Source organism: Pleuronectes platessa, chromosome 4, assembly GCF_947347685.1.
Source record: "Pleuronectes platessa chromosome 4, fPlePla1.1, whole genome shotgun sequence".
Classification (NCBI taxonomy): Eukaryota; Metazoa; Chordata; class Actinopteri; order Pleuronectiformes; family Pleuronectidae; genus Pleuronectes; species Pleuronectes platessa.
The window spans coordinates 15335970-15480148 of NC_070629.1; the positions used below are offsets into that span (position 1 = coordinate 15335970).

The window sequence follows — 144179 nt, forward strand, 5'->3', positions numbered from 1 at the left end:
GTTTAGTTTGATGCTTTCAGGAGCTTTTTACTGGTAATTTCTGTCCCACTTAACGTTCTGCAGGTAACATAAGTGAACCCAAAATAACATTAGCATCAGTTTCATCACGGGGGTGAACGGTGCACACAGGACTGCTCCAATTCTGCCAAAAAGCTCCCCAAAGACAAGACAAACAAGATAATGCGGGAGGTATCACGCGGCACTTGAAACTCATTTGCCCTCAATAGTCATCGTGACAAACAGAGCGCCACGCAGACAAATTTAGTCCATATGATAAGTGACACTATATATAGCGCAAACGTGGGACGGTGCCGTAATGTTCCAGATATAAAAAAGCTGCGGCTCAGGCCCGATATTTGTCATCACAGTTTTTACGAATGAGCTAAAAAGCAAAAACCATGAATGGTTGCTGAAGAGGCACATTGGGGGAGATTTGTCCCACATGATGTAATTTCTTTACTTGCTGTAACATTCACACAGAAGATCCAGCTAGAACATATTTATTTTATCTGTGGACATGATGATATTTCTTAATAATAAGTTAAGCACACGAATGAGCCACAACAGTGAACCCAAATCCTTTTGATCGCCCCCTGGTGGCTGGATACAGTATTGTTCACAAACCGTGCCTCCTCCTTGTGAGTAGACGGGACATGAACCAAACTAGGTCAAAGCACATGTAAGATACTTTTCTTTTCTCACAAATCGTTTCTGTCATTGTAGGGAGTTCCATCACATGTGATATATGTCCAAGTGTTTTTTTAACCATTATGATGAGCCTCTGCATGCTTTGCAGCACGATAACTGCGCCTACTCCCTCTCCGAATAATGTCAGAAGCACATGACGACATCTTACCCAGTAAAATGTGGCTTCATTGTACAACGGGAGAAGGTGGAGACGTGTTGTGTTTAATTCCGATTAAACAGAAATGTATAATTGATTTTTGTCTGTCTTATGTCTGCAGTAGGAGGAGGTGGGAAGCTCTCGTTCCACTTCTCTTTGGCCTCCTCCGCCGCTCCTGCCAGTCGGCTACATACAGGAGCAGCAGAGGATCATTTAATGTGATCCAAGCCCTCTCATTTCTGCTCAATTGATAACATTTTACAGCACCGGGGTGGATACGCTCCTGATGGGAACAAGACCTCTAATCTCCACACGTTGCTTTAAATAGCTTCTTGTGCATTTTACAGACGGACAGTCATGGAGGTTTCATCTGGATTATATTGCATTACATTGTCTGCAGGCAATTTTTCTGCACGCTCTTTCAGTCTGGCATTTTACACACAACCTTTATGAATCATTATGATCTAAATATCTGTGTTACTCTTGAGAATTGAGCTCTGTCCCTCCACCACATATTTGTTCATAGAAGGGGAAACAAAATCCTTTCTTCACTAAAGGCCTTTTGTAAATTAACGTGTCTTTGCCTCATTCCACCTCAGCTTTACACCAGGCAGTGACCCTTCAATCTGGAGAATCACTTTGTAATTTAATCAGCGGGTCACCTGAATAAATATGACTCGTCTTTTGGTCGTGATAATAGAATTATGCTCGTCGTATGAAGAAAAAATGGAAGAGGTGAAATTGGAAAGGGAGTAAAAAGGTCAAGGATGAGAGAGAGAAATCCAAATAGCCGCACAAATGTTGAAATTGAGATGGTAAACAGTGCGGCTGCTGTGTTATGCAGAGTGCCACTCACACACAAACAATAGCTTGTTGAAACCAGAGGATGATGCCAGCAGATGTTGTACATACACAGAGGGATTGTGAGCACAAAAGTTGGAGGTGAGAGAAGAAAGTAGAATGAATAAACAAGACATGGACAATTCTAGCAATAACAGTTTGAAACAAATTCAAAGTAGGATATGTGCAGTAACAGACGCCAACATATATTCATATCATGCCTAATTTTATATATATTTTCAGTATACAGTTTTTAATATGTGTAATAAGTGTATCTAAAGGGCATTCCAGGGTGGCAACTCAAACATCTTCATGCACTTTTCTTTGTTCTGCAGACTTTGAGGTAATGTAATGAAATCCTCTGTAAAGTGATAAGACTAATAATCTCAGTGTCATGGCTTTGAATGAAGTATCTCTTATCTGTTCTGTCCAGCTAGCTGCCCTAAAACAGTCAAATCTCACAGACTCAAACAACGATGTTCAATTTTCATACTTCTAACATCAGTGGAGTTAGAAAGAAAGACTGTATCCTACTTAACATGGGCTGTAAACTGAGATTAAAAAAAACGCCAAAATATTTTAAAGACTCAATTTATTTAAGAGTAGAAATGTGAAGTTCACAGTTTTGACAAAAAACATCCTGAGTGGGGAAATGTTTTGTGTTCTGCATTCATTTGATTCAGTAAAAATAACCACTTAAAGATCAGATCACTTCCACTTTAAATAAAGAGGCTTTTTTTAGCTGATAAAACTTTAACTGTGGAGTAGCGTCACTAACTTCAGTTTCAGGGAAATTACAAGTGATCTGATTGTTGTACATTTCATCTTCCACCGTTATAACGTGATGCAAACATGAATCAGATTAAAGACTTAAAAATTCCCCTGGACATTAACATTTATCGCAAGTAAAAAAGCAGATGAGCAATACGTTACCATGTACCTGAGAGAATGATTTGATAAAAAAATGTTGATCATATCAAGAAATATCCTACATGGAAAACATACGTTTTTTAATATATTTTGATTTGAGTAAATCTAGTTCTCGTTGAATCTTAATATATCACTGTAGAATTAAAGACGGTTCATTCATAACTTTTTACTACACAACAAAGTCTGGTGTGTCAGCCCTGTGTCATACCTGTAAAAATGGTAACTGGTCTGTGTATACACAGACACACACACACATACACACGTACACACACACACACACTCACACACACACACACGCAAACACACACACACACACGATATGTCGATATGTTCTAATTTAATAAAAATGTGACTAAACAGGGGACCAGCGCTCTGTAGCAGTCAGTGGATGCCTTATATTGCCCTTAACCTGAAAGTAACAGCCAACCGTAAAACACATCTTCATATTAAAATATAATGACACATGTTATATAGGGACTTATAAGTCACAGACACACACACACACACACACACATATATATATATATATATATATATATATATATATATATATTTATATCACTTTCTAGTCTTGATGACACTCAAAGTGCTCTACAGTACAGTTTCTTTACCATTCACCCACACACATGATACAGTGCATCAAAAGGCAGCACTTTTACAAGGACACAGCATCAGGGGCAACTTGGGGTTGAGTATCTTGCCCGAGGACACTTTGACATGAGGAATGTGCAGGACTGGGATCTCTCTGATTACAGGATGACCCGCTCTACCCCCTGGGACACAGTCGTGAAAATTCACCCTAACCACTAATTGTAGCCAGACAGTGGAAGTCAATGATGCCAGCTTGATGTTTTAAAACCATATTGTCAGCTTGATCCAACAACATCTCTATCTGATTCATTTAAATATATTTTTGTCATGACCTGATGCTTCCACAAATGGAAAGTAATCAACCGCTTTAATGATATTTGTAAACCTATTGTGTAACCAGAAGTCTACAATCTGGTTATTGTTGCATACACACATTGAGTTAAGGTTACACTGTCGGCACAGAATAAATTAAGACGCTGTACGTTTCTTAAAGACAAACACTTGAGAATAAAGAAAACTAAAAACAACAAAGTCTTTTTTTCACAGATGTTTTTTTTTATTTGTCAAACTGAAAGAGCTTTTGTTTGAAGCAACATCTTATTTGACTGTACACAGTTTCTCACTCTCCTCTGCAGGCCTACACCAGCTCTCTAACAGATTTACATGTTCTAGATAGTGATTGACACTCAGACTGAGGAGGTAAGAAAGAAGATGTGAACAGCTGACGCAGAAATACAAAGACAGGATGAGTTTTCCATTTTGTGACCCCCCACCCCCCACCCACACCCCTCCCCCCTTTTTTTAACCCTTGAGATGAAGTTTTACAATACACAAGACAATCTATGGTGAGTACAAAGTAAAGGCTTGTAGATCTTTTATGATATGCAGGGACATAATGTGCCGGCGGACATCTTTGTTATACGGAACCGTTCAAACTCATAAATCATGCAGAACTTCCTCAGAGCTTTATGGACGGCCTGCTCTGCGTTAAGAGCTCACAGGAAGGGAACTACAAAGATCACTCAGAGCAGATGCAGGTCAAAGTACAGACACTTGGAGAGAAAGCAACGTGGAAAATGTTCAAGACAAATGATCTGTTACAAATGATCAGTTTAGGCTTATTCTGTGTCCACGGTCCTAAGGAATGACAATCACTGATTTACACCAATAACAATTTTCACATATTGGCACGTTACAGCAAAGTCTTTCAGTGTAACATTGAAGTACAGACTGAGTTCGGCAATAACATAACAAAAGTTAACATATCCCTTCGATCTTCACACACATCAGGCCATTATAATTTGATATCATATTTTTCATTTGCCAAACCAGAATGTTATCAGCTACAGTCAGTTCCACTTATCCAGATACCACATTAGTTTTTGTTTTCAGACTTTATATGAATACTGGTCAACTACAACAACAACTGTGTTCATGGCGTGACAGCTGGAGAAGCCCCGGAACACGACGGTGCAAAGTGAGCTCTGCAATATTTGGACGGCGACACGTTTCCTGATGTTCTCTGGCGGCACTTTTTCACAAGTGTGCGTGATGAAGTCGGTCCAAAAACACGTCTGATTCCAATGGACTTATTCATTAAATATAAAGTGATGAGAATAACTCTTGCACGCTTGTTTATCTAATCTAGTCTGTCAATCAAATCTGAATAGGCTGATGCATTCAATTCCATTTTTTTTTTACTTTCTCACAGAGGCTGTGCTGTGATCTCAAACCTAAAACACTCCTTTCCAACAGCATGAAAAGATTGGCTGGTTAACTGACTGAAAGCTGACAGGTAAGTGAGTGAGTGAAACGTGACGCATGGAAGTAGACACGGCTCCTTCCAGCTCTTATTGTAGCACTCCAGAGCTTTGGGGGAAGTAGTCAAGAGTGGAAACCACTAGACTAATCCAGGCCTATTTTTAACGCTGTCTAAGGAAAGGCTGTAAAGTTTGTAACCGCTGCGAAAGACCTCAGGTACCTGTTTACTTCCATTTATTCAACCAGCCAAGCAGCACTGTTCATTTACTGCAGGATGTCACCGGCAGCCGCCTTATTGAAGACGGTGCTAAAATAACACACGATCGGTTGAAGTGCATCTTTATCCCCGACGCTGAAACACTTTTCAGTAGTGTATAATTTTTTTCCCAGTATGCTGATAAAGACTAAACTCCCTGAAATAAAGAAGCTGTTAAAAATTCTCTGTACTGTTACCACGGTTCATCATCGTTATAGGTTTGAGAGAATTGCACATATTTATATATTATTAATCTTGGACATTTGCTCTGTTCTGAAGAAATGTATTAACTTGTCATTTATCATTTCAAAAGGAGTAAAGAAATTAAAGGACTCCTTTTATTATTTCAATTGTCCACATATGGACATAATTTAAATAATTATTAAACACAGAAATCTTGGCCCAAAAAATAAGACAGTTGTGAGCTACTGTGAACGACATCTATCCTGAGCTTTTGAATTGTAATAAACTTAGATCTCCAAGACAACGTTAAAAAACATATTAGGATGCTTCCGACAACTGTGACCACTAAATCTAAATAAATACAAAAAGGAACGAGCACAAACAGTGATCCCAAATATAGAAAAAAGCTTAGTGATAAAGAGATACACTTAAAAAAGAAAAAATAGGGAACTTCTTATGAGAGCATTAAGATGTTCAACTACAGACAGTCTATAAGCCTTAGTGTCATCGCTGGAGTACCGAGGTTCACTGCAGAGCTCGTTTATTGTCTCGCATGTCAGCCATCTTCAGTAAGCTTTTGCAGTGTGTGTTAATGTTTCAGAACTATTTAGAAATGCAGATAAAAATAGGTCCCTAAATCAAAGCTCTCAGGGCTAGAGGTTTTAAATGATTTGTCATAGTATACATTTATAATTCACGCACCATGCAATTTCTTCTTTCTCTTTTACATATAATACAGGAGCATTAATAGTGTGTTGATTGATGTAGTAATGCCAGTGTCCACTAGGGTAAAAGCATGGCTTGAGCTTGTGTAGTAATCCAAGTAAAAATATATTTGAGGGTGTGACAACGTGTGATCTCTACGTCGTATTGTTTATGCTTAGTTATGGGAGAATGACGTCGGTTAATCGTGTCCGATGAATCACGTCGGACAGAATTCACATCTTTGTTAAAAAGTGACACTTTACAATAGCCTCCATGGCAACAAGGTAAAACCACAGTGAGGCCCCCTTCTCCTGGCTCCACCCCCGCCCGTCCCCCCCAACCCGGCCGTATATATTACAGAAGTTCATTCCCAACAGGATGGTCAATCTTCAGAAAGCAAAAAACAAGGATCACGTTTCAAAGTGGAGGAACAAAAAGACAAAAAAAGTGGATCAGGGGCAGGTTTTAAATCATTGTACAAAAGAACAAACAGCAACCCACCACAACCAAACACGTATTCTTGAAAAATCCATTGGAAATTGATTTCTTTTTACAGGTTGCACAGTTTATTTTTAAAATACTGGGCGAGACACCCCAGTATGTGGAGGGGCAGGGAACGATGGCAAGAAGGATGGAGGACAGCACCTCACTCCTCCACTGTGCATCCGAGGACCTCGGCACGCAGAGTGATCCTGCCGTACCATGACCAGGGGAGGATCCGGATGAGCCGAGCGTAGATGGGCGGGTCGATCACGTTCTTTCTGTGCGTGTCGTTGTCAAAGTTCCCCTGGAACACCTGTAAAAACACCAGCAAGGAGGGTTTCATTCAGTTTTATTTTGCCACACAACAAAAACACAGGACTGATGTTTTTTTTGTCTGGATTTGATCGACAAAAAAACAAACCGCAATAAGAAAATGTCATTTAACACTGCGGTAAGCTTCTGGGGATTTTAAGACTCTAAAAAGGTTTACCCAATGCTTCAGGAGTCAGCAAGTTGTGAACATATATCTGTGATAGAGGAAAAAACACACCAAAAGGCAGGCGCAGAGCATTCATGAGGCTTTTATTAGCTGATTTCTCCAGACTCTTGTTACCTTCAAGGCCTCACGCCTGAGCAGGTAATGAAGTGCAGCTAATCAGAGCTTCGATTCAAACCCCGCCTGTACAACCTGACAGGCACAATCTCTGAACTCAGGCTTATTCTTTTCGCTGCTGTTCATTTATGCATCACACATGTGAGCACACCCCCCCCCCCCCCCCCCCCCGCAGAAAATGTCTGCATTGTTAGAGTGGCACCGCTGTGAGTTTCACCTCCAGAATTAGGGACAGAAATGTAGCGCTGATTTTTACTTATCTCACTGAGCGGCATTAATAACACGCACCCCTATGCCTGTAGGTCCTATTTTTGTTCACCTCTGTAGAATTTTTCACAGAGTCAATAAATGAAGGGTGTAAGGGGAGGGCAGGAATGTTGCTAGAATACAAAATGCCTGTTTCCTCCAGTTTTAGCTACAAATTCTGATGAAATATTGTGTTACAGACAAAAGGCATATTTATGCTTAATATTAACTATGCTGAAGAAAGTGGACGGGGCCTTCTATCGATACTCTGCGTTCAATTTGTCTGTATTTGTGCACATCTTTCAAAAAACCTAAAGAGACCGACGAAATGGCGCAGTACCACCAGAAATCGAGAGGGGCAGTGCAGCCAATATTTTCAGCAAGACGACCAGAGAACACGAGGAAAAAATTCAACAATTGCTGAACTTGTGGACGAGCAACTACACGAGTCAGTGAGGTACATTGTCACCTCCTCCACCGTTGTTATTTTCACGTTTTTTTAAAACTCTTGACTCTAGACTGCCCTCTGGGGTCACATCTCTTGTTGTACGTACATTGTTGCAGCGAACATGAGCCTCAGCCTGTGTTCTACATTGTTACCCACTGGCCTCTCCTTCTATGAAAAGCACTGAGAATGTTATTACATTTATTTCATTCAGCCCATTAAAGATGTCAAGAGAGGTTTCAATGTATGAACCAATTTTATATGAATCCAGTGGCCTTCAAGAGTCTTTAACTGGGTCCTGAAACACTGGTTCAAGGATTAACAAACATAATTGTTATGCTGGGACACATGCTCTGTTGTTGATTATTAGAAGCTTTGGTGTGAGCTTAATAGACAGTAGAATGAAGTATATTAGGAAGAAGTGTATCTACTGGGACTGCTTCATTAAGGATATGATCATTTAATTTAAACGGACATTATTATGTCTGTGTAATTGGAATGAAATGGGATTCACTATTGTGTGGAATGTAAAATCAGCAGGCTTAATCCAAGCAGGTGCTGGAGACGGGGGGGTCGACCCCTTTTTTTAGAGCACAGCTCTGACAATAGTTTCAATTCAAATAATCATAATTGTTGGTTCTGGATTTAAACAGTCAAAGCATGATATCAAGGTTTTACTTTAAGACGTGTAACAACAAAAAGGATGTAAACCAAAATGACATTGAGGGCATTTGAAGAAAGACATTTTTTACTTTTTGTGGTTGAACATCAATTAATAGACTTTAGAATGTACATCCTAAAACAGAAGGATGGATATATTGAAGTTTTAAGTGACATTTTTCTCTGAGTTTGGCGATGAACAGAAATATAAACTTATATGAAATTCAGAGGGAGGAATTAATCAAACCAAATGTGTCAATGCTTCATTAGCAAATAGAGAGCAGAACTCTAGCGCTACAACAGGAATCCTTTAATTTCGTCCAGGAGAGGCTGGTGCCGCTCAACTTGACTTGTGATGATGTGCAGTTTAGTGGAAACATCAATGTGCCTTTTGTCTACTCATGAAAAAGAAGCTTTGAGTTGTTTTTTACTTCACTTTTAGATAGAATAATTCAGACTAAATGGTTGAAAAGCTGATCGATGAATGACACAAAAACATTTTTGATAAACTTGCCCACTCTTGTTTTTGGAGACTTCTCTCAAACGGCTACATAAATACGGTGGTTTTTCTATGTGAAGGAAGCGTGCATTATTACATTTTAATTAAATATAAATTTGATTGAGCTAAGCACATAATGGTGAAATAAAAAAATTAAACAGTTAGAGGAAAACTAAACTTAACGATTCTCCAAAAAGTTTAACTTTTCAGTTAACTGAAAGAATATGAAACAATCATGCAATTATCTTCCCCTTTTCCTTTTCGTGATTGCAACCACAGAGAATTGGAGTAATTTTCAGGCTGCTTGTAATTATTCACCTGTTCTTATAATAGCTTCTCTAGGGGATATATTAAATGTTAAATGTAAATACCGGAAATGTTACAATTGCTAATTTCATTTCCTTTTGAGCCCAATGCTGCTGTCTTGATTCTATATTTTTAAATAAAATCTACCGAACTGAAACACATAAATGTATACATCTATATAAGGAGTGAGTATTGTTGAGAATATATAAAAGCCATAGCATGAACAAAACAGTAAACAGTAATGATACGGTTGTGAGACATTTTCTATGGCAGTTGGACTTATAAGATGTAATTGTCCCAGATCAAAATCCAGTAATGTGACAAGATATGAAACCTCTGCTTCCTCTTCCCGGCACTTGTGTATGTTTTCATTAACACGACTACTTTCATGTGATTTTTCTTCCTTCAGCAAGTGATTTTAGTCCTTTTGTGAGCTACTTCCTGAGGACTAACATTGAAATCATGTGACAGCTGACTACTTTCATTACTTCTGATGTCTACCACAGACTAAAGCAGCTTTACATCCTGTATTTTTTTTCATCACTTTCTTCCCGCAACCTCTACTGTCCTGTTTCTCCTCTTTCTCTCATTCTAAATTGCAGAATTGAGTTTAGACTGTAGTCGAACAAGGATTACACTGGCAGGTCATCTCTCTTTGTACATGTCCTCGCAAGTTGCCCCATAAAAGTACTTAGTGGTCGTAAAATATCTATCCATCCATTCATTTTCTACCACTAATGCAGGTATGAATCAAAGTAGCAGCAGGTCAATCAAACTAATACAGATGTCCCTCTAACCAGCCAAGGTTCCTCGGGTCAGAAGGGGAGAATCCACTGTTTTCAGGCACAGAATCATGGCCTCACACTCTGAAAGGTTAACCCTTGTCACTGCTGCCAACATCCCCACTGCATTCAAAAGGTCATGGTCTGATAAAGCCAACGGAATCGCATCATCTGCAAAGAACAGAAATAGTTTGATCAACATTTGGTGACAATGATCAACCTTGGGAGAGGCCAGTACCCACCTGGGATGTCTTTGATTATTTTCCGTGAACACAACAAAATGACACTAACCCCTCAAGTAACCTAACAACAGTACCAATGCTACTTACAATTTTCGGTATATTGGCAATTTTTTTAACCACAATGTTTGTCTGCTAGTCCACAGGCACTGTCCCTAACCTCCAGGTGACTTTGAAGAAGTGTAAACCAAGACAGCCCAGATATTTCTAGAGCTTTTCCGGATGGATCTCATCCGCTCCTGGTGCCTTGCCACTGAGAAGCTTTGCCACACTCTCCGACGACCTAAAACGCTCCATAAAACGTTAGTTCCACTGAATGATGATATCCCTTATCTGAGTCAGCTGTTCTCCTGCCCAGCTGAAAACAGCCCGGGCTCAGCCTTGCTTCCTCTTCCTATGCCAGAACTTTGGGCTGGACCAACATGCCCTCTCAATTTCCTCTTCATTCCATGTTCCAAGTTTTGAAACCCAGCACAAAGCATACAATTCCAAAACGTACTAAACCATTTTGTGTTGACCTCATTTGTCCCTCTACCACATGCTAGACTAGGACAATATACATTTGACATTGGAAATAGAGATATGTGCGACAACCAGGTGTGTTGCCACAAGTCTAACGTGACAACCAGGGTGCATGGCATCCAAATGTTAGGGGCTGGACAGGAAGGCCGTGGAAAACAGTGGCTGATAGATATATGACAAGAATCTCTCCTTGACTGTCTGAGGATGTGCACAGTCTCAGAGGCAATGTCTCCTGAACAAACTGTCTGGAACAGAATGTGAAGTTTCTCCATAAAAAGGACAAATGTTGTGAAAAAGAAAAAAGGATTAGCAACATGATGAGATAATCCATGACAACAAATCATCTGCAAATGACTGTCAGGGAGTTCAAATCATTTAATAATATATTGGATGCCAACAACTGCCTCGACCTTACCAGTTAACGTTGGAAGCATTTTAACTTAGAGTAAAATAATTGATAACAAAACCTATTTTTATTTTCAAGGGATCAGGATTATTGCCTTACTGAATCCTGTTTGCAAATTTCAACAAAATCTATTTGATTCAATATTTTGCAGGAATTTTTCTTATTCTCGTTTTGAGGCTCTCCCTTTTTTCATTGCCTGCAAATCCTCTTGGTGTATTTTGGCTTTATTTCTACACCTTACAACACCTCTCACCACATGGTTCACACACATCCACATTTACACCCCCGATGGTACTGACTCAAACACCTCACAGTCCAAATATAAATTCTTTGCTGGCATTGATGGCATGTGTGTTACATCTTTTTCATGGCCCACAGGCTGGGTTATGACACCTTCCAGTCATCTCATTAAAAATTCCCAGTCAAAGTTAACAGCATCTACCGAAACAGCTTCTGAGTTGAACTTGTAGTTTATTTTTGGCGTTGTTACAAAAAATGTGGTAAACCAGGCATTTTCCAGATTTTCTTTAAGTTTACTTATTAGTTCTGCTGTTGCTTTAGTCGTCTAATCCATGGCAGAGCCTGTCGTCCTCTGTAAATAGTGGGTGGATTGCAACACAATCAAACAACTGTCTCCCCACTTATGGGTTTAATTAGACAGACGAAGTACTTGATATTATTTTTCCCAATTCAGTAATGAGATAACAAAACATAAAACACATTATAAATACGGCAGCTACTGCAGCTGAAGCCCAACCTGCTGTGTCTGACCAGTGGTCCGCCTGTCTGACATAAGGAAACAGAGGCAGAGTCACCGGCCGCTGACATTTGGAGCTGACTGGTAGTATTTGTGCTAGTTACAACTGCAATACTTCTCCAGTGTGGCAGTATTTCCTGTCAGATTAAGTTGAGTATTTTTGCAAAAGTCAAACAGCACAAGTCGAGCAGCAGCATGGACACAGTAGACCCTTTGGCTCTTTATAAACACACTCATCCAAGGTCTCTTTACTTCTTATAGATTAATCTTTTTGTCACATAAGTGATAACTACTTGAGGGTAGGTCTTGCTCCATCGCCTACAAGCATAATCATATTATCCAATAGTTAAGACAAAAGCATCCAGGGCATTTCTCAGTGTGACTTCCCTCTGAACCACGAGCCGCAACTCTGCTCCCACCTATTGATTTTCCAGGCTGGTGGAGCCACGGGTGTGCTGTACCATGGCAGGGCGCCTCTGGAGATACAACACTCTATACTTGCCCAGGCTCCATTATTTAAACCTGGTGTACTGGTCGGGGGAGCAGGTCGCTCAGATCTTTTTGCCCTCTGCCCTGTTGTTGCCTGAGCCATGTGCGGTTATGTGACTGCAATTCAACCACGTCTAGATTGAAAGGTCAAGAGAAGAGCGAGAGCTTAGAAGAGGCTCAATCAAGCTCAAATGCACAGATGATCACCTTTTCAATAATAAGTTATATAGTTGTGAGTTTTTCAAGCCCTCAGGAACATTTAACGTCCCGGACAATATTTTCCAAGACTGCAGAAAGAGAAGATTTTATATATAAGCGGTTTAACTTAAGATGACTGTCAGTTAACCTCTGACCTGGAGGGAATTGAAGGCTCTAATGGCTAATTAACCCTGTGTCACGCGTGTGCAACACTATTAAACATAAATCAATTACCTATGAAGTGTGTAAATATTGATTCCCGGGAAGGGCCAGAGGTGCAGGAGCAGTCAACGTGGCGACCCCAGGTGTAGAAAGAGTGTGCACGTGGGAAAGCAACCAAGCCGATATAATTATGGAATGTATCCGAGTTTAATTATGATCAAACAATGGGCTGTGTTGTTACTTGTCAGTTGTAAGTGCGGCGCAGAGGTATTTGGGATTTCTGTGTAAAAAAAGAAAAAAGGCAAACAAGGTGGTTGGCGTAGAGGGATCCTGTGGTGTGGGGTGTGTGTGTGTGTGTGTGTGTGTGTGTGTGCGTGTCACCGTGCCCCGCTTTTACAACATCTGTATTCTGACAGAGCCTCCTCTCTCAATCTAGATGTAACCGCCTGCAGCCTCTGCCACACAGGAGCTGGAGGGGAAGCTGAGGAGAATACTTACAAGCCTGTACCACTGTGCCTGAACCAGACACCCAGACACACACACCCAGACACACACACACACACACACACGCACACACACACACACACACACACACACACACAAATACACAGTATACCTCTGCCAAGTCAAGTATTGTGGTATGTCGGGAGGACCCTCGGGAATCAAACAGCCAAATGTGTCCTCTGACATTAATGGCGGCCTCAGCTGACTGAAGAGGGAAAACACCTTGAAGAATCCTACATCTGAACAGCCCCTTGGCTCCGCTAGGGACAAACTAATTGACATTTCAGACGCTTTGCTACACACACACTCTCAGATTGACTGGCCATCCTGCCTGTCCTCCTCTGAATTATACCCGGGCAAAGATAAAAACGATAACAGAGATGGCTTATGTCTGGTATAATTTTCAACTTATGTGTAGCTGTTTAAAGTGCTGTGATCCACAGATTTGAATTTTCTTCAAATTGGATTTAAATATAAAACCTGAGACATAACAGGTTCCTGAGGTGTCAGAGCGGCTCTCTCTCCTTCTGCCTCAGATGACGCTTGCCAGGCCCTTGGAAGGAAATCAGTGAGGTTGCCTGAGTGAAAATCATGCTGAGCCTGCGATGGCCCATATCCAAAGATAATCATGGGTGTTGAAATTATAAGCTCCTCAAGCAAGGAATTTGACTGCACAAATGGGAAAAACATTTCCCGACATTCGGCTGCTGCACTGGCTCTGCCACAAGGATAAGGGCATAAATTGATATCGGAGTATTATTTGGTTTAACAAGATTCTGTCATATTTCAGTGTTAAGATTTATCGCACTGAGCGAAGCAAAAATAAAACTCTTACTTTAAAATGGCAGTTGAAGATGGCACATAACTTCCACAAACGGCTCCGAATCAGTTTTTATTAGAGAGGCAAACATCATAGCTTTTATGTGCACGGACTGCAGAGGATGGACTGCACCACCATTTTGAAACCAAATATGACAGAAAATTAGCAACTTCAGGATTTAAGACGTTAGGGACTTATTGAAAAGGATTCTTGTACAAATATTTGGAAGAAAATGCATTAATAAATAAATATGTGGCTATAGTCATTAAAGATTAAATCTGGAAAAAATGTTTCTTCATACAAAAAATCAATTACTAAATGAAGGTTGGTACTTGCACTCGCAGTCTCTTCTGAGCTTGTTTAACTTTGAGATGTGACTGAGACACCAAATAAAATTGCAAGTTCTCAGATTAAATTATCTGTGCAAACCATTAGACTTGCTTACAAAATATTATGCTCTAAGATATTCAAGCAGTTGATTTTGGTTTAGAAAGCGAGAGGGAAGCGCTGCATGGCTCCCACCGGTCGGACAGGTGCTTTTAGTGAGGCAGGTGAGAGATGCAAACAAATGAGATGCAGGAACCTTAAGTGTTGAATAATGCAAACAGCTGTGGGGAAACAACCCACTTAATTTTATAAAGCTTTCAAACAAATTCACTGTTATTTATTCATGAAAAATGATTTCAAAAAGTTTCTACATGATAATTGTGTTGTGAAGGATTTGTCATCATGAACACATCAAATAAGTATTTTATTTTAATGGTGCTATTACTTATTCAATTCTAATTGGTAAAGTCACATTTGTGGCATGGGAATACATACACGATAATGTGCTGGGGTTATTACAGCCTATATTTTAATTGCACCTAATTTTGGAAGACTGTTGCTAAACAACAAAGAAAAACAACAAAGAAAAAATCAACACCAAAAGGTTCTAATCTGATAAGTTACACACATTTATATGGCGACGCCTGCGAGCTAGTTCTGGCAGACAACTCGAGCTGCGCTGCGCCAATCATATTACATACATCATGTGACATACATCATGTGACATACCTCAATCTCCACAACCATCTATAATACACACCCACCTTATCAGGTGGTCTATTTAACCAGAGAGACATTTCCCATCAACCCCTCTTGCTCTCACTGCTGCTGCAGTATTGCTACCTGTTGCTTCAAACCCTCCACCACCCCAGCATCCACCTGTAGGCTCTAACGGGGGTTTACAAGTATTTGCTCATCACTCCCATCATTTCTGTGTAATCATATGGGGGAGTGATTAAGTTGGAGCCTAGACGCCAAACACTAAATCTGTTGTAATAAATATATTACATGATCAAACGTGATTTGTCTGACTGAACTGTGTTTATGACAAGAAAAGTAACTAGCGAGCTCATGAGTATATAAGGATATAAAGTAATTTCTATGATGTACAATGGTTTTGACTGATGACGCTAAAATCTTTATCTATGTCAATTTATTCCAATCTCAAATTTGTAAATAATACAGTCTGATCATAAGAGATTTAAAGCAGGTCTCCATATTGTCTTTTTTCTTCAGTGCCAGTTTCTCTATTAAATTGTTCTCAGTGAAGAGAGACCGTATCCGGCTTCATGCGGCAGCCAAACGAAAAGCGCCCAGCGTCTTGTTTCTGAGCTCTCCACCTCTTTGCACCGATCTGTCTGAAAACCTCTGAACTTTTCATACAGTGTCGTTGCCTTTGCTGCTTTTCAGGCAACCAATGGGACGGACCAGAGATCGTCACCCTGGTAACAAAATAAACTGTCTATCCTGAGCGGTGTGATATGTCAGATAGAAGCTAGAAAATACTATTCGTGGCAGCAGATCAGCTGGACGCTGACTATTGATGGTGAGTAGTTGTGCTTTTGTTTTGTTGTCATGGAAACGAAACCCATGAGCAAGGCCTTTTTGATGGAGCGTAGGGGTGAACCCCCCCCCCCCCCCCCTGCCAAACTTCAAACTCTACACTAACACACTCCCTGAGATACGACTTCAGTTCCTTGTAATTTCTCTGGCTTTGTCAAGAAAATAAGCGTCATGCAATTTATGAGTGAGACTTTGTTAACTGCACTACGTTTGTTTAAAAAAAAAGTGCAATGTCTTTTTGCAGAAGCTACTGAAATGTTACAATTTGTAGAGAGTGCTAATGAGACACATTTTGAGGTCAAGCATTCTGACTCAGCCAGAGACTTTCTTGACTTGAATTAATACTGGCAGAGATGACACAGTTGTCTGTGAATGCAGTAAATGTCCTTAGACAGCCCTATAAAAATCAAAATATACTGTTAGGTCCTGTATGTGCTTACTTGAGCAGCCACTGTAAGAAGTAAATCCTGCCACGAGGCAGTGATTCAATTGGTCAAAGCCATGTCTTGCATTCTGTTGGTTAGCGAATTCTGACGGAATATTTACATACACAGAACGGGACTGATCAAAAGGAGAAGGTCTGTGAATAGGACTATACACAACTGTGAATCTGACTGACGACAAACAGTTTGGAACAGATGCAAAAGTATATTTGCATGTGTGCGGGGGGGGGGGGGGGGGGGGGGTTATTTAAGAGCCAGGGCAGAATTCTGAGGGAAAGCATCGCAATCTGAACATTAACAAAATAAATGACGCTCTCAATAGTGAAATATTACTGCGTTGGATAAATATAGGAAAGAGATTCCATAGATGAAATCCTAATCTGCACTACAAGACTAAAATAGAACGCGTTATATAGACTGCATTCCACGATCTCAGTGTATATCTCATAATAGCTTCAAACACTTCCATTGTGTTTTTTTTTTGTGCTATATACATATGTATATACATGTATGAGATTTTCTAGATCTCAGGTTACTCGATTGAGTAAACAGATCCCAAATCAGTGAATGAGCAGAGGTTGGGCTTTATCTTCCAATACTGCAGCAACAAAGAAAAGTAAACACCCCCCCTCTGGCCTGCAGAATCTCAAAGACTATAACCTGGTGCCTGCTGCTCTCCCTGATATCAGCAGATAGGCTGCTGCAGCCTTGCACTGTCGCTGCTGTCGTGGGCGATTGGAACGGACATGTGTACTTTGTTGAGGGGCCGTAAAAAACAAGATTTACGGCACAGCACTGGCCAAGTCAGGTTGACGGCACAGTCTTATCTGATCCCAGACCAGAGAGAGGCAACAGGACAGAGCAGGCAACCTCAGTTTGAGCCACAGATAAGGAGATGCTGAGGGAAAGAGGGGAAGAGGAGAAGAGAAACGGACAGGTCCCAAAATGGACATTTTCAAACGAAAAACCTGTTTATTTTCTTCTCTACATTTACTGCTCGGTGCTTTTGTCTGTGTCAGGTTTCTGTCCCTCCTATGCATCGTTCTGTTGATGCTGTTCCTCTCAACTCACACTGGCTCTTACCTTCTTGTGTGATATATAATTCACAACCGCAGTACTCACCGCACCCAAAGGCATGCATTTATAATTCCACAGTATTTTTCAATATATATGCTTTGTGTACATGGCAATGTATGTTTTTATACACAGTCTCGTCACTAAATATGTTGATGCATCTGTTTAAACCTCATGGTCTTGTGGTGTGAAGGCCACTTACCTTGTCCTTCCCTTGTTTCTGGTCTTGGTAGATACTCCACCGCTCTCCGTCGTTACTGTACGCAACTTTGTACGAGCCGACAAACTGCACGTGGCCAAAGTCTTTTGCTCCCTGGGTGATGACTCCTGTGACCTTTGTCGGCACGAGCAAGTCCACCTGTGAGAGGCAGAGAGAAAAAGCGGGATGAGACATTTCATTGGTCGAGATACTGTACGCGTGAAAAGGTTTCGGAAAAGGCTATTCTTTCCACATTCTCGTCCACTCCCCACTTTTTTTTTCTCCTTTGGAGGTTATTAGAGGATTTACTGTATAAAAAACACCAGGCGCAAGAAGTCAGTTTCAATTATTCACAGAATATTGAACAACAAGGCTAAGTCCACAACCTTGCCTCAGCACAAGTGAAATCACACACTGCAGCAGCTTCGGAGCCTCACATTGCACCACTAGGGTTAATTTTTAATATGCTTTCATTTGTTGCAGCAGGAAGGAGGCAACTCACAGCACATATTGACATTTTAAGGTTTAATTAGGCTTCACTATATTGAAAAGTGAGATTAAGCTGAACCCCAAAATCCAACAAGGCGATAATAATTATAGCACTGCCATATTTACCTATTTATATTTATTTATATTTGTACATTTCTTACCCCTCGGCGCTTACGAGTTAATATAAGAGCCATGTGAAGAAACAACAACATCCCATGGAAATTGTTGGCTTTTCACCATTTTTATACAAAGAGCTTTACTTCATTGCAAGTGTCCACAGATAAAGGTGAAGTACTTGAACAAAGCCACAAGGTAACTAAGAGTTTTCAATCATTTATTAAACAATAGTGTTAACAGATAACAGAAATATCTCTCTGTGGAGAAGTTAGTACAGCCTTGGCTCAGTGGCTGTTATTTTCTCCCTTCAGCAGTAATAACTTCTTGGAGGAGTTTTGCATAAATGCCCACCAGTCTCTGACATTGGCTCTGTAACTTTTTTTGACTCCTCTTCCGTACAAAATCCATTCAGCTACAAGATGTTCGAGGCTGTTCCGGTGTATACGGCCCCTTTCGAATAGCCCCAGCACATTTCAATGGGATTCAAATCTGGGCTTTGGCTCGGCTGCTCCTTAAAGTTCCATTTCTTCTTTTTGAGCCAATCCTTGTGGATTTGCTAGAGCGCTTGCAATCAATACACAGCTGAAAGTCCCAGTTCTGGTTCAAATTCGGCTTTTCGGACAGATGGCTTTGCAGTATCTTGAATTTATAGCTGAATCGGTGGCTGCAAACTGCCCTGTCCCTGAGGCAGTGAAGTATCCCCCAACCGTAACTGTTGCTGCGGCCAAACTATTTTCATTTGTCGGTCACACAGTATTCCAGAAGGCCTGGCCGTTGTATATATATTCATTGGCAAAGTGTAGGGTTTTTCCTTGGGGCCAAGTTTCTACACCTCCTTCCAAAAGAAGTTAAATGCACTCTCACATCAACAAGAGTTACCTGCAGATCCTATGATGAAATTTCGGTTTGGTTCTTAGGTTACTTAAATTTTGCATCAGATGGTTTATACTCTGGGGTTAGTTTGTTGGTCAGGTCAGCACTGGACAAATCGGCAGTTTTTAAGAGATTTTTTTTAATTCTCCAACCTTTTTCTCTGTTGGCCTTAGAGGGGTCTTTAGATCTCTACATGATGATATTACACACTTCAATATCAAAGAGAAGCCCTGACCCTGGATGTCTGAGGTTCAAAAGAGACAGCTGTACTGCCTAAAAGGGCTCAAATCATAGGTACCTGAAGGTGAGATAAATGTAAGAGTGAACTTTTTGCTTTTTAAATCTGACTTGGTCTTTCTTGTTTTATTTAATTGACTAAGACAAGTATAAAGCATCAAATATATGTTTTACATTTCAATGTTTACTGTGAAGGCCGGTGCATGCTTCTGCAACTGCGTCGGCGGCTTTTCACGCAGCTGTGTCGCAGGACTCTTTGTCATTCATGCTTCCCCAAGCTTCCCCAAGCGCTGCGCGTCTTATAAAGCAATTCCCCGACAGAACACTAGGCGGAGTGATGTTTTTTGTCGAAGACGACCGTAGAGATGCCTTCTTTCTTCTTCGTCGATTGTTTATTTACATAGCCACTGCGGTTCTGCGGCTCCTCGTAGCCTTTTTCTGGCGGACAAATCCGCCAATCAGTGACGGGTTATCCAATTGATCATACTTTCGGATCTCTTCTGCCAAACGCTCTTCTATTTGGTCCATATTCGTTCTTCTAAATCTTCCGTTGTTTCTGCCGGTATTATGTGGCATGAAACCGGAAATGCAACTCCGGAAAGGATGTAGTTAGCAGACCAATCACATCCCTTGCGGGCTGCGGGAGGCTTGCAGAGCTTTGCCGTCTAGTTAGAAAAATTGGGCGACGCACGTAAGCCCGTAAGAAGAGATACATAAGCACGTAAGAAGAGATACATAAGCACGTAAGAAGAGATACATAAGCACGTAAGAAGAGATACATAAGCACGTAAGAAGAGATACATAAGCACGTAAGGGGCCTGGAAGGGCTCTTGCGCTTGCAGGGCCTTGAAAACGCAGAAACATGCGCCGGCCTTTACTGTACTGAATATATCTTGTTTACCAAAAATCTGTGTTTCATAGAGGATGCGTTAAATTAACATTTCCATGAGACTCACATGATTGTGTCAACAATGTAAAGTAGATATTAATAAACGAGGCGCTGCTAGATAAAATAGATTATTTTGTGAAGCACAACAGTATATCTCTTACTGTGATGGAAGATTATAAGAAGTAATATAAAAGAAGTCTCCCACAATACATTTTAATAAGATTAAATCAGTGGGTGTTGTTTGTAATGTTAAGATAATTGTACAAGCTGTGCAGAAATACCTTTAATCTCAACAATATATTAAACAAAGAGGTTTGTTATCGTCTTGTATAGAACAATAGGTCCTAGATGACAAATTAAGGTTTTGAAATGTTCATAACTCAAGATTTCACTTTCTTTTAATGTTAATTTTGATTCTTATTCATGGAAACAAGTGAATGGTCCTAGAAAGAATTGCCTGATGTATTCCCAATTTCCCAACCCAGAAATTTAATTTTAAAACTGTCTCTCTCACACACACACACACACACACACACACACACACACACACACACACACACACACACACACACACACACACACACACACACACACACACACACACACACACACACACACACACACACACACACACAGTCAATGCAGGATGGTAAAAAGGCTCCACTTTGCATTTCGCTGTCACATGGAAAGATAGCGGCGACATTTGGGAGCAAGGAGAGAGCAACCGAGAGAGAAACATAAGCATGCAGATTTATTTCCTCTGCTGAATATACACAGCATCCAGACAGCAATACATCAAACTAATTGGCCTGGTCAGAGGCCAACATATACTATGTCACGGTGCTCTGACAGAAGCAAATACAGCCCTGAGTAGATTAAACAAATAAGCAACCAAACCGAAGTAATGCATGAGATATGGCTCGGTTTCATCACACGCCCTCGACACACTGCGGAACAGCACAGTGCATCTCAGCACAGTGCACCACACTTTTATTCTGTTTTCTTTATTTCTCGTGAGGTTTCAAAACTACTCAGGAGCTTCTCTTTCCCCTCGTGCACTTTAAGATTGGTCCCTGGGTATTACAGAGACCCTCTTAAAGGCAGAGCCCCCTGCTGTGTGCACTGGCAAACATAGACCCTTGCTCCTGACTCACACGTTGACAAGTGACAACAAAGCAAGTCTGTGACTCTCCACAAGACGTCCAAGCGGATAAACTCCCAGTGCTCCAATTGTGAGCTGTCGGGCCAATGAAAACAGGACGAAAGGCATTGAAGTTAGCGTGCAGACATAAATTAAGTCGTTACAATGCTGCGGTTACAGGTAGGTAATTATGCAGATGCGACGCATAACACATGCTCCATTTGGTGTCAATGCACTATTCATGAAGTTTCTCCTTCAAATGGAAGCTTCCACTTCCTCCCTTTCTGTGTAGTGCTCATTTCTGTTTCGGAATGCAGTCGGGGCTGTGATGTATATGAATAACTATAAACAACCGCTGCGATGTAATGACGATAACTGCCACGGCGAACCCCCAGTTAAAGAGGCCAGATGGAAACAACGACACTGGCTGCTCGGTTCATTTAGAGGGGAATGATACCTCACCACTGCAAGGCTTTGATTGCGCTCCAGTCGCCGAACGTTGAGGTAATCACATTCCAGCCCAGCAGTCAAGTCTGCCACCAAAACAAAGCAGAGTTGAAGGGGGAACCTGTAATTCCTGTCACAGGTTTAAGTCGCAAAATACAACCGCCCCTAGCGACGTCGAGCTCTCAACACTTTGATGGCTCAAACTGAATTAGGGAGCGAGACAAGCTTGTTAAAGCAAGGCCTCTCCTCCGGTCCCGCCGTCTGCTCTTCCTCCATCACACTCTCGGCCCCATTCTCTCCTCCATGAGCTGTTAACCCAGACAAACAAGGAGTGTGTGAAAGCTTTGTGACAATCTTTGGATGCTTGTGGCGCTCGCAGTTGTTGCGGGAGAAAAAAACAACATTAGAATCAATTTTAGGATTCAGCCAGCTGTGTCTAATCTTATCTCATATGATCTCTCAGTTTATCCAACAATACAGCTGAACATTGAAACGGAGACAGGGTCAAATCCTTATTTGTATGTCTCTTTGTGCAAACGTGCCCTTGTTCCAGACACACAATCCTCCGAAACTTCTTAATACAAAGGTTTGTGTGTAAATCCCATGACCACATTTAAAGTGGCTTTGCCATCGTAGGATGAAATGATTATTACAGTGAGAGGCAGCTTCATAAGGAGACAAATGAGGCCCAGTTTTGCATTTGCTCGCTTTACATATCATCCTGGTGATACAACTGTATCACTGAGACTCATTTCATCTTCACAGCCTGTGTATTAGTTTGTGCGTTACATATATTCTCCTCTGACGTAACCGTGCAGGACTCGGGATTGCGTGCACACAACTCACAAAGCCGTGAGGACAGTACCATCAACGCCACAGCAGGGTGGCTATCATTAAAAGTTAAAGCTGGTGCAACAGCGAGAAGAAAACACTCTCTTCCACGGCTCATGTCACCTGCAGTGAGTCGTGTTCTTTAAACGTGACGGTATGCTTAAATTCTTACATAACGCGAAGTACAATGGCCCGGTCATATCTCCGTTTCATGCTAAATGTAAGAACACCTGGTCTGGTTCATGCTCCCGAAGTGAAGAGACCATATCGACGCCTAAAGTCAGCATTAAAAACATGAGGTGTGAGTTTATGGCAGGTATAAGCAGGGTCTTATGAAAGATGGTATTGCATTGCATTATGGGGCTTTGGAGCTTTACCCATAGTAGAGACTGAAAGTCAAGATATATCTACCTCTTCACACTATCTCTATGGAAGTGAAATGCCAGAGCACTGTAGAACTCTCTGTGAGATTCTTTCGTAGCCTGCAAAATAAAGTAACCAGACTGGAAAACTTTGGTGAATGTTCACACACCAGCACTGTTTTGGGCCTTTAGTGAAGTGACCCGGCTCTTATGCATTGCATTGCACTTTTACATGCATTGTCAGATCTGTCTGCCGTCTGAACGGGGTATTACTTTTGTCCCGTGTCGTGACTCTGTTCTGCCCTACCATCTTCAGAAAAGCTCCTAAGCCCAACAAGCAACCCCCCCCCCCCCCCCCCCCCCCCCCCCAAAAAAAAAGAGAGACAGGACTGAAGGCATGAAGGCGGACAATTTCCAGACAAATGGTTGACTGAGGGTAGCACTTCTCCTCTGAGTGCAAAGAAAAGCCTGTGTGTCATGACACCCCTGAGTATAAAAATGTGCCATTCCCCACACGAGCACGCCAGCTAAGCCAATTCTCTATGATGAGGCAGGGGTCTGAGTCTCACTGAGCCTGAGCGGTTGTTGAGTGACATTCTGCTTTTTCTGCATGAGAACACAAAGTCTCAGCAACATGAAAGTAAAAAAAAATAAAGGTTGGCAGCACACTTACCACTACACTCACTACAGCTCAGATAAACTAGACTTAAAGTAAGTCTGTTGGACAAAGAACGTTAATTAAAATGGAAAATATAGGGTCTGATTATAAATAGCGGCATGTCAAATGAAAAACAATAGAAAATATGTTTGCCTTTTCTTGGGTGAAATATTCAGAGAGAGCAGAGCTTCAGGAATTATTTGATAAAAGGTGGTGCTGAGCATTTTTTAAACCTGAAAAACCCAGAAAATCTAACCCTAACCCTAACCCTAACCCAGGAAATTTACTAATTCATCCACACGTCCCAAGTGATAACAATTATTTATTTATTTCGAAATATTAATAATAATCAATAATACAGAAGATTTGCACTTAACGTCTTAAAAGATTTTTGAGTGCGACGAGTTATCAGGTTAATTATATAGAACAAGTGAGAAACCCTGTCAGGAAATGGACATCTTAATTTTAGGATAGAAGAATCAATGTCACTTACTATACCACTTATTTATACTGAACTAAACACAAGTTATGCCATTATGCTTCACTGCTCAACCTCAAATATCAACATACACGCGCACACACACACTTTTGAGTTTTTTTGGGTGAGCCAGAAATCGTGATTTGATGGATGCCAACAGCTCTCTTTACTTAAATTTCATAAGAATGATGAGATGAAGAAGACTTTGTTTGACTTGGTGAAGAGCCACGTTCTGAGAATCACTGCCTACACCTGCCTCTACACTTTGCAAACTTTCACTGGAGACAACTGGAATTCATGCATAATCCGAAACAACAGAACTAGACTGGTGGAGCACAGTTTGCCGATGATGTACGATAGCATACACTTCAACAGCCCCATAGTTAACTCCAATGTCTATTAGTGTCATGGCTACCTAGACAAATTTTTAATTTTTACGACCCTACCCACCCAACCTGCGGATCTTGGCGTCATTAACCCCTGAGCCTTAAAGTCCTCTACCTGAAGAAGAGAGTGTGTGAGGTGTTCCGTGTGCCCGAGGCTTTCAGAGGACATTCAGGATAAAAAGACGGTGTATATGTGTTGGCGGCATCAAGCTCCAGGAGAGTGGCGAGGAAGTGACTCTGGACACCAGTGTCAGGTGAGTTGTTCAGCACCAGTGTCACCGGTAATCACCCCCTCTCGTGAACACAGTGCTGGACCTGGTGCTGCTGCTGCAGTTGACTAGCAGGAAGATGGACACGCTGCTCTGTCTGCTGAGGAGAATTTACTCTAAGAGTGGCAGAACTTGTGATTGAGCAGCAAGGCTGAGTCAGCACAGGCTCAGCTTATATACTAATATGTGTGTCGATTGCTAGCATTAAGAACATCATGTCTGTTAACTGAATAATCCTCTGATCCTCTACAGCTGCAAATGGAACCCTGGTGTGAACCAAACAACCGAGCTGAGACCGTTTGAAAAATGTGGTTCCAGTGTCTTTGGAGGACAAGCCCAAAGTTTCAGAGACAAATCTTATTTCTTGACTCAAATTGTAACTTAATTTCAAACAGGCTAACGAGATAATTTATCATGGCTTTACAAGGACATTAAAAAATAAATAATTTTTAGACATGAACTCAGGAGAGGTCCGCAGAATAGGGCCCGGACTTTCTCTAAAGCTTAGCAATGCATTCTTCACACCTGAAAAAAGCAACAGTTCACAGTTACACAGTATTTTTCCGGAGTCTGGGGTATGAGTTGTGGTGCAGCATGCAGGAGTCAGGACATAACATATAAATTCTGTGGAAGTAACGTGTTTTGTTTTTACAGTGCATCAGCCCTTATCAACAGAAACTCTTCCATTATTTCTTTTTTCCATCCTGGCATATTTGTAATATATAGGACACTTTTTTTTTTTTTTTTTTAACATCCTGAGCGTGTTAGAAACTTGCTCACGACACATTCTCCAGATAATCTCCTGCTGTGTTCTCGGATGGGCTCACTCACTTTCTACTAAGGGGCTGGCAGGAGAAACCGCAGCGACTGTCATTGGCCTTCTCGGGTACAGTCCTTCCAGATGAGCTCGGTGCACGTCTGAAAGCAGCTGCAGTGTGTTCAGAGAACCTACTGCCTAGAATGTCCTCACTCCGTAAGGTCTATAAGTCAATATAGAAGTACAAGTACAACACCCACACACACACACACACACACACAGTAAGTAAATCTACAGCGTGTCCACATGGGGCGGTGGGATCGCAGCAGGTAGAACTCCCTGCTGAGCGCTCACACTGTGTAAGAAGCTGGTGTGCAGACAGGCTGAAGTGTGACTCAGGTGCCTGGGAGCACTGCGCATAGTGAAAGCAATGTCACAGATATCATACTGAGTTTGACCGGGCAGTGTGGCACTGACAACACTTTCCTGCATCAACTTCAACACTTTTTTATTTTATTTGACATGTATGGCCAGCATCATTTTTTGAGACTGCTAAATGTGGAGTGTGACTCGAACACAAACAAACATCTTCACGTGAGATGAGTTTCGCTTCAGAGCGAGATGCTGTCTTGTTTTGGCACTGCATTACAAGAGTCAACTGCTTGGCTGGTCAAGGCACATCTTGCAGCCAGAAGACATAAATAGGAGAAAAGCACTGTGTGGTGACTGATAGCGAATTGCAACAAGGTGACAGGCGCACATATTGGTAAACAGCATTCCACAGCATGAGCATTGCTATGCATTAAGCATCCCCACCTCTCCTCGGCGCGCTGGTCTTCATGCCAGCACACTTTGCATGAAACAACGTCACGTGTCACAAAAATTCGTATTTGTAATTTTTCATCTCCTCAGGATGCCGTTGTTACGCAGATAACGAAGGGACATTGACATTTATGTAGCCACGTGCATGAAAAGACCGGAATAAACCACAAACCTCAGAAGCAGAAAGATCACAGACATTTCATTCATGTTAGTGGAACAGCTGGATGGCCGCGCGGATGTGGACATGTAATTTAGAACAGATATTTATTGGCCAAGAGACGGAATTCTACTCATTTTGATTATCTGCTCACATCATATTTTGCTCCCTTAGTGCAAATCATTATTTCCACGCATCCAGTGAAACATCTCAGTATATTCTGGATGGATTGGAACAACATATGATTAATGTAGAATTTAATTCCTATTTTCTAACTTCAAAACAAAGGCAGCCCTTTATAAACCCTGTGTTTTCAAGCACGGACATCACTATCTGAATTTATACTAGACACATAGCCCTAGGGCAGATGGAGCCCTGGTTCAGCATGTCAACTTACGTCTAACCAGTGGCAGGAGCCGGTGATGGGAACTGGCCATGGCATAGAAGGGACAAGAAGGAAATCGACCATGGTGGTCTGGATCATTTAGAGCTATTACAGCAATGAGCCCCATCTGCAGAGCCATCAAGTGGCACACCGTGTCATTGTGAGTGAAGTGAGGAATTAAGATCCATGTGCATAAAAAACGGCCTTGATGCTGCACAAGTATGGGACACGGAGGACTACACACCCATGTGTAATGTTTGCTGTAACTAGACATGTGATGGACAATGACTGATAAAATCTAAAATAGTCTGTCTCTGTCTGTGATCTTGTCTGGAAATCTGTTATTCATGCTGGAGGGAAGAAGAAAACTGCTTCCTGTTGGATTATTTAACGAGAGTCAAATGTGAACTAGTTTAATCACGTGAAGTCACGTGTTCCTATTCTAACAGCGATAATACAGATATTTAAAGGTCCTGCCAAACAGGGGAATTAAAAATAAAATCTTTTACAACGCTGGCTCCTGCACTACATCATACCTCACTGCTCTCTCCCCTCTCCTGCGTCGCACATGGAATATCAAATATTCATATCAAATTCTCACACATGTGCGCACACACACACCCACACACTCTGCACAAAAACACGATGAGCTTCACACGCAATACAAAGGTAGGCATGTAATTACATAATAGATAACAATTATGCACATAAGTGGTCTATTCAAGAAAAAAAACGTAACATGGACCTAATTAAAGCCTACTTTCTTTCTTTCTTTTTTACTGCAGAGGCTTAAATTAACTATTCTGAATTAATCATAATAGTGCAGGATGTAGCAGTGCTGCTTAAGTATAGGCCATGCTCTAGGGGTGCATAACTGATAAAGATGTCTGACTTAAACATATACAAGTGAGGGGGGGGGTATCCTGCTTGTCAAGAGCTGGCTTTCAGACAACCTGAAACCACAAGATACGCATGCAGAACACACTGGACCCAATCTCGGCTGCACTGATTTAAGCCCTGGCACCTACAATTCTGACAATTCCTGCAGATCCCACGATTACAGCCGGCGCTGCTGCAGACTCATGAATCACTCATCCCTAGATAAAAACAGATAAATGCGTCCTACGCTGGCTGAGAGCGGGAGAGAGAGAGAGAGACAGACGTGGAGGGCGCGGGAGGGAGATGAGGATCAGGATGCAGTGTGGAAGGATAAGATGGCTTCCTTGGATAATGGAAACAATGGAGCAGCATTACAGGGTTCCAAGCAGACCTGTGCATTTAAGGATATAGTTGGAGGGATGAGACACTAAAAAGCGCCCGACTGAATCAGGAAAGCAGATGGATTTACCATCCCTTCCGTAACTTCATTTGGCAGTTAATTGAATCCACATTCTAGCTGCAGGGGAAATTGAGTAAAAAAAGAGGGAAGAAAGAGCCATATTGGACCGGATTAAAATGAGGCTCTGACGATAATACACTAATGAAATTTACATCAGCCATGTTTTCAAATTAGTGCAAAGACTTTCTAAGATTATTCTTAAATTCTTAATTAATGTTCTCAAAATGATTGAATTGCTGCAGGCACATTTTCTCAAGCAACATACTGTATTAATGTCTCATTAAATTCAAATAAGTTTTGTAATATGACGGAGTCTCGAACTTGGTAATTTAGATATCAAGTATCATATGAGCCCAATCTGACAGGCTTCTCTGTAGAAGATTTATGATGACCCATAATAATAACCCCTTAATATGATTCTCCACATTTGAAAACTTGCCAAGTCTTAGTATCACGTGCACTGTGCAAGGCTACATGGTGCTCGGATTGGTTTGGCACATCTGCGAGGGCAAGTGCTGGCTGAGGAATTTGCCGTCATGGTTACATCCATTATTCTGGCTTCCAAGTTGTGTATCGGTGGTCGAGGCCACGGATCAGATTTTATATAGACGTAGATTTATATCTGATATTGTCATGTTAACTCTGTGAAGGTTGAAGCAAGATGAAAAGCATTTGGAAAGAAATATAGGTGCAGAGATATGCTACTGACAGAGGGTGCTCTTTATAGTTGAATGAATCACACCCACAACCAAAATAAACCTTGTGCAAAAGCATAGTCTACAAAAACCCTAACAATAACCTAAAGGCCCGAACAACTGCTGAATCTATTTGTTTTCACTCAATGTTGTCATTTCTTATTTATGGTAGTAGATTGGACCATCAAGGGCAACACTGATTGGTGGTTAAAGTTTGGAGCAGGTGACGGACAGTGAAATAACCCCAAACTCACTAACACTCCTAGTCCCTCCAGTTAATGCTTTTTTGCACGGATCTCTTGTTGTCTGATCGATGTGAAGGTCCCCTCTATTCTGGAACGCGTTGGTGCTTGGCATTGTTTGTGGAGACCCAGAGTACACACACAAAACCGGCGCCTATGCAAACAAGTGTAGATAAAGCCTGTCATATCAGCAGGTATGCTCAGGCCAGTGTTTCTTGCATTTCCTGTATTTCATAATTTTTTCAGCATCACGGCGGCGGCTGAATAGATGTGTGCTTCTCGCTGATTGCGAGAGGAACCGCCTTGGGACGTTGTCCCTCTCACATTGGTTCTTTAATTAGTTCAGCAAGAATACCTGACTGCAGGTGCTGTTCCTATTGACTCAGCTTTGGGCACAGAGTAGTAGGACAAGTGGTGATAAAACCCTGAGCAGCCGATAGAACAAAGAATGCATTTAGTGTTGTTAGAACTCTGAATAGTCAGGTCTGCGGGGACATTGCTGTTATCTATTTTAAGCCAGACCAACACGGTAGGACAGTTATATGAATGCTGGATTTACGATGATACTCTCTATATTCTTCCTAACAATTCATGGACTGTGTTTTCCAATGGGAGGGGATCAAGCTTGAAGGACACGGAAAACAGCTCATCCTTGAAAGTTCCCCATAAAGTCTTACAGTCCATCTTCCCATGCAAGTCATTGCAGCAAAGTAGCAGTGTCCTGCACTTGAAACAAAGAGACGATAATTGTTATTCCCGATGATCAAAATCCCTCTTAAATCCTTACATGCAACAATGCCTCCATGCTCTCTGAGGCAGCTCCTCTGTTTTAAGAAAGGACACGCTTCATCTTTGCTGCACAAACCCTCGAGAAGTGATGATAGTTTCGATGGGACAAATTAAAGGCATTCTTCTCAGCGGATGGATGAAACAAACACCAAGCTAATTCTATTGATTAAAAGGAATAGAGTTTGTTCTCGGCGGCGCTGTATTTGAGGAAGCAATTTGATTAGGAAGCTGTGCCTGGCAAAACCGGTGTAATGATAATACCCGGTTTGATTACAACAAATGCTCGCTCGCAGGCATTGAGCGGGAATCAATCTCACATTATGTCTCCTTATTGTTCTTTCTAGCCTGTACTCCACATGGGACAAGGCTCTATGTGAAGTGTCAAAATGAACAAAAGCTTTAGGTCTCATTGGATGGTAGAGCTGCAGAAATGTTCTTCTTAGTGTGTTAGTTCATTCAATTTGAATTACAATATTACTTTTAGAAACTGTGAATCACTCTAAGAAATAAAACCTGGAATTTGTAATAGAGTGATCACTTGTTTTCTTTTAAACAATTAAACCCAATTGCAGGAAAGCAACTGATGAAAGGCATTTGAAACACATGACTGATCTGAAGCTGATTTTGTCTTTTAAGGTGTAATTAAACCTTTCTGACAGTATTATACCTTTTGAATGTAACATGTGTTTGGCTTTAAATCTCACACTGTTATAGCAATAATGACTCTTTCTAAAGTGACTTAAAGGACTTTAACTTTCAGATACAACCGTATGATGAAGTCAATTTGAATATGTATGTATTTAAGTAAAGATAGAATTAGTAATGAAAAGTCTCCAGTACCCTCTCTGAACATGTAGCATGTATTTGATCTAAACTATTATGGTTTAAAAGGGGAACTGAACACTGGAAGCACAAAGCCGCAACTATAAGTGAAATCCATTAACATTGCTCATTTTAAAATTGGTTTAATTTGACATTTGCTCTCTGCAGAAATAATTTCACTGACTTACACATTCTGCTTCTGCCTCCTCACTATATGCACCGGCTGTTCCTAAACAGAGCGAATCCCTCACTGATGTCTCTACATTTCAGTGGCTCACCTCTCGCAGTCTGTCTTTCATGTCAAATCATGTATCAGTGGTAATTTGCTGGACTGTCACGTGTCCTCTGCTTGTCCTCCTGGTTCTCGGAAGCCTAGTCTGCATATCAAGTTGTCATTCTCGTATTGATCTGACTTCAGCTGAGGGTTTAGCAAAATGAACTCTTACCTGCTTCCTGGGGTTTTGTTGCTTAAAACAAAGGAACAAATCTATTCCACACAGTTAAGCAAAGTAACAAGTTGCTGTGAGAGACCGTCAATGAGAAAAAGTCATGTCACTCACTGAAGGTGAGGTAGAGGAGACTCAGTGTGATTGGGCTGCAAACATTTATTTCACAGTGCTGGATCATCCCTGATCAATTGAGGCGTAGAATCATTGTGAAGTGCTGCATGTACTGTGCCCAGTCTGGACATGACAAGTCTACACTTAACTACGCTGACATTCCCCCTGCTATATTCAAGTTGAAGCTGGCGCCTTTGATGAACAATCTTTAGGGATGGTCCAACATTTTCGTCTTTGAGATTCTTAGCAGGATAAATTCCAATATCACTGTGATACATATTCAAAGTATAAGACGAAATCGAATGTGTCCATGAAATGAAGGGATCCCATAACGCCTTAAAAACACTGCGCACTGGTCATGACAGAGAGTTACTACTCTAATACTGTAATCTTTCACTTGACCCAAAATGATAACATTGACCAAAATTCATCAAGAATCACAGTTCATCCATTCAATGTCTCAGCGAAACTTGAAGTCACTGGGTGAAGCAAGCGGTCTCAAAGCATATATTGGGTATAGCTTTTTTAAATATAAGCGCCAAGAGCCGACGTTTATCTGCCATTTATCTCCTCACTCACCAATTTCCTGTAGGAGACGATCATCTCCACACAGCTTGACCCATGAGTGTCCATCATCTAATTCTCATTCTGAAAGGCACTAAAGTGGAGGATTGTATTCAAACCACACAGAACGTAGTGATGCCATCTAGTCTGTCTGCTTGCTTTGCTCAAAACAATTTCTGCAGTTCAAAGTCAGTAAAAGAAACGGCCACGACCCAGTTCTGTCATATAGTTTTCTGAGGATTATCATATCTTCCAGCAGCAAGAACTTCACGTAGATGGCAGTGGGATTTATGGTTCTTAAGTCCTGCGAACATTATTTACCTGGATTACTGGGAAATACATAGTGGTATCGTGGTAATTAGTCAACATGAGGGCAGTAGCGTTTCCTCAAGAATCCCAGACTTTACTTTGCATACAGCTCCGACCAACTGTCACCAGTGAAGAGATATTGGCGATTAAGACATGCATGCAGGTAAACTGGCACCGGAGTAATAACACTGTGGCAGCAGCCTGTCGTGTGCACCTGCCAGCGTTATTACAGCAGTGTCTCCAGTTGCCTTTGCCTCCCCTGTCTTGGTTTACAGTCTCCCACTGAGCTTTCCCCTTGGTCCTGTGTGTTCCTGCAGTGAGTCACTCCTTCCCCCACATGCATGCAGGACCCTACCTGCTAAGCTGCCACGGTTTAGCTCATCAGTATCTGCCGATGAGAAGCTCCACTCCCGCAGTCTTTTCCTTAATTTAAATGTTACGTGTGCTCTGCATTAGTCAGAGTACATTTACACCATAAAGTACCTTGGATCCTGTGACTTTGCCACACCGCCTTCAATACAGAACACCATTTAGTGCTATTGTTGGGCAAACATGTCTAATGAAATGAAAAAAATCATATTTGTTCAACGTCGCAGTTATTTAATTATAAAAACTACAAATACTGTCTTAATATCTTCAAATCCTGATGACACGTGTTAAGTTATATTGAAAAAATACCATACTCAGGCCTTTGGCCTATTTATCTGTAAAATTTGAAATAGAATGTTATGTTACAGCTGCATTACCACATTAACCAGACTGTTCACCGATGTGTGACGACTGCAAGCTGAATTTAGCATAGCGCCGGTGAACTGTTTGCACAAGAGATACTGAAGCTCTTTCAAAGTTTCCACACAAAGGATTCAGCTCACTCTGCATTGTCAGAGGCAGAGGTGATTATCAGGGTGTCACAGCCACACGCCACACTTATTTATCACTATAAGGAGATAATTGGGTGCGAGAACCTTCAAGATAGAGGATAACAAATGCATCGCTACAGTGGAATTACTTTCACGGCTTGTTCTGTAACCTCTGCGGTCCACAAACATGTTTTAAAAAGTTGCAAATGAAGTGATGAATGATCGTTGTGAGCAGAAGGCCGTGTGCTCTCTACACAACCCCTTTTATAAGTAAGTTACATGTTGGGTTGTTGTTTGACAAAAAAAATCATTAATCACTGTAATTCAGATGATATGCAATTTTATTATATAGGATATGTATGGGGCTTACACAACATGGCTAAGCAAGGGTTGTAGAAGATGGCACTCGGAAATTGAACCTGAGGAAAAATAGTGACCTGAGAAGAATATAATTTCCTACTTCTTGAAATATGAATAATCCAAAGAATAGGACTTGACATTTGACCATCAAATTCCACTCAATTAATGATGTATGAGTGTTTGTGCCCAGACAGTCTGCTGAGTTATTGCCTTCACAAGAATGAGATGGACAGATGGGCATATGACCCCAAAAATGATGCCACGTGCTGCGGCCATTGTGGATTCACAAAAATAAAAATGGCCCAAAAAAATCTATGTAACTGCCTGGACCATCAGTGGTAGTTATCTGTACCTCAAAGCACAAAAGGAGAGGGCAAGTGAGTCTTGAGGCTCCCTTTTAATGATCTAGTCGCATGGTCTAAAGAGCGATTGGGCAAGTGCATTTAGGGCATCTCCAAATCCACTTATACAAGTTTAACAGAGGAGAAATGGGTTCAGGAGAGAAAATGGTTTAAAACAGCTTCTATTTAGTCTCTCAATTAATCATGGATGTGTTTTCAGCTTAACATGCAATGAACCAGTCCCATCTCCCTTTCTTTTTAAAAGGTTAGGTGTGGATTGGACCATCTGTCTGTGTAGGTGAATATATCTTAATAATGTATGGTTAAAAGTGCAACTGCTTTCCTCTGCCTCGTGATTGGAGGGCACTAACAATGCACCTGACCACACCTCATTTTAACAACCATGATGCAAGAGCCTTTGCTACTTAAACACATCGGGTGTGGATGGAAACATTATTATAAGTATTTGTTCTTGCTCGACAACACAAAACTTATTTTGAGTTTTCTTATTCCTTATTTTTTTTTTTTCTGTCAGTCGTGATGCCACCCGGCACCAACCTACGGAGAGATGGTGAGGAGGCTAAACCCCGCCCATCGCCAACCAAAACTCACAGTCCCACTTGTCAGAATATGCAAAAGACATGTTGCTTTACCAGGGACACTGTGAAATTGGAAAGTAGCTCGTGCCTCTCTGACAAATTTCTCTTTGCAATGTGAATATGTTAATGTGCACAATTAACTAATCAGCTTATGCCAGCTGGAGTACTTGGCAGCTCAGCCTGACAGATTCAGCTCCTCTCTTGAAAGCATCTTGAAAGATTGTGGCTCGTTCTCCCTCGGAGTAATTCTATCGCCTGCTAGGCTGGAATAACGTCAGCTTTGACATTCCAGACACAGGTCCAGATCTAAGTGTTTTGGTCTGTTGAAAAATACATGTTACTCAAAGTGATTATATTCTAATTCTGCATCAGGGTATTTTTGCTTTCAATTGGATGGACATAATAGTCGGTGCAGGTTAAGAGACAAAACCTGTCTATTAGCTGGTGGTTCAACTGTTTGCAATTCAAGACGCATGAAGGGGTCCAGTGTGATATTTGGTGACTGTAGATAATTTCCCACTGCTTCTACTGCACAGCAGAGCCCTTGTCTTGATTAATAGCAATACTTAACTTGTCATTAAGGATGATTAATTCCATTTATCTTTAAGGTTTAAAGTCATCCGCTAAAGTCACTGAAAATCTATTATTTACCATGGCAACCGGCCTGAAGAGGACACAGATAGTGGGAGTTTAACAAATGCCCACAAGAAGATCACTAAATAGGAACTGGACTCACCACCTTACAGTTCCATGCCTCCGCAAATCAGTCAAGGTGCAGGAAACAACATCATGCACTCTGTTCCTAAGGCATTCTGTTACATGATGGCCAGGAAAAGTGTTTTTTGTTGAACATTATGATGTCATAGTGAAGTTTACCAATAACTAGTCATAGTTAGTCAAATGTTGCATTCATATGGGTGGCTGTGGCTGTGGCTGAGGAGGTAGAGCAGTTCGTCCACTAACCCCCCGATTTGATTCCTTGGACAAGAACCCCAAATTGCCATTGACGGCTGCACTGTATGAAAGTGTGTGTGAAGAAAAGCACGACAAAAACACAGACCATTTACTGTTTAGAATGGGATGTACCGACAGACAACCTGGAAATATAATGCCTCCGACCATAGCTGTCGCCAGCCTGGAGGGAACAGCTGTATGAACATGAATGTGAAAGAGCACTTTACAATACATAACTGGTGCTTCTCAAAAGCCAGATATCTGATATGCCTGTGTGCACAGAAATGGACCTCGGCAGTGGAAGCCATTGATTATCTCACTGCGAGTGTATAGCATCTTCCCCTTTCCTGTTGGCACAGCATGTAATATGAGACCTCAAGTTTTCCTTTACCCACAGCAATCAATTTTGCTCAGCTGAGCTTCCTGGCCGGGATGGGGCCTGGCTAAGTATCTGTCTCCTCCGACACACGGCCCTGCATAACCTCACCCTCGGCAAAAAGCTTTCAGCGTAATAAAAGAAATATCTGACTCAAGATCCGGACAATCTAATAACAGCCAGACACGTTGGTCTGACTACAGAGCGCTATAGGTGTCACTGCTAGGGGAAGGGATGTGTGTGGAACACAAGTACAGGAGAGAGGCCGAGAAAGGCCAAGAAACCAAAGAGATCACTCGGGTCTTTAATACCCCGAGAAGATGATCCACATCACAATCTCTTCCCTGCTATCAGATTTACAGTGAGAAGTAGTTTTTCACAGCAAAGACCATTACTGCCTTTTATTGTAGAAACGTACGGAATCCAATATATGAGGCCATACATGATGACATATGTGATTGAGTCTGGTTGATATGTATCTTAAACCTCTATTAATCTGACATATTGTGAAGCAGACAGACTGGGGTGTAAATGTTCACTGAAGACACGTCTTGTCCCTTTCAGGGGACATTTTTGGCCATCAGTAACTGTAATGAAAACAAATGGATTGGCTGGTTTCATAGAGATAGAAAGCCTGGGCTGCAGCCAAACATAACGGGGGCACAGTCTGCCAACAGAGGCAGCGTGGGTGTTGAATTCAAAAAGACTGGCATGGAAAACAAACAAAAGATGACTACCTATTACTGACTGATTCCAAGAATGATACTGAGAGCGAGCTAATAGATGTAGGACTTTGAAATGTCATTTCATTCCCAGCTCATCAAGGAAGATGATGCTGTGAAATATAATTGAATCCATTGGCATGTATAACCACACTGTCAATTACTATGCCATGGAGGTCGTGCTGATCCTTTGAGTGAAAGTCAGCATCATCCGCAAGAACATGGCTGCCTATTCTTCTTTCCACTGCGCATTTGTAGAGTAGCCACAATGCATAACTGATGTAGCTCAGATCACATCTTACCTGTAGCCACTGAGATTGGTCACTGCGTCCAGCTGTCCAAGCATTGACCTTGCCTTGTTTGTCCAAACGGGCCTTTCCAGGCTCCCACGTGAACATGTCCATGTTGAGCGTCCTGAAGATGCTGGAGGCCGTGACCTGGTAGTCCTGGACGTGGCCAGACTTCATTCCAAGTGGCTCGGAACAGCCTGGCAACAATAAAAAAAAGATAGACTGTAAGAAGATAGACGATGGATCCCCACATGCTCCCAATACCCCGAAATGAACCCAAAAGATCCCGACACTAAAGCTGCCATCTTGAGCTGATGACGTCTTTTGGCACCAGAGTCTGGACTGGTTATTCTCAGCTGCCAATTATGTTGTTTGACCCCATTTTGATAGAAACAAATAAGCACTCGAACATACATCAGTCTGTAAGAACATTATTTCAACTGTATTTGAACAGTTTTGTTTGGCCCATGTCCCATCCACAAACATAAAGAAGACCTTTTATGACCTATACTGCCGTCCATCTTTATAAAAACAATGGCAGTGACATAGACCTAAAAGGTATAATGACAATAAACATACTGAGGTTTACTTGGTATAAAGGCATTCTGCTGTGTATTTTTAACTTCAATAATTACATGTCGACTTTGTGTGAACAGTTCGAGGAAACAACCCTGGCTCACTCACCTGTTAGCTCGCAACCGAGCAGCTCCATGCGTAGGGTACAGTGCCTCCTGCAGACTTGGGGGTAAATGCGCACGTACTGGGCTTCGATGGGAGGAGTGAAGGAGTTGGCCGCCGGAGCGTTGTTATCAACATTTCCTCTGAAAATCTGTTGCAGGGGATGAAATAACAGCAGATGGGGGCGGGCAGGACAGTGAAGCGGATCAGTAATGTGGCAGTCTATCTGGCCTGCTCTCTAGAGTCTACTCCACACTCAACAAATTGCTGTCATTCAAGGTCAATGAGCTAGAATTACAGGGGGAAAATAGACAATTTCTTGCACCATTTGAGCCTGTAATTCATAAGAACAGTGGTGTGGTTTAAATTAGTGCTCCAGTTATATCGTGATACCTTCTGGAGTGTTTTATCCGAATGGCCTGAGCTACTCCGACAGAGAGTCTCTGATTGTAGGGACTGATGTGCTGCATGTGTAGGGTGCAGAGCGAGAAGGAGGAGAGCAAGAAAAGGCAAAGGACAGATAGAGCCGTGTGTTTGTGTGATAGAGGAAACAGGAGCTGTCACTGGCTGGCAACAAGTCAAAGTAGAAAGGAAAAAAGAAAGAAAAGCACTACTATATAGATATTTGTCCCAGTCTGCTCCTCCAACATCAAACTCACACAAATTTTGACTGACATGCTGAAAAACAAGTCAGACAAGGAACAACACAGAGATCACAGAATATTCAAGTCCAGGCATTCATGTCCTATGCAATAAACGTATAGAGAAGTTTGAAAGTCAGGGTCATTCGGAGCCCGGCCAAATGGAAGAGAGACGTGGGTTTGCTGTCAGGGATGATAGAACGCCGTGTGGCCTATTTGGTGGCTGTTCATCCCCAAATAGTATAAAAATTCAATCTAGACGTCATAAAAGTGGAGGGGGTAAGGGGCAGCAGGATGGGCCCGGTGTGTGCTAGCTAATTAAAAAGCCATCTCATCATGTCCTCCACCCTGCCCTTGACTGACTGCCTCGTCTCTAGTCACTGTGTGTGTGTGTGTGTGTCTTTGTCTGTGTGTTACAGCTTAAGGGGGAGAGCGGAGAGCTGACAATGGGTGTGGACGCCTCTGATTGTGTGCTTGTGTGTGTGTGTGTGTGTATGTGTGTCTCTCACCATATCCTCGTCTTTGCCCTTGACTTTGTATGTTCTCCAGGTCTTCCCGTCATCACTGTAGGCGACTTTGTAAGACTTGATGTACTCCGGGCTTCCGATACGCTTTGCACCCTGGGTAATTAGGCCCGTAACCCTCATTCTCCTCTGCAGGTTTATCTGTGGAGCCCCGACAAAAGAGACAAAATCAAGAAATTACAATTCCGTTTTCAGACGCTACAAATGTGAGCATCTGTGTGTCTGTGCACGAGTGCAAGTCATGGGAAACAATTCACTCCCTTGTATCTTTTCTGTCAGGGCCATCCATCTTATTCAGAAAGTCTGTGATCAAATGCAACGTTTAATCAATCCTCACGCTCCAGATCCGTTCTGTCAACCCTCTGCAGACTGTCAATATGGTGCCAATGTAAAGTGGCTTGAAGAGCCAAGAGGAAAAGAAAGAGCTTAGAGAGAGGAAAGTGATGAATGCTCCGATAGATCCTGCTTAGTGGGCACATAGCAGGATCATTATTACCTAAGCACAGAGGATTCGTGACACACCCGTGTTTGACGTGCTTGTTACTTACAGGCCACTTTGTATTTGTTAAGTACATATGAGTAGATTACCACAAATATTTCCCTTTCTCAAATTAGCAACATCATTTTTAACAGAATTGAGCTTTTGCAATCATTGGAGATGTTCATGTTTAATTCATGTTTTTGTGTTTACATGCCTGTGAAGTCTATGAATAGACGTTGCTGGTTAATAGCTTCTAAAAGATGCTGCCATAAAGGGCAGGCACCTCTCCCAGCAGACATGATGTCAGTGACTTGTTTAACATCTTCAAATCAATATCTTTGCTGCAATAAAAAAAAAAAAAAAGGCAAGGCGAGAAGATATATTCGGAAGAATTGTCTGACAGAAGTCTCAGCAATTGCTAGGTGAAAGCAATGCAAGTGCATGAATTATTATATTCTTCTTTCGGTAATATAATATGGTAAAGAATCCAAGCCAAGATGGAAAATATATGTAGACACTAGATTAACAGACTAAATCATATTAAGTTGCCCTTTTATTCTGAACCTGAGTCCAGGTCTGCAGCTGCCTGTGCCCATTGCAGGTTTTTTTCCACCCAGCAGATTGATGTACTGAAGGAGAATGATTTCACCCTGGAGAGCGGCGTGAAAGCGAACAGCACTTACTTCTGTGACAAATAAGATGAAGCAAATAATCGGTGATGACAATTATTCATTAATCATTTTGGCACTACATTCCCACCCAGCACTTTCATTTTCAGGAAGAAAAAAAAAAAACTCTTGAATTTGGCTCATCCAGCTCTTTGACAAAGGATAAAATGAGAGCTGTCTTTTTTCCAGCTGCAGAACTGAGGGGAAGCAGTAATACAGTGTTGAGTGCGTATTATGCACACGGCCATTAACCTGGAATGGAAAAGCTGAATTCAAAAAGGAATCCCAGACTTAAATAGGATTTGAACAACTGCCATGAATTGGACGAGTCTGACTCAAGGTTTCATTCTTTCCTTTGCTTGATTTTTAAGTTCATCCATTCAACACACCGAAACCCTGAAAACATATTGCAAACACAAGCATCTATTTAAGAACAGGAACAGTCTAACTCCACTGATAATGTGATCGTATTCAGGTCGGTATTCTGGCAGCTTGAGATCATTTTCTGGTACAGAAATGGTGGTAATACTATGAAATGAGGCAATTTACAAGTAAAATATTTAAGAACCACAGCTCCCATGGATAAGCAGAGTCCACCGAGTTAAACTCTCCTTTTCTGTTGATGAAAAAACTCCAGGTTGTGTCTCCTGGGGAAATTAGAGATTAGAGTATTGGCTCTGCCGGGTCCTCAACAAGAAAAGAACTGTTGTTCGCCGACCTTGTCAGACACTACTTCAATAATATATAATATTTTATTGTGAAATGCACTTCATTTCTAATATCCATTTGTAGTGACAAGACTCAATTGCACGTTATTCTCTCCACACTCAAACCAATGTATCAAGTTAATTATACATAAGGATCCTTGTTAGAGCCTCAGAGCTGCACAGACCCACTCTTTCTTATCCCCAGCATTTCTTTCCTCTCTTCAGTTTTCTCCATGGAGATAGATGCTCCTCGCACTAATTAGAGGCCCTGTCACTAAAAGGCCACCGCCCGGGTAATTGGGGCGATCCTTCACATTTTTAATGACCACTCAGAAATGCACCTCTGTCACTTAAGCGTTAATAATGAAGCATTTATTTGTTTGAGTGAGGCATCGTCGGAAACATGCTGCTCGCAGACCTTTGTCTGCAGAGTAACAAGTGTCAGTTTGAAGGAAAATGTCTCAGCGTGAGAGACAATTAACTTAAATCGCTTCCAAAGCACACAGAGGTGTGTGAAGATTACCCTGACAACACAAATAACATCAAAACGCATTCTGTAGGCTACAAACTATGATTGTTTAATCCCAGATTTCGCAGAACCCATCTTCGTACATGGACATCAAATTACCAATGATACAGGAACCTTCCCTAAACAAGCATTATGCTATCTACGGCTATGTATATACTGTGTGCATTGTGTTTAGTCTTTGATGCATCAAAGTGCAACATAAAACAGAAAAACACACATTGTGCGTCCTCAGCAGGCATATGCCCTCTCTAAGTTTGTGAGGGATGATGAAAAAGACCAAACTACCAGTGTCTTACCCTTTCGCCCTTTTCCTATTTCTACATGCATACAGTATTGTTTTTGTGAAATGATCTGGGGTAAAAATGCATGAGCCTCCACATTTTTTTTTGATTCTACATGAAACCATTTCTGTAGTCATGCTTCCTTTGCAATAGAAAGGAATTACCACTTGTTTGCGTGTTGTGCGATTTCACCTGTTTTCTCTCGGAAAAACATTCACGGCTCGGAGGAAATGTTCAGCAACTGTCTGCAACATCCTGGAACGGACTATCTCCTGCTGCAATGAATGCTGTTGAAATTTCCCAGATATTTTTGGATTTTGCATCGAATGTGATACTGGCAAACATGTTAGCTCTCATTGGTTCTTGAGATCACATCTATGGTTAAACCGTAAGCAGCAAACAAAATAATTGTGACAAGGGAGCATTACAGAGATGTGAGCAAAGCTACAGGCTGAGTTAAGATGGCCAGAGGATTCTGGATTCAACATTGTTTTGCTCTTTGCATTTATTTTGGATTTAAAGCTCGGTAAGAAGTCATTTTGTTTTTTAAGTTTATCCTTGAAACTATCTAAGCACTGAAAAAAATATCCTGTTGTGCTTTTCTTCTGCACCTTGAGTCCTAAGTGTGAAACCCTCACAGTAAAATGTCTCTCACTGTGCTCTCTTTATTCAGTACATATAAGGCCACAGTATGAGAGTCATTATCTGGCTTGTGGTGGCCGGCCATATTCCAATATGTCCCACCACAGTTTCATAATGAAATAGAAAATCTTAACACTTCTCATTATAACAGACTTTGAGTTTTCCTCAGTTTCTGCATTGTATAACTGAACACAGCACCACTTGCCGACTCATGCTCTTGCGCTATCATCCATAAAGTTGTTACCATCAACGCAGACAGTCAGACATCATAGTTTCAGCTGGAAGATTTTTTTACAATCCTCTCTCTCTCTCTCTTTCTCTTTCTCAGTCTTTCCCTCTTTAGTCTACCTGTCACCTGGAGTCTGCTGAGCCTGTGAACGATGTTTGTTTCCACTGCCATAGATTGAATAAACTCTGTGGGAAGCGCTGGAGGCACATATGTAAATTACATCTGTTTTTTTGTTTCTTCTTGACTTCTACTGTTTAAGCGGAAAAAACGCTCTGTACCTTTACAGTGGCCCCTCAACCTAAATTTCTTCTAGATAACAACCCGGATACGCAAGTATGTAATAATATCTTTGGAGTCATAGGAGCATTGCCTCAGGTTTATATTATTTAACAAGAAATAAACAAAAAGCCCAGATCCAAACACCACTGACACGTTGTGAGAGGACCAGAAATAAACCGGGCTACCAATATCAGTGATTTGAAGCTGTTCAGCCAGGGAGGGTCACCATGGTGATGTGGGAGACTGATATAATACTCTAAGAATAACGTTTGGTAGGAAAATCAAACAGCATTAAGTCGTAAAACGTTTCACAAAAATATTTTTATTACAATCCAAATGTTTCTCAATAAAAAATATATTCCAAAAAAAAAAAAAAAATCCAAATGTTTGGTTGAAAAACATTCGTCAGACTCACATCTCAAACCACAGACCAGACTGTAGAATGTTAATTGAAAAGGGAAACGCTCCTAAGACAGACGCAGCTTTATATATATATACATACATGTATGTGGCACATGCCGGCAAATGTGACACACAGAGTGGAGACTCGAATCTGAACATGGTGTCGTTAACTGTTTAGCTTTCATTAAATCACTGAATGCAAAGACCCGTTTAGCCTTCACAAGCGATTGGGATTTTTTTCATGCTTCCACACACCGGCTGGCTGGAGCAATGTCTCACTGATATTGGTCAGACCAGCAGCATATTTCCCTCGAGTGTTCAAATGCAATTTAATGTGTGAGCTAGTCGTGGCGAGGCTGTGGAAAACTGATATTGTCACAGAGAACATGTATGTGTGAGGGGGGGGGGCGAGCTCGCGCACACGCACGATTCACAAGCACAGGTACCGACAAAGAAACACATTTACAGTCTTTGTGTGCTTTGTCTGCGACTGTGTGATGTATTATTCAAAGCATGTTGCTCTACGTTTGATGCATATGTTGAGGTTCAGGGGGAAGAGAGCGAGCCGAGACTGACGGAGAAATCCAGAGTCACACACGGCTCCGTAAAAATAGCCCCGCGAACCCCATCCCTACCCTGATAGGACTGTCACCTGTCAGAGGAGCCCGTTTCACTTGACAGACGTGCAAACACAGTCACGCCACATCACTCCGCACAACAAAAGCACATCAGCGACTCCTCAGCATAATCCCAAAACACTGACATGACTGTACACCTCTGTACTCACGTCCCAATTATCCAGGCCCTGTGTAGAAACACACAATGCCGGCAGCATCCTGCTCAACATCCCGGGTGGCATCATTAAAGTCAAACAATGTTTTATGTTCTGTTCTCCTCGCCCTCTCCGTGCGCCAGGCTCCTTCTCTTTCACTCACGCCGACTCTCTCCTTTTATTCTTTATTTTTTTTCCACATTTTTACAAATCCATTTTGTGGCCCGTCTTACTATTCCCTTGTTGTGACATACAGCTTCACTTTCTCCATCACGCTGTAGTATGTTTTTCTATTATATTTTGTTTACGGTTCACTGTGCATCATGTGTCTGGCAGCAGCTCGCCTCAAAGGTGGTTGTCAGCTCTTCTGTCGTCAAAGACGTGATTGCTGAGTAGGACAAATGTAGCAAAAGACGTTTTTTTTTTTTTTACATCATACTTAATCAACTAGCTAAATAATTTACGCTGTAACGACTATTTATCAACATGTTGTTTCATCTGGGATACAGTGAAGCATGTGGGACTGAACTGAGCCTGGGAAGAGAACCGGGGTTAATTTATCTCACACGTGTCAGTGCTGGGTCCTGGTGCCACACTATTTGATCAACATAAATCCAGAAAATTGCTTTTGCTCACGTCTGAGTTCATACGCTACAGCCAGATCATTTCAGGTGAGGGGGGGGGGGGGGGGGGGGGTGCAGGAGCTTCAACATTATCATTTAAATCATTGCCAAATGCAATGAGACTTGGGGTTGAAATCCAGTAATACTACACATGGGAAATGAATACTCAGGATTAAGAGGCCCAGAAATAAGAGCACCGGGATCTTTGCAGGGCAGGATTGGCGAGAACGGAAGCGTGGGATGTGACTGAAGAAATAATTCAGGATTTCTTATTCTAGCAGGATATTGAACCCTAAAGAACTTTGCTGCCAAAGGCTTTTAAAGCTGAACCGTGAGACATGATCGTATCGCTGCTGATATGGGCTCCCGGTATGTTTTAGAGTTGATTTTAAGGTCTTACTGTTCATTTCCAGGTTATTTTCTCTCTCTCTCTCTCTCTCTCTCTCTCTCTCTCTCTCTCTCTCTCTCTCTCTCTCTCTCTCTCTCTCTCTCTCTCTCTCTCTCTCTCTCCTAGCCTTTTAGTATCCTTTGTGCTGGTTCACACTTTGCGATGCCCGGACAGACGTATTTTATCTGCTCCAGAAACCCGGCTGAAAACTAAACTGGTCCTGAGGCTCCGGAACGATCTGCTGCAAGAAAATCAGATTACCTGATTCCGTAATTCTTCTCAATCGCTTCCTAAATATTTTTATCAGCAAACTATCCCTGAAGTGAGTTATAATTTTCCCTTTTCTAAAAAGAAAATATCATACAGTATATTCCAACACTGTTATTTTGTATCACTTTTCATTGAATTGGTTTTGTGCCCTTAATGCTTTTATGTATTCTCTTTTTAAATATAATTATTTTATAACTTGTTTAATGTTGCTGCCTAGTGAGTCTCTTTATAACTTCGATTTTCTCTAAAAGATTATTGTTATTATTTTTCTCTATTATATTGTTATTTTTATGATTTTACAAAATTACCAGAGGCAGTTGTTATTTAGCCTGAATGCAATATGTGTTTTTTATTATTAAAACACGGCTATTACTGTTAATATAACTGCTGAATGCTGCATAAATGTATTAAGCAAATCTCTTGACACCACAGTGATCTGCACAACAGAATTTGCATAAGACTCGAGACTCCACTGAATAATTACAACAATGTGCCGCAGTTTTGTTTCTAGGGAACTTCTATGCAAAACTCAACATATGACACATAGCACAGCTTACATGGTAATGCAGGTTTACGGCTGTGGGCATGTCACGATTAAACGTGAAGACAGGAGAGGACACTTAAACACTGTGTCTCACACTTGACTACCCCTGCATCTGTTCTACCCCCAGCTCACTCTTATGGCTTTTTGTTACCATTAAACAAGCCACTCATTTTACAGTTTATGTAATTAACTCAAACCTTGAAATATTGTGTAGTTTATACCCACATCAGCTATAAGTCAGTGAAGAGAACCTAATATAAGATTAATAGATATAAGTCAAACAAAACTATTTAAAGCCACAACAAACAGGAGACTAATCTATAATTAAGAAGGCGCCTTGCATCTGTCCCCCGTGCTCGGCTCTGCGTGTCACCGGTCGTGTGTCTGTGCTTTACCTGGATCCAGGGCCACCTGTCGTTCTCGGCGGCGGTCCAGGCGTTGACCAGGCCCTTCTTGTTGAGGCGTGCGAAGTACGGGTACCACTTCTGCAAGCCGAAGAGCGCGCGGTGGGTAGAGGAGGCCGTTATCTGCTGGTTGGAGATGATCCCGCCCTCCATGCCCAGGGGTCCAGAGCATTCTGGGTGAAGAGAGGGAGAGACAGGCGTCAGGTTACCCTTCACATAGTGCCAGCACTCAGAAATGTTTTCGACTCAGCTTATGGAATGCATACATATTTTCAAAAATGCCACAGAGACCACGTTTTTGGAGTACCTCTGTCCTCCACATGTTGTGTTGTTTTTTCCTTCAGTTCCTCCAGATCAGTGTCAAAAGCCTTGTTTGTCTAGGTCCCTCACCCCCCCCCCTCTCCTTCAGATGTTCTTTAAACCAGACAAACATTGGAGCTATAACCCTTTTCTGATTCTGTTATGTTTTTTTCATAACCTCCAATGGAAACCTTTTCATCATAGGAGTCATCATCGACTCATCCCCGTCTTGCAGTGTTTGCTACTTTGATTCATCACAAGAAAACTCTGAATGTTTCTATTATGGCAAAATCCTTGTGAGCCCGCTCTGAGGGAGCAAGAGTCTGCAGCTCCATCAGTAACACAGCCCTCGGGGCTCCTGCAAAGGTGCTGAGGCGACCTCTGGACAGCATCATCCTCAAAGTCAACAAGCTTTAAATATTGTACATGCTGCAGCATTAAAGGGGGGTACCATGCCATCGAATGAGAAATGCTCTCCTTCATCTTAAAACCTTGTGTTTGCCCTTAAACCTAATTGGTATGTCCATGCACATCAAGAGCTCTTTAATAGACATACCTGTGGTGAAAGGGATTCTGGCAAAGTTTATCCAGGTGCGAATTTATTACTCTGCAAAACAAGTATGTCTTTGTTTTTTAAGTCTAGTGGGAAATCAAATAATAAAAGCGAACGCATGAGAAATAGAACACAGAAACAGAAGGGAATCGGGGATGCATCCATATGGTGTGTAAGATAAATACAGCACATGCAATAATATACAATTTCACTGCGGAAAATTCAAAGTAAAAAATAGATGCCTTAGCTCCCTGAATGAGATTCGCTCGTTGACACACAAAAGATGTGGCTCTTTTTTCCAAAACATATAGGATTTTGTGAGATTTAGCTGCCAACAGGACAGATTCAATTAGGATGTGAAATTCATGCAAATTGTATACTTTGCCGCAACAATTATAAACTAATTCAGCCGGAGGAAAGGCAGCGTCACTGAGGACTCCGTGGTGCCAAGAAAACAACCTAAACAGTTCAACTGCTGCTGTTCCAGTCGTCGTTCAAAACAACTGAGGGACTTTTCCATCCAAAATGAATCAGAGGAATTGACGGCAGATCCTCAGAATCCTTGAGCCTGAACAAATTGGGTTTCCCAGGCGTGCAAATGCAAATGAGTTTGTCTCTCAATAAGATATCATTCAAACCTTGTTTCGTAGGACGTGAGGGAGGAGGGTTTGAATTCTGCTCAGGATGCACATACCCTCTCATCATTACATTTGTTCGATAGCCCACAGTGACTCTTAAACCTGAACAGCATCCCAGCTGTGCTGAAGATGTGCTGAATTAGCTCTGACAGTTTCAGTTAGCCGTGAGTCAAGCGTATATGACATAAAAGCAGGCAACACTTTTCTTTAAAACATTTTTTTCTGATTTAACATGATTGCGAAGAAAACGATATAATTCTGGAGCCTCAACATTCTCACCTTTATAACTTATTTCGTTTTCTAAGGAAAAACTGGCAGCATTCATTGTCAGTTATTTATGGTCTGAAAAAATAAAAAGATGAACAAAAATGTGTTGACAAAAACACTCCATACTCAATGATTACTGGGTGTTTGTTATGTCCTCTTAAATGTCATGACAACTTGTGTTACACAAGGGAACCACCTAAAGCAAATTCTCCGTCTGTAAAATAATGATGTTGAATATAACCCTCGAACGTACAACACCAATGAATTTATAACCCGCTGCTTTTGTTATTGTGCAACACTGGTAAACAGCCGTTGGTGATTATTTCAAATAAAAAGAGGACACATCACATTTATAGCACCGCTTTTTGTTGATCAGCGGTGGATGTAATTAAAATTGTATCAGTCCATTTGATTTCTCCCCATTAGTGTATGTCTGGTTACATTATGATGGAACAGCTGCATGCGACAGCCTTAAAAATCACAATATGAGGAAAAGCTGAGGTAACATGGAAGTGGCCAAAAGAATGAGGACACGGATCAAGTGAAGAGTATAGCCGCGGGCGCTGCTCAGTCATGCAGGGTGAACCGCAAGTGGCCATGTAAACCAGCCTTCAGGGGACGCCTGGAGCACTGGTCATCAGAGGTCTGTGGTGGCATCCTAACCATTTAGGCAAAAGACTGAACCATTTCAAATCCAGCCCTGACACAAGCAGACACACGGGGCATCAGCACACAACGGACCTGGCGGCGCTGAGAGCTGGGAGCTGACTTTCACCACACAGGAGAAAAGCCAAGAGTAAGAGAAGAATGGAATAATGACAACAACCCCTGCACGACCTATCCAGCTGGTAACACAGTGGGGCTCTAGTCAACAGGGAGCCGGGGAGACAATGAGTAATGTCTGAGGACAGTCCAGGGGGATCAACCGAGAAAAGAGCAACGAGTGTTCAGCGTGTGTGTCTATGTGTGTGTACACTGACAGAGATGTGTTTGTTTATTCCACTATGTTAAATCACTCTCGCTTCACTGGTTTTTCCTTGTGTGTGACTCACCGCTCCCAGACTGATGAGAGGATCGTGTAGGTGGCTGCGGTGGCCGACTGCTGAAGCTAAATAGAAGCTTGGGGATAAACAGCTCTTTATCTTTGGACGCGGTTAAACCAGTATAAACCAAAAGGCTTGGAGTGTGAAATTAGAACTTTCTAAAATGACATGTGTTGGATTTTGCAGTGACCCTCGCTGCATTTAGCATTTTTTTGCCTGGAGCTTAATCCTTGTAATTCAAAGACAATGGATGTTTGTGTGTTTCAGTGGCTGCAAGTGGCAGATTCTGACAGGGAGTCAGGGAGCAAAACGAAAAACGCTTCTCACAGGTGAGATCATTGGATTGGTTGCATTTTCTTTTCCCACAACCGGTAATGAGCAGATTTACTTTGAATAGTCACTGGGATATGACTGCAACCATATCATGGACCGACGGAATCACCCTTAATTAATTCCTGAAAGTGAAACGGATTCCATATTTTCCTTTTTACGACCTGACGTTATGCTTGAGGTCTAATGTTGCATCTGCACATTTGTCTAGATGTTCTTCTTCCTGGGCGGCCCCCTTGTCCGATATTCTCTGTGGACGTTGTGGCAAGACACTGTTGAGAAAGCTGTGGTCCTTCTCACCTTGTGGCAATGATGGACCACTTTTAACGAGCTGCCTGCCAGTCGTCCGTCAGAGCGGCAGAGGCAGCCAGCCCTCGGGCCTTGGCCTGCTGGCCCCTGAGCATACATCAGCCCTGCGACAGCACACATCACTAACACCAGCGCTACGATGATGTGACAGCTAAATCCATCTCCCACAAGCCCTACCTACAGCCTAAACAAATTAGAGCCCCACTGAAATGTATGTTTCCTAATGAGCATGCCGGCGAAAAAAGGGACGAGGAAAAGAATAATAAAGACACGAAGCAGATGTCAGCCGTACCACAGAGGTTCCACAGGTGACAAATGAGACTGAATTAAAAGCACTGGCTTATATAATATGTAGGTGTCTGACTGTTCCAGCACATGTTAAGTCGGTTTGCAAATGGATCTTTAAATAATTAAAAAAAATGACTCAAGTAGGATCAAATAAAACGGACATATACTCACATATGGCCATTGTGTGTTGTCTTGCTCTGTGGTGGTCTACAGCCATTAACATAATAACTAGGGCAACCATGTGCTTAAAATAACAACATCCAACTCAACTGGGTGTTTTAAGGACAAGCCAAGGGTGCTGAATTATCTTTTTACAGTTGTGTTCTCAATAACAGATTAATCCAGACCTTTGCTACGGCCAAGACTGCTATCCACACCTCATGGCTGCCACTTGTCAAAGCATTGCATCTTGTGGCATGTGAGTGCACTGGCTTCAAAGGAGTCCAACCCAGAGTGCTTCAGTAAATGTGGAAGCAATCTTGAGGTGGATTGCTCTCTCTGGGTCAGGGGGGAGTTGCTGCCCAGAAGTGAAGGGGCTTATGTATCTCAGGACTTGTTTACGAGTGAGGGGAAGATGATACACCAGGTGGCCAGGTGGGTCTGTGCAGCGTCAGTAGTAATGCAGGCAATGTAACATATCATTGTGGTAAAGAAAGAGCTGAGCCACAATGCAAAGATATGAACTTACTGGTCGATCTACGTTCTAACCCTTACATTTGGTCACAAGCGCTGGGTAATGACGAAAAGATCATGACTAAAAGCGGTTAGATTAGGTTTCTCCTTCGAGTGGCTCAGCTTTTGAGATAGGGTAAGAGGTCCAGTAATAAGCAGGGAGTTCGATGTAGAACTTCTGCTCCTTCACATCGAAAGGGGACAGTTTAGTTTTGGGCGTCTATTCATGAAGCCTCCTGGGCGACTTCTGTTGGAGGTTCATCAGGCATGCCTAACCGTGAGGAGACACCAGGGATGGACCCAGAACTCTAGGTTCCATATCCCATCTGGACTTTGAATGACTTGGGACCCCCCCAGAAGACCTGGAAAGTGTGGCTGGGAAGAGGGACATCCCACCTCTACAACCTGGCACGGATAGGCATGGATGGATGGTGTGAGGTAAAACTGGTGTTCTACAATCAGTTTAGTTTCTGCTAAAGGCAGATGTGTAAACAATCATGTTGCCTTTAAGATGCTTTAAGAAAATGAGGCTCTGGACAGTCACCACGTTTCCTCAATATTGGAACTTTAACCGACTGCTTAACCCGCATCAGTGTCTGAAAATGTGAACAAACGATTTCAGCGGTAAAACAATCACAAATGAGGTTCAACAGAAAGACTGAGGCAACTTGTTCTCTATATAATTAATGCTTCCCTGTGTATTTTTCTCGTATTCATGTTGACTTCAGACTTAATTGTCCCCTGGGGGGAATTTGTTTTCACAGTCATTTCAGTACAATCAACACATAAAGACACATTTCATCAGAGGCAAGTTACCGAACATCACATGAAACATCAAACATGTACAGACAAGTCACAATTTTGTGCTGCGATGTTAGAGGAAACAAATCTCCTACTGAATCAGGTCCTTCTCCATTTAAGTTTTGTGCACCTCTGTCCAGATGGCAGTAATGTGAAGTTGTGGTTTTTGGCGTGGGAAGGCCGATGCTTTGAGGAGCGGTGTGTGTGATGCAGGTGGAGCAGTACAGCAGGATGGGTTGGACTGTGCTGTTGTAAAGTAGCAGGAGGAGGTGGGTGGCAACGGACTGTGCACTGAGTTCACGGATAATATGGAGTCTTTAGTGTGATCGTTTTTAAATGGAAGTGATGTGTTGACCAAAGCTGAGTTTATTGTCAATATTGAGTTCAGGGCATTTGAAGAGGTCAACCTGTTTTACTGTTTTGCCATAAATGGACGAGGAGTCTTTCAGTCAAGCGTGGGATGTGTTTGAAGTCGAGCGATACATATGATCTTTCCTCCCACTTCTCCCTTTCTATTGGATCATGGAAATCAATGTGGAAGCCAGTGTAATTACCTCAGTAGAATAGGATCAGAACTGAAAAGGCAGGTAATGGACTTATCCTCTTGACTGCTTTCGCACAATAGCCTCACGCTGATTGCAGGAACACTACAGTACTTCTAGAAAACGTAGGGCAGCTTAATCTGCAACAGTGGATATGTGTGTGTGAGAGAGTCCTGCACTAACACACTGGCTGTGTGGGCTGAAGGAACAAGTCAGAGGAGATGATGAGTTCTTTGCATTGAAGTGCATTCCAGGCATTCTACCATTTTTCTGTCCACGTAATATTCACAGAGGACCAGACTGCTTCTTATGATAACTCTGCGGCATTTTCTACAAATGATGAATTTAAATGTGGAAAGTCTTTAGATTTTAAAGGGGCATTCCACTACTTGTATGATCAGATTACGCATCACAAGGTGCCCTGGAAAAGAATCCAAAAGACCCCAATAAAGAAGATACGTTTGAAATTACAAAGCTTTCAGCCAGCTAAAGTAGAAGCTTACAGAAAAGAAAAGAAAAAAGCCCTGGTAGCCCATACTCCTAATCCTGATGAGCTGCAGCCGTAAAAAATATATCAGATTTGTCATTCACGGTAAGCAAGAGTAGCCATGATGTCTTCTCTTATTGGTCAGCGCCTGTGGTCTGCCGTTGTTAAGCATAATGCAGGGTTTGCCAGCACTAACATTAATTGTGGGCGAGCAGAACTATTCTCAAGTGGACAAAGCCAGCAGCTCTCGCTATCAGCTGAGCATGAAGAAGGGGAGACATTCAATGTGTTCAGTTGCAAAAACAGTACATATCTACTATAGCAAACTCACAAACACATTTGCTTTTAAATTAATGTCAATTTAGGTCCAGCAGTTTTGATACACTATATTGTAGTTTTATTTCTGTCAAATAGTTGCATTTTATCAATTGAAAGAAATAAAACTATTTTTCCCATAATATAAAAAAATGTCTGTCATTGTCCCTTGTAATGAAATGCCCCCGTTTCTTTCAGCCTTGTCAGAAAACATGCAGTTCAGTCTGAAAGTATTAGATCTGTGGTGAGTTCGGTTCTAGCCCAGTGCACTTGATTTCAAATGAATCAAACAAACAAACAAAAGATTAAAGCAGCTCCAACCTGGCAGTTTCGGGGCTTAACTTCTACGTTTGGTGAGCAGTGGAGGAGTGTCGGCCATCTTCCACCCGGGGGAATACGTATGTAAAAAGACTACAGTTTCTCTACAGTTTCTCCACAGTTCATCTGCTGTGGACAGAGTCAGCACTTACATCTCACGGTCGTCGTTTCAATCTAATGTGCTCATCTACAACATCAAATCAAATAATTCATTTGGCATTTAGACTGCACTGCTACTTTGAAAATAACAAGCTTACCTTATGGTTGCACTATATACTGTACAAATATGACATTAAATGAGAAAAGTGGATATGAACATTTTGAAATAAATAACAGAGCTTAGTTGAATCAAGAACTGGTATAGGGTGATAACTTGTAGGTGCATGATGCAAGTGCATGTCCAGATGTGCCAGATGTGCCAGATGTATGATCCCAAAGGCTTTGTATTTACTTAATCATGGGTGTGTTGTGGGTGTAATGGACAGTGAGGCAATTTCACATTCCCTTCAAATGCCAGGTGCACGGACACCTCGGGGTATTGATACTATAAAGATGATTTTCCAGGTTGGAAGAGTGATCACTTCTCTGCAGAGGAGATGGTTTCACTTCGGCAAAAAACAGAGCATCTGTGAGTGTGGATGCACAATGATACATTCTGACCTATTGACTTGAGACCAGGTTTTTGTTGTTTGTCAATCGTGTAGTCAATTTCCACTGCATCAATAAAGCAATGCACCAACAATGCGTCAGACCACATCACATTTTAAAGCCATGGGTGCTGAGATCGGCGCATTGCATTCACCATTTAAACAACATGGATGCCGGACCAGTCAAAAACAGACCATCTGAAACTAGCCAAGCCGCTTTGCACAGAGGGCTCTATAGGAGAGTGTTCTTCTCACTCACCTACCCAATCAGCCTAGCTTTACTCTCTGACTCGGCTCTTTGCCAATATCCCCTCTGCATTGTATCATTCAGTTTTTAAAAGAACCGACCCACTTCCTCTTGCCCCAGTGAAGACGTTTGTTTCAAAATTCCTCCATGTAGAGGTTTAGTCTGTCGCAGAGCAACTGGGCTGTACCTGAGATAGAAGACATGATTCATTCATTTGCGAGTGCCAGTGCAGGGATGGCTCAGAGCTCCAACTCCACTGATACATTAATCCTAATATGTTCCTCAACTGAGCAGACGAAATCCCCACAAAAGCATAATAAACAAACGAAGCCCCTCAGAGCTCTCGAGCATCGTGGAGAAAGAAAGCAAATTCTGATAAGACAGAAGTTCTCTCTCTTCTCTGTTTCCATAAAGCCAAAGGGCGAAAAAATGAAATAACTGCTCGTCTGCGCTAAGTGACTTCTCAGCATCCAAATATGTAGATTTTGTTTTTTTCATCATTGTGCTTCAGGATTTATTGTGATGTCTTGTGAACATGCAGAATTCAAAGACTTTTTCGAGTCAGTTTTCTTACTACACAAATATAAATAGAATAACTGATTTTTTTTAATTATATTGATGTTTTAATTAATAGACGGTGCATACTTTTGCAAATGTTATATTGTCCAGATCCCATATTCGTGTTTAAACACCAGGTTAAACGAATCGGAGTAATTCTGTCTTTTTTGGTGATGACAGATCTCAGTGGAAGGGTTAATATGCTCTTGATTCACAAAGCATTTCAAACAAACAATAAACTATTATCCTCCTGAATATCATTTATTCACTGTGTATTTTCAGATTCAATAAAGAAAGGATCATTGCATGAATGGTGAAGATTCTTCCCAATTCAGTAGAGAAATCCCTGAAGTGCTAACAAAACAAACCTTTTCAATCTTTTCTTCTTTGTCAAATTTGAGTGTGCAAGTTTCAGACATAGATTATTAAATGATATTTGGTTTCAGTTCGGGTTTGGTTATGTTGGCTGGGCTATCTACTCGATTTTTTTATGAAACATCTGTCCGTTATCAGAGAAAACATCGGATTCGGGTCGGGTTTGGATACAGAAAACAGATTAACTGCCAGGCTCAGCATATTTTCTCCCGGCCTGTTCGAGTTTGGAAAGACTCTTCATAAAATATTGTAGATTTCTACTGTGATTCTCTATCTGAAACATATTTTTACCTGGAACAGTACAAAGTGAGCATGTGGCACCTCTTACACTGTGCACATGCAAATTACCATCCTCTTAACTTGATTATCATCCTTCTACCCATCTGACTCCTTTATTGACAATAATCAGCCAGGATTTAATGTACAGTTTTAAACATCTGGATAGTGCTGTTAACAAGTCAAGATCAATTGCGCATATACGCAACAGAAAATATTTTATAGTAAAGCATGTAATAAAATGCATCCAAAAGTAACTACCTGTCCTCAAGACTTAATAAACTTGTATGACCTACTGGAAAGTTTTAATCAGAGGTTAATTCACGGCCCACTGAAGCATGGTTAGATGTTCTTTGTGGGACTTAGCAGCAAACCGTCTGTAATCGATCAGTTTGCTTGGCTCAATCCATCCACTGTGCAATTACCTGCGGCGACAGGTGCCCCGTTTGAAATCAGTGGGAAGCTATAAAAGAGCTAAAAGACAAACATTAAAAGAAGAAACACGAGCACTTACTGTATTGACAGTTCCTCCCCATGTACTCCCCCGGGCACTCGCAGGAATAGTTGGCAACCAGATCCGTGCAAATGCCCCCGTTCCTGCATGGTTCCCTCTCGCATTCGTTGATATCTGAAAGAGCCAGAAACAAAAGAAAGGGTGCATTCATTTATTTGAAACAGGCTCAGGCAATTAGAAAGACCACATCCTCATTAGAATGCATTGGTAAGGAGCACATATTGAATTTTCCCTGCGGCGCTCACAAAGACACTGGTTTCTTGAAACTAATAAATCAGATACCTCCTTTGGAGACCATTAATGCTACAATACAGGTCCCAGTTCTCAAGTGTTAGGAACAATTAACCCAGTGAACTTTCCATGTACTTTAAAGAATTATCATATGCTTTCCAGTGGTTTGCAAAGTGGAGCCTATTCACACCGTTCTTACTCAGTTCTGCAGTTTGCTTGGCCAGTTAAAAGTAATAATTTATCAACAATGGGTTTGTGAGGATAATAATTAAATTGATGGGACCTATTATAAAATGTATTATGGGGTTGTGATCATGTTGTGGGGTCCAGAAAAAACCGTTGTTAAAATGCAAATAGCAAGTGTAAATATGATAAATGTTCAATGACAGGTAGAAGCTAGACTATAGAGCTAAACAGAGCATATACGTTCAGTCAAAAATGTGCATCTGTTCACATGGAATTCAGCCTAAGCAGAAGAAATATAAAAAAAGTACTATTATAATGTAAGAGAAGCCTTAGAGGTCGGACATTATACTTCCTCAGCAGAGACAACTTGTTTTCTTCCTGTCCTCTCAAGACAGGACAGAAGTCTTTATCACCTCTTTGCCTTTACTCCATTTAACAGTTATGCAATTATTGGGTTATTAGCAGTTTGTGCAACTACATAGCTACACTCTATTTAAAAATAACAATGGCACCACTGACAGTATTTTTGCAATGCAGCTCACAGCCATCATACTTGAGGTCTTTCCTCAAGTATTACAGAGACGGAGCAGATAAAAGTATTAATATGATCAATTGTCACAGAAATATCATCTACTCTACAGCCACCTTTGCTCTGTAAATTCTCTCTGAAACGGCTTTCCTCTGATTGAATCATCTAACCAGTAAGAGAGGGTGACAGACCCCGACCCCACCCATCCTAGCAATTTGCACGCTCCTCTATTATAGATACAGATAAGGGAAGAGGAGATTACAGGGAGAGTTTAGAAGTGGAGGAAGGGAGGGGGGTGAGCTTTTGAATGGTTTTTAACGGATTTCTAATGATTTCCAAACTTGCCTTTGGCAGCTGAGCGACTTTAAATCCTCTAAAAAAGATCATCTGTGACTATATTTTGGCGTCATGAATATGTTAGCAGGCTTGAGATTTAAAAAGCTTCAGAAAGTGAAACATGATTAAAGTAAGTCTGTTATGGTGCTAAATCTCTCTGAGGGTTCTTCAATTAAATCTGTGATAGTCGCTTGGGCACATTTGTAATTTCTATGAATGTATCTGTTTTCGTTGAATGTCACTCAATCCAGAGAAATACAGTCATGGTCGTCACATCACGGTCACTGAGGTACTGTGACTGCAAACAATGGCTCTTTTTAATCTGCAGCAGAGCGGAATACCAAAAAAAGAAATAAATGAAAAGAGCAAAATAAATTGCGGGAGAGAGGCACGGAGAGGAAGTGAGAGACGTTTTGTGATTCACCAAAAATTGCCATGACCCGTGAGACGACTTCATCCGTGCGAAAAGATGTTTGATGAATTTGAGCTGTAAACGTTTCCCAAAAGATGATAAAGACAGACAAGGTCAAAACCTTATAGATGTCTGGACCATACTCTGGCAAGATGGACGACGTGACAGTTCCCCATAAGTGAAGCCAAAGCTTTCTGATCACGCTCTGTTGGCTGTCTGCAGTATAGGTCATAAATCCTTAGTAGATGGGACATGGGCCAAACTAAAAAGTCAAAGTATACATAAAATATTTTTTCTCGAAGATGGTAATTTAAGGTTGTTTTTATCACATGTGTAAATGTCAAAGTGCTAATTTAGATTTGTTTTAATTTATGTAATACTATAAAAATGGGTTGTGTAGGTGTATACAGTATTCTCAATCAGAAAAGCTGTTCTCGTGTGCACATTTGTCTGTTCCCGCTGTTACATAATGGGAAAAAAATCGAAACAGTAAGTGAACCACAGCTCATTAAGACGACATGTTACCTAAAAGTCACAAGACATTTCCATGCGGTTGCTGAGCACTGATAATCCTAATAGACTAATTCATGTGTGAAAGGTCAGGGGTAGTCTGATCTGGTGCTCTCTGGGCGAGTTAGTGGCTCTACTACAGTACGCAGCCGAGGCTCATGGACACTAACGTCTGCAGTGTCAAAACAAGGCTCGCTACAAGACCTCAATCTCAATAAATCAAATAATGTACACGAAACAAAAGCAAAATACCAAAGCTGCAAATGTGCTGTAGTTTATCATGTGTTGGACGGATTAAACAACACACATGTACTTGCCAGCATGTCCTCCTGTGGCTGAGGGAGGACGACAACAGATCGGATTCTCACAGTCAGCCCTTAAAAAATGCTGCACTTGAAACACTGATTGCATCAACACACCCCGAGACACTTTCAATGTCATTAAGTCATTAAAGCCCCAATTCACAGTTCCTGTCACCATCTCCCTGAAATTACATCAGCGTTAGATCAGAATTTGTGTACAGCTCTCGGGGGATCATGCAGTCAACCTGTAAGTAATGACTGATGCTGATGGAGCTCTATTTATGACCATGTTCCAGCGAGAGAACATGTTAACTCAACCTAATTTCTATGCGTAAGATTGCACTGTGATTTGTTATACAAATGGTGAATAAACATTTCTGTTTCCACTGTCAATGCTGGGGTATTAAAGATAGAAAGACAAGTTTTACCTGGTTAATGACTAAGGATGTTGTGTAAAGAAAAGTAGTCTATTTTTGTAGCAGATTTAGTTTCTCCTTATTTAGTTACTAAATCAATCTTATCAATGGATTGTGAAATAAGGTTCAGGTTCCAACCCTGACCCTATGCTAACCCTTACTCCTTATGACAAACATGAGATGCCTGGTGTGTAGCAGGCAGTGGCTTGTATGTCTGGTATCTTTACAGATATTGTCTAAAATAGGATAAACATAGAAAGAATGAACAAGCTCCAATATGTTCTCAAATGCTGAATGTGTACTAACATACTTCAAAGCAGAGATGCAATAGAAAGTAAATAAGAACTTATTTTGAGTACAGCGGGACAACATAAAACATCATTCATACTGTCTCACCTGAGTGGACCACTCAAATGAAAATATGGTATTAAAGCCACTTGTTAACATTGAGAAATATAGAATTAAATCGAGTAACTTATCCGTAGATCTGTGAACAAATGCTTCGATAAGAAAATCTCTACATGAACGACGAAATGGTGCTGTAGGTAAGACATGAGTGTATGTGAACAGTGTGTCCTCTATAGAGACTGTTTCCTTATGTGCCATAGGTGCCAGAGTAAAAGAAAACAGATACATCTTCAGCTCATTCATGCCACATGAACCGCTGTTACTTCACCACCGCAGTCGTGCCCACACCAGATATTAAATCTGTTGTTAACCTCTCAGTTCACATCCTGCTTTGTTTCCACCACTGGATTCAAAGACAGGGGTGAGCCGATTGGGCGAGCCACTCAAACAGCCTGAAGCGCAATACACCACAGAGAGGAGAAAACAACTTAAAATCGGTGTGTTGCGAGTAAATCAGGTGGGAAAAAGGGAAGATTACTTCAGGGATTGCAGTTAATCCACTCGGTAAAAAAAGTAGAGGAGAAGGTAGAGGGGGAGCCGGGAGAGGATGGGGGGAGAGAGAAACTTTGAAAGAGCGAGAAAGAGGAGGATGGAAGGAATAGACAGAGATCGAAATGTGTGCTAGCCCGTTGGTTAGGTATATAAGCTCCAGCTACACAACTTCTTTAACACAGTCACAGTCACGTGTCCGAGGTGCTTCCCCGACTGATAAAAGTCGGAGAATACCATTTTGCATTTAAATATGTCATTAAAGCCTTAAATGTGGTGAAACAACATTCTGCAAATGATGTCTTCAGTTTAATGAGGACGGCGCTATCTCGGTTTTGACGATTTAACAAGCCACTCTGAGTAAACATTGCTACAGAGGATGGAGCCAATAAAAGTACATAGCGCACCATTTAATGCAATCCCACACACTGGCTCTCCAGTAACACTACTTTAGTGACGCTTATAATGTTCAGGTTTTGTTGAAAATGTGCCAAAGAGATGCTGATTAATCCGAGACTGAGGATTTGATACTTTGTAGGGTGTTTGTGTTGTTTTGTCCACTTACATTCGTGTACTAAACCACGTCACTACTTTCAGACCTACAAATAATATCATTCAATTCATTTTGAGGCTGAACAGAACCTGAACACAAACATCAGAAGGCTTCTTTGTAGAGAGCAGTTATTTTAAAGGTGTATAAACCCCCCGTGTTCTACTTCTACATCGATCAATGTCCATAGTCGTTGTGAAATTGGATAAAATAGTGCAGAGCCTGTTCTAAACCTGCCTGTTTGTAAGTGATTATGTGTTCTTGGCCTGTGGTGATGCTGGTGGCAGATTTCTTTGTGAAACTGTAACTGTAAAGGTGACCTGCAGTTATTAAGCCGCAGCAGGTAGAGGCCCACTGCTGTCCACAGAACCCTGAAGCTGCACCCCCGCTGCCGCACAAAGAAATGTTCACCTGTTTAATCAAACTCGACTCACTACACAGAGCCCCGAACTGGAGAGTCAATTCGTCGAAGCATGAACAGCGTGTTACTTTGATTAGTCCGGCCTTTTGCTGCTGGAGCGCTGGTTGTCTGTTTATTGAAAGTTTGTCAATCCTGAACATATCGCTTGTCTAGATAACAAATCAAAATACACCTGCCGAGATATGTGTTCCTCATACACAGACAGAGACAGCTCTTGAATTAGAAAGATGTATTGGCTGTTCACGTGAGACTCATTCAAATGAATAAAAACATTGGGGTATTAATTTATCTGGGTCTTATCATCATTTCTATCATCAATCTCTAATCTCTTTGCACGATACTGCTTTTAAAACTAAAACTCTCAATTCTAAACTATATCCTCTTCGCCCAGCCTGTGGTTGGACTCTCATCCCGTTCTCATCGGTCCACTGCAACTTCTCGCTCCTTGGCTTTGCTCCTCTATTGCTCACTGAAATGTGTCTCAGTCGGACAATAATGAGAGCAATGAATGGTGCTGTGTGTCCGGAACTGATACTTGCTGTGAGCGCTAAATTGGCTACGGTGTGTCCAGGGAGCTGGAACAAGGCCTGTGGCGGGAGGGGTCGGCTGTGCCCTCTCCACTGGGCTGCACTGACCTCTGGCTGGAGCCACACTGATGCATCTGCTTTCCAGCTCATTCGAGAGTCAAATCTCACACAGGGGAGGGTTATTGAGGAGGTAAATATACCATATCGTTGAGAAACCAAGTTTTACTCTTTTTATGCCTGCCTGAATACAGAACTATACTTAATTTTGCAGTCAAAACTTATTATACAGCAGATATTTTTATAAAAAAAACTGTTTATATTTGGAGCAAAACCCCAACAGTTATTGGACACATTGTAATTGGTTTACAAATGAAGGGACATGAGCAGACAGTGTCGTTAGAAGTGATGTTGACACACAATGCAACTTAGCATCTAAAGTGAACAGTGCTGACAATTGCAGGTTGTTCTCATGCTGTTCAAACTGTTGATTAATTTATGTTTAAAAAGCGATGGGGTCTGAATATTTTCTGAGGCTACTTAATGTAATTAAGATTGTAAAAAAAATCAATATGCACGTTCTTCCTTCGTAGTTGTTTTGGTCAACAGAAAACAGAGTAAATTAAATTTTACAGAGCTTGTTTATATTTAAAAAAACATTTTAATTTCAGCTTGACTCAAATATATATGAAAAAGCTTCAGCCTAGGCCGAACCCAGGCCAAAACAACAACAACAACAACAACAACAACATAAATCACACAAATCATTGAAACAACTGCTGGCTAATAGCTCCTAATCCTCTCACTCTTGTAAATCCCCAAACTCAATTAGCAGAATGAAAGGTACTGTCCCAGCAGTGTTGCCCCTGCATCACACCCACTTCCTTCATTAAATCACATTCAGATGTTGGGTTAAAACTGCGTAAAGCCCCCCCCCCCCCGTGTCGAGACACTGTAGGCCTCACACAACTGGATGTTTGTCAAGACTTGGCTTTTAAGAGGGTATGTCACATCATGTTACATCTCTCCATCTGGACTTGATTTAGCACTCATGCACTGTTTCCCCACGGGAAGTTTCATCTTATTCTAAACCTGTTTGGATGTCAGAGAACGAGCGGAGCCACAAATGTTTGGTAAGCAAGCTGATCCTCGTGACCCCTCTGTTCCTGATCGAAGGGAATGAAGTAGTCAACTGGTTGTTTATGCCTGCCACACATTAACCCCTGACTTCGAACACCCCCGACTTGAAAGTAAGCATCCTTTTTTGTCCCGTTTTCCCCCTGGGACACTCTGCTCCGGATGCTCATATGCCCTTTGAGTTATGGTGGTCCGGCCTTTGTTGGATTTGATCCTGGGAAAACAACTTGAAATCTTACCTGGGCGTATAGAATGAATTCATGAGGGGACAAAAATGAAAGACTCACCAAATGATTTACATCACTTCGATGCTATACACTGAGTCAGGTTCATGTATATCCTTAGCTTACAGGCTGGGCGCCAGGGTGCTTTGTTAACAAAGTAATGAAATCGAGAATTTAGGAGAATTTTATTTGATGATAACGATTATTTTGTTAATTTATGGGGTCCACCTAAAATACATAATATACAACATTAGTTTTAAGTTATAGTTTTGGCTGCGATAAGATGGTGTCATCATTCAGACTCAGCAGACATATCTGAAGGAGCAGAACAGCACATATGTGTTTTTATGTGCAGCACATTGTGTTCTCCTACAAGTCCTATGTGTCATACAGGTGATGATACTGAATCAATAACTTGGAACAGCATACACATACATGTTCCGTCAGTTATTCAGCTGCAGATTTGATAAGAACAGTGTTGTGCTGCACTTTTTCCCTCCATTCCCTCTGTAATTAGTGTGCTCAAAAATCAATGATGCAATTTTTGCTATTTTTTATGTCTTTAGTGAATCTTACTTTCCCCGCTTCATGTTCTTGGCTATTTTAATGTGACACAGCAGCGTCTTGAGAGAGGCTGAGATTAAAGAGCCATCTGCTAATATCTCAGGGGAAAAGATAACTCAGTGGGTTGTATGTACAGAGTCAGGGCTTCAGTAGAAGTCAATGGTTTGTACAGCTGCATTTCATGAAATCATATCCAATCCCTTATCTCCCATACATGCAGTATATATATATATATATATAATAGATCATTCCGTTCCTATGGGATTTCCAGCTGAGATAGTTCAGTAAAAAATACTGTAATTCTAGATATATGCTCAGAGCTGCTTCTTTCTCTATGGGCGATCAGCCTTGGATGGTGTGTTTGACAGGTCCTGGTGCACTGAAACTTCTCTCGTCCACACATCACAAGGCAGAGACAAGCCCTGTCTCTCTAGGTTGAGTAAGAGATGGGAGATGGAACAAGGAAGTGCCTGACTCCACTGTCAATCTATCAATTCCATCTATCGTGGCCTCAGCAATGCCACTGAAATGACTTTCGGCACATTAGACAGGATTCCTATCTGCTGTCTGATCAAGTCTCACAGCCCGCTGAGAGAAAGATTCAGCATCACCCTATGTATCCTTGAAATGCATTTCACCGTGATATATTTTATTTTTGAGCCTTGCTCCCACGCATCTTGGATTAGCATGAGTATTGATTTTATTGATCCACCGTGCAGAATTTCTCCAGTCTCGTCTCATATGCAGGCTCGTTTTCACGGTGGCACATGCTGCATGTTTCCAGGGATATGATGATGCATGAAGCTCTGAATGCAGGATTAAGAATAGTGTATTCCAAGGGCATGTTTTTTGAAGTGGGATTAGCCCACTGAGAAGTTATTCACAGCTGCACTCCACAAGCCCTTGAAAAGGTATCTTAGGATGCATTGCAGAGAGGTTTGAGTATCTGAGAAGAAAAACACTCATCGTGTCGAAGACATGCAGACCAGGGGGCTGAGCCGACGCTGGGATGTAGACAATGTGAAGAGCCCTCAGCCGGAGTCAGAGTGACACTCGAAGGAAAGCCTCAAGTGTCATTTTAAGCTTACATATGAAGCCTCCACAGTAAGTGTGTGAGGGGAATACTATTCGAGCCCGAAACAACAGAGTCTGATTTTCAAGCTCTTTAAGATCACTTGGGAATACTTACTGGAATGTTAAAGAGAAACAGACAAAGAGTGGAGGTAGGTGACAGGGAAAGAGCAAATAATGCCTTGACTTGGAGGGAAATACAGGTGGAAGAGATTTTTGTGTATATGATATTAAGGAAATATGACTTTTTAATAGTAGTGACAGACTTTGATTCAAGTGACAATTATCAAAAAGGTTGTAGAAACATTTAAGGATGTCCACTAAACCTAAGTGCAGCTTTGAAAACAGTTTACCATCTTGAATTAGCCCATTAGCAAGTTAACATAATTAGCATTGAACACAATGTATAGCTGTGTTGGTGAGACATCTCATAGGTTTGTACTTTTAGTCAAATGACATTGGAAAAAAAATACACTTTGACCTTTGTCAATGGGATCACCCCAGTTTTAACAATCCTAGAGGACAAAGTGAGGTGTTTTACAAATTCCATGCATAACCAGTCCAATAATTATGTTGGTATTTAAATAAAAAGGATATAAACAAAGAAACAGTCAGGTACAACATACTGTGACCATTATTTGCTGCGATACATTCAGACCTTGGATATAGGTTAATGGATTTATGAACCACATGGTGGAGCCAAGAGAAAAGTCAATGGATCATTAATCTCATTAGGATTCATCCTCTATGGACAATGCACAGAATTGAATATCCAAGGTGGTGGACTGATCGACCAATAGTTCTTTACAGACAAATACAATACTTATACACAAAACCTACTCATATGTGTATACACACTCTCTGACATAGAAAAGCAGACATGGAGAATTTATGATTTTGGTATATTTCAAAACCAAACATCTGCAGAAACAGTTGCATCATGACTAAATATTTGAAGTCATAGCTAGGAAAGGAGGATGATCTTGAAAAAGGTCAGATTCTCAATGACGCATGCAGCGTTTAATATTGATAGTGCTGCCAAGATGCATCAGTGATTTCATCAGAGAGTAATTTCACACTAACTTTATTAATTCCTCTCCTTGCAGACCCTCTCTCTGAGCTACCCTTTCTGCGTCTAACGGACACAAGAGGACATCCAGTGAGTGCCTAGCGTGCTATCATCTCCATGACAAACATTTATCCATCTATATCAATCACCGTCCATGTTGAGTCATATTTATGTCATCAAAGGTGGTTTAATGATATGCACTAACCTCTCCTAAATCCTAGTTTGCGGTTTACAAGGTGCACATTACATTGACCATAAGCCTTTAAGGACAACTGTGTATGATTTAGTGACACCTACAGGGGAGGTTGGAGATTGCAATCAAAGGAATACACCCCAGCCCTACGTTTCAAAGTGTGTATAAAAACATCAGTGCAGTACATTTTCTTTACCAAAATCCCGCAGAAATGCAGAAACCAAAAATTCAAGCAAACATATATTTACAGTTAAATAAATGTATTTGTCTTTATCTGCTGAGCTTAGTAAACGTTTGTATTTGTGTTTGCGTTGAATCATCAACGTGTAAACTAATACTAAAATGGTGCCCAGATAATCAGGTCCTTCCTCTTTGAATCTTTGCAATGTTTTTCTTTTGAATAATACTGCTTCTGCCAAATTATCCTTAAGTTTCACACGCTGGCCCTTTAATCTCTTTTTGCTGTCACACTGAATGAACGTAGTTTGTAGTCAAAGAACACTGATACTAATTTGGCCACACACTGACCATCCTGGATTAATGCAGCCCTGTGAAGTCGAGCTGAACATTTATCAATGTTCTGTTTTGGCCTGCAGTGGCAGCCAAAAGCCCGCGCAGCACTGAGTCGAAACTCTTTTTCCACCCCCTGGGATTTGGAAATGCATCTCTATTTATGCTTTGGCCATCTGCCACCCGGTCCATCTCTGCTGCACAGGCCAGGAGGTGACAGTGCAGCTCAAGTGACCGAGGGGGGCCTTACACAATTAGGCCCTGGTAACAGCTCGCTCCCTACACCTCCTCCACAGGAAGGATAAACCAGGTGACCGGCTGCTCGGGGAGTGGAAATCGGAGAAGAGAGAAAAACAAAACACTTAAGTGAACAAAGGCAGGCCTCTATTGGGCAATTCTCCTCTCATTATTTTCTTGATATTTGTCTCCCTGCAAATGTAGTTTAGGAAATCATGACACTAACGAAACCTTTACCGAGAAACTTCACTGCACATTCACATCATTTTAAAATTGATGGCCTTTCCCTCAAAGACTGTGTTATGAGCAAAAAGGCATTTCAAGCCCCTGACGATTACATAAAGAGGCTTCAAATTCCTGAAGTCATTCTGTATCATTATTATTGGTTTTAACTGCGAAGTAGCATGGTTGAAAAACGCTGTATTGTCTGTAATTTTCCCAGAGAAGCACCATCTGGCCGAGGAAGAAAGGTCGTCTTACTTCAGGTTTTTATTTGGCAGGCTTTGCAGAGCCTGAGGGCATAAGGGAAAGGTGACATCACTTTTAAATTGTCGGTGATGGGTCGGAGCACTGAAAGACGAGGGTGTGAGAACAAGCATGAGGCTAACACCAACAAGACGAGGGTCTTTGTTTTCAATAAACCTGAGGAAAACAAGGTCAGTTTGGATCTGTCAAGCGTTAGGCTTCAGCTAGAAGGCTAAATCAAATATATTGAAATGCCAGCCGCACAGGAAAATGGCCCTAAACACCTTTCAGCTTGTTATCCAAAATGCACTTTGACAAAGGTGAGACACGGTCAGCTCCTCCTGGGATGAAGAAAAAGGCAGCAGGATACCTGAGAAAAGAGAGGTTTTGAGAACAACACTGATGTTTGACCGGGTCACGTATTATGTGGATGTACAAACACAAAGAAAAACAAACAAACAGGATCTAGCCGACAAGAAATGTCGACATTAAAGAAATGCACTTACTCTACAATTAAAACACACTTTGCGATAGAGAACACTGCGTAATAGCTGGGCCTGGTTTTTACAGCTATTGTTCAATAACTTCCTCTGAGTTGGTTTTATTCTCAAGTAAACGAGACAACTCCTTAAAGCAGATTCAGTACATTGAACAGTGGAAATACCCTCAACTACCCCTGCTTCTTTTAAGACATAAAGACATAAATAGAAAAGGGACAACAACTCTAAATTGGACATAACATACACATTTGGACATGTTTCTTTGCACCTCATAATTAGGATTATCATCAAATTTGGCATGGTGTCAATGGAAAGGTGATTTCTCTAGCGTACAGTTTTGATGTCAACAATTTTTTCACAAATCGGCCGTTAATACTCTATATGTATGAAGGTTATATGAGACATACTACAACAAGACATAAAGAGTGTTGCCCTTCAACCGCTTCCACATGTTCCAATGCATTTAATTCAAGACACTAATAATAACATAACAATTCATTCATTATTAATAATCACAACACTTTTCAGACCGTCCTGTTCCATGACAGTCCCAAAGAAACCAGCAGGTGATCTTGTGTTGAAAAAGGCAAAGACCGACTCTTCCGGACGCGAATGGCTCTTGGACCCGCTGTGTATCACATGTGAGGGCAAACGCTGCCATGTACAAGTGCTGCCACATCAAGATGACTCTCCAGATGCTCCCACAACCCTTGGCAGCTTTGCAAGACGCTAAGAATGAATTAAGTGTTGAGGCTGCACAAGCCAAACCATCGGACGCAGCTAAGTGGAAAAAGTGGTCACCACTCATCTGGGACGACTGATTTACTGAGCCCATCTGGAGAGCCATTACGGATACTGTATCTACTGGTGGAAGCTGTAGCTACAGCCACACAATAGAAATGAGGTGTAAATGTGGATGGGGCAGATTAAATGGCAGTTATGGATATTAGGAATAAACTGGCACCAGGCCACAATGTCTGTGATACCACTTTGCCATTGATAAAAGGGTACAGACCATGCAGTAAGATCCGTCCACCCATATTGCTTATCCTTTGAGGATTGTGAGGGGAGCTGGAGCAAATCCTGGATAACATTGGACTCTATATGAAGGGCTCTTACCATGATGTGTCTGCGAATGCAAGATGTCGGGTCAGCATGCCAGACACACCTTTACAAGTCACCAGCCAAAAAGGAACTCTAAAGTGTCAATAGTACACAGGGGCAGGAGCTTCCCCTACCTTGGATTCGACTAAGGCCTCCACACATGCAGAACCCCTTTGTCAGAGTAATACGCCAGGTACGCCTTGACTAGTCCAACAATGCAGATAATTATGCATCTGTCAAGTAACCGAATGCCGGCGACATTCTGTAAACAGCAGACATCTGCTTCCACTACACCGTTGTTCACGGAAATCCCAAGAGCAGCCAACTCACAAAGTGCCAATCAGCCACCCTGGGAAACAGCTGCAGTACTCAGTGAGTCTGGGAGGGAGCTACAGACGTCTGCCGGCTCACGAGTTCACGCTCACATCCAATCCATGGAAACCTGGTCTTTTTTAAAGGGGACACATTATGAAAATTCCACTTTTGAGGTGCTTCTAACCGTTAATTTGGGTATCTGGCATGACTGCCGACCCCAAAACTCTGGAAAAAAACAACTCCCGCGATTTGTTATGGTTCCTCTAGGTCAGAAACGTCATGCTTGAGTGACGTTTCACTCAAGCCCCCCCATCTCATCCCCCCGCCCCCCCAACACTCATTATAGATACGATATTTGCCAAAGCACATCACATCCTTTTTGTAAACCTCGGATACACCTGGAATAGCTAGCTAGCAGCATTAAGCAAATTTAGCATCAAGATGCGCTGTGGTCGGCTGCACAGATCCGCACAGATCTTTACATCTTTACAGCCGACACGGTGCAGTACGGTGGAGCTCGGGTCCTGCGGAAAGCGTTTAGAGGTGTCCCGGGGGTCTCCGCCTCGGCGATCGGCATGTTTATGCGGCCACTTAGATGTCTGACGGGTAGCAGCAGCGAGCTAACGCTAGCTTGCAGCCACTTAGATCAAAATCTACGCGAGGGCAGCTCACTGGGAGCATTGGAGACTTCCCTGCAGAGTGGCCGGCTCAAGGTAAGTGGCGACTTAAAACGCGGCAAAAGCAACGGGGGAAGCGGCGTGGACACGGTCAATCTGAGGAGGGCTGTTTTAGACAGGATTAAAAGGTGCTGTTTTAAAGAATCCTTGTAGTATTTTGATCAAAATATGTTACAGACATTTCATTAAGATCCCAAGGAACCATATCAACTTGTGGTAAAATGGGCATAATATGTCCCCTTTAAATGTTCATAAAGGGATACGTTTATGTAAACAGCCACCTCGCATACGATTTGTCTTAAAGGGACTTTAACGTTCAACTCCCACTGACTTCATGTTAAGACAACCACACCTGCTAGCTGTTCATAGGCTATACACAAACTAACATCAATTGATCTACAGCCATTGGCCCACTTTCCCTTGTTTCTTACTGGTTAGAGTAATATATGATTATTATGATACGTGAATAAATGCAAGAATACACTTTAATTTCAATGTGTAGTAGAAGATCGACGACCTACACCTGCTTATGATATCAAGATATCAAACCTGTGCTTGAACATAAAAATGTAGCCCTGCCCAAACACAAAGTAAAAGGTTAATGACTCAAATCTATATGGTGACCAGGACATTCCTTTGTTTAAACAGCTAAAAAATGAATCATCTTTAAACTTCATATAAAAGTTAAGTTTATCTTTTCCTGTACAAACAGTTGATTTATGGCTGTGTTGTAATACAATGACCAGCAGACATACAGCATAGTGAGGTGCAAAAGTTGTGAAAATGTAGAAACAATTTGAAGACACGATAAAGCAGTGGAAATATTAAAAATGTAGCAAACACAAACACAGAATAATTTTTTTTTAGGATTTTTTTTTTTTTAAGAATGCTCTTGCCTGCTCCTCGAAACTGGGAGAGCTCCAAAGAAAATATACTGCAGGTGATAAACTGACTAAGTACTTCAACCCCACTTCGAATAATCCAAACTACACCTTAAAGGTGATTATCACAAGTCACACTTCTGCTGCTTTAGCATCGTCAGAGCCGTTAAGTGTTTGAATGAGCCAACTTGTTATACTAATGGGAAATGTTTGCCGATAAAACTAACGAAATAACCCAATTTGATTTAAAAGAAGAAGTTCTTTGGGCGGGACGCTTTAGCTGAAACAGTTTCGCAACAAGTATGAGGGGAAACCATTCATCTACATCAACACTGACAAAGATAACATTCCTCCCTCGATTCAATCTTTTAAGTAAATATTAAGGTTTATCACCCTGTGGTGTCTCAAAGCTTTTTAACAAGCCAATCTCTATTTCTGCCCATAGATCTTACAAAGCAAACACATAAAATTCATCTCGAGACTGGACTGGCTGAGCAGATTATAAGTGAACCACCACATAAAGAGGAGCTCCGCTGTTTCCAGTGACAGGAATGCTCGGTGCTTTGAAGGAGGAAACACCAAATGTGCAGTGAGCTAAAACAACGTGACTGCTGGCCCACAGGCTTATCCATCTTTCCATTTTGATCTGCACAGACTCCTGCGAGACAGAAAGAGAGAGCACAGACACACTCGGTGTCTCTCTTCTCGGGTTGTTGATAATCGGCGTCTGTCGGTTTGGCTGTGTGATTGTGGTGGCTTCCTTGGATGTTTGATGGACTATGGACCTTTCCCCCAGGACTCCCCACACTCATCCATTCCTGTAAATGCAGCCACAGACTTTGAGCAGCGGGTGAGCTGTGGGATCATGAATGTAATGTTGGGAGGGTGGCTGGAAATGGCCTCGGCACAGCTCGGGATCACAGTAACGGTGCAGTGGAGAGAGCTTTGAGACTGCCAAATAAATACATTCACAAAATATAGTTACGCACTGTCAAATACATCGGAGGCTCTTGAGTGAACAAACCAAATCAGAACTTTGAAATATGGGTGTGTTGACTTACTGCTGCTACAGACTGAAATAATGCAACACTATGAGTTTGGGCTGTATCACTGTAGGTTCCAGTATTCTGAGAAAACAAACCAGTCATGCATATAAACATAAAATTGGAGAGCAGATTATCATAAATTCAGAAAAACCTCCCAACACTTGTATCCCAGAGGCTGTTGACACGAGACAGATTTATACCTACAAGAGCAGACCCCAGGCTCTATGACTAAACCGATGCCTCTTGTTTATTTTAAAAATAGCTTGACTTTCTGTGGACCAAGTATTCCTTCCGCCTGTTTAACACAGAGAAGTTTGTTTTTTTTCTTCAGCAAACTTTTTCACTAACTTTTAGTTGCGCTTGGATCTATCCTAATCCGTTTAACTAATCCTGCCCCCGAAACGTAATTTCTTTAAAACCCCAAGTGAAAATCTGCCCTGAAACAAAATCAAGCCATACTGCGTATATGATCTAAGACAGTTAGAGTATTTCTGTATATGAACGACTTTCCCCCGCAGCTACAAACAAAAAAGCAAGAGCACTTTGTGGAGCGTCGGCGCAGAGATGAATAGGGAGCTAATTTTGTGGACGCAGTGGCAATGTGCAAAACCATTTGCGTTAAATACGAGACCATTCTCTGGCACTGTTATTATTCTACAAAATGACGTTTACTGTGAACAGAAGGAGCAAACAAACACTTGTTTACTCCATATGTTCCTCATTCTGTTTACTGTCAGAGGAGCAGCTTCAGAAGTATAGTGCTTACACTGCTAATACTGTTTGATGAGATGTAAACTTCTCAGCAACTATATAGTGTCAAACACACACTCCCACACATATACATAATGTGTGTGTGTGTGTGTGTGTGTACATATCTTAACATATATAAACTCTATCCATGGGAGGAGGGTAGTGTATGCTGGCTAACAAGCGCACCCTGCCCACCCTGCCCTCCCTCTAACAATGTAAAATCCTGAAGATCTGCTGAAGCAAAGTCACCTCCATGATGCAGTGGCTGGTTTGTGAAGGACAAGTCATTTTTTTTCGGTTTTCACGAGAGCGGAACGGGCGAGGGGAGAAACTGACGGACCTTTGCCTCTGCCTCGTGTGTGACTAATAGAGTCTATTGGTGTGCTTTTGATACTCGCTCATGCTGCCTCTGACTGTAGTGCTGTTGTCTGTGCTATTATCCTGCTCTTAAGCAGTAAATTGGGCACAACAAACAGATGAGGGCGGGAAATAAGTCAGATTTAAATTTCCTTTTGCTCAAGTGCCACAGCAATCCATGAGAAAGCGTGGAGTCAGAGAAAGGTGAAACATTAGGGAGAATTGAACAAAATAGCTAGAAAAAGCGAACGTAAGCTCCACTTAATTCCTCCTTAAAAAGAGTAAAATACATTAAACAGGTCACCAATTTGGTCCTGCATGTGCAACCAAAGAGTGAGCACAGAGCGAGTCCTCACGGAGCCTCCCTCTTCCTCTGGCGCTGATGAAAGCCAGTCCCTGATCTGCCCCAGGAGTATTGACTAGCAGTAATGGCACCTTGTGGCTTTACATCAGGCCAAAGCCCTAAACACAGGCTGATTATTCTGTGGTAGGAATCTGCGGAGGCAGCAGGGCTAACACGGCATGACAGCACCTGTCAATATACGATCAAACAAAGGAGGCCTTCTTTGAAAAGGAAATAAATCGCGCTACCGAGATTTAGCCTCAGTCAGTCTCTTCCTGCTTGTGTGTTTCAGAAAGAAAAGCAAAGACATCTATTGATCAAGGAGCAAGGTAGAATCTAGATCAGTCGGGTGGTGGAAAGAGACGAGTTAGAAAATGAACAAACAGCCATTTAAGAGACAATTTAGCCAAATGGCCTTGTTAATTTAAAAATATATTTTTATTTTTAGAGCTATATGTTTCTGCACAAACAAACATCAGCCTTGCTTCATTTTACCTGGAAAAGTGTATCCATCAGATTTAATTAGCTCTTTGATTTGCAATGAGCTCAACATACAGCACTGTTTGAGAGTGCAAACAGCATTGTTGAATATTGAACTTCCTACTTTTAAGAACCAACCAAATTACATCATTCTACTAAGAACCAATTAACATTAATCAATTATTGCCTGAAAGCAAATCTTGGTGAGATAAAGAGAGAGAGTTCTACATTTTAGGTTATTCCTGGTGGGGGTCATGCACGCGGACAATCGATAATTTAAATAGACCAAAACAGTGAGTTTGAGCAATGCTGAGCTGAGAGCAGTTGCACGTGCGGTTACACTTTTCAAAAGTCAACAAAAACAACACACACTCCCATATTCATGCAAATCTGGACAACTGGCCCAACATGTCTACAGACACAGATTTACATTAGAACAGAGTTTAACCCTCAATGAACAACGAAGCATTTACTGAAGCTTTGGAAACTTCATCAACATCTTCAGAAAATTAATTAACTACTCACATTAAGTTGCTGTAGGAGACATAGAAGGCAACACTAAGCTACTGGCTGCATTCAAAATTCCTCATGAGGATTATTAGTAGCTTAAATCTCCATGAGAGAATTGTTAATATGTGAATTGCTTATTATTTATGAGGGGAATATGTATGCACTATGCATGCACTATGCAAGCACTGCAAAATAACTCAAGTGATGTAGCACCAGGGAGAGTATGGTAATGATGGGTACTGATACCAGCACAGTAATGGTTCACATGTGAATGGTGTCCAACCCTTGTGAAGAGGTTATTAAGAAGTGCTACAGATAATTCTCATCAAGCTCCACTAAGCAAAGAGAAAATGTAACTTCACCTGATCTGTTGATAGCATTTGTTTTTATTTAATGACAGCATGAGTTTGGCCTTTTATGTTACATTACAGTACATTTCAGTGCAGACAAAACCAAACCCTTTAACAGTGAACATCCCTGTAGTTTATACTTCATTAGTCCTTGATTGACTAAGGAGCTGCGCCCTGAAAAAAACTGACGACTGAGGCAATCAGTCCCGATTCTCACACTGTGACAGTTCATTACAATATCTGGCTACTTGCCGAGTAACGTGCCACTTGTTCTCTTGTCAACGAAGGGACTTGACGCCACACTATTCAGAAACTGAATGACTTTCTGATAATGAGGCCTCTTATAATAAAAGTGACATATTTAAAACAAGTGTAAAAGTCAAGCTAAGGGATAATATACAAAACATTATTAATGCAAAGTGCAAAATAAAGCCTTAGATAATACACAACGAGATGTAATTGAATATAATGTAAAGTTGTCTATTTAATTTCATCACCTACAGCTTGATCGTCTACAGCTGACCTGCAGGTGGAAACATCAACACTTCAAGTTGAAGTCAGTGACAGCTCTGCTCTAACACAAGAGAAGAAGAAATTCATCGGAAGCACGGCCTGAAACACGAAGTACTAAAAATAGCTTGTACTTATCATCGCTGTCCATGTGCGACATTATTTCTGGGTGCACCACATAAAATCGGTCTAAGAGGCGGGATATGTAGTGCCTGTATTTAGGATAACGTTCAAAGGTGTGAAATTAGATTCAGCTCTGACGGAGCAGGGAGATAGTGAGAGGAAGAGGAAGAAGCCAGGAATGGTCTACACGTATTTGATACGACACACTATAGGAGGCTTAACCACTTAACCTCCAATCCACCTGGAACTATGCTGATGCTGAAGGTTAATCCAATGATACGATAACTTCCTGAATGCAGCATCTTGAATTCTCCCATCCGTAGTTTGCAGCGCAGGGCTTGTTTTCTTAAAATGTTTGGCTTCATAATTTACGTTGAATGGTAATAAACTAAGCAGCAGACTTCCATTCTGCTGAAGCAGCTGTGAACTTTTTAAAACAAAGGCTAATTAATGCATTCATAAATTTATAGTATCGACAGATGAAGTATTTAAAAGTTATGTACTAGCACTTGCCGTCATTAGCAGTGAAAAGGCTTACATCATTATCCGCCCATAAAATTGGGTGATATTCATTAAAAATGACAAGCGGATTATGAGACAGATTGTTCATGAGGTCGGCCTTGTTTTTGTACAGTGATTCTTGTAGCCGACAGAATTCTCAGGCAATATTTTTGTTCTCACTTTTATCCTGTTCATTAAGCTATCAATTAAACGCCAGCATCATATCATAACAAAGCCAGCTAAGCTGTCATTCTAACAGAACTATTACTCATGTGACTCTATTATTTAATTGAAGGAATTATCCAGACGCTAGATTTGATTATTGTCTTCAGGTATAGAAATCTCCCCCTCTCCCTTCCTCCCCCTCTCTGTCTCTCTTTTTTTCAGCTGTAATGGCCGTCAGGGAAATTGGCAGACATTAATGTGCATTCAAACCATATCAAATCAGTTTCTCAGCCCCCTAAGGACTCAATAGGAAACAATAACTGAATTATGACTAGAATGCTATAGCCATTTGACTTACAATTCTGGCTGAAGACACTATGCCACACTGTTGACATTGTGATTTGTTCCATTTCCATTTGATGGTTTCATTTTTTTATTAATATAGGGAGAAAAAAAGATTTGGAGACTGTCCTAAAATAAAAACATATTTCCTATTGTCTGTTCTTGTTTAACCTTGGCGTGAATGTGTGTTTGTTTTAGAACAAATACAGATGGTCTGTTCTCAGTGTCAGCTAACATCTCTCCCTCTGTCTATCCCTCCATTTCTTTCAAACCTCCGAGGATCCATCTCAGCACGGTGTGCACCATGATACACTAAATCCATTACTTGCAAGCACACCTGTGATGAAGGACAAGTGTGTTGTGCGGGCTAATGCAATGCTCAGCCAAGCACACGTTCATACAGGGCAGCCACAGGCCTTGGTCTATATATCATACTGCAGGATTAGCAAGATTTTGTACTTGACTACAAAGCTATATGGCATTTCCAAATCCTGGGATCTATTCAAAATGCAGCGCATGAATGTGTAGGTTTACTGCTGTACTCGTGCCGTTGTTTTCTACTGCTGGTTAGTTAATCTGATTTGTTATTTTTCTTTTCAGAACAACTTGTTATCAATGCGTCACCCACTGACAGTAAATGCAAGACCTTTCGGTACCTGCTCCAAGATATCGACACCACCGAGCCTGGAAAGCATCCTGTATTTGCAGTTAAATTCAAAATTGCTGAGAACAGTCAACACTGCAGCTCTATTTAAAAGTGAAACAACCGGCTACAAGAAGAACAAATAAATAAGAGAATAAGTCGACCTTTTGAAAGATCAAAACCCCCGCCTCCGGCTGCTTCTTGGTGTTGCCGTGGACAGTTATCGAATCAAACCGCTCAGTTGTTGTGGAATTTCAGGAGAAAGGAATGAGAAATCAATACAAGTTTTTGTTGTTTTAGGAAAGGGAAGGTTCTCAGTACATTGCTTTCTTTCACTGTTTTCATTATTGTCAATAACATCAAAATACAGAGGTCAGACTTCTAATTACATCTTGGTTACACAGAGTTTTAGGTCGTGTGTCTAGTTTCAGGCCGTTAGTGGCTGCGGAGTTCCCAGTGTCCGTTTTACGAGTGAGCATAAATTGTAGTGCGGTGGAGAACAATGCTCCTGAACTAACCTAAGTATTATCTCAGAGGCAGCAAAAACCTTTTGACACTAACCTTTATTAAGAGCATGCTCAACAAAAGAAAGCAACTTCAGCATTTCTTTTCTCCACCAAACCCACTACCATTCTGCTGAGCTCGCCCTTTAAGCAGCAATTTACTTCCTGTCGCATGTTCGACTTTCATTCACCGCTCAAGGTCATTTTTTTGTCCTGGGGAATCTTTCAGATCGGACAGAAAAATCCCACTTCTCGGAAATATGTAAAAAGGGGCAAAAAGGTTTTCTGCTACCTTAACTCACTGTCTGATATACAATTTTACGAGGAATAAAGCATTTCCAAGGTTCTTTGGAGAAAGAAAGAAATAGAAAGAGGTAGCTTACTGTGTTGGCAGTGAACTCCACTGAACCCTGGTGGACACTTGCAGACGTATCCTATGAAGGTGTCGCCCCTGTAGGTCTCACTGATCTCACATGCTCCTCTGTTGTGGCAAGGGTTGGGATGGCAAGGGCCTGCGTGGGAAAAGGAGGACAAAAGTTTCATTCTGTTAAACAGTGTGTTAAGACTCTGAGACCGATTATTGGCAGCATCTCTTTTACTTTTTAATTTACTGTGTGTACAAACATCTCTTTAACTTTTTAATTTACTGTGTAAACAAGCACACAGCGCTCTAGGTAATAGATTCAGCCTGCTGTAGCACACTGATTTTCCAATGAGTGCATGATTCAAATGAACATCACCATGCCAACAATGACAAACACATTCTGACAAATCCTTAACAGGCCTGTCAATGTAAACAAATCAGATGTGTCCATCTGCTGTGCAGTTGAACAGATTAACAGTGAAAAAGTTTTGAACAAATTAATCACATTGAGTTTGACCACGTGAGACATTGAATAAATAAAACAGTTTCACAGGAAGAACTGAGGATGACAGGAGAGCGGGGGAGAGGCTGGTTGGCTGGTCTCTGGTCTGGAGGGCAGCCCAAGGCTCTGTCTGAAAATCACTGAATATGTCCCCTCCAGGAAGGCAACATTTCATACTCGCATTGCAAAGTGGAGAGCACAGACTAGCTCCAAGGTAAAGCACTATCCCCTATGTGCGCTGAAATGAATTCATGGCATCTTGTGTGCACAAAACTGAGAGTGCACAGGGGGAATAGTTGAAGGCAGAATACTAAGTGGAATGGATCTACAACGGTGAAAGATTTGCAATGTTATAGCAGAAAAAGAGCATCGTAAATAAACACACAATTTTTATAATTGTAGGGAAATGTAAAAAATATATAACAATGGAATAAAGATTAATATCTACTGTGTAAAAACAGAATACATACTGTGCAAGAATGTGTACAGTGGACTGGAATGACAAATACCATTGAATTGCACAGACAGAATGAATATTGCACAGTTAGAGTGCAGTCCATAATGGTTGCGTGTATTTCTACTTGGAGTAGAGCTGGTTGTACAGTCCTACTGCTGCAGGAAGGAAGGACCTGTGATACTTCTCCTTCAGACACTTAGGGTGAATAAGTCTGTCGCTTAAGGAGCTGCCCAGTGCTGGGATGGTGTCCTGCAGGGATTGGGACTGGTTGTCCATAAGATATGACAGCCATCATCCACCTCTGTCTCACCACCTCCACTGAGACCAGGGTATCCCAGGACCGAGCTGGCCCTCTTAATCAGTCTATCCAGTCTCTTCCTGTCAGCCTTTGAAATTCTGCTGCTCCAGCAAACGACTCCAAAGACGATGACTGATGCCACCGCAGAGACATCTTCAGGGGGAAGATCACAGGGGACGTCATGCTACTCACTGGAGTCTTGTAATGACCAACTAGCATGGGTGTTAAAACACATCTCCAACCTCTCTCTACAGCAGCCTGTAGCCCCCCCAAAAAGGCAGCAGTTAAAAGCTTAATGACTCGACCCATTGCCCCAACACCAGTTGTTATGAAGTCCAGTTTAACCATAGAGGAAACAGGGCTGTGCAGAATACAGTAAAAATCACAACTTATATAGCCCTTTTCCTTCTGCAAGAACCAAACACATGTCAGGGTACTATTTGTTTAGTTTAGCTTCGTCCCATAATCCCCCTTAAAATGCTAGAGATACTCAAAATCCTGGGTTTAACCATTTCTCTCTCTTTACTGATTATGGACCTCCTCACAACAGCATGTGAGAATGCAGAATCACAAATGATCTACCTTCATCCTGAAAGGAGATACATTGCAGGGCTGTGTGCATAGCTCTGTCCTCTTCACCCATGACTGCACCCTCACCAGCTCCTCTAACACTTCATTGAATTTCCCTGATGACACCAGTACTGCTCAACACTGTGTCTGACACATCATGCATCATGACACTCACCTTCTTCCCCATCACGACAGGTTAAACGGGTGTTAGAGGTCCTGAAGAAATCACAGAACATAATTTGGGCGACACCACTTGGCTTGTAAAGGTGGGTTATTGAATAGTCGAGTGGCTATCATGGCATGATTTAACTTGGCAGGTCAACTGGAGGGGGTCAAACGAAGGCTTAACCAATGGTTAAAGGATCAGTACCAGGACCAGTCTTTAAAGAGGCAGAATCTCCTTAGCCCCCACTTTACTTGGTTGCAGATATGATCAGTGAGTTGCAGGTATCCTTGTTGCTGGTTGGGTAACTGTGAGGCTGCATGCCAAATCTATTGAAGATAATCTCATTGACTCTCTCAATGCTCCCGTCTATGGTCTGACTGCCTGTAACCACTGCGTGTCATTATTATACCTCTGGACCACTCTCTTTTTGCAGCTTCCTCTTCTTATGCAACATCCCATAGGGCTCCTCCTCTCCTGTGATATTCAATACCAGCTGTTTCTAGACCCTCCTTACTGTTTTCCTGTGTCCTGACCTAAATGCCCATTTCTTCCTGTTCAGGAGTGGTTTGATGCCCTTGATAGCCCAGGGCTTGTTTTGTGGAAAACAGTGGGGAGCTGTAGTTTATTTGGTCAAACAGTTTGTAAGTCCATATCTGTCCTTACCATTTTGCATGTGAAAACCATCAAAGTGCATTGAAAACTGTCTTGCAGAGTCGCGTATACGTCTCTTCAGAAAAACAGGAATGCAAACGGGGCATTTTAAGGAGCAGTGTTTCCTGTGACAGAAGAGGACTCAGCTTTCTGCTGACTTGCCTTTACTTCAGCAAAAGTGACACTCTAAAGTCTAAAGGAAAAAGAAAACCCCCCAAAAAGCACGACATGGGTACTGAAACACTGGCACAGAGCAGCTCCATGGTCCTGTCTCCTCCAGTAGCACAGTCCTCAGTGGAAGTGGGAAGATTCCGTCTCATGTGATTGATTTATGCTTTGAAGCAAGAGGTTGGAGTATATGTGGTGGCCAGAGTTGCTAACAGTCCTTAGCTATCACACAATATTTAATTGTTTTTTCTCGTTAACTTGACCATAGTGCTGAACAAACAATGTTTAATTTAATGGAAACCAAAGTAATAGCATGAATATTTACCGGCAGAATGACATTTTGAGTTTATTAGTGTTTATGTGTGGTTAACAATAACAATTCAGTGCAACTCCTCTCATGTTATATTTTAAAGATGGCTCTCTGCTAATTCATTACATCTTTCAATTTAGTGAGTAACTTCATAAAGTTCTCAATTATACAAAGTCTCAATAGTAAGTTTATTAAACTTACTATTACTATAAACTTAAAATATATGGACTGGAATGATCGCTTTCGATATGAATGCGTCACTTTTGCATAATTAGTATCAACTTATATTTTCTCACTAGAGTTTTTGTTGCTCCCCAGGCTGTGGCACAGCTTTGGATATTCCACATGTTGGCATTACACACCACGCACATTATAACAGATCAGCATTCCTGATGAAAATCAAATGGCACTTATGCTGTACCTCTGTCCAAGGGTCAGTACAGAAGAGGCCCTTGTGTGCATAAAACTAATTTGCAAGAGAATTAATATTCATAGCCTCTAAGTACATGTGTTCTTGCTGTGTATGCAGCTCCACATTCATCATTACCATCATTTACTCTTCAATGTTGTCGTGCAGCGAACCCTGAGAGGCTTTGCGGCTGCTAATGAATGCCTGTTTTTATAAACACATGTTTATGACTCAGCAGTAACTTCATTGGCAGTGCCCACCACATGGTGCCACAGCAATGCCATCTCAAATCTTCCTCGCACCAACCTGCACCGTGGGGCTCAATAAATAACAAGGCTTTGGTCCATGGATATTGGTTTCATAACTCAAGTGCCTGCCAATAGCCATCTCATATTTTAAACATCAAGTTGTGCAACTGCACCGAGGCTTTCCAAACTTTGTGGAGTGAGATTGGATGGACAAACTTTTAAAGAACTTGGCTAAGGCTCAGTACGTGTTTAACTTTAAAAAGACCAGTGGGAAAATAAAGTGTTGTGGGTCATGTGACCACTCATGGTCACTCCAAAGCTTGTGGAAGTCTGATGACTGAAGAGCCAAAAGAAGGAAAAACCATTTGCTTGTACGAGCTTTTTTAAAGCTGCCGGACTCTTATTTCAATTTTTATTCAAGTATTTTACAGTCGTATTTCATCGCTGACGGGTAAACTCTGCTTTGACAGGTCTCTTACTTCATGTTAAGTGATAAGCAACGAGAAGAAGTCTCAAGGGTGAGAGTATCATGCCCTCTTAAGTCAATGTGACAAATGAACAGCCCTGAGCACAACATTTGACAATGTCAAGTAAACGGGTTCGGCCTTGAATTGTATTCCACATCATCTGCTCAGGCATTTCAGCCTAGAACCTGTACAGGCTAACAACAAACTCACGGGGGGGGATAAATAAATGAACCCCACAAGCAAACCCATTATTGTTCTCTCATTGGAATTAATAGGCCTGTGGATATAAATTACAAACAAGGTAATCCCATCGAAGTGATGCTTTTTTTATAGCCGGGACCTGTATCAGTAATAATGAGAGCGGTGGCTAATCAGTTGAACAGAGGAACCAACGTATAATAGGTTTCACAGAGACCCTGTTCTCTGAGGGACAGGAGGGGGGCGGCCGTGACAGCCTTCTGGGCTGTTCTGACGTGACGATCTATAGTCACAGCAAAGCGTACTGACAGCCTCCCTAATGGAATGTGGAAAAAAAGGGCAGTGAGAGAAGAAGGCCGAGTCAAAGAGAATGTGTGAGAGAGGTACAAAGAGAGTGAGCTCTGTATAACCGCTGCGTTCTAGTCTGATTTTTTTTAATTTTTTTTCTTGGATAAAAAAGAATCCAAAATATTACGAAGCACTATTTGAAAAAAGTATTGATTTCACTGATATTGATTCAGTGATATTGTGATTCATGAGGCTGGATGACACTCCGGAAGCGAGCACTTGAAGGTGATGGAAGCACAGCGTACTTTCCCTATGTGTTGGAAAAGTCAAAGCATGCAGCAGTGTTATGAGTCGGGATCAGACACCACAGTCACATCAGCAAAGAGATAAAAGATTGTGTATTCACTCTGCATGTTGTATCAAAATCAAAACAGCGTAGACAGGATGAAAATTAGCTTTAGCGATCGGAATATTCTTCTGGATAAATCTACATCTTTCCAGGGTTTCTACAGGTTTCAGTAAGTTAAAGTTAAGACTCATCAAAACCATAATGAATTAAATTCAGGACCAATAGTAAGTGCGACTGATGTTAAGGGAAATCAGAAGAACTGAAGATATTGTGAAGAAGCCTAATGTGAAGAAAAACCCTCAACATCTCAAAAACGACGGGCAGAGACGGCAAGTATCAATTGACAAAAATTATATTTTTTTGTTAAGAAATAAAAAAAGAGCTAATATATAAAATGAAGAAATGTTAAATGAATGTTGCCATATTTAGGACCTACATACATTTATTACGGACATAGTTTTTAAGACCTATAATTATAATAACTGAATTTAAGAATGTCATAGATTCTGTCTTTCTCATAACAGCACTACATTTTTTATTCATGTATGTCCATTATGGGAAATAAAATGCTATTTTGTGCTTTAACAAAACTAATTCATGTGTTCGCGGCACCACCTGACCAATTCAGTATAGCATGGGGTGATAAATGAATGATGGTACGATGGCAGATGCAGGTTGGACTGGGCAGAACACAGCGAGGAGAAAAGAAGCCCCGTTTAGAATAAAAAGCAAGGAAATGGACATAGTGTGTCGTCTGAGCAGATCTCAACAGGCTGTCGGTGGACGTTCACTTCACACTGTGTGGAAGTTGCGTGGCGCGTGTCTGGAGGAAACATTGGCAGCTTGCTTGTGTGAATGTCAGCTGCTGCTCTGCAGTACATGCAGACCTGTGATTGATGTGAGCCTGTGTTGTGTCCGGCACGAGCGCCTCTCTGGCAGCGATGAGAGGCCAATAAATCAGTCGTAAAAACCCTACCATTGGTTAAACACAGAAAAGCATCCTTTGTTTCCTTGCAGTTCAATCAAAGAGAGGCCTGACGTATTCAGGGTCAAGGCTCCACACAGTACGGGCTCTTTCATCTCAGCTGACGGCTGTCAACAACGTCAACCCCATCGAAATGTACAAGTAATGCCTCATTCATTAAAGTAAGGAGGATATAACTGTATATCTGCTTACAAATTATACTATTTACAACACAAAAGTTGACTATCCGCCAGTGATGCTGAGAAGCTCGAGGTAATAAGACTTACTTGACTTTGTAAGAGGGTTATAATTAAATACTGTGCCTCTTGTTCTTCTCTTTGTTTTTCTATTACAGAGACCCAGGCAAAATATTTCTCTAAAAGAAATGTGTGTGATGTTCTGCAGGTAACATTTGAGTGCTGGGAACAACAAAGACGTCTAGATGCCACTTCCCCCAGTGTTCACTTAATCTGAATGGCTCCTCATGATTGCATGGGGTCACGAGGAGGTCAGACGAAGAATTATTGACTGTTCCATGAACGAGATTTCTACTGATTCCTCTGGCAAGTGGGTCATGTTGTGCGGCTGACCATTTACTGAAGAGCAGCAGCAGACAGGGTGCTTTTAATCTAGCAGCTGTTCAAACTACAAACACACATCTGCACACCAGTTTTGATTGGCTTCCGTTGACAACTGCACTGAGCAACAATCCCAGAGTTACAACCACTTCCTTTAACAAATGCTTTCAGGGATAGAAACCTGGACAACTGTCAATTAAAAAGCAGAGCTGGAAATGAAACCCTCAGCTCTGACTTTCAGCATAATTTCTCCCAGTTACCAATGACAAGCAGGCGCTTCCTCCACCTTGTTAACCTTCCCTCTAACTGGAAGCAGGGGAATCTGTCTGTATTTGGAGTTTCTCAAAAACTGCTTGAAATGTTGACTTCAAACCCAAGGATGAGCCGTGTCAAAATCTTTTTGGTGAGCGATTTTCGAGAAAATTAAACAGAAACTATGTCCTCCCTTTATTTAAAACTGCACTGTCTGCTACTATGGTAACCTTGTTATCTTTTTGATTGAGACATGACCTTTAGATGATGTGAAAGTTTGACAGGAACTCCCCTAGTGAGAGAAAATACATGTAGGCTACCTGCGTCAATAATGTGAGATTTACATTAAAGCTCCTCCGGCTCTGAAAGTGCACCCGGCCGCGTCCCACAGAAATCATGCATGGCCTAATTGTGTCAAATCTATTTTAACCCACCCTTCTCCTATGATGGCTTCACTGGATCACAGACTCATGGTCACTGCACCCATCCTTTACCTCGACTGATGAGAGCTGGCACTGCACCACCAACATTACATCAGTGCTCTCAGCATGAGCCCGAGTCCGTTCATGCTTTCACGAGTCCTTGGTCCTCCTCTGCCATCTCAAACCCCATCACCATTAGACAAAGTCAGACAAATGCGTTTGGAGCAGAAAGTAGAACGAATCAGGCAGAAACAAAACGGTTCGGAATGTGTGAAATGTAGATCCAGAGGGAGTTGAAGATCAGCATCATTCCAGACGAACATCCAGAGGAAGGCAGAGATTGAGGTTGCCTTGTCGGTAAATGCCATGAAAATGTCAATGCAGTAACCATGCCTCTCAAAGGTCTTATCTAAAAAAAAAAAAGGTACTTTCCTGATTCTAATGGTGAACGAGCCGAATTCGATAAGAGCAACTAGCTTTAATCTAATCTAAGACCGTAGATACTGAGCCAGGCTGTCTCTAACCTGTTCAATGGAGGAGTATTGTTCTCTGTTCTGCTTGGAAACCGGGATGGGTAGTTCACCCAAAAAGGAAAAATCACTTTTAGAGTTTCATGGGTAAACAGCGTTGCAGTCAAATCCACTTCAATTGAAGTAACTGGGGATCACTTCTTCAAAAAGTTAAAAAAACAACAGAAAAATGCCTCCACACTGCTCCTGTGGTGTCATCCAACTGTCCTAGTTACTGCTGTGAGAAGTCACGATAGCTGCAGTCAGTGTAATGATAACTAGAAGCAAGATCACAATGGACTGTTAGGCTCCAAACATGCTGTAAACGACGCAGTTTCTAATTGAATTTGAATGTTGGGGCCATCGCTCACTTGGATAACACCACGGGAGCAGCATAGAGGCTTTTACTTCAATTGTATTGGATTCTGCTGCAACACTGTTTACCCCTGAGACTCCAAAAGTGTTTTGTGGACTCAAAACACTTCAGCCGCCCCTCCATTGGCATATTGGTGATTAGATAATGAGTCGTTTTTCGTTTGTGGGTGAACCATCCCTTTAAGGCTCAATTATACTTTCTGCGCTCTCATTGGCATCTGTAGTGTTTTAATGGTACCTTTGAGCATTCACAGTGACAATACAGTGTTTGTAAAGGCACCTAGTTCAAATTCATGTCAGATAATGCAAATTTCCAAATTAGCTCATCCCCGAGACCTTTTCGAATTAAACAATTGCATATATTTCTGATATGTACAGCCTCTGCAATGGGGTTTGCAAAGTTTGCATTCGTGGTTCTTTATGTGTGTGGGAGCCAGCGCTATAATTTCCATACACACATGATGAATTAATATTACTCGTAACTTTTTCGTTTACACAATGAGCTCATATGCTGGTGCTGGAAGCCCATGAAGATCTAAGAGGAAAAGAAATGCTCTTAATGGGTATATGTGAGTCTTTCCACACATAATGCAAGGGCAGGGCACATTCAAATCAGTTGGTTGCACTTCTACAAACACTGTTAAGATGCTACTTTAACACATGGACATTAAAGGTTCGATTTTGTTTTGCTATGAACTTTAATATGCAACATTCAAATGATTGACAAAAACTAAATTAATACTGATGTAATAGGTAGGCCTTGGATACTTTTAGAGTTGCTATCTCAAACTAAATTATTATTCCATTACAATAGACAAGAAAAGTGGTCACCACTTGATTTTTAAGAATAAGAAAATCCCCCAGTCTTTTATTTGTTATGTAATCAAGGATTTATATTTCTCATATAATCATATGTCAAGAATGAATTATATCTTGTGCAAATAAAATGTTGCAAATTTTCCTATTTCAACAATACACTGTGGCAGCAGACACATTTTAATATTCTGGATTAGCACACTAGACACATATATTCTCTCCAAACTTCAGACTTTCTATTTTAATGGCAGCCTCAGAGGCCATGCAGATGGTTGGCAAATGTTCACAGACTGCACTACAATAAATTCAAATTAGCCTGGGCATAGACACAAAGATACACACAGGAGCAGAGGAAATACAGGGCAAAATATACAGAAAAATACTCCCCCCCCCCCCCCCCCCTCTTTATAAGAGCTTAGACAAAGGATGTAAATACAGAGATTAGAGCTATGAAGACTGTAAAAAAAAAAAAGCAGCTGATAAATGCTAAATGCTTTAAACCTGTCACGAGTAATTTGGTCTTGCACATCACGTTGTCCTATTTTCTCTCTAAGTCCAGTTCCAGGTCAGTGGTCGCAAGTCACACCTAATTCAGGTCATTTTCAAATCCGATAATCATTTCTTGTGCTGTTTCCTGCATGCTGTCTGTTGTCTGAGATGTATACAGTATGTAGACATAGAAAAAAAACAAGACTTTACAAAAAACACAGGATTATAAAAACTCATTTCCGCTGATGTCTTTTAAACTACTCAACAACAATATGTATTGTAGACGATAGCCACAAGGGATGTATATTATATTTATTAATACAAAAGGGTTGTGTATTATCTCACAGTGCAATATGTCATCATTGTCATTAGATGTGAACGTGTATATATGAACTGTGGTATGTGTATAAAAGTATTAAAGGTCAATGTGTGGGAGATTGTATTTTATTCTATGTCAAACTGCAGGCTGGACCAAGCAAATTTTCCCATGGGGATCATAAAGTAGATCTTATCTTTTCATATATAATAATTATTTCAAAATGCTACATGTTGATGCTTAAAAGATCCGTTTAAAAACATTTGTATCGATAAAAATTTGATTCAGACGGAAATTGTGTTTATGAAATTGAATAAATCCGACTGTAAAATGTAAATTGAGGCTTTTGACTTTGAACAAGTTGCCATCTGAAATTTAAGTTTGCATATTCAATTGTTAAAATAAACTTTTCCATGTTCACTTGCAGTTAAATTGAAGCTGCTTTTGTCAGAGCTGTCCAATCGTGTGTATATCCTTGTCGTGTCGATGTGTTTCTTTTTTCCCCCGTCTAACTGATTAGAGCCTGAGATTACTCTCTGCTTAGCAACACAACAACAAACTGCTGTGATTTCTGGGGCATTACGTCTTATCTCCATAAATCATTCTTGTTTTAACCCATTTGATCTGAAACAATCCAGCAGAGATTAATATTAATGGGAGACGCAAAGACAAAGACACTTAGACGCTGAGGATTCACTAAGAAGCAGGACGTTTGTATTCAGCTGCGGTACTCCCCAAAGATGTGAAGTGACATTTTAATTACAGCAGTGATGAAGATAAATCAGGTTCTTGTTTACTGTTGTCCTCTGTGGTCTTGCTTTTGTAATAAAACTCATGTAACATTATTTATTTTTCAATAATGTGGAGTGTGAATCCTGAATGTTAAATATCATCTCAAACAAAATCATTTTGAAAAGGAGTTTCTGTAAGATAATTCACAGTTCTTTACTTCCCTGACAATTATATGCATATAAGAGCGGAACAAAACACACTCAATGCACTCTTCAGGGACTGGATTTATTTTACATTCACACGGATATGCATTTAAGGATATGGTGCATTGTGCTCTGGATGAAAGACGGAGACGTTCTGGGACGCAGAAATTGCTGTAGATTAATTATTCTCTTAAGATAGCAGATTTCTAGGCAGCGCTGCCAAACACTGGGAGTCATTTTCAAAAGCAGCTCTAGAAATGATGCTAAATACTCAGGTATGCAGGAAATGTCACCATGCAAAAGCAATCAAGCGAAAGCAATCATTTCACGGGGCTGACTGTGAAGTTCAGAAAACAATCTGAAAAGTCTGCACCAGAGGAAAATATCTCTCTGGAGCCGCACTATTAGAGGGGGTTAAAGAAGGGCTGCCTTATGAAATGAACTATCAAATGATGTAATCATGAGTGCTGCTGACCAGGCACAGTGAGTCGATGCAGGAATTAAGAGTCAGTAGTGATGAAGAAAGGACGGGGATGTAGAAACCGAGAAGAGACTTCTCCCTCGCTCCCTCCCTCTCTCTCTCATACACGCACCCACACAGACAAACTCAAATGAAGGGCAATCACGTTACCAAGTATAAAAAATGTCTCACCTGCTGAAGTTGGTTCCTCACCATCTGCTGCTGTTGAGACACCGATCAGGTTGGAGGAGGAGGAGGAGGAGAAGAAGAGAGAGAGAAAAAACATATTAGCTTCATCTCAACAATGGCTCAGTGTATGTGCAGTGCTGCAGCTGCATGCACTGTGCAGATTCAACGACCTTAGTCACCGCACTGTGCAACACTGTGCAGTAATGGGTGCGAGCGGGCAGCACATGAAGCCGGGCGCACCTGCTACCTGTGCGGTGCAATATCCTACCGACAGCAATAGCAACGCTCCCGCCATAACAAAATGAAACCAGTCACTGTGTCGGAGCCCATCAACCATTCATTCGCTGCCACTACGCCACGTCCTGGTCGGTGGCCTCTGACTAATGCGTGTTCATCATTCTGAACCGGCCCCTGTGGCATACCGATCTCGCATTCTGCATCCTTGGCTTTCGAGCCCCAGTTTAGCTCCGTGACTGGGATTTGGCCTGTCCACCGTCATTACCACAACCCTCTATCTCCATCATCGCATGTGGAATTACTGGAAAAAATATGTGCCCGAAAGCTGGACCCAGTTAGAGTGGCTAAGGACATTAGATGCATGGGATAAAAAATTGGCATTACCGTTAGGACAAAATCGGGGCATGAACCAGATCCATTGGAATGGGGATGGACGGATGAACGGATAGACAGACAGACGGATGGAATGATTGGTGGATTGACGGATGGACGAACAGATGGACGGATGGATGGACAAACAAAGCCTGGACATATTGGGATTTGCTGCCTCATATTTAACATGTGTGCAATTTCTCAGCAGCCTAATGATGCAGCCTACCACTGAGCATGTTCGCTTAATTTAAGTATGATTGAACGCCATGTACATGTTTTCATCTAGGACATTGAATACTGATTATGTATTAGCATATGGGGAGCGATAATGATACATAGATCATGAAGCAGACAAGGAGACAGTTATGGATGCCAACATTTCATGCAGTGGCGGATGCAACCGAATCCATCGCAGACAACCAATCGGGTCTCGTTTCCAATCTTTGCACAGGAAACGTGCAGTCTGCATATTTTTCTCCCCTTCACAACCCAAACATCAATCGGTCTGCGTTCCCTGTGGTGCTTTAAACGAGGAAATAAAATAACTCCACAAAATGCTCCCTGATGGGGTTCAAAACTTTTTTATCACCAATGTATTTAAGGCAGTACCCTTTTTCTACAGGTAGGGGGTTGGACTGTAATCAAGTTTATTTCCTACATAATACAGCAAGTCAAACTTAAGACCCCCTTGGAACAATTTGAACTCCACTTCGCCTCACATATTTTCTCCTTAGCTGGAAACTGAGGGTTATTTTTTCTAACAGGACACTTTTTTGATAAACAGACAAAAAAAATAATATGAAAGAGTCAAACTCTGCTTTAAATGTGAGAGGAAGCTTTAGGTGAAGTCGCAAGAAGCCGAAGCCGTGCACTTCCCCAACCTCTAATCTGTTTGGCAGCAGAGGCTCCGCTTTGTGTTTCCACATGCAGACGGGCCAATGTAATCCCAAAACCAAGCACATTCCACGCTTCACTTAGTTTGGCTTTTCTTTCTTTCTGCCACTTTTCTATCTCTCTCGCTCCTCTCTAACCATAAGGGGTCAAGACACACACACACATGGAATCCCACAGACACATGTTGGCTGCAGTGTATACACACAATTACACACTCACAAAAGATAAGAGGGACAGGGGAACAAAAGTAAACATTCGCCTCTGAATGCTGACAACGATTCACACCCACACATAAATACACAAGCTGAGAAGGTAGAGGATGAAAGGAAGTTTGTTTTGTTTTTGCTTATTCAAGTGATGAAATGGTGAATCATACAAGTGCATGAAATACTGAGTGTTGGACACACAAAACACTGGTCTGAAAAATTCTCCTATGTCTCAACTGCTAGATGCATGAAAACCTGCCATGACAGTAACATCATGCTGTTTATTCCTCAAGGAAATAAACAAAGCTGATACGACTCAACCAGTCAAAAAGAAGCATTTACAAATAATGAACGTGAGCGGCCACGCCCTGTGGACTTTTATGAATTTAACATTTGTAGAGTGATTTAGAGGAGATTTCCAATTATCACAATATATATTGTGTATCGCGATATAGCCTAAACTTATCGCAACATTTGTTTTAGTCCATATCGAGTATTAATTGTTTTATATTAATAATTATTACTTTAAGTTATATTACTGATGCTTATGATCCTCTGACAAATGACCCTGCATGGCCATGCATAGTTTTAGAACAGTCACATGGTTTGACCACTGAAATTTGACCTTTTTCTTGTCGTAGAGTATGAAGTTTGATTGCAGTAAAGTATATTTTTTAAAGATGCTATTCTAAATACGATCGGTTTTCATTTTGCAGTTTTCTCTTTAATCTCCAGACATGATATTTACTGTATATATGAACAGCTGTTTTGTAGAAAAGATGCAGAATAATGATGATTCAGTGGATCAATAAATTGCTTAACAGGCTTTTTTTTTGTTCTTATCCGTCTCACTTTGCTGCTGGAGTCACTGCTACAAATACTCCAGCAAGACAAAGACATAAGAACATAATATGGAACGTTGGTGCCGAGAGAACAAACAGATGTATACTAATAAACTAGGAACAGAATAACTGACGCCTCCTTTATCTTGGTCACCGATTGATATTTAACTGGGTTAAATACATTCTGTTATGAAGCCAGATAAAAAGACACTACTCTACTGGCATACATACAGTCGGCAATGAAAGAAAATGCCCGCATAATTTACAACATGTGTGGCCCAATTTCTTGCTTTGAGCAGTAAAACGTGCCGTCCATAAAATCCCGCAAATTTAACAGATCTGAACATTTCTCTCCCCATAAAAGTCGTCATCAAAGCTAAACCAGTGTGTCTTCTCCAGTAGTGGGACTATAAACTGATCTATAATGAATCTTGAAACAGTCGTGATTTAATACTCGTGTGGCCTTTTTCAGAACTGGTCTCAGAGGAATAAAAATGTGTTGACATAAACACTGACATTAAGCAGTCAGGTTAAAACTAAAACCTGTGCATGTTGTCTAGGGTTTATCAGACAGTAAGCAAAGGTGGTGGGTGTGCAACAACAATATTTTATCGTTATGGTCCTAATGTTATTAAAGTAGACAGGTATATATAGTCAATCTTAATGATACGTTATGTTGTGTAAAGTTCTTTACACACACACACACATTACATCATATATTCCTCCAATTTGTACATCGAAGACTCTACAAGCGGCTACATCTAAAGACGGCGCTAATAAATGTGTAAAACGTGGAAGGGTGCGGAGATGACTTATTCAAATGGCCCCTCCTCCTTCAAAGGAGAAGGTCCTCTCCGTTGCACGATAAGCCTCCATCCTGGGACATATTGGTTTAATCTGACTGACAGCCAGGAGACAGTAATAACCATCCATAATCTAAATGGGAACCAGCCAACCTGTCCAGCACAGGACTGATATGACCTCAAGGTGTTCGGCAGAGATAGAGGAGCCAGTGTGAAGGTAAAACAAGTGCAAAACACACACCTAGAGTACACACACACACACACACACACATGTGTGCACACATGAGCATCCACAGGGAGGAGAATATATATGCATATAATAAAACATACTGCATATTAAGGCATGACAAGTTTGTTGATTGATTGGGATTTTTTTTACTAAAAATCGCAAAAGCAAATGCTCAAACAAGCACCACGCGTCAACAGATGGTGTTAGAGTCCAGATTAATGGTCAGTTGAATACGAGATAAAAGAACCCTGTGGTCAAAATAATATTGAGCATTGATGCCAATGAATGTCGGTAATGTAGGTCAGTAATATTCAGCTGCAGGTTTGTAATTAGACCTAGCTGTGCTAACTATTAACATAGATTATTCAGTATAAAGTCACTACTGTTGTATCTGGTGCTTGCTTGTGACGTCATTGTTTCTCAAACACAAAGATTCACAGACATCCAACAAACTGCTCATTTTTCCCAATAGGCTCCAAAAGGGTTTTATCAATCACAATGAGCTTCAAATGATTTGCAACTCGCTCCTATAATAAGATGAAATATTTGAAATGTATACCAAGGTAGGTATAGGTCGGAGTAGTCAAGGTAAAGTTGTCATACCTCTGCTATAACAAGTTGGTGACAAGGTGTTATTTGGCTTTTCACAGGAGTGAACGCTGAGAACAGATATTAACAAGAAAGAGATGTTCCTGAGACACATGGTCACAAAGACCTGTGATGGATTTTCCCAGTGCAACAAACATAGTAATCATGAGGCACTTTATATCATCGGTGACTGGCGCAGTGGGAAGAGCAGGAGGGACACTGAGTAAACAAGTCATCAATACCTGAGGTTAGCCTCAAAATCCAGCCACAATATCATATCCAGCGAGGCTAAACACTTCAGCAGTTATTTTTACCACACAGTCTATAAGGAGGGATTGGTTATTCAAGATGTTTCACTGAGGAGTGCAGGGTTAGCAGCAGAATCTGCCTCAACAGGAACATATCCACCTAGTGAACAAGGACTGATTTCCTCTGCCAATCATTTGCAACTTAGTACGAAGTTGAACTGCAATTTCAGTCATTTTAGCAAAGAAGAAGTCGTGCCCCTGACCTAGCCTGACACACAAACACAAAATGTGTCCTTGTTAGACCGAGCGAGTAGGTTCTGTTCGTTCATCATCAATGATTTGGAGATTTATAGAGCTGATATTATGTTAGATGTGGGGGGGGGGGGGATTCCATCTGATGATCCATGTGATCGCACTTTCACAAGCTGACAAACACCTCGAAAGGGAATCGGAGAAAGTGAGAGCGATGGAGAGCGAGGAAAGTCTAAACAGAAAAGAGATGTGCTGCACCGTAAGTCAACCAGTTAGTTCATCACTCGCAGCTTACATAAGATGCAGTGTGCTCTCTATCTTCTGTAAGACTTTCACAATAAAGCCCCTGGTGTGGTTTTGTTCAGTTTCTCTCTTTACTGTGGCAATCATTAATTTTAACAAGTGAAAACTCAGCTCCGCTTAAACTCTTCACAGCTGTGTGTCCTGGCAAATAAAGTAAATGTACAAATGATTTGTTTCTGACAGTAAACGCAGAAGACATTTTCTACTCTTCTCTTAAAATTAGATACCAGAAGGTTTGGAAAAGAACACTGTTTTTACTCGTGACTTGCCTGAAATACCACTATAACTGGAAGCAGCCATGGAATATGTGGTGTGAACTCTGAGGAGTACAGTTATTTCATAATGTCTGTGTTAATGTGGTTTAACATTAAAGGTTGCATGAAATATTCAATGTTCTTTTTCTGTATTGATTCCTTAGCATGAGCATTAACCCTATTCCCCTGTAAGGCTTTTATATTAGATATGAAAGTACTGTTTTGATGTATCTTGTCTGTGTCAGTGGTTAACAATGTTAATTATGATGACAGTCCATTACACAGTGGTGCCGTCTGTTCATACTGTTCTGTGTTGTGTCCTTTGATGGCATTGACATGGTTGTTGACTGTATAAAGTTTGTAGGGGTAACTTTGTTTTAATTTTTAATATTTTCCATGATACATTATAATTGATTGACCATGATACATTCATATGGATATATTAAATACACTCTCCTGATAGCAGGTTATACTGTAACTTCTAAAATGATGTAGTAGATGCATCTATTGATTACTATAATGACCATTTTAATTGCTGAACTTATATTGTGACCGGCAAATGAAAGTAAGCTGCAGTGAACTTCTTTGTATTGATTGTTTGTGATTAGTTTGGATTTAATAACAGAAAATCCACCATTAGGAGCTGGACACCAATACAATAAAGCTTCCTCTGATATCATGGCTTTGTAAAGCTTATCACTCTTACCTTCACGGCCAGTCAGCGCCATGATAAAATCAAAAAAACATCCGGGAAATGGATCGTATTCCCATTTAGCATTGTAGCATTAAGAGTGACAGTTGGCTGTCACTGCTAATGCTGGCAGCCCAGACACCACTCGCCGGAGCTGACAAATCCGGTTTATGTCTGTCAAGTGTCTCTGGTTATGAATCTCAAGCAGTGAAACTTTTTTCTTTCTAAGTTTACATGTTCTCTCCAGCACTTTGTTGTGTTTTTTATCAGGTTGAAGCCATTTGAAATAATACACAACCAGACAAATGATCACAAGAAGCAGTTTCATTTAACACAGGACAGCCCTTAATTGCTGTCATTCAAGTCACACGCTTAAAATGTTCCATGTGTTTTCAGCCATAAATGAGAGGCACTAACTACCACTGTCAACAGGCCAGGCAGCGGCAGAATAAGAATGATGTGAACTGTAACAGACTTGTTGAAATGGTAATTTTAGGTTAGATCTGTCATTAATATAAGTGACACAATCCAGGAAAACAGAATTTTCACTGAAAAACTGAATTGCCAATTTATTGAAAAGTCGGTCAGGACACAAATTGTATGAACATTGTATTATTTGTATGGCAATCTGTGTAAATGTGCTGTATTAGCTGAAAAGATATCACATTTTCTTGTACCGGCGACCGACACACTCACACTCACAAACACACACACACACACGCTTACTCTCCAACAGAGGCTCACTACCCATCTATCTCCCACATAATATCACCCTTAAAAGTGTGTGCTCCATCACAGCAGCGCTTATTAACATTAAATCATCTTGCTGTGGAGTGGGTGGCTAACTGTGAAATGACTCACAAACACAATACCAACAATAATTAGGGAGGTATTGTTGATGCTCTACCAACTAATGACAAGGAAGTGCAGTAGCACACCACTTTTTATCAAGTGCAGTGGTGAACACTGTCTCTCTGTGAGTTAGTACCATCAATCCTCATTTTACTTTTTTGTCAGTGTGGGGAAGCGAGCAGGGCTGTATGATAAGAAAATAAACATATTACTGCAATTCTGCTGAGAGCTACTGCAAACAACACTTAAGCATATATCATAATATTATATATTTTGCTCTATGTCTGTATTTCCTATAGTGGCAGTGAAAACACTGCCAAAACAAGTTTATAATGGAAATCTGGGGATATATGTGCTGTTCTATAAAACAGGGGTGCACGCTGTGGCTCTAAATCCAGATATGAGTTTATTAAATATTAATAATGGCTGCAGAGTGTAGGAGAGTTTGCCTAATAATGTGAGTTATACTTGAGGAAATGTTAAATAATATCATATCTTTCTAGATTATTGTGTGCAGTAAACAGCAACTTAAACTATTTTTCCTTAAGCATGTGGTAAATAAAACAAGCATGACAAATTAGTTTATCTTTCCAGCAAAATGTATTTGCCTATTGTAATCCAACAATATATATATATACTGACTGATATGACGACATAAATGTAATCTCTTTTTGTCTTTTTGGTTTTATTGCTTGGCATGCGGTAATCCCCCTTAAATACAAATGTAAAAGGAGGATATTCAATATTCAAAAATCCTAACCTTTGTGATAACCTTTGTGATGCATTGTTCTCTCACACAACACAACTGATTGAGCTGGGCTGAACAATCTTCTTTTCTCATGTGTGCCGGATTCAAATGAGGAAAACCATAAAACTGTGTAAAATCCATAACATCGCAGACTGGGCGATCGTTTGTTGGGGGAACATTCACTAGAGCATCGTATTGCTATTCCAAGCATAACATAAAGAAAAACCCATTGGTTCAGACTGTCTACACCAAAGTGTTTTTGTAATGTGGTCAATACAGACTGCAGACATATTCGAGACGTGTATGTGCATGTGTGTGTGTGTGTGTGTGTGTGTGTGTGTGTGTGTGTGTGTGTGTGTGTGTTTTTCGACACACAATCAATATGTTTTTTAAAGTCTGCTCCTAAGTGTCAGTGTAAAAAACCAAGTGTCAGCAAATAACATATGTTCTCAATAGTGCTACCGCCATTATTGATTGTAAATACCCAACAGAAGTTTACCTGAACAATTTAATGTGATCTCTGATGCTGGTTACTGACGCAATGCACACACTGAGAGATCTGATTAATTCCTCCAGCAATGGGTAGAAAACTCAAACATGTGGCATTCCATCCAGTCTGATAACAGAACTATTCATTTAGGGAATTATAATTACCATTCTTCCAGAAATATAATTCCAAACTGAATGACAATTGTTGCTTTGTTTAATGAGCAGCGACCAGATGCCTTGGCAGAGAGGCTGATTTGCATGGCGGAGTTTGTGCATGTGTTCCTTTTCAGCAGGAGGATGCTCTTTCCTAAAGCATTCTTCTGCATCCCGTGTTTTGCTCTGTGTTCTGCTAAGCAGGAGAATCACCTTGTAGACACAGCTGTAGGTTATACGTAATGGTATATAAATATCCTAAACCTGGCACTCCAATCGGCAGGGGGATCTGGGCGAGACTGACTATACACAGGTTGTGCTACAACTCGCTGCATTGGATGTTTTGGGTTTCATGTGTCTGAACAAAGAAAGGAAGGACAACCACAGAAATGGTAAAAAGATCATTACTGAAACAAATCTAAAAGCTATCATACCGCAAAACTCACAATATGATTATGAGGCCAGGCACAGACTTCAGTTTCTCTGGTTTCATCTGTTAATCTGTTCATTTAACTAAACTTTTGTACCAAATTAAACGAAGTTCACTTTCAATAGATATGATGTTCACAACAGTGACATAGTCTTACGTACAGACGGGCGGACAACCAAATCTAGAACTGGAGATTAAGGAATAAAGTATATTTGCGTTCAAATGATTAATGCCACCCAGTTAAATGCAACAGATTGAAGGAGAAGGCAAATTGAGGAGGTGTGAATGGAACACTTCACAGCAGAATGAAAATGCTCATCATTACCTTCACCCTCATGTATGCAAGTCAAATTCTACCCAATTGCCTGACCGGTAATAAAAGCAAATAAGCTGCTGAGTGCTCACAGCAGACTGATCCCATTATGTAGCACGAGCACAGAAATGTTATGGTAATTTTTCCGCTTCTTTCAGTTCATAAACCACCGATTACTTCAATTATCAGAAAGGGAACTCGAAGGTTAACTCCTACTGTCTTAGAAAAAAACAAGCGATATAAATGTTAAACTGACATAGTGAGGATTTTTATTTTTCACTACCGGGTCAAATGTATAACTTGTAAAATAACATTTCCTCGATAGAAATATAAGACATGATAGATGGAACTCATTCCATCCATGATTTGACAGACAGCATGTTTCCACAGAGACAGGTAATACCACAACTCGTTTTTACCATCTGAAGCAGAAATTACAGAAAGAGTAATTTGTTTTATATCGTGATATATATATATATATATATATATATATCGATATCGACTGATATGACTTATGTCCCCCAAACTTTGCTGCTTCTATACTAACTGTAACAACAGTGATGATATGGGTCACATGGCTTTTTGTCACTTTACTTCCTGAGTGCATCGTTCCATGGAATGAAAACAATATGTAAAGGTTTTTCATAGACCATGGATTTTGCCAAGGAAAGAGACGTTTAAAGGTCAACCTATATGCAGCCCTGCTTTATATTCAACTGAAGGGCCTCTGAAGAAAGATTGTTCATGCGTTCACTGGGTTCATGCACATGTTCGTTGGAAAGGGAAAAAAAATCTGAAGAGCAGATATCTTCATGGTAAAGCTGGTAAACATACTTTACAAAGAGGGTTAAGCTGTGACCGGTAAAAAATATACATCACAAAGCCCAAGCATATGCAATATTCTTTATGCTGTTAAATTTAAAATGCGGGGTTTTTAAGAGAGAAAAGCTGAAATGAAAAGAAGGCATCCATCCACTTCAAGTGATAACTTCTTCCATTGTGTGTCTTGTTGTTCACCAAATGACACAGAATCCAAACTTGAAAGAGTAAACTAGATCTTTGTTTCCTTGCCAAGTGCGCGTATGGAGTGTAATTTGTTGACATCAAAGAAGAGAAGAGAAAACCCTGACTCATTCCACTGTATTCCACATTGTTAGTGCAGAAACAGGAGGAGGGGCAGAACTCTCACTCCTCCTAATTGGATGTAATAGCTAGAGGGAATAAGCTCGCTTTGGCCTCGGGGAGGTGAAAGCGAGAGGAGAGAGAAACGCTGTTTAGAGGGGGCTGAACATCCATGGAGGAGTGGGAAGACAGACAGTGGTCCTGGTGAGCCAGACACACAGAGTCAACTGTGCAGAAACAGCTGCATCGAGGTAGGGGGAGACAGAAGAATGAAAATGAGCATAAAGGAATGTGGACTGGGACTAATAGACGCCAGAGAGGGAGAGACGGAGGAGAGATTTGAAAAGCATGCAAGACAGACGAAGTGGGTCGAGATAACGGAGAGCACGATGGCCGCCTAGTCGGAGACAGCTTTGTGCAGGACCTGGTCCAGGGAGAGGAGATCAAGGTCTTTTGTCGGGACATTTGAAGATGAAAGAAACCTTAGGTGCTGCTATGAAGTCAGTCAACTGCTGAGGGCAGTCCTTCAATCTTCCCCCTCTCAGTGAGCTAAATAGATCCTACGGTGGTTGGAGCTGATGCAGCAACCGTAACCATAGAAGAAGAAGAAGGAGAAGTGGAGCTGAGGCAGAATGTTAGTGTTTAGAGACGTCCAAGCAGGGATTTTCTCATTTCATTAACAGGTCAGTGCAGAGTTTACCACGGAAGTTTCAAATTGAAGTCATTTAATTGCTCTGGAATTTGCTGCAATAAGTCATTTTCCTCATGGAAGAAAAAAATTATCCAAGCCTTTGTGGAAAGATTCATTTTGGTCAACTTTGACATGCAAATTTAAGCCAATGAATAATTGCAAACCCTTTCCACAGTGCTGATCTTTGAGGGACCAGTGACCAGAGTCCAAAATGCAAGAAGCTGTGATATCAGCTCGGTAAATCAACCAATTTAATCTCCCCCGCTGAGTATGAATAGCTCTTCAAAAGAGATGTGTTTTTTTTTTTTAGTCAGGCATGACTAAGCATGAGTTACGAGGTGGTAAGCTCAGCAAAAAAGTTGAAATGTCGGGGTATGTGGAAAATAAAGCTTCTTTTGTCCCATCTCCATTACTCTCACAGCCAAAAACTATGATGTGAGCTCCGAGCAAGCTTGACCAAAAACCTACATCTGACGTGGCCCAGAACCAGCACCCATAATCAATGGGTTGGGGTTGAGCGTTGGTCACTGTGAGGTTGGAGGCTTCACCTCAAAGGCTTGCACACAAACACAGAGTCCTCTCTTTTCAGTTCTTGTCATAAAATCAACTTCTGTTGCCACAAAAGCCTCCAGCCCAGTGCATTCAAAGGAGTGGGGATCTTTCTTCCCAGCCAGAGGTATCCTACCCTCTTAGGTCTGGCTGAGTCCAAACCACATTCTCCAGGAAAGGATTTTTATCGTTTAAGCCCACCTCCACTGCCTTCATGCTGCAAGTCAACTAAATTTACTTTTCAGACAGTCTCTGTTGAGATATATTCCCACAGGACTTCTAAATTCCAGATAAGGCCGTCAAGGCTAGAGTGCACTGTGTGGTTAAGACCTAAACTGTACTCAGAAAGCAAGGGAAAAAAGGAGCAGTGGCTAAAAGGGAGGGGTTAAATAAAAAAATAAAAAAATGCCAGGCATACTTATTTCTTTTCTTTATGTGTAAAGGTCTCCGTCCTTGTTAGTAACAAGCTGGTCCCCCATTCTGCCCTCTATTGCTCTCATTACTGTGCATCCTGCCTCAGCCAACTCTAAGCCCTGCAGAGGTGCGCAGAGGGCTTTTGTCTGAGGATAAGATCGATACCGCTCCTCATCTTGGGCCAGGGGCAGCGATAATGCACTCAACCCAGAGCCTGGAGGGTTCCCAGGATTTAGCAGGAACCAGGGAAAAAGGACTCCGTTCTTTCCTGTGGTCAAACTATTAACCATGTACAGGAGGAATCGCACATATATATTAGAACTATGGTTGCATTTTAGATGCACATATCATAAAAAAAAGATCTAAAGGCGTATGTTAATTAATATGAAGGTGATTAAAATGATGCCACTATAAATCACTATAAAAACATTGTAAAATGCAGTAGCACTATAGTATAAATGGCACAGGGCTATTTCTTCATAACCTTGATCATGGGCCTTTTGGAATTGATCCAACACACAAAGACCGTACCCGAGCAACCTGCTGTGATACTGCAGGCCCAATCAAATTTACAATCGTCCAAGTCTCAGACGACCGCATCAAGTTGAGACTTAAGGTATATAACCTCTAACTATCCTTAGTTGGTCTCACATATTAAAAGCATTGATTGAACGTGACGGCATCGGCAGGTTACCACTAACCTCTTGGGCAGTATTTCTTTGAGGTTTACGATCCCTACAGGCCTATAGCAAGAAGTAATTAATGATGGTTATTATGTTTATGTTGCTGCTTATGCATATGAAGGGAGCTTTTAAGCTGTGACTAGAATAATGAAATGTCAAATCACTCCACATGCTAGAAGAAATGACAGAGGGATAGATATAGCGAAATCAATAACAGACAAGGTCTATCCCAATATACAAACTATGGAATATAGATAGAATATATACAAAAATCTAATTTGCACCTCAACCTAAATTAAAGCCATAAATAAATGATATGATCAGATGCTCACATCACTCCTAATTTTAATTGAATACAAAGAACCAAGTAGCCAAATAAACAGTGTCTCAAACCCAGCTGTCGTAAAGCAGCGTGACAGAGAAGTATAAGATCAAGGCCATGCGATGGATGGTGTTAATTAGTGTCATTCATGAACATCTTCCTTCAGGTTGTTGCTCATTACGAGCCAGCAAAGCTCATTTGGTTTAGTACTTTTACTGAATTTTTAATATAAAGGAATAATGACATTTTAGCAACGCAGCGACCAGACTGTGACTCTGATGTTTGCATTGATTTTCTTCCTGGCATTATTAACATGTATAGCAAATATTTATCAGTATATTTTTGTATATATGTCAATGATGCCATCGCATTGCTGTGTTCAACAGTTTATTGAAAAAAATATCCAAAATAATGCATGCCCAAAAGGTTTTTAACAGCGTCTAAAATCGACGTGAGGTTTCACATCACGCTAACTCCATCATTATCTCTAGAATCTCAGCATGTGTGGTTGAGTGGGAGATATGACCGAATCTCCGTCCTCCAAACATCCACTGGGCAGCGGATGGTATAGCCTCTGGCTCAGTCAACACCCACAACAAGCCTCTATCTCCATTTTCATGGCCCCCTCCTCCTGAACACACACACACACACACACACACACACACACACACACACACACACACACTCATGCACACACACGCCTCTCTGCATGCTCATTACAGATGCCCTACTTTGCTCGGGAGCCAGAAGAGCCTCGCTAGCCTCATTACAAACTTGGGTACCTCCCATCTTTTGTACCTTTTTTCCCCCCAGACAAGATCTGCTACATGCTTTTATGCCCGAGGTCGCATAAAGAGATTCATCAAACATGTATAAAGAAGTGGAGCTCACAGCTCATCTGAATCTTCACTGTAACCGCTGAAGAGCAAGGTGTCTGCGTGGGAAAGTGCCACTGCACATTAAAAGGCGAGGAAGGACAAAATGGGTTCGAGACAAATGCTTTTTAGTCAGAAACTGTGTCACTAATTCACGGGATTAATGCATATTCAGAAGCACATGAAGAGATCTCTGTGACCCTGTTCGTTAAATGTTTACCTCATTAGCTCTCTTGTTGTCACGATGTTTTCCATGTGGCATTTTGGATGAAAGGGAAATTAATGCCACACAAATGCACTCTGTGACTGAGCGATCCTCTGATTCAAAATTCACAAAGGATTCACTAGTACAGAAAATTCAAATATTTAGTCTCTTTTCCGTGGGTTTGCGAGTGTGTGGAAGAGACAGGGAGACAGCGAGAGCTTCAAAGAACCCAACACAAGTTTGATGAATCCAGAGAAAAAGCATTGAGAGGAGATTTTCGAAGTATTTATTCCTTGATCATTACATTGAGGGAAACATACAGTATGTGGAAAATATGCTTGGTCTATTTCTTGCAAATATATCAATGATCAATTAATACCACTCTCATGTCTGTTTGTTCAATATGTTGAGTCGGTGGCGCTAGCAGCTAGTTAGTTTAGCATTCAGACTGGGAAATGAAAATGGGCCAGAATCAGCCTACCAGCATGTCTGAAGACCAAAAATGTCCTTCTTGTTTATTCTTTGAAATCAGTTTTTTAAATGATTCACTCATCTAAAAAATCTCTTTCAAAAGGCAATGTTTTCAACCTTGGGGAGCAGACAGATCTTGAATAGTCACAGCTAAAAGTAAATAGGAGAATGCTGTACGAATTCTTAGGGAAAACATAAGTTTCTCCAGGACATTTGACTTTTTCTTATAATTTTCTATGCACTTTAAATGACTGGAAATTGGTCAAATGTTTTGTAGGTATTTCAAGACTCATGGGAACCTTGAATAGGGCAGAGAAGATCCCTTCAAGAGTTGTTAAGTGAACTTCTCCATTCTAACTCAGAAAACACAAAAGTCAAAGTTAACTCTGGAGTCTAATACTACCACTAACTTTAAGTACAGAATGTGCATTCTGGTTTTTACGTAAAAGCTAACAACCACTGCAGGCGCCTCTTAAATCTCACTATAACAGTACTTTCACATGCCACTTCTCTTTGTTTTGATTTACTTGCAGCTAAACTGAGACAAATGTTGAACAGATGATGCACGTGGCATTTCTCCACAGCACCACTGTAAATGCGTGTGAGGAGAACTCACGGAAACATGTTCTGATCCTTGGTCCACTCTGCGACTGCTGTGCCTCACACCCACTGGCTTAAGCAGAGCATTGTGTGTAGTGAAAAGGGCAAGCCTTGATAAATTGAATTCCTGCATCCTGCTTACCTCATGGTCAGTGGACTTCATGTAGCAGCCGTTACTTACTCAAAGAGACAAGACGAGGCTTAGTGAACAGTTGCTTTATCAGTGAGAAGGTAAAATCACTGGGGATTACTGAACATCTCCATTATACACTGCCTGTTTTGTGTCATTTCAATCACCAATATTTTGGCTGTGGAAGCGAAGTTGGCCTTGAAATGGAATATTAGATTGGAAATGAAGAGCTGATGTTTGACTGAATAAAACACAAATCAAAGGCTTGCATCTTATGAATGAATACGTGCCACACGATATAGCACAGGCGTCCTAAACACACACCGATGACAAATCCATCCAGTAGTTTTAAACATGACATTAAACCAAATCTTCACCCAGCTGCAGCAGCCACAGCCACGGTTTGATGTGTTATAATTATAACTTTGGGTTTGTGTGTGTGTGTGTGTGTGTGTGTGTGAGGGAGTGAAATATCACACAAAGATTCCTCTTCATTGCACTGATGCTGTTTAAAAATACACTGAACTTCTTCAACTGCTAATTTAAATGGTCACATCCTGCGCTGCGTCGACACCAGATACACAACAAGATTTACGATCGCCGTGTTCTAGATGCAATTTCAATATGACTCTGCCTGTGTTTGCAGTGGAGCACACCTGCCTACAACAGCTGAGGCAGGTTAGAGAGATCACGCTGGTAAATATTTCATACACCTCAAACGGAGGTGAATAATAGAGAGACCATATTGTCAAGCTACCTGGTTTAAGAGCTTAAAAAAAAGAGGACGCAAGACAAGTTCAGTACGGTCAAAGATATTAGTGGAGCTATTTTTGAAGTAGAGCAGGGAAACAACAAAATGTGAGCAACGTTTCTATTAATACAACTTGGGAAGAAGAGGTCAGTGAGGTCTATACAGTTCATGAATTATATTCAACTTCATGGAAGAGTAAATGTAAAATGGGCAGAAACCAGTGTGTCAACACATGGTACAGTCAATAACACATTATGTGCATTCATTTATACAACATCGTATGATTTCATTTATCATGTAAATAATAAAATAAACAGACACAAATCCAGTCAACCAAGCCCAGAAATTTGAAATTGGATCCCCAATTTAGTCCAATGTTAGAATCAATATTAAACTAAGGCGAACACCATAATGCAATGACATTTCTCACCATGTCAAAGCTCTGTATGAAACCCAAATTAAAATAAAATTAGATAAATCTAAGTTGTTGCTCTATTGCTGCTAAAACGGTCCCACTATCATTCATATAGTCGTTACCATCCACACACTGAATTTTTCCCATTGCTAAACTACATCACTGCTCACTGGCACTAAGTCAAATTTACATTCTGTCAATGAGTCAAAAAGACCAACAATGAATCTGCTCTGTGTCACTCAGCCCACACATGAAACGACAGACTGAAGGCTGCTCCGTCACTTGTTGTCGCTGCCTTAGCCTCAGATGAACACTACACATACAGTACTCCAATTTGATCCGGCCTCAGTCGGTCTGGTATCGCCCTTATGCACTAAATGTTATCATCAGTATCATTCATGGACCTAAAAATTACCAAAATGGTGCAACTTGTTACAACTAGGGTTGGGTACCGAATTCTGTACTTTTAATCACGTTAAATCTATCGGTGCCAAATTTCAGTACCTGAGCGCATCTGGTTGAGAGAGTATGTAGACGTGATTGAGAGTGAAAGAGAGAATACGTTAGATAAAGAGAGAGAGAGCAAGACCATGTGACTCGTCCTTGAAATCAATCCAAGCTCTGTTCTGATCAGAGCACACAGTCAGAACAATGGCGAGTCATGGGCGCAGACACTCCGGGAGCCATGCACGGCACCAGGGTTCAGACCCAGGGACCGTCAGAGCGTGCACAGCCTGAACAGAGCTGCACCGAGGCAGACACCCAGGGAACCATGCAGAGCTCCACTATGTTTGCTCAAAGTGTTCATTTGGGTCTTTTCAAACATGTTTGGACCGGTTTTTTTAGAGTTTTACTGGCTCTGTCAGTAATTTACTGCTCCTGTCTGTGTCTCTATCATTCACAAGCTACACAATTCAATCACAGTAAGCAAACGCTTATAGTGATGAATTTAACCCAGGACAAATGTGATCAATATAAGTGGTTTCCTCTGTACTGGAATTTTTGTCGCGAGGGGGAATCGGCACGGAATTTGACAGAGGCACATCTCTGCAGTAGAGCCCCTGGTCGGACATTTGTTATACAGTGAGAATAAATAACATAAAGCAAGTACTGATGGGAACCTGTACTGGATTCCAGGTACGATTATTGGTTTGAATGTTAACGGTAACATAGTTACAAGCCATGTCCTTTATGTAAGTGACAATGGACAATCATTACACGTTGGAGGTGATGATCCATTCTAGTTTTCCTAATGAGCTTTACTTTGAAGTATAGAGGTGAGTGGCTGCATTATACTGATCTTCATATGAAAGGGGATTTCCATTCTCTCTTTCACTACACACCCCAAGGGTAATGTAAAACATCTGGACTCATGATATTCCACTTATAAAAAATTGCACTTCACTTCTCAATGGAAAGCACATACTTCCAGCCATTACCTCAAATAACCCTTCTGAAAAGTACTTGGACATGTTCTACAACGGTTTGCTCATTTGGATTGAAACTTGAGGCTTGCAGGTGAAATTGAGCATACGCAGATTTGTGATATCCCAAAACATATGAATATCCTGTTTTCACTCCACCATTTAACTGATATATTCCATATTGTTCTCAAACAATCCCTCACCAAGCAGTCCCTTGTTGGGATTCAGCATAATTTAACGTAAAATCCGTCTGGCTGACGCGATGAAAAAGGGAAGCTGATATAGATTTTTGGCAAATGAGTGAAGCATGGCTGCACAGCCACACTGTGAAAAACAGCCAGAATCACTGCCTAGAGCTTGTGTGATGACATTTCTGGGTTACCTCTCCAAGCTTTGAGACGTCTGTGCATACATTTCAATCAAAATAAAGCACACGGCAGAACAGGTATTGACTTAATCAAATATACGTCAAAACACTGTAAGCTGCAGAACTGATGAGTCTGGGAATGAGATGAAATGCACAAACCAATCCTCAGATGAGGGCCTGTGTCTATTACTGTGTCTAGAGTAGGGCTGCAACTAACGACTATTCTAATAGTCGATTAGTCATCGATCATTGAAACGATTAATCGACTAATCGGATTATGAATGACACAAATTCTCAATTGCTCTTATTTAGCCAACAGCTTTTAAATTTAGCTTGAGGTTGTTAGACGCATGTGATGACTGAAAATAAAGACAATTAAGATCGATACTTCATGCAAAAAAAATTATTTAATAAACTTTGCTGCACATTAGTGTACTGTTGACACAAAAGCAAAGAAAAATATAGTTTTTGTCCATTTAAAACCAAGGACAGGCAAAGTGATAATAGCAACAAAAAAAATCTAATTTAAGTTTCCCTTTTTCTGTGAACCAAGAACAGGAAAAGTGCTGATACTAAAAATATATAAAATTTCAAAAATCCAATTTTCTTGTTAACAAAAAGGACAGGGAAAGTAGCATCAACAAACGAAACTACAGTCTTCTTTGGACTAAATAATTGTAATTAAAAAATACGTTTGTCAGGCACTAGGATAACATCACGCTTTTAAAGTCGTAAAAAAAAAAGTTTAAACCATATTTTTTGTAATGGATTCTAGAATCCTGCGCACAGGTATACCTTTATGTAGCAAGCTAGCTAACAGGCTATTTTACCAAGGCGAGTCTGCATCGTTTACGTTACGATGTCAAACCTCCTCCTCCTCAAATGCGCGTGTCCGCCATCCCGCTCGTCCGGCCCAGCTGTAAGCGTTCCGACGAGCGGACCAGTGTACAGCGGGTCCGCCGTACACATAATGCAGGTAGTTTTTTTCGGGCCATGTTGAGGGTGAAGTTCTCCCGAACTATGGACTTCATGTTGCACGATGCTGTTGCAGCGCACGCCGCCATTGGCCAATGTGTTGTCACTACTGCACATGCGCGACTTTCAGAGATAGGAAGGAAGCGAGATGGCTCACTCCTCAGCGGTTTCCATCAGCACCTCCGATAAAACAACGTTTAGTTCATCGGCACGGCACGAACAACACGTGCTATGACGTAACCAACGACTCATTGACGAGTATATCCATCGTCGACTACTTTTGTCATCGAATTTTGTAGACGACGTCGACTAATCGTTGCACCCCTAGTCTAGAGAGAAAAAATGAAAGAGGTAATCAGAGCGACAAATTGGCGGAGAGAGTACAGTAGAAATGAATGGCACCTAGTGCGATAAAGTTTTACATCGGACCATTAATTGTCAAACAGAAATCACTTTTTAATGAAATACATGAACATGTACCTGTTTTTTTAGCAGGCAACCAACATGTCGATCCTGTTCAAATGGTCGATCTCGAAACCCTTCACTTTGAATACCTTTACACTCAGGCCACACTGGCAGAGCTGAGCGGGTTACGTACTCAAGAAACAGACATATGAAGCCGAACATCAAACAATCAAAGCCCTGCGAAAACAAATGAATGGATTCAGCCAACAGATAGGCCGGGGTGCTTTTATTTTGAAAACAGGTACAGGAAGTGTTTGAAATATGTATGTGACATATTCGACAGATAAACATCGCACACAGTTCAAAGCAGAATACAGAGTGAAATTGATCATTCACCACAGTTATTAAGTTTATCTGTAGAATTTCTATCATAGGACTTCCTGTACCCATTTCAAAATAAAGGCACTACAACATTTCTATTGACCGATGTTTAAAAAGGCTTTATTGTGGAATATTTGCAGGGAGCGGTGGTTGCATGGCTTCACACTGTATAGTACTGTTATTTATTAGAGTACATAGGACTACTTTTATACAGTAGTCATATTTATGGCCCTTTTCAAGGCCAACCATACCTAAACGTAGGTAGGCTCGTACATTGAGCCTTTTGAAACAGACATTGCAAAAATAATTAATTTGATCCACTTAAGTAGGTTTTTTGGAAGATATCAGGGTGGTAGATATCACCTTGCATTTGGAATTGAAAAATCTTAAAGGTTGGTTACCATTGATTGTACAGTATTAACTGTAAAATATGGCAGAAGAAAAAGAGGGTTAAAGGTTAAATTTACCTCTATAACTGCAGTCACAGACTTTGAGATGGGGTTCAGGATATAAATATGTTTCTCGAATGGGAATGAGAAGCGAGCGTCTCTTCCACGCTTGTTGGAAGTAAGAACTTAAGCCACCTGCATCCATCTGATCTCATTGGGTAGATTTGGCTTATTGAAAATTCAGTTGTGTTCCAGAGCCCAGCGCAGAGACTCAGACCAAAGCAAGGCTCATTGCTTTCACTCCTCAATCTTATTTTGACTGAATGAGTCTTACCTTCAGTCGGCAGCAACTACAGCTCGATTGTCCAAATAAACACATGCAGAAATGACATACGCTTTGGGTTTATTTAAAAAATAAGAATACCCACAAAACCTCCACCCATTACAAACTAATTCTGAGCCTGGGCGGTCTCCACACACCTGACAATGCAATAAAAGTGAGAGCATTACACACAGATTGTTAGGACAGAGGATTTAAGAAGCGGAAAAAAACAATATAAATCACAGGCATATATCCAAACACTAAACAACAGAGACTTTATATCCTCATAGAGACCAGATGTTACATCGCTAAAAATGTGTCAGGAGCTGGCTTTCTTGTAGAGATTAAGGATTCAAACATCCAAAGGTCTACGTATCATTCATGCATCCGTGCTCAGACTTTAATCTTGTTTTCTTAAAGCTTTGGTCTAACAACAAAGTTTAAACAAGCTCAAACTGATCACACGCCTGTTGTTCAACACTTCATCCGAAATAATTCATCCTTTGTGCAGATTTGATGTGGAAAGGTGGGTCCTTCAATTCAAGGCCAAAACTAACCAAAAAAATGGCTGATACGTGTTCTGACAGGTTCATAACAGAATGGGTGGGTCCAGAGTGTTCACTAGCAACTCCCAGCCTAATACAAAAATAATGCTTGGCTCGCAAAATGTCTGCATTGAGATCCACCCTGAGATATTTGCATTCCTGTTCCCCAACTCAATTCCTACACACACACACAGACACAGACACACATACACACAAATATGTACAAGCCGTCTAAGCAATAACTTAAGAGGCTGACTCACTCTTCATCGATAGAGTCAGGTGTTGACAAAAGAGATTAATAACAGAGTAAATTACATGGCCTTGCTTTACTGTTTATTTGTTTGTTTGCAGTCAGCATACAAAGTGGTTGAATTCCTACTTAAAGGGATGGTTCGACCCAAAAGCAAGTAGCTGTAATCTAATAAGGCTGCAGAAAATGAGCTGTCTCTAACCTGTTCAATAGAGGAGTATTGTCCTCTGTTCTGTTTGGAAACCTGAAGGGATAGTTCACCCAAAAATGAAAATTCAATAATTATCTACTCACCACTATGCCAATTGGAGGGTTGGGTGACGTGTCCACAAAACGCTTTTGGGGTTTCATGGGTAAACAGGGTTTCAGCTAAATTCAATACAATTGAAGTAAATGGTGACTCTTTCTTCTAACCTAATTAAAACAACAGAGAAAAAACATTAACTGCCTCCATACTGCTCCTGTGGTGTCATCCAAGTGTCCCTAAGCCCCGGCATTCAAACTCGACTTGAAAAAGCTTCATTAACACCATGTATTCAGCCTAAATGTCCTGTGTTATTCTCCTCCCAGTTACTGCTGCAGTAAGTCAAGTTATCTTGTGTTTGCGCAATACTCACGAGTTTCCCCGAGACGAGATGCTGTGAATTCATTCCCACAAGCTTGAGATATCAGGTTCAAGAAAAACAAACATCCTTTGTGTGGATACTGTGACCTTCACTTTTTTAATACCAAAATCAATTGTGTTAATACTTGAGTCCAAATGAATGTCTGTGCCAAATGTGAAATGATTCCTTGACGGTGTTATCACCTTCACATGGCACAAACTGTGCTTCGTGAGGTCAACGTGACATTGATCTTTTACCTATAACCACTAAAATCATTGAAAAATATTCAGTTCATCCTTCAGTCCAAGTGAAGATTTGTACCAAATTTGAATACATTCCCTAAAGTTGTACATAAGATATGGGGCTCAAGAGAATTGGATGTACGGAAAACCCGAAAACATAATGCCTCTGACCTCTGGCTCTCGCCGGCACAAAAATGCTTCACGATCATTTCAGCTTTCTTCCTGCTGAATCTTCACATCAGCAAAAAGTATTATTATTGTGTTAATCTTTATTAGAATAACAATAGTTAATCTGCCGACCTGCAGCATTTAACTTGAGGATACCACCAAAAACGGAATTACTACGACTGACTTATTTGAAAGTGCAAGTTTAATTAAAAAACTTGTTCAGTAAAGCTGAATAGTGTGTTATACGCACATGCATCACACTGCAGCACCTTAAAATGAAAACTGTTAACAACAATTTTAGACCATTTGCAGCATAGAATCACATGAACTTCTAAAGGTTTAAGATACAAATATATTTAAAGACCTGAGACAAGTCAGTAGTGAGTGTCAGCAATCCAGTAAGTTATGAGAGTTTGTATTTTTTCTGTTTTGCCACACTCGTACTTTGGGCTCGCTCTGTGGGCCGCCAAAACTTGAGTCATTGATCGTGACCCAGTGGGATTACTTGAAACCAGTATGTGGTCTTTTATTTAAAACTACAAAAGGACAGGCTGCTGTATGTTCTGTCGCTGAAAAAACGAAGTACACTCACCATGAACTGACACTACAAACACAACAGTTTGGTTTGCAGAAGGCTCTTTCTGCTTATTCTTTTTTTTTTTTCTACACTGGCATTAATAGAATGATCAGTAGATCACTGTGCAAGGAGCCTTCATAACGTGCTGCATTTAGTAAATGATGGACCTTTAACAATTTCCGTTTCCAGAGTTTTGTGAATAAAAGCATCAGACATCGATTTGAGGACTTAGCATCAACATCCAGGAGCCTTGTGTGAAAAGTGGCTATTTTTACCCCTGATGAGTCGTTGTGTTCTGTGTGATGTGTTCAAACACGGCTCCTTCTCACAAAGTCGTGTAAAAAAGATTGATTTAATGAGCCTTGGGAATCTAGAACTTGACCTGAAGTGCAGCATGTTGCCAACACCTCAGATGAGAGACGCGCTTTTGATTAGAAGGACACAAACACAAATTTCAACAACAGTGACACACTTATGTCGTTGATGTCTAAAGGCTAATACTATTGTGTTTGCTCCGACCACTTATTTTACCACCGCGCTGTCCATCCGCACGTCAGGGCCGTATTTAAGTTTGCTGGAGAGCACTTCCTCGGCGTGTGTCCTTGCAACCTCCATAACCGTCCCTCTCGTGCCCTCCCGATAAGTCAAGCATGAAATGTAGGCAGGACAACAGAGGCCGGACCAAAGCAGAGACAAACAGCACTGTATACATTAACTTGTCAGCATGGCAGACAAATGAACTCTCCTTCAAGTATTAATGGGATTAAGGGAGCGTCTGCACTGACAAGGAAAAGCCCGATCAAGTCAACAACACAAACACACACGCACTCACACAATGGAAACTGAGTTAAAGATGATATCTCATGACACCACAGCAGCAGGAGAAGACTTCGGGGCAAACGCTGAATCCCGTGCTGTGATGTCCCGTGTTGCATTTACGTATGTGTGGGTTGTCATCCAGTGAGTGGCTGTGATTTCAGTGGTTATCACGTCTACTGATCTGACAGGGGTCTGCCCTCTCTCCGCTGATTGAAGACTGTGCCATTTAAAACCAGATTGAAGGGCGCGGTGGAGGTAGGCTGCCAGCCATTGTTGTTAAAAGTCACCTGTACATCAACCATAACCTTCAGGTGTCCGCTGAACATAATGAGATCTGAGATAGATGGTTATCATTGGCTTTAATTTAAGATGAACATCCTCCTTTAATATCTCCACCTGTTTGAAAACTGTTGGAAATGAATTAAATCTTAGTACGTTTTTTTACAGACTTATGTCCAAAAGGTCAGAACTAGGGCTGCAACTAATTACTACTTTCGTTATCTATTATATTATTCTCAGTAATACTACTGCTCTAATTCTTTGATGTGTCTATATAATGTCAGTAGATTGGGAAAAGGCGTCGGTTTTGATTACTGAAATTAGCCTATTTGAGAACCTTTACTGGGGGGAAAAAATAAATAAATCTTCCATTAATGATCAAGAATAACAGGGGATTATGATTTGAGTCCGACCCGGTGCATTGCCACCTTGTTCTTTTGCCCTATTTCACACTGACCGCTGTCATATCAATAAAACAAAGGCAGAAAATGCCCATAAAATATCTGTAACAAAAAATTGTTTTATTTATTTTCTCTTTTTGCTCATCACCTAATTCAGAGCTCTGGCTAATACGGCGCTACTAAAGTAATTTGTTTACAAACCTAAGGTTGCAGTTTTCTGTGGTGATCAATACATTCATTAGTTTTGGACAATTATGGTCCATTGTGCATAAAGTGCAGTAAAATGCTGCTTGGTGGAAAGTTTTACTGAATTCATCTGTACTGCGTCTTATCCATTGCCATGATATTGACAAGCACTATTAAGTCGCATCCAGCCAAAATGTGAATGTCTCTCATTTCCATCCAAGTCTATTGTTTATCCAAATGAACCAGATGCCATTCCTGCTAGAAGGAAGAAGCTGGAGTCTGTGAATGACTGAGTCCATCTGAAGCCCCAATTATTCTCAGAATCAAACTTTCTACGTCGCCTTCGCAATCGACAGACTTCTTCAACTGTGTCAAGCCAGCAGAATCTTTGAGTGAAATGAACAGTGAACCACAATATTAAGACTAATCACGACGCGCCGACAGCAGACAATCACATCCTATCTCCAGATGGCTGTCCATTTGCCACAGAGGCTCTAATTGCACATCCATTAAAATCAAGAGCGACTAAAATTAAGATGCATGAAAATCCATTAAAACTGTCTCCGTGTGCACCAGCACAAAAGGATCGCTCATTTCCATAGAGCGGGCGCCCGCGAGTGCAGTCATGTGCTTTGTCCAGGCGGACAGGCACGGTCCCAAACAATGTGTGAGAGTCAGCACCAGTGACCAACCGGAGGAAGTGATGTATTGCACACTGACTTGGAACAATGCAGTCTGTTTTACCTGAAGGCGAATGTTTCTACCCCATCAGTTTGTTTCATTGGACAGAGGCGGCCGGCGACAGCCTCCATAGTGTTTGTCTGAAGGCGCCTGCTGCCTCTGGGCAATGACAAAAGCCAAGTAGAAGGTTGCTTTTGTAGAATTAAAAGAGACGTCGGATGATCGAATCACATGTGGATTCTCTCTGTCTGTTTCTTTGTAGGAGGGGGTTTGGACGCTTTGGAGCCATTTTCAGTCTGACTCTGTGATGCTCTTTTTCTTTTCTCCCTCTTTAGAAATCTTGAGAGTGGATCACCTATGCTTTGAACGTTGCCAAAGTAGCTGCCAGCTCGACCACTGTGGCGAGAAGCATGATCACACACAGATCAAACACTGTTAACACCCTCCGTCTCCTCCTCGAAGCGGCTCCTCACTGTGCATGAGGTTACAGCTGGGCTCAGTTTGGAAACAGATGGACAGAAATCCCATTGCAAAAGCACACATTTATACTGGATATGATTAATTGGGGATGGGGTGATGGTTCATGGTGTATTTTTAACTTGCTGAGCCTTGAAACAAGTGAACCCACGGCACCACGGCTCCCTGCGTTTTTCCCTCTGTATTCATTATTCCAGCCTACTGGGAAGTATTATGTCTTGTAACGGCTGACTCCGAGTTGACACCGGGAGGCTGAGGGAGCCGTACAAACTCCGCTCAAGGCACACTCCGGCTGTAGAGACGGAGGTCTGTCTGACATGTGTGACTCCTGGGGCGAGCATGTCGCTAAATGAATAGAGACAGGGAGGATGGCATGACCCACTTCCATAAGGGCTAGGCGGCTTCCTTTCCCCAAAACCCCACATGTACAGTTCGGCACTGTTCCATGGAGAGAAGATGTACAGCTGGCAAAAAGCTGAAATATCTCCATCAGCAGACAACACGGAAGGGCAGGGGAGGATGGGAGATGGCCTGCATGCTGATTCACTGGGTCAGGTGGATGCAAAAGCTTCCACCAGCCTCCTCTCCACAGAAAGCAGCCTGACAGCCTCTGGGAATTAGAAGACTTGCAATGCGCAATCAACCCTCTTGTGATGTCATCCTAGTCAATAATGTTATAACCATGAAACTAATGCAGGAGGCTCTGAGGCAAATCCCTCTCACTGATAACATGGTCTGTCTGAAGCCAATAATTCAGTTACTTAAAGGGTGGAAGTGGCGTCCCCCCGTTCTGTCTTCATGGAACGGGGCCATGTACAGTAGGATATCCCTGGACGCACAGCATCCTGAACGCACAGTCTCCTGATGCCTCCTGTATCCATGGAGGCCTCAGGGAGAGGATGGAGCAAACAGCTGAGGATTATCAGCGCGAGGGCGCACGAACCACAGGAGCGGAGCGCGGTTCTACCTTCGAGTGTGCGCTCCGGGTGCACGGGCTGATTTCTCTCCATCCGGACCAAATTACGCACGGATCAAGCATTCGGTCGCGCGTTGGATTCACTCAAACAAGAGTCTTATAAACACACAAATAAACAAACTGGCTAAATGGGTCGCGCGCGCGCAGCCTCCATCGAAAGAGCGGTCACATTCCACGAGCTCTCCACAGACGCGCGCTACATTCTGTATCAGCGTGGGCTCAATCTATATCCACTTCAAAGGTGTGAGGACGCAGCCATCGCTACGGATCAGTTTGTGGTACAGGAGACTCCCCGCGCCGAGGAGCCGCTCGGGAGAAATGTTTCTTTCCCCACTTTTCTCTCCCCACTCACCTTCCACACGCTGCGGGACAGCGGCGCTCAGACACAGGGCGATGGAGAGGAGCAGCGGTCCCATCCTGTCTCTCTCTCTCTCCCTCTCTCTCGGGATGGACAGGTCTCTGGACTTCCAAGGTTACGGGGCCAAATAAGCCAAAAGTTCTCCCTCCTCGCGTCGCTGCAGGGTCTGGCCCGGGAGCTGGGTGCGCGGAGGGTGTGCGTGCGTATACCTCCTCTCAGGTGATGCCGTGTGCGAGGAAGTCTGCGGAGAGTAGAGACGCGCACTCGCCTCTGTCGCGCAGGAACAAGTGAGCGATGCCTGACAGGTCCACCTCTCTCGCTCTCTCTTCCCCCCTCTCTCTCTCCCTCTCTCCCCCTCCTACCGCAGTGGTGCGATGTGCTGGAGAAAGCGACGTGTGCGCTCAGCGCTGCCGGACAACTACTGTCAGAGCACCCGCAGTCAGAGGAGCCATCACTTCCTGCCCACACCTCCACAATAAAACACGCTAATTAACACTTCTAAAAGGTGCAGTGTGTGAGATCTATTGTCAAGAATTTAATAAAAAATAATCCTATGGATGAAACTAGGAATCACTTAAATGTGTACCTTACTGAATTAGAAATTAGAAATTAGAAAATGGATAGATGTTGACATCTATGTAAAGTGTGGCCATCTTTATGGCCCCTGATTTAGAAAAATCTACAACCACAACGGTTTGATCTCTCAGATAAATATACACATAATGAAACAATTTCTTTTAATGAGGTATGATTTCGCAATACTATGCAGTTTTACTGCACACAGTACACGGCAGTGTAGGCTTCTGTAGCATGCTGTTCACAATCTTTTTTTGTAGAATTTATAAACAAAAATCCAAAATTTAGCTGGTCTTATTTTCAAAATAAATAGAATATAATGATAATAACACTATATGTAACCTTTTTGTGGTCAAAGTACAACCACTAGACATCCCCATTAGGAAGTGTGGATTGACAGCTTCCAGGACAGACTGACCTAGGGATGTGTGAGCTTCACTGTCGGTCACAGTGAACCAAGTGGGGCACTCATTGATGGAGACAACTCTTCCTGCCTCCTCCTCCTCCTCCTCCTCCTCCTCCTCCTCCTCCTCCTCCTCTCGAAGAGCACACTTAAAAAGCCGGCTGCCAAGCTGGAACTTTAAATTGTGTATAATCAGGCACTTCAGCCTTTCCTTAACCTTTTTTTTCCATCCCATCACTGTGAAGCCTCAGGAAGTCGGATGCTCCCTGATGAATTTAGTCATTTCAAGTAGGCCTACCTTTTCTCTAGAAGGCCTGAACAACATCTTCATCCTAAAAATAGAATTTAGAAGTAGATGAAATAAGACATGATGCGTTACCCAGCAAATGTTAGTAACTTTTTTTATTGTGATGTTGTCGGTGGTTCCCAGAAAAGAAAGGTTGGTGTCACATTATTATAACACTGAAATCAGCTTTCCCATGCTTATGTCGACTCCATGAATGACATTAACACCCACGCAGACATTTTCACTGCTTATAGACTTTGCTGTTTTTGTTACTTTAGTCATTCTAGCTTCATCAATTCAGACGCCACTGACACAACCATGATAAGACTGAAATGTGAAAGACTGTAGGTATCTCGGCATTTTCTAAATTAGATTATTTCCAAATTAGATTATTTCACACAAGGCTGGCGCCACACTGGTTGTTCATGCATGTGTGCTATTTCAGTCAATTGGATTTTGATGGAAAATGAGGTGGAATGAATCAGAGAGTTTCACTTTGGTGATTTTAGATTTACACTGATCAACCCACATTATTATTACAGGCCCAATCAAGTTGGTGAAAGAGGGCATTGGCATTTCTGACAGTGATAGTTGTTTGTATCTTTTTTATCAATAATTGGAATACATTTTTTATATCATTATCTGTTCAATACCATAGTTCTGATTTATATATTTTCATTCCACACATTTTAGTAAGAATATTCGACAGCAGAAAAAAGAACAGGGCGAGGCTGATGTCATACTCCGACATCCCATAGTTACTTATCAGTCTGACCTTGAGGCGTCCCCGAGCTCCTCGTCATGAATCATGGAAGATATCAAGTATCTTACTGTTTAATGTAGATAGGTGCATGCACTTGGTGAAGACTAATAAATCATTGGCAGTAGCCACAGTAAAGTCTGCTATCATCGTAACAGGACGCTGCCCTCTGCTTCTTTGATCACAGCACCTCACCTCCTTTCAGGTTACCAGGCGCCGTACCATTCTCCGTGGTAAATGTGGTTCCTTCAAAATGCATTATCATTGCAGAGGATTATTAATAAGGAGGAAGCCACAACTGTGAGTTGAAATGTCTCAAACAGAGTCAGTTACAACTTATGAATCCACAACAGATATCGTACAATACGATATGATGAGTTAATTTAATGGTATAATCTATTGTTTGGAGTTGGATTGAGGTTTAAATCAGAATAACTTAATATGATTTTCATAGTGTCCACTTACAATCATAATACTCCACAAAATCCTCATTAGGCTTCAGTTCCATCTGTGCCAGAGAGAGAGAGAGAGAGAGAGAGAGAGAGAGAGAGAGAGAGAGAGAGAGAAATCAAACAACAGAGAGACGATCAGAGGATTGGCCACCGACACCACGGCTTGCTGGTAAATCTGTACACTAAACACCAGCCCCTTGACCTCCTCCCAGTTTCGCTGCCAGCCTACACACTGAACACAGCTTCTACACCTGTATTCTGTAAATCCTCAGTACATCTAAAGCCCGGCACAGCCAGGTCTTTCCTTCGAGCTCGAATCCCCTCGTCTCTTTTGCCCTTGCCTCTCCCCTGGCTTGCCGATAGGCCAGGCTCAGACCAGCGGATCCTCTCCAACTCACATCCATCCTCATTTAGACCACAGGGACCCATTTAGGATGAGCAACGGGCTGGAAAACACAGTGACCTTCTCATATTTGACTCATTTACTGCTGTTTTTATTTCAGCCACTAAAAGCCAGCGCCATGTTTTTATTCCTTGCTGAAGTTGCGGACTTGGAGAGGAGTGGCTGCGACGTCGTTTCTCTTCCAGTAATAATGCGCACCTTCAAGGGCACAGAGATTTTAGCCCTTTATTATGAGTGGGGAGGCTAAAGCACCTTTAGGACACAGGAATAATCTCAAATTGAAACATAATGCGTGAAGAATCTTTGAATTCACACCGAGCATGTACTACTTGGTACGAGGCTTTATTATCTCTCATGCCCTCAGCATTTTCATTACCACAATTTTAATGAGGTTAACCTCTTTAAAATAGTGGATCAGGGGATATACTTTTTTTCTTTCTTGCCCATCCGGTTTTTCTATCCTCTGGTTTCTCTCCGTCTTTCACAGGGGGAGAGGAGTTTTTTTTTTCATATCCACTCACTTCCCCTCTCTCATCTCCCTCGTCTCCAGGTTCTTGTGCACTCCTTCCCAATCAGACTGCCTGAGTTGTGTTCAAGGCCTCACTCTCTCTCTTTGTCTGCTCTCGCCACAAAGACAGTCTAACAAAGGCCTAGGGCGGAGAGAGAAAGAACGATAGACAGTAAAGGGAAAGAGGTGGCGATGGTGGTTAGAAAGGGTGGTGGTGGTGGTGGTGGGGAGACGGGCAGTCAAAGCGGGATGGAAACAGTGCGATAGAAAAGGAGATGGATGAAGAGAGTGGGAGAGGCAGAGTGGGAGAGGCAGAGCGAGCGGCAGAGGGGGCAGAGAGAGAGACGGTAAAGAAGGCAAGCAACACAGAATTAGATGCTCTTGGAGAAGAGAAAGTGAATTAATTCCAAAGAGAATATTGCATTGTGTCTTCTTTTCCCTTCCTCTCTCAGCACAGGGACACAGAGCGGGAGTTATGTTCCCCCGGCAGGCAGGCTTCTCTATTCCTCTCTTCTTTCAGTCCCAGGCTGGTGATACCACTGGCATCAACTTTTGCTTTTCCCCGTCTTTGTCATTCTACTCATCATTATAGTTCATATAAAGTTATGTTCAGCATAAATCTATTATGAGTATTTTTGTCATTGATGGTATTCGTAATGGACAACTGCCATTATATCACTATTCATCTTATTTCTAAATTATAAAAAGGAAAAAGAAAAATCAAGTGCCTTCACATCAGAAAGTATTCCTTTTTGTTCTCGTGCAATGTGTGTACAGTGAATATTTTCAGTTTTCCAGAGTGAATGAACCATGATACTCAGCCTCACAGGAAACCCTTTCCACAACTCGCCCCCACTGTTTGCCCATAATAACAATGATCTGCACCCCATCCCATCTGGTTCCACTATAAATATGTTAAGGTAACAACCTGGTGGTTGCCTCAAAACACTGGCTCAAGCCTCCACATTAAGAAAACACATCTTATTCAAATTACAGTAGAAGATCATAATATTTGACTTGGCTTGCTGAGTAGCAAGCTGTGCTCCACTGACTCTAAACTGTAAATCGCTGAATACACTATAGAGTGGCATGTGTATATTGGGTTTCAGTGAATGACTGACGGGAGCTTTCACACTATTCTAAACTCTCTCTCATGTAGCACGTCATCACCGCATATTTACTGAGTCACTTTGAGACGTCTAACATCTGATAGAACCAGCTTGAATAAGTGCAGTGTTCTAGCGTCCCTGAGAAGACAATGAAGTCGCATTCTCACATTTGTGTTGTGATTTGAGCTTCTGTGTGCTTCGATTTGTTAGCCGGCCCGTTAGTGGGTGCAAGTCACTCCTGGTGAAAGCGTTGCCCCTGACCCACATCTACAAAGTGAGATGACTCCACCTCTGTTCGATAGTGATGTGAACATGGCAAAAAACCATTGTAGACACATCTGTCCCCTGCCCATCACACTGTGTTGTTAAAGGTAGACAAATTATTTGTGTCGGTCCGAGATGCTGGCACTAGCACGACATCTAGTGGCAGTATATATCGTATATATCACCTTTAACTCAGTCAGACACAGTCGGTGTTTGAGAGTGGTTTCACTTCATTCAAGGCAGCTTGAGAAACCAATATTTGCCAGCTTTAGGACACGAAGATATGATTCACACAAATAGTTCATTATTCTTTGTCAGGCTGAGCATGGATCCTTTCAGCTAAATTACACCGATTCCTCAAATCAAGAGGACTTCAGGGTTTTACTCTAACAGACTCAACCTCCTTAGTGTTTCTTGTAATTAGATGAGCTTTGTTTATTCAGGAGAACATTTTTGATTAAAGTTTGTTTACAGGTGTCCCATAAGTGATGTCACTGAGATCAAGGAAAGCTCTATACCGACTGCAAGGCAAAGACTTACAGTTTCAGTATCAGCAAATATTTTCTTCACCTGCTGAAGCCTATTTATAGAGATGGCATCAACCCCTTTACTGAGGACTTAACTTCATAGCCTCGGTAGGCACACTGCAATCATGACACATGAGACTCCAACAGCTGATAGAACACGGCTGATAGTGGAAACACAAACGCAGGGTTACAATGAGTGGTTCTGTGAGTTCGATGTCCCTGAACTCATTTTCCACACCACAATCCCACATATCTCAACAATGGAAAAAGGAATGGAAGGACTATATTTCTTATGGAAAGTTCACTATGCTCTTCAGAAGAACTCAATGTGGTCAATGTATCATCCTCTCCTGGAACCGTCACCTTATCGTGGTGGAGAGGTTTGCGTGTCCCTATGAACCTGAGGGCTGTGTTGTCTGGAGCCTTGTGCTCCTGGTAGGGTCTCTCATGGCAGAGTGGTCTCAGGTGAGGGGCCAGACTAAGAATGGTTCAAAAAAAAAAAAACCTCAATGAATAACGGAAAAAGAGGAGATGTGACCCGGCCCGGAGGAAGCCCGGGGCCCCCGTCTGGAGCTAGGCCCAGACGGAGGGCTCGATGGCCAGCGCATGGTGGCCGGGTTTGCCACGGAGCCCGGTCGGGCATAGCCCGAACAAACTACGTGGCACCCCCCCTCTCTTCATCCCATGGGCCCACCACCTGTGGGAAGACCCGTTGGGGTCGGGTGTGCAGCCACATGGGTGGCAGCGAAGGTCAGGGGTCTCGACGGACCAGACCCGGGCGGCAGAAGCTGGCTCTGGGGACGTGGAACGTCACCTCGCTGTGGGGAAAGGAACCGGAGCTTGTGAGGGAGGTGGAGCACTATCAGTTAGATCTGGTGGGGCTTACCTCCACGCACAGTCTCAGCTCTGGTACCGTACTCCTGGATAAGGGTTGGACTCTATTCTTCTCCGGAGTTGCCGAGGGCGTGAGGCGCCGGGCGGGTGTGGGGATACTCATAAATCCCCGGCTGAGCGCCGCGGTGTTGGAGTTTACCCCGGTAGACGAGAGGGTCGCCTCCCTGCGCCTAAGGGTTGTAGGGGGGAAAACTCTGACTGTTGTTTGTGCGTATGCACCAAACAGCAGCTCAGAGTACTCGGCCTTCTTGGAGACCCTGAATGGAGTCCTGTATGGGGCACCCGTAGGGGACTCCGTAGTTCTGCTGGGTGACTTCAACGCCCACGTGGGCAACGATGGAGACACCTGGAGAGGCGTGGTGGGGAGGAAGGGCCTCCCTGATCTAAACCCGAGCGGTCGTTTGTTATTGGACTTCTGTGCTAGTCATAGATTATCCATAACAAACACCATGTTCGAACATAAGGGTGCTCATAAGTGTACCTGGTACCAGAGTACCCTAGGCCGAAGATCAATGATCGATTTTGTGATTGTGTCATCTGATCTGAGGCCGCATGTTTTGGACACTCGGGTAAAGAGAGGGGCGGAACTGTCAACCGACCACCATCTGGTTGTGAGTTGGATCAGGGAATGGGGGAAATTTCCGGATAGACCTGGTAAGCCCAAACGAGTAGTGCGGGTGAACTGGGAACATCTGGAGGAGGCCCCCGTCCTAGGTATCTTCAACTCACACCTCCGGCGGAGTTTTTCTGGCATTCCTGTGGAGGTTGGGGGCATTGAGCCAGAGTGGGCGGTGTTCAAAGCCTCCATTGCTGAAGCTGCGATGGCTAGCTGTGGCCTCAGGGTCTTAGGCTCCTCAAGGAGCGGTAACCCTCGGACACCGTGGTGGACACCGGTGGTCAGGGAAGCCGTCCGATTGAAGAAGGAGGCCTTCCGGGATATGATATCCTGGAGGACTCCTGACTCGGTTGCAGGGTACCGACAGGCCCGAAGGGCTGCAGCTGCTGCCGTGTCGGAGGCTAAGCAGCGGGTGTGGGAGAAGTTCGGAGAGGCCATGGAGAAGGACTTTCGGTCGGCACCAAAGTGTTTCTGGAAGACTATCCGGCACCTCAGGAGGGGGAAACGGGGAACCATCCAAGCTGTGTACAGTAAGGATGGGACTCTGTTGACCTCAACTGAGGAGGTCGTCGGACGTTGGAAGGAACACTTTGAGGAACTCCTGAATCCGAATAACACGCCCTCTATGTTGGAGGCAGAGCTCGAGGTTGATGGTGTTTCATCGTCAATTTCCCTGGTGGAGGTCACTGAGGTAGTCAAACATCTCCGCAGTGGCAAAGCCCCAGGGATTGATGAGATCCAGCCAGAAATGCTAAAGGGTCTGGGTGTTGAGGGGCTGTCATGGTTGACACACCTATTCAACATTGCGTGGGAGTCGGGTACAGTGCCAAAGGAGTGGCAAACCGGGGTGGTGGTTCCCCTGTTCAAAAAGGGGGACCAGAGAGGGTGTACCAATTATCGGGGTATCACACTTCTCAGCCTCCCTGGTAAAGTCTACTCCAAGGTGCTGGAAAGGAGGGTTCGGCTGATCGTCGAACCTCAGATTGAAGAGGAACAATGCGGTTTTCGCCCCGGACGTGGAACTACGGACCAGCTCTTCACTCTCGCAAGGATCCTGGAGGGGGCCTGGGAGTATGCCCATCCGGTCCACTTGTGTTTTGTGGATCTGGAGAAGGCGTATGACCGGGTCCCCCGGGAGAAACTGTGGGAGGTGCTGCGGGAGTATGGGGTAAGGGGGTCTCTCCTCAGGGCCATCCAATCTCTGTACTCCCAAAGCGAGAGCTGTGTTCGGGTCCTCGGCAGCCAGTCAGTTTCGTTCTCAGTGGGTGCTGGTCTCCGCCAGGGCTGCGCCTTGTCACCAATCCTGTTTGTGATATACATGGACAGGATATCGAGGCGTAGTCGTGGTGGGGAGGGGTTGCAGTTCGGTGGTCTGAGGATCTCGTCACTGCTTTTTGCGGATGATGTGGTCCTCATTGGATCATCGGCTTGTGACCTTCAGCACTCACTGGATCGGCTGGCGGCCGAGTGTGAAGCGGCTGGGATGAGGATCAGCACCGCTAAATCTGAGGCCATGACTCTTAGCAGGAAACCGATGGATTGCTTACTCCGGGTAGGAAATGAGTCCTTAGCCCAAGTGAAGGAGTTCAAGTACCTCGGGGTCTTGTTCGCGAGTGAGGGTACTATGGAGCGTGAGATTGGCCGGAGAATCGGAGCAGCGGGGGCGGTATTGCGTTCGCTTTACCGCACCGTTGTAACGAAAAGAGAGCTGAGCCGCAAGGCAAAGATCTCGATCTACCGGTCGATCTTCGTTCCTATCCTCACCTATGGTCATGAGGGCTGGGTGATGACCGAAAGGACGAGATCGCGGGTACAAGCGGCCGAGATGAGTTTTCTCAGAAGGGTGGCTGGCGTCTCCCTTAGGGATAGGGTGAGAAGGTCAGTCATCCGTGAGGAACTCGGATTAGAGCCGCTGCTCCTTTACTTAGAAAGGAGTCAGCTGAGGTGGTTCGGGCATCTGGTAAGGATGCCCACTGGGCGCCTCCCTTGGGAGGTTTTTCAGGCACGTCCAGTGGGGAGGAGACCTCGGGGAAGACCCAGGACTAGGTGGAGAGATTATATCTCAACACTGGCCTGGGAACGCCTCGGGATCCCCCCGTCAGAGCTGGTCAATGTGGCCCGGGAAAGGGAAGTCTGGGGCCCCCTGCTTGAGCTGCTCCCCCCGCGACCCGACCCCGGATAAGCGGATGACGATGAGTGAGTGATGAGTGACTATTTTATCATTTAAAAGTCCCACTGGCACGTTGAGCTAATCACCAATCACAGTTTACTATGTATTTTGGCTCAGCTCTGCTTTGCATCTTTTCAGCTATGAAAAAGCACAGATGCAGACAATATAAGCAACTGGTTGAAGTCAAATTTAGGTATTCCCAGTGAGTATCCGATTTGACAAGTGTTTAAAGGCAGTATTGTTGCACCGGTGATGAATCTTGTTTAGATTGTTCTTTTCTGCAGCTTACATCAGCAGCTGGCCGGTGTTTGCCCTCCACGCTAACCTCAGTCTAGACAAACCCTCTTAAAACCCATTCAGCCACGACCAAACATATCTGCTGAAAACTTGAGTCACGAGAAAAATTGGGCTCAGATTTGGATTTTCCAAATGTAGGAGTTACTAAAGCGCTGCCGTCAAGCCAGTGTCACAGACACAGCAGTGACTCACTCTCTTTGAAAAGTAAGGACATATATATTTCTTTAGAAGAGGCAATTGAATCAATCAACAGAATCACTGGTCTGTGCCACAATTGCCTGAAAGTAAATTGTATCAGTGGTAATATGTGAGGGGTAATGGTACAGGGTTTCAGGTAAGGAGACATCATGCTCCAGTGAACTGCTTATAAAACCATTTACTGAGGCTACTTAGGGCCTCTGTTCCTGTGGAGCCATAGAAAGTATTTACTGGCAGCCACAGGGTCTCATATATATTATCAAGGTGCACACATAAAGGCATTTGGGAATCACAATGAGGGGTATTTGTGTAATATGGGAGCATGGATGTTTTGCCTTTGCATGTATGCATTTGTGTAGTTAAATTTCAAAATGAGGCCATATAAAAGCGTATTTATCAGTCTATCTAAAGTAATAGAATAATGGTAAATACTGCAAAGTACAAAATTCACCGGCATGGTTAACTACCTTCGCTGTCTATGTCGGTGTATTTAGATAATTAGATATCTTTATCTCTCACCTACGCATTAGTAATTTGACACATAAAGTGACAGACCAGGGTGGTGAGAAATTGTTTGAGGATAAGTTTGACATTTTGTGAAATTTGCTCATTCAATCTGTAGCCGGCTGTTAGATGATGAGATTGATAGTGCTCTCATTTTGTATGCTAAACATAAAGATGTCCCCCGGCAGATGACTTAACTTAGGTTGAAGATTGGAATCAGGTTAGGGTGTGGCAGGGCTGGGGGGGGACGGGACGGGACTTATCTGGCCTGGCTCTGTTCAGGAAAAAAGGGGGCAGCACCGAACACACCATAAACTGTTGTTATTACACTTCAGTGTTTGCACTAATGCAATGACACAGGTGAGCTCACAGATCGAACTATTATCTAAATAGGCAGCAAATACATCCCACCATGTGTTTCCCATTAATACTGTATTAGATGTTTAACAGTCTCCGACCGAAGGTATTGTTTAAAACTGATGTATTGAGGTTTTTTCAAATTTTTTCGGAAGGTTGACGAGGGATTCATAAGGCAACAACACTGAAGCTAGAATTACCATCCTGTGGTTGCACGCCTGCATCATCAAGTTGCAAGAGATCAGATCCCAGTCTAACCTTCTGTTCATGAATCATAGTATTGAATAACAGCCTGAAAAGTGTTACTGCAGAACATTATGATGTCTCAGTAGAGTTGACCTTTGACTCTTTGGTAATAAAATGTTATGTCTTCATCTATTTCCTTTTTGTGCAATTTTGTCATGATGAACTTGTGAAAAAAAATTGGTGAGGTTGTGATAAACTTGACCTTTGACCATAAAATTCATAATCGTAGAGTCCAAGTGAATGGTCTCACCAAATTTGAGGATATTAACCCCGATGGTTGTTGAGATTTCTCACTCATGAGTATGGAGCACACAGACAATCCATAAACAATGCCTCAAGCCATGGCTGTCTTCAGCCTGGAGGCATAAACACACTGCAGTGGGAGCTAATGAGCGACTAGCCCTGTGGCTCTTTTCTGCTGCTAAGAATGAAGAGAATAACTGGTTCTTGATTGTGTGCGATTTAAGTAATTCATTTCCAATGGTATTTTAAACCTTTCATTCAATGTACGAGTTAACGTGTCTGTGCCCCTGAGCTTACTTCTGAAGGTGTTTTGTTCCCCCCCCCCCCCCCCCAAGTGCAATAGATGCTATGTGCACTAGAACACATCAAGAACATAACAATGAAGATGAAGGGAGCACTAATGACAATTGTATTGACAGAGGTATTGCCAAAAATCAGGACTCAAGACTTCTTTATTATCTCATGCATTAGCATAGATCAACAATTTAATACTGTTTCTCCTACACCAACATATTAAGATACAGAATAAACAGAATAAAATTAAGGAAAATGTTAAAAACATATATTTGTACAGTGCAAAATATGGAAAAGATACCCAATACATACAAGAGAGGTGTAAGTGAGTAGGCATATGTTATCTAAGCAATCTGGTTTTAATCATAATCCACAATCAGCTGCCACCATGACCTACCATCCCGATCACAATCTACCATCATGGTCGTCATCCACACTTATAATGTATACTGCAAAGTTTATCATTGATCCACTAAGCAGTACGAGTATATTTACTGGTCAATAACTCACAAACAAAGCTGCCAGGCAGGACTTAAAATAAGCAGAGAAGAGGTTACATTCTCTTTTGACATGCATACCAAACTAGGAACCTCATTTATAATGGAAACAAGCATCTGGGTATATGTTTGATTTTCCTTAAACTAGTATTGACAGAGCGCTGTGCTCCCAAGCAGCATCTGTGAAAAGCTTCATTTTCAGTGTACGTAAACAACCAGAACAGAACAAATATGTTCATATTTAAATTTCAGGATAAGTCAAAAACCTAAAACACTCTCGGTTAAAACAGATCAATACTACAGCATCCTGTCATTATACACTCTGCAGGTTTACTCATAGAGACAGTGGGGAGATAGACGTTAGGGATGGATCCTTGCAACACCATTGGCAAAAACTATTAAATGATCAATAAGTGACATGGCAGGGTTATTAGTCCCTGGGTTACAATCAATATATGGACCCTGCTTGGGGTTACTGTTTTCTTTTTCAGAATTGATTTTTCTTTTTCTTTTTGCATTTACTTTTCAGTTTTAGCTAAATGAGTTAAACACTTTTAGTGGAAAGAAATCAATAATAGATGCCCTGACATGATACACTGCGTAGGTTTATTCATAGAGACAGTGGGAAGGTCTGGACCCCTTTAGCAAAAGCTGTTTAAAGATCTATTAAATTAAGTGGAGCTAGTGTGTTCACTGACATGACACCACCATTGATTACAGGGTCATGATCAATATATCGACCCTGCTTGTGGATCCGTGCCTCGGTTTGTTTCTTTCTTGACTCCTGCAGCGCCACATGGTCTAAGGCTGAACACTGGAATATGGCAGCCATCAAGAAATGTTTGCGTCCATTCTGGCCCAGGCAGGCATTAAACAGCAATGTTTATGCTGCCTCAGAAGATAATGTAAATAATTCAGAGGCTGTGCAAGGGATTGTCTTGGCTGCGCCTGTGTCGGGCAGTGAGAAACTTTCTGCTTTACAAAAGAGGATTCTCCATTTCCTCCCCCCACCCCCCTTAACTTCCTTACTAAGCAACACACTTGGCATCTTATAATCCCGAGTGAAGAGCCAAATCTGAGCACCGCAAATCTACCAACATTTGTTGATGTGTAATCCACTTCTCCTCATCGATGAGGAGTTCAGCTCCTCAGAGGGCTGGACGTTATGCCAAGTAAAAACACAAAGACTATCTTCTTTTCTTCTAATTATTTTTTTCTAACGATTCTGGATAGAGTTCAGTTAGGCTCAGCCAAGCATTTCAGTATAATGCAAAATAAATGGAGACAACTGAAAATGTACAGAATCTGGTGCTAATTCTTCAATATCACAGAGTAGTAGTAGTATTTTCTTTCTGTCTCATTTTACACGCAAATTGCTGAATACATCTTATTGACAAAAACATAGATTAATCTAATATGTAAAGACCTGTCAATAAATTCGAGAGAAATTGATCACAGTCACTTCAGATACTGCCTCTCAAATTCGTACAAAAAAAGTTCTTGAGCTAATGACCGAGTTAAATCACAGAAACTCAAGAAGATCTGCAGTCAAGCCTGTGCAACAAAGATCATAAAGCAGATCATAATAACGCTCTCTGACTTTGAGTTAACACAGCAGCTTTGAATTTGCAAAAGGGGCTTTGAATTAGAATCTGTATCCGGGCTCCAAATGCTCATTTTGCAAGGCCACACACATTATCTACTGTGAATCCAAGCTGGCCCATCAGTATAAAACATCATGCACGGGTAAAAGGTCTCTCCTGAGGCCCCCCCACCACCACCCACGTAGGTTTCCATAGAAACTATGGATCTCGGGGGGCGTGGATGAGATAAACAGACAAACAAACACATATCTGTAGATGTGTTCTGCATCTTTTACCAGAGTTAATTACACACATGTGGATTACAGTCCACGGTTGATATTTACTCATTTAAAAATGTCATCTGTAAAACTGTCACCAATTACAAAGGTGTGAACGCAGATGCACAAGGAGAATCAGGGAATCTTCTTCAATGTCAGTTCTGGATGAACGAATGATAAGGTGCTTTAATAAGGTGCTTTGATCTGAATCTGGCATCAGTCGCCTGAAAAGAGAACGCCTTTGAAACCGCCGCTCAGATAACACACTCAGTTCCTGTGTATAAATATTCTGATTGGTTCAGATAAAGGACACCGTGCAAAATTAAAAGGGAAGTCAACAAGAAAGTCATAATTTTACTTCAAACAAACAGTGAAGAACCTTCTCTTAATTTTTCTCCCCAGAGATTATAAAAAGACTGAACAGGTGAAACTTCAATAAGAGGGCAGGAAAAGCATTAGAGGCGTGATACGCTCCTTACATGCACAGTGTAATTTCCCAATGAGGCAATGCTGCAATAAACATGTAGTTATTTTACAGATAGGAAGATGTTGAGGGCTCATTGTAGGTGTTTACATTCAAGTTTTACAACCGTTAAGCATTTCCCTGATGCTCAAATCCTCCTGTTGTGCCACAGAAATGTTACAGCCAAATAAAATGCAAAGAACATAATATTTCACAAATCAACATAAAGGGATTTGCACTATATGTTCTGCATTTAATGAGGCTGTGAAGAATGGCAAACAAATACAGAACCAAGTGATTCATCTTAATGTGGGTTGTTATCTTGGTTTCTCCCCACGGAAACTCATGGAGCCTGATTTACATTCAGTTGAACTAGAACAAAAGCCAATGGACAATAACATACCGTACACAGGCAGCATTGAGATGCACTCATGTATGCAGAGTGACCAGCACAATGAGGAACAACTGACCTGAGACAAGCCACATTTGCATAGAGGAAAACCGTGCAGGCCACCACATGTTTGGATTTCTCTCTCGTTGTTCGTTCAGGAACACGAGGCTTTTGGGAGTTTCACTTCCCAAACGGTAGGCGTGTTGTTGCACCATCTGAGGAATGGCAGCTGTTTTCCATTCAAGTGTGAGGTTATTTGCCTTTGGGAATTCGAAGGGGTTTTTGTTTTTACTGTCAGACAAGGTTGATGACATGCGAGTGTGCACGAGCATGTGTGTGTTTAGGTGAATTTTTTTACACATTTTCAGATAAGTATAGGAGGCGAAGTCGTCTTGGCAAATCAACGCACTGTCAGATTCCAACAGCTGTAGTCTATGTAGGACAGCATGTGTTTTATTTCTGTTTCTTTTAACAGTTGAATACAGTGGCACACGTTCAGTTGTATCTATGTTTATTATTCATTGTTGATTGCTGTGAGCGTTTATCTGTCAACAGTACATGTGAGCTTTTATATTTGGTACAGTCATTTGGAAACAAAACTGTTGATGAGATAAAAGGTGGTTTTGTTGAGAATAACTTGGACTGCAGACGTCATCAGAGACTCACTCAGTCCTCTAAATCCCCAATGTATTTTTTTATTTCCATCTCACTGTCATTGCAACTGATATGTAACTGCTCCTTTTACCATTTGACTCTGTACCTTTCATGGGAATACTAAATTTTTTTTGTCTAAAGTCAAGCACAATTTTTGAGGCTACACAACCAATCCTGTTGATGGCCTCATAACTCCTCATCTTCTTATATCTGTCCGACTAATCTTTTGAGATACTATCATAAGGACGCCAAAAGAGACAATGTAACTCCCATACTGGATATAAAGAAGCGAGGGAAACTTTTTCGGTGTATGTGCTACGTGAGCACCACTGGTTTGAATGAGCAGCCGTGTTTGTGTAGCCTATTCATTGTAAATTACATTCATGTGCCAACTGATGTGGCAGCAAAGTCAGAACATCGCTTGAAGAAGGCTTGACAAGGGACTGAAGTGGGCACTTGTGACTGAGTGCCACTTGAAATGCTGGAACCCGGTATTTTCCTGCCCACTTCATCTTATGTATGGATGATGGTTCATTTCCAGGGGGTCTGCATGCATAATGTCACATCACGGCTGAGCATGTTTGAATATCAAGGTCCCATTTTCTGTCTCTAACACAGAAAGTTATTTGTGTCTGTGCCTCGTGGCTTGGTTGTTTCTTCACTCAGGAACAAGGCCAGGGGATCCTCACGCCGCCACACGGAAATTAGAAAGTGTCCAGGCGATTCAGGGGCTGGAACTAGACTAGTTTAGGGCCTTTTATACTCATCACTATTTAGTTCGGTCAAATTATTTCACTTTGAAAAAAGTTACTTTAGAATTGCTTTTTTTTCCCCTTCTTGCCAGGTACCAGTCATGCCCTTTCAGGCTGTTTCACAACAACAGTACTTACATGAGAGCGACCTTCTTGGTCTAAATCAAGTCTGCACTCAAACTAAATGGCCTGAGAGGAAGTGCTGCCTCGGAGGCTTAACTCAGGGGACCAAACCTGCTTTGACAGGACACGCCACCCCATTTTCTATGAGCCTTGGCAGAAGATAAATAACACCATGGCATAAAGGAAATAAAATAAGATAATTTTGACAATAAACTTAAAGGATGACATTACTTGTCCATAACTTACTCATTGACTTTGACGGTAAAACAAGTGATTTTAGAGACAAACATTAGTGTTTTCATCTGAGATTGTTTATCTGTCAGTTATCAGTATTGATTCTGTATGTAAATATGAAGAATCAGTCAGTGAAGGAAAGATTTTGGGACCGAAAAACTTGTGTCAGTTTCTCATTTGACCAATCAGGTTTGAGCAGTGTAAGTTGCTCGCAGGTAAACTGTCCGTGTGAAGAGTAAAGGAGACAGAACAAGTTGACCAAAATGCGTCAGGATTTTTATATTTACCTGCATCATATGTTGATTAGCTGTTAACAGAGATAAGCAAAAATGTCTTCTGGACCTTGAACACTGAAAAAACATATCTCTGTTTGTGGATATTGACCAAATCACTGCGAACAGAAGAATGATACTTGATCCGGATACCAATTGTCTTACACTGCAACCCACAAACTATTGGCTGTTACCACCAGAGGCAGACAAGCTTCAAGAATGACAGCATTAAACAAAACTCCTGGATTTATCACCACAAAAACTTGTCAGAAGGATGTTGAAGGGATCAGCGAAGAACCCACACAATGTTGCAGCATATTTATATCAGGGGTGAATCCAGGAAACATTCTACACTTTCTTTAACAGTGATAGATATATGTTTTTTTGTTTTTTTACCTTTTCACCAATTTCATAGGGAATAATGCATTGATCTAAATGGACAAAAACAGGCATATTTAGGGAACAGATATCTATAAGTGTGTACAATTTGGTTTAAGGGGACTTTAGGGACTTGGGGGATGTACACACTCTAATGAGTGCTATTCTATTTTGAAGTGGGCGAAGGATCAGATTATCTTTTCTTGGTTGGTTGAATGTCAAAACAACATGTTGTCAGCAATTCATATGTTGAAGGTCATCTCATGGTTTACACCTACACCAACATTTCTGCAGCACATAAAGACAGAAGAATGCCCATATGTGGTAACATTTATTTACAAACAGCTGTGAAGCATTTATTTCTAAACAGCAACAACGATTTTTGTAATTTATATACACATGCATCTAGGATGATCCACAGTATGTTCAGAGTTTTGCTGTAATCTCAGAAGCAACCTATTGTAGAGCGAGTGATCCGGTCATACACGTGTATGCATACTCGCCTGACCCAGAATTCTTTGGCAGCCTCCTGACCTTGGGGGTTGTTGACTAAAATTACACAGAACACTGGGAATCTTTGAAGGTAACTGGATTCCCGCTCTGCAGAAATACTTACTTTTTACATGTGTTGCAATTCCCTTTGGAAGCAACGGTATTCCATAGTCAGGTACACTGAACACAGGCCAACTTGACATATGGTTTTGTTCTGTGATGTGGCTCAGGGGATTAAGAGATGTACAGGCTGCAGCAGAGTGGCTTTGCAATTAATGCCTGGGAGAAGGATTGAGAGATGTCAGTGAGACCATTTAACAACGCTGCCTTGGGTATTGTAGAACACCCAAGGCAGCCTGGACATTCAAGATTTAAAGCCATTTATCAGATCCATGGCACCTTGTTGTATTCAAATGAGAAGCCATTGTATTATTTTATTTTTAATCTTGGACCTTCAAGACACAAATATTACATTGTTACCGAACACCTCTTCACTGTGTGACGCATTTCTATCATCTCTTAAGAGCTGCTTTGTTTTTGTTCCCTGACCCCCCCCCCCCCCGTCCCCCCACTCACAGCTTCACACTCCGCGGACTTACACAATGAGCTGGTGGCATCAGGTTGGGTGAGTTGTTGCTGCTAATGTGTCCCTGTGTGTGTGTATGTGTGTGTGTGTGTGTGTGTGTGTGTGTGTGTGTGTGTGTGTGTACTACCGTGTGTATTACACCTATTAGAGCGACTCGAAGCAGGAAAAACATGTGTTTGTGTGTCACAGTGTTTGTCCTTCCGTCAATTAATGGCAGTGAGTGTATACAGTTACACATGCAGGGGTCACAAAATACTATTTGGTTTTCTGTGCAAGTACTTATCTCTGTACAAGCTCCCGAGTTAACCACGTAATTGCTTATCCTCGATTGCCTTTTGCCATCAGTGAAGTGGGGACTTTTTCTATTTTTTTTCAGGACACATGACAAACAAGCTGAAATTATACTGACAGTCAATAATTTGAAATTCATTGTAAAAAAAAATGCTTTTCTTTTAATTTGAAAATCCTAAAAAATACATAATTATATTTACAATTTTGATAAAATTGTATTTATATCATAGCAAGTTGAGCGTCTTATGAATTTTTGGACCTTTGGCTGAAGAAAACAGAAATTTTTATTTCATGTTTTGAATTATTATTTTAATATATTTGGACGAAAAAAAATACTGGCTGAAAATAATCAATTAAATGAAAACAATGAGTGCATTATTAGTCAATAGCACAGCTACTTGTTAGGTGCAGTCTGATATTGCATTATGGTTTTAGTTTTTTTTCAATTTGTACCAATTTGTTGTTTGGTCCATTTCATCAGAGAGTCGAGCCTCAATGTGGCTCAATGTTTGAAGCGTCGTTAATAAAAAGAAAACCGTGATGTGGGGTAGAACGGAGCTGAGCTCTTTAAAACCACAGAGGTCTTTGGAGTAATGCATTTCCTCCGCAGCAGATTGAGTGCGCCGTTGCTCTTTAAGAGCCTCGCGAACTTGCCACCATGAACCTTAAGACCTTTAGAAGAATGGATCTCTACAGCGAGTGGCCCCTTCGCCGGGTATTTTATCACAGTCAATTTAATGTTTCCATTGAGACTGGCCAATGTGACTATTTAGCTCATAACCTCTGCTGCACCTACTGTAACTCTTATTTTCTTCCACAAGACATAGAGCACGGAGCTGCAGGCTTTGCAGGTGTCCATTCTGCTCCTCGTCTACCACATCATATTTTTCTGTTTCTTTTCAGTGTTGATCTCATCAGTGCCCTGTACCATATATTTAAAACTTACATTGCTGCTTGCAAAAAAAATATCACTTTCCCCTCAAAACACAAGTGCACTGTATAATCCAGCACATCAGGCGAAGCCAAACTGCTGAGTCCAAGAAACCGGCTTTCTGCATCCCGTTGCCTTTTCTGCTTACTCCCACACTTTCATCTGCGCGCAATATTTACTCAAGACATGGGCCTAGAGCACGGAGACAAGAAGATGCTGGCCTCTGACTTGTGATTCCTCCGTTTCCTGTTGGATCTGAGCTTGATTAATATCGTTCGCCCATTGAAAAACCTATCCATAAAGTTGTCTTTGATGATAAATGGGAGCTGTGTAAACAGGAGACGTGGGATATGTAAATTACTTGTGTCTTTGGTGTGCTGCCTGGTCCCCAGTCAGATATCACATGGGAGGCTTCTCCATCTCTTGGATACAGAAGAGAGGGAGCCTGATATGAAAGGGCTTCTTGGGGATTGCGATCATGCAGGCATGCTACAATGGGAATTAGCCCTCCAACATGATGCAGGCAGTGGTTTTATCAAAGGAGACTGTAACATGAACCCTACATGAGATAGGACTGAATCATTGATGGGTTGCATTAAGAGCAGCAACTTATTGTATCTGTATGGAAGGAGAAACTTCCAGGTCTCTTTGTGTGACTTTGGCATTTACGCAGATTGTTGATGCAGTGCTGAAAGAATGATGGTCATGAGCAAATTTAAGATTCCGTCAGATAAATAACAAATGTTTCCTGGAGGTATCAGAGGCTGAGCGGCTGCCAGAGGAGATCAACATAACATGTCACAAAGAAACAAATGTCTTTATCCACTTGTAAGTGAATTATCTGCATCTTGTAAATGCGTCATGGTTTATGGTTTCAACAAGGCAAATTTAAGAATGTTTAAGACCTTTTTGAGACCATAATAAATAAAATGTAAGACCTGTATCAATTTCCACATGAAGGGGGGGTTTCCGAGTCAAAGAATTAATTTACACTTCAAGATAAGGTGCAGGATGTGAGAAGACTCTCGGAAAAACGACGCTAGCTCACAAATTACAGGCAGAGAAAGTGTGCTGTGATATATTCTGAACAAGGAGGGGCATTGATTATTTCCATGTTGGTTTTGGTTATAGTTTCATCACATTGTGCTTATATTTTTATTGGTTAGAGAGAACTACAACACACAGAGACATTTCAAAATACTTCCAAAACAGCTCTTGTTGACTAAAAAAGCTAATATTAAATTGTTGAGAAAAAAAGTGTTAAAATAAAGTCAACAATACTAGACGTAAGAGTATATAGGACCCAGTAAAGAATTTTAAGGCATAAAATTCACATTATTGAATGAGTGCTTTGAGATGGATACCCTGGATAATTCACTTTCCCTAGGATTTCAAATCCTCATCTTCATAAAGTACAAATTCAATTGACAATAGAGTGCACGTTACGAGTACTGTTAAATATACGTCTGTTATTGGAAAACAAACAACACTAATAAAATGTGACCTTGAGCCCTGATATGCGCTTGAGCTAGTATTGGAAATATAACACAAACACAATTTAGGCAGTAAACAGACGGAGATCACATTAGCAGCTGTTTAAAAGCAAGCGCTCAGATCCGATGGCTTTTAATGTCCGCCCTCAGAGTGATGTGGGTTTGTCTCTGCTGTTCAGTTACCTCCATACCACTGCCAAGCTCACCTATTTTATCAAATAACACAACTTGGCCGATCGGACCTGAAGTGAGACAATAGCAAAGTGTCCAGAGCATCAAACGTGACTCATGGGAGCGGGCGTCTATCCACTGTCACACAGCTCTCTCCCCACTGAGATAGTTTACAGTCACCCCAGGAACTGTGGGAAAAAGATATGGACCTATTGATTCCTTTACAGGGAGATTTACAGGAATTCAAAGCCCCCCGCACACCGGGCAAATTCCTCAGGATATGAGGGTAAATTTATCTGACGTGGGCAGTGTTGAAACCGAGTAAAGTCTCTGATTAACTGTGAGGTGCCCTGCAAGCCGGATTTAGAAAAAAGAGTGCAGATTGGGAAAAGAGCTAAGTTTCTAAAACTGATAAATCCAATGGATGGAAAGGAAGATATTGCCTGTAAATGTGTCTTGCCGTGTAGTTTATGAGATAGATACAGTAGATGTTTGGCAATGTAAATGAGAGGGATTCTGGTTTGCTGTGAGCAAAGGAATCTGCACTGGGGAATGCTGGGGTTTTTATTAAGAAAACGTTGCCTTACACTTCATTTAAATTCAAACCAGAGCGGGGTCAGATAGAGTGTTCACACTACACTTATCCTTTTAACATGGGAGATGCAACACTGGCCAAAAGATGTGACAGATACAAATATAGAGGAGAAAAAGAGATGAGCCTGTTAAATTTAGACAGAGAGCGTTTTAATGGTTCAGAGCGCTGAGCAGTTGTTTAAAGCCCCGACATAATTTGGCTCGTACAGTAGCCGAGTAAGTTTGGCTTATTTGGAATAGGCTCTCTATCTTCTATCTGGCAGAGGAATAGTCACTTGTTTCCAGGAGGCCATCTTGCCAAATGCCCTTTATTTATTTCTCCGTGTGAGAGCTGTGTAATAGTCGGATGACTCCCGACAAACATAAACCACTAAACCTAAATGAAACCTCCTCTCCCCTTCTCTGATGAAGTGACATACGCTTTCTTCCCCCCTGTCTTTATATTCCAGGTCGGTAACAGATTTATCACGATCATCTCAGAGGGTCACTTCCCGGCTGGTAACAGTAAATCAAGCTTGACTTAATCTCTGTGTTCCGCATCTCATACATCCACCAACAGAAAGAGAGAAAATGAACTAGAGAGCGAATGTAGAAACATCAACATGTCGATGATGAGTGGATGTTAGCTTCTTTATGATTTATTAATTTTCTTGCAGCGGCTCCACATGCCAAAAACATTTTGCTTTGGAAATCTCCAGGCACAAGAGGATGTCTGTCAGTCAGCGAGAAAAGCCTGCAGAACCAAACATGCTGCTCACCCACTGTCTACCACTGTGGGAAGGATAACACCAGTGTCGGCACATAAACACACACACACACACGTCATGTATAACATACAAAACCCGTCAATTCCCTACTGCATGATATCCCACGCTAAAAATAGGATACAGTAAAGCCAGAGCATTTCCCCCAGTTTATACTGCATCAAGGTCTGCGTGCCTTGAAACAAGATGTAACAGACGACTCTATTATCTTCTCTGACCCACATTACTGTGAGTATTTCAATCAGTGTTCAACAAATCTGCTGCAGCCTCAACCTCAGGTTGGTAGATTCATGGTTGTAGCTGTGGCCCTTTTGTAGAATCTTATGTCGAGCTCGGACGAAATGACTTTAGAAGTTGTCGGATCTCTGTGCAGCTCACATTACACGACTTGCTCTCTTGTGATTTATAGTCTTGCCGTCGTTGTAACTTAATTCTGCTCGACCGCCTGACACCTCGGGGTCATACACTATCTTTCACCAGGAGAAACCCATGACCCGCATTGACTTACCCTCTGATTGGCTGCAGAAGTTGCTGATTTAGCTGGCAAAAAACTAGTCAGAATCTATTCACACTAAAATGTAATCATGATTCATAAGGGAAAGAGAAAAACAAGCTTCAACTAATGCCTGATGTTATAGTTATTGTTATCAGTAGAAATAGTAGTGGTAGTAGTAGTAGTAGAGGAAGAAATTGTGTTAGGTGTACTATAAATATGTGTAGTAGAAGTAGTTGTATTAGTGCGATGATTTATTAGTATGATGTTGTTTGTAATAATGTTATCAGTGTTATTGTAGTAATGATGTATTAAATATGAATAAATAACAAAATATTTACTGAAAACATTGCTTATTGCATTATAATGGAGTAACAACTGCAGTTAGAGATTAAAGCAGGTACGATGTTGTTAACAGACCCACAACAGGTTCCACACATGCTCTCGACGCTCTGCCATCTGTGGGCCTGGAAAAGTGTTTTCTGTGCAAAACTTTTGAGTGGGAATAGAGTCACCACTGGTTTGGTTGTGTGCCAGGGGACAGAGGCACTGGCAGAGAAGAAGCCAAACACTACATGATTCAATGATGATTGGCTCAAGCAGCAGCACTGCGAGGAAAACCTCTTATCATGTCTGAGCAGATTTCCAATACTTCAGCAGCTAATACTGCATTAGTGTGCCAGGCCAACATTTCATTGTTTTGCCAGTGTGAATTACATTATATTACAGAGAATGAATTCAAAACAATCAACTGCACTTCCTCGGCCAGACTGACTCAGCTGCAATAAATCATGAGATACACTGTTGCTCACACACTGATCATAAAACTGAAATAAAGAGCCTGGTTAATATCTCCTGGAAAAACTGGCATAAACACACACTGCAAGTATTTAACGTAGTTTTGGAATAAGCAGTGAATCACAATAAATGACCTATTAAATTGAATGTGAATTCATTTGCATGTCGACAAAACAAATTAAGCCTGTTTTAGTTTTATTTTACAGCCTGTTTGTGACTCACTAAATTTATCTCACACTTAAAAATCACTTAACCCCACCAAGGAGGTTATGTTTTCACCTGTGTCTGTGGGTTTGTGAGTTTCTTTGCGTGTTTGCAGGTTTATTTTTACAGGATTATACACAAACTACTCAAATTCAAAAGTTTGGTGGATGTGGACTGATCGGAGAAGCCAGGAATTATATTGACAATTGATGTTTTATGACTAATAAATAATCTAGGTTAACAGACCCATTCCTCTCGTTCTTTTATATTTCTACTATAAGAACTAAACACTCTCCGGTTATTTAACAGCTTTGGCCTTGGCCGAGGTTTACACTCTATAGCGGTGTTCTTGAATGTTTTGTTACCTTGTACAATGTTGTTTTTGTCCTTGTCATTTTGTTTATTGCATCGTGTTTTTGTTTTATTGTAAACAACATCACGCAACAACTACTGGACGGGTAACCACCAAACCTGGTGAAAAAAAAACCATTACATTTTGGTGAAGATGCAGATGAAGAAATATATCAACAGAATTTCAACAAAGTGTTTGATTTATCAGAAAATAATTCACTCATTCATTCCCACTGATATCTTCTGTGTGACCGTGTGAATATGGTGCAGATAAAAATCAGGATCTAGTGAATTTTGGTTAGTTTTCATAATGAGGCTGTTGTGGCTTAGCGGAGGTACAGTAAGAGCACTCACTGGGAGTCGTGACCTGCCTGTGATGGACACAAAACATAACTAAAAACAAATATAACAACCAAACAAAAATTATCTGCCATGCTATTTATACTGATCATGTGGTGATGACATTTCTTTCCACTTCAGACTGCTATTAATAGTTACATGTTTGACTTTATAACGGCTTGTTTTTCATGGCACTACACACAGTCTTTGTAAGATATGTGATACCAGGAAGACCAGAGCTTTGGTGAAGCACTCTTCATCTGTTCTCTCCGCTGACTCTGAAGAGCTGCACCACACAGTGACATTCACTGATGTGGATTTACACCAGCAGCAGAGCAAAGTGATGCAGCACTGTGATCTTTCAGCTTCATGAATATCTCTCACTACTGATGTTTACAGTGCCTTCGACATTATATTACACGATACCCACACAGGTGATGAACAGCGCAGAATAACGTGCCAGATGAATTCATCCCGAAAACCTGGATGATAAAAATTTGAATTAATTAAATTTAGCGCTTTTACGACCTCATCGAGACTTTCGCTGTGAACTTAAGAGTTTGCTATAAAACTCAATGACTCAATAACAGCAAGCAGCTTGAGTGTGTACTACATCTGAGCGCCACAGGTCACTACAGCTCAGAGGATTTCTTTACATGATACAACTGATGGTGCTGCTTAGGAAGATTATGTATATATATATAATATTATATGAAAAAAACGTGTGCTCCTGTTAAGCTCTACCCAAACATTTAAAGGTCCTGTGTGTAGGGTGAAAGGCATCTATTGGCAGAGATTGAATACACAATAATCCTAGTGATGTTTTTCCCAAGTGTGTAATCATCTAAATTGTATTAATAACTGTTTTCCTAACCATTGAAAGGTATATTTATATTTAAATACCTAAAATATTTACGTCAGGAGCTGGTCCTCTCTACGGTGGCCGCCATGTTTTTTATAGTAGCCACGACTGGACAAACTAAGCCCCTTTTGAGTTTTTATGACACCTCCCGGCTACCACAGGTTCTCTTTCATGTTTGGAAGGTGAGGGCTATTCAGCTGCAAAATGCAACTTCACCACTAGATCTTACACACTGAACCTTTAAATAAACACATTTAAATTTAGTCATACCTTGAAGTCCTTCACCATCTTCAGAGACTTTCCTGAGTAAGTGAGTGAGCAACAAATTACACACTGCCTCCACATGTGAAATGTATGGAGCTATGGCCTTGCAAGGGTAAATGACGATATGTCTTCAGCACTCTGCTCTTTATAACTCATTGAATACATGTAAATACAATTGCTTTCTATTGCACACGGCAAGGGAGGTAGTCGAGCTTGAAAGCATGTGTATACATGGAAATAAGGCTGCGTGAGCTGGGGCAAACAAAGACGGCTGAAATTGTCGGTTATTTAACAGCTTTGGTTTGTTGAGACAATTTTAAACCGGGAAAAAATAGCAACATCTTTTCATTCAATTTTATTTGTATTGCAACAAATCACAATATTGCACAGCCCATAAAATCCTGACAGGTTGACAACTCAGGATAATTATTTGTTCTCACACATCTTTGCACTCAGGATATTAACTAGTTTGCAGAAGATAATTAAGTTGACGGTTGATGTAAGTGCAGCAAAGGATTCCTGCTGATGATAACCGCGTGTCTCCATGAGAGCAAAAGCTGCAACAAATTAAAAAATACAACAGTCCAAGGGCAAACATTTTATTTGACTCGCTAAGTTCTCTTTCGTGCGCACAAGTCATTTATCTTGTGTGAACAAGTTAATATGTTGTATATAGAATTTAAATATCTATTGTGCAGACAAGATAAATAATATTATCCATGTCAAGACTTTAGCGGCTCCGTGCAATGTGACATGCCTCACAGCACTTTACATAGTAAGGTCAAGACCTTAAAATATTATAGAGGAAACAAAGTGAGCACTTGACGACTGTGGAGGCTGTATGCTGAAATGCCTGTAAATAGCGTGTAGATGCTCCTGTTTCAGGGGCGGACTGGCCATCGGGAATACCGGGGACATCCCCGGTGGGCCGATGGCCGAAAATATAAATCCAACGGCCCATCACTATGATGTACCGGCCCACGCCCATCATCGCATCAGCCCTACAATGGTTGAAACAGCGGCACAAGCGTAATTTTCTCCAAGAGCTATACCTATCTATTCGCACTGACTGCTTTTATACTGCTACTCGCAATCGGTCTTCACACTCATGGTGACTATTTTTCGATTTTTTTTTAAGTGTCTTTTAATATGTGTTTTACAGACTTCGGAAGTCCAAAGTAAGAAAAGATCTCCACCTTATTAATAAACACCTCTAAATTGGTTCTTACACAGCCGAAGTGTAGAGAATTTGGATTTGCATACATACACGCAACGCGGCACCCAGTTATACGCATGCGCACAACCCATGAGGCCCAGCTCTTCGTTGCCTTCGTTGTTTTGGAGAGTGCGAGAGCATGCCGTCGGCACCAAAACGAAAAGGTGGAGCTGAAAAGCTAAGAGATAAAAAGAAAAAATGTCTGGAGAAAGGTGCCTCAAAACATTTAAAAATATCAAATTTCTTTGGAAAACCACCGACTGGTGACAGTGAAAAGGTAAGATAACCCTAACCCCATAGACCGTTATGATCTGGTAAAATAAGCAAGCTGGTGTTGTTGTCAACATCTAGATTATCTATTTTAACATGTTAGCCGTAGTCACTGGCTTACAATTGATGAGCAAGCTATCCATGGTGGTAGTTGTAAATAGGACAATCTTATAATTTCTATTAACCTGTGACAAATAAGTTAACCAGCTAGTTTGTTATGCTAAAATCTAAAATTATAAATAATGTTTATATGTTATCTAGATTGTTAATATGTTATGTAGAGGCGTTGACTTGGCCAAGTATAGCATGCATTTCACAACATATTAAACAAAATGTTAATATGTTATCTAGATTGATGATTCAGCTGCTGGAAGCAGCAGCCAGGGGCATGAGAGCCAAGATAAGAGCCAGGGTACAACGTACACCGTAAGTAACACTTTAATATACCAAGTACAAAAATAGTGTATTTCAATTGAGCAGATGTATTAAGATAAAGTCAGATTAACGAGTTATTAACGACGCTGCAAACCCATTTTAACGACGTCAATGTTTTTCTCGCGAGATTAACGTTCCTTTTGGTCAACAGGCTTGTCTACTTTCTATTGGTAACCTAACTGTTAAGGTTCATTGTTTCTTAAATAAGAGGCCTGGCGATGTTCACAGCAAACTTGAAAAAATGAATTATTAAGCCATGGTTTGACTGCACTATAGGCTGAGTCTTTGTGAAATGTGCACTTTATAATTATATTTTGTAGCGCCCTGTTTGGCAATGTTGTTTTTCAATAAAATAAAACATTTGCATAAAGCAAGCCAATCCACTTTTCCATGTTGATAAGAGCATTACAATAATAGGGACATTCAAAAATTGCGATTAATTGTGTTTAAATATTTTAATAGTTTGACTCATTTCAAGTATATTTATCTAATACACATTGAGTGTACTAACCAATAGTGGAAACTTAATTATAAAAAAGTATTCTTAGTACACTTAAATGTAATGTTTATTAAGTGTAGTTTGCTGATAGTGTTGTGTCAATGGTTTAACATACTAACATGATAAACCTTATTTACCACTCACGTAGGCTGAAGATGACAGTGATAGGGATATCAGCCAGGATGACAGAGAAAGTCAAGGCCAAGAGGATAGGGATAGCAGCCAGGATGACAGAGAAAGTCAAGGCCAAGAGGACAGGGATAGCAGCCATGATGATAGAGAAAGTCGAGGCCAAGATGACAGGGATGATCAAGGGCAAGAAGACACAGAAAGTGAAGGCAAAGATTTTGATTATTTCACCAGGCCGAAGTCAGACACATTTGACCACTTCTTCCGTTTTCACCCACAGCAGAAGGCAGACAAGGCTGTAGTGCAGAGAGCTTTTTTTTGTAAAGACGGCACAAACAGAAAATGGCTTTCATACAGTCAAGAAAAAGAAGCCCTCTTCTGTTCCCTTTGTCTCGCCTTTGCTAATCACACAGAAAGCAGCACGTTCATCACTGGCATGTCCAACCTCACACACATACACCAGAGAGTTGAAGAGCATGAGAAGAGCCAACTACACAGAGGTTGCGCTGAGGCATATTTTCTCAGATCTTCAAGAAGCACGATCCAGGACCTTCTCATGGGACCTCAGATGTCACTTCACAGAGAGCAAGTCCGCAGAAGGCGACAAGTGTTGGAGCGCATTATAGATGTAATAAAGCTCATCGGCAAAAGAGGTTTGAGCTACAGAGGCAGGCAGAAAGAGGCAGCATACACACTGGATGACGACACTATTGACCATGGTAACTTTTTGGAAATAACAGTTTTACTGGGAAAATATGATGTTTGTCTCAAGGAACACCTCACTCTCTGCATCGAAAAGAGCAAGCAGATTCACCAGTCTGGTTCAACAAAAGGTAGAGGTGCCCTTGTCACTCTCCTATCCAAAACGACCATCGACTACATCATCACCACCATTCAACGCCTCATGAAAAGTGCCATCGCTGCTGAAGTCCGGAAATCTGGAATGTACTCGGTCCAGATCGACACCACACAGGACATCACAGCCCATGATCAGTGCTCTGTTGTCATACGGTATGTGACAGACACTGTTCATGAGCGACTAGTTGCTGTGACCAGATGTGAGGCTTCCACTGGGCAGTACTTTGCCCAACTTGTGAATGGCGTGCTGGTGGCCATGGATCTGGATGTGAAGCAGTGTATTGGGAATTCCACCGATGGGGCCT

The 144179-nt window shown here is 41.6% G+C and overlaps 1 protein-coding gene across 1 annotated transcript; it reads right to left on the minus strand.

The window, feature by feature from the left end:
• Positions 1–4003: 4003 nt before the first annotated feature.
• Positions 4004–115394, minus strand: LOC128438223 (EGF-like repeat and discoidin I-like domain-containing protein 3). The gene is made up of 10 exons (XM_053420703.1): positions 115097–115394; positions 88147–88176; positions 76777–76905; positions 55510–55623; positions 46021–46202; positions 38796–38951; positions 37652–37796; positions 36980–37164; positions 17851–18006; positions 4004–6906 (listed from the first exon to the last, which is right to left on the minus strand). The coding sequence occupies exons 1-10, from the start codon at positions 115158–115160 to the stop codon at positions 6757–6759; spliced, it is 1311 nt and encodes a 436-aa protein (XP_053276678.1). The 5' UTR covers positions 115161–115394; the 3' UTR covers positions 4004–6756.
• Positions 115395–144179: the final 28785 nt, after the last annotated feature.

Bases quoted from the DNA above. Each gene is read 5' to 3' on its own strand.
- LOC128438223 (XM_053420703.1), bottom strand. From the start codon at position 115,160: ATGGGACCGCTGCTCCTCTCCATCGCCCTGTGTCTGAGCGCCGCTGTC. The intron at 38,952-46,020 runs GTAAAGCACAGA...GGGGCTCCACAG, and splicing joins ACAGGTGGCCCTGGATCCAG to ATAAACCTGCAGAGGAGAAT. The intron at 37,797-38,795 runs GTGAGAGACACA...CCCCTGCAACAG, and splicing joins AGGGCAAAGACGAGGATATG to ATTTTCAGAGGAAATGTTGA.